The following is a 126,433-nucleotide window of genomic DNA, read 5'->3' on the forward strand; positions in this document are numbered from 1 at the left end:
TGAACTTGACCTAAAGATCATCGAGGTTTACATTGACCAAGTTTCATTAAGATATAGTCATAAATGTGGCCTCTAGAGTGTTAACAAGTTTTACCTTTGATTTGATCTGGTGACCTAGTTTCTGACTCCACTAGAAATAGAGTTCAAATTGTACTAAAGATCATCAAGATTTACATTCTGACCAAGTTTCATACAGATATTATCATAAATGCGGCCTCTAGAGTGTTTAAAAGCTTTAAATTTTATTTGACCTGGTGACCTAGTTTCTGACCCCACCTGACCCAGATTTAAACTTAACATAAAGAATATCAAGGTTAACATTCTGACCAAGTTTCATTAAGATATGGTCATGAATGTGGCATCTAGCATGTTAACTAGCTTTTCCTTTGATTTGACATAGTGACCTAGGTTTTGACCCAATCAGATCCAGTCTTTAACTTGACCTAAAGATCATCAATGTCAACATTCTGAAAAATTTTCTTTATGGTATGATCATAAGTGTGGTTCCATCTTAGAGTGTTAACTAGCTTTTCTTTTGATTTCACCTGGCCCCGGTTTCACAGCTTTTGACCCAATATCAAACTTGTCCAAGACTTCATTGAGAGTAATATTCTGACCAAGTTTCATTAAAACTGGGCCAAAATTGTGACCTCTAGTGTTAACAGTCAAGTTGTTGACAACGACGATGGACGGATGACAGACATAGGGTGATCACAAAAGCTCACCTATGAGCACTTCGTGTTCAGGCGAGCTAAAAATAAGAAAGTTTGTGTCCCATGTATATCACAATGTACTTGACCTAGACTCAAAGTATCAGAGGATTAAATTAATATATAGCAAACGAAATTATGCAGTGGTGTTCGCTTAAGGATTTTACTCAGCTAGGCTAGAGTTATTGTTCTTCATTTTTATGTAACATGTTTACAACAAAAGGTCACCAGGTCAAATCAAATGAAAAGTTCATATGAAGATCTATCAAGTGGTTCACAAAAAGATGTTTAAATATTTCTTTTTTAGCTAAAGCAACCCCCCAAAAAGTTTGGTTGCCTTTTTAGATGACCTATTTATGAGTACATAGATAGTTTGAAATATCCATGCAAAAGTATTTTGCTGAGGTGACAGATTCTTGCGAATTATGCAGGCAGTATTGTGAGGGAATACGATGTCCTTCTTGGTATGTGGATAACTTGACATTTTGAGGGATTAAATTCCAGATCCAACTCCCACTTTTTTAATATCAAGAAATGCATTCTCTGATGGTCTCTTTCTTTGATTCAAGAAACCTCAAAATTCAGAGGGGTACAAGGTGAGACTTAAAAATCAATAGGGGTCATTGCTACCAGTGAGCAATGTGCCTGCTAAGAAGACACATCGATACAATTTTATTTAGGTAATATGTTGATGGTGTAGAAAGACCACAGGTGTCCTCTGAGCATTATTTGAGACACAGGTTGGTACCTGGGTAGAGCCACTGACCTACGTAAGCCAACTGGATGACTGCCTCATGTGGAAGAATAATATACTAAGCAATGTCTCAAATTCATAACTGTCAGAAAAAAGTGATTCAAACTCGGCAACCTTAACTACCTGCAAAATCTGTTGATCACATGTTAAGGCATCAAGATAATGAGTGTAAATGATTTTTGTAATAAATAGTCTGTGACTTTCGGTGCACAGATTTTAAAGCCAGAGGTGAAAACTGCTTCTAACTAAAGGCCACTGGGACCTTGACATTTAGTCTCAAAACCAATATGAGTGAGTACCATCAGTGATGTGCCTATCAAGTTTGAGGATCAAGTCTAGGCACTAGTAAACACTAAATTGCTTACCCATGCCATCATATATGTCCCTTCAGGAAACATAAAAATGGAAGAAATCAACAATTAAACCTGTATTTTTTAACTTAAATATTTATTTCTCACAAAATAAAAGATTGTTATATTTGTCCAAAGCTTTGTAATAACTTCTCTAGGTCTTGAAAATCTATCTGCAAAACGTCAGCATCTACCCATTCAAAAGAAGCATACTGTTGTGTGCAAAGAGAGCAGCCTCAGAGTAGGTGGTTCACTGCTTTAGATGATTATTTTACAGGCATGATCTTTGTGAAAAGCTATCATTAACACACCCAGACTCCGCTTTGATACTGGGAAGGTAAAATGATGTGATTATGACCTTTGACCTACAAGTGCCTGTGTGATCTTGAACTTGGAATAGATACAGCAGTTTCAAACTTCACATTGATTTTATAAAGACATAAATTATAGTCTAAAATTTATGAAGAAAATATGGCCTCTGGAGTAATAACAGTTTTTTTTTTCCAAAGATTTATGATTCGACTGAGTGGAACACTTCCTCTCTATGCAATGTCATTATGTCAAGTATTTTGTTTTTTAATTCATTATAGAAAAGGGGAATTGATCTTCTTCCTTATATAATCAAAGTATGGTTTCTCAAGGCATATAATATTCAATGGCAGCGGTTATGTGTGAAGCTTTTAAATGTTTCACTTTCATACTGGAAATCTACAACAAACAAATGAATGAAGGCAACAAATTCATCTTTTATGAACAGAACACACACTATAAATTACATATTAAATCTAGTTCTAAATTATTAATAAATACTATTATAAATAACTTCAGCAATAATTTAATGGCATTTTACAAATTAGAACAGTGCAACAAAACTTTGTACAGAAAAAAATAATAGTCATATATTAGCCACATGGCAAAATGTACATGTTATATTCAATTTCAATACTTTTTTTTCTTCACAATTTAGCATTTAACAGAACTAAAAATATTGGAATGCAAATATCAACACATTCTGTTCTTTTTTCCCCCCCAAACTTTCTATACTTTCTAACTTTCAAATGTCCTGATATAAAGCGTATGCTAACAAGCTGCATATACTTTGTTCTTTAATTAACATATGCTTCCATTCTGCCCTACAAATTATGCTTACAACAGTGCACATACCTATACAATGAAAAACATACATTTTGAAGGTGTTAGCTTATTTTTATGCCTAACAAAAATAATCTCATACATTAAAGGTGAATGATCATTAATAAATTTAAAACAAGAATATTTTCATACTACAAAGGCAAATGCACAAAGTGTAACCCTACATATTAATACAAATGTGATAGTAGTGGTCTTTCTTTGACAAAGAAATGCTTTGAACAAACATTTTATATTAGTACACCTAGTTCAGAAATCTTGCCTTTTGTTGTAAACATCAGATATTTGTTTTCAGAATATCTTTCATAAAGTGAACACTAAATGCAATATTTTACAAGCTGAAATGTCCTGCAACATAGGCTGATTTTACAAAAATGCTAGAAAGATTGACTAATGTTTCATTTACTGCTGGACTAAAAGACAGTTATTTTGACAGACAAAGGTATTCCAAATGTAAAAGAAGTGTACAAAACTCAGACTGGATGCTAAACAGTAAAGATCATATTACATTAAAAATTTTCATGTAAAGGGAAACCACTCCTCACTAAGTTTGGAATGCATGGAACTAGTTAGTATAACTGCCTCATAGCTTGCAAATGTTACCAGATCTGCACAAAATAGGTTTGAAATGTCCAAGAATCTGGCAATTTTTGTGAACCCCATGTCCACGAGTGAAAGATATTTTGATCTGAAATGCAAAAAATCTAAATTTTCTTTTTACTTCATTTCTTAAGAAAATTTTACCCATAATATTCTTACCTGTAAAAACTACATTTGATAGTCTTTACTTTGAAAATACCACATAATACAAAATGTATATATCATTATTATTTTCCATAATTCATTGAAAAACATGTAGTAATCAGATGTAGATGAATTAATCCAACTTTTCTTTTCCACTTTTATCAGCTGTTCAAGACACTGTGAAATCATTTCTTAAGAACAAATTTCTTTTTTTCCAAAGCAGCTATTTCGTTGAGATATAGATTTGTGACCTTGAAATGAATTGGAATTTAACTCGTTTGTTGGCATTTTATTTCAAGGAATGACTTAAGGTTTCGATGGAGGCCTTGAGAAACAAAAATCAAACAACACCAAATCATAGAAAAAAAGAGTTGTTTGACATGAAAATTGAACAGCATGTAAAACATGTATATTACTTTACGAAACAAGTGTCAGTATACTGATATAAACATTGAATACCGGAAAAGGGCTGTCTAAAGGGGCTCCACTTCCGGACAGTTAAACGCCTTTAAAAACTCACCATTTTCAAAGAACTGTTACACATGTTTGTTTTGATGTATTTGCAATAGCGTGCGAGTGGTGAAATTTCACGTAACAAGGTGGAACATAGTTTTCAGCAATTGTTTATCTTTTTTTCTTTACAAATGGCATTCATTTTCAAAGGGAGACAACTTTTTCTCAAAGATTACTTAAAATAATCGGAAAAAGTTGTTTCCCTTTGAAAATGAATGCCATCTGTACTTAAAATAATCGGGAACAGTTGTCTCCCTTTGAAAATGAATGCCATATGTAAAGAAATAATGATAAACAATTGCTGAAAACTGTGTTCCAACTTGTTATGCGAAATTTCACCACTCGCACGCTATTGCAAATGCATCAAAACGAACATGTGTAACAGTTCTTTGAAAATGGTGAGTTGTTAAAGGTGTTTAACTGTCCGGAAGTGGAGCCCCTTTAGGCAGCCCTTTTCCGGAATTCAATGTTTATATCAGTATACTGACACTTGTTTCGTAAAGTAATACAAATGTTTTACATGCTGTTCAATTTTCATGTCAAACAACTCTTTCTTTCTATGATTTGTTGTTGTTTGATTTTTGTTTCTCAAGGCCTCCATCGAAACCTTAATCACAAATTAGACCCAAATGAATATTTATGATTTTACAGTATGCAAAATCAATATATAACATACATGGCCATGTATGACATCTCTACTCTCAATGTTTCTTCTTAACACCTGTAAGACACAGTGCTCTACAGAAAACATACTTTTTGTCAATCTGATTACTGTTCAAGCTCGAGGTATAATCCACTATGAATGTATGTAAAGTTAGCAAATAGGTGGCATTTCAAATGGTGTAACTGGCCAAACAACTGTAGGTCTGCCAGATCACTGGACAACAAGAACTTCTGAATGCATAAATCACATCATCAGACTATCTGTAATAGAAATCAGAATTGGAAATTGTCATATATAATAGAAGTTTGAAAAGAATCAGGTATTTCAAGCAGGCAATAAAACTATATTTTGACAACTCATGCTATGTGTAACCTTTATGTTGCCTGTTTTTTTTCTATACCTGAAAAAGGTTAGCCAGAGGCAAACAAAAGTACAAAACAATTTTTGTTGGAAAATTTATTAAAATGCTGTATATAATGTTCTGCAGTTGATATTTCTTTATTACAAATATGACAGACCTTCACCTGGGGTAAACAAGCTAAAACACACCCCAGAAACTGTAATAATTCTCATATTTTACAATTAGTAAATAACAAAATGCAAGTAAACATTCATCAAAACACAATGATAATCAAGAAATGTTTGACAAAACCGACTAATTACAAGAGAATAACAAATAATCAAGGCCTTTGAATTGTTTGTCGCCACATTTATTATGGTTCAGATGCGTAGGTTTTGAACCACGAGGATGTTAGCATTTTATCAACTTAGCTTGAATCCTTTTGTGTAATTGCAGGATCCAGGTTTATGGATGGACAGATGCACGGACCGTAGGGCTTTCCCATACATGTGATACGTCCCGGATTGTCCGGGATTGTCCCGGAAATTACATACTTGTCCCGGACAGTCTTGAAATGTCCCGGAAAAATAAAAATACAGGAACAAATAAAAATAATCCCCCAAAAATCTTGTTTTTTTTTGTCTATACATTGTAGAATTTTACACAATAAACAGTAAACAGTCCCCGGTGTCACATTGTTTATTCCTAATCAGTTTCATGCCCTCGAGCAGGGTGTTGAATAAGTCCGCTTTGATCATGCGACGATCTTTTGATGACACTGATTAAGTTACAGTCAGTTATTATGATGACCCTGATTAAGAACTGACAGGATTATGCAATCAATAACTGTTTTATGGTACTGTTTTATGGTACTTACAATAGTCGTAAATCTTCTTGTTTTTAGCACGTTGGCAGTAAAGCTACATGTAGCCTTTATGGAAGAGATTATTGAAAACGGTCAATTAAACGATAATTATTTTAAAAGGCTGTAATAATTTAAGATCAAGATCGATTGTCACACATATTCTAAATTAAAATATTGAATGCCTTTGCTGACCGACCGATGGAAACTGACCCGACTCCAAATATTTTATATTGGCGATTTTATCTACAAGAAATATTTTATTCCTTTAAGGATTCAATTTAATTATTAGATAAACGTTTAAGCTTTAAAATGATACCAAATTAGCTAGAATCTAAATCACGGTGACCAGGTTGATTCTTTGTATATAGTAAGTGTCCTAATTCTGTTCACCTCGGGAACGCAATAAATTCACGTGCCGAACTATAATGTGTATTACCCGTACATGTATTTACCTCCCTTGGAAAGCTAGACGACATTTGCATCAAATTAAAACATTGTAAGCAAGTGAACAATGTTTATCTCACAAAACTACATGTAATATTACGATATTTTTGCATGAAACAGACGAATACCAATGTCACGATGTATGTCCCGGACAAAAGGTAAAAATCCCGGAAATTTTTTCTCAGAATCCCGGAAACGTTCTGAAAAATTATGGCATGTATGGCTTTCCTATAGTCCCCTTCAGTGTTCCACCAGTAGGGGACTAACAAGAGCTGTCCGTAAGACAGCCAAGCTCGACTATTCGAAATATTGTCACAGAAGCAGGAAATTATTACCCAAAATGTTAAATATCAAAAGAGTTTAAGTTCGAAAGGGGACATAATTTGACCAAAATACATATCAAAGTTATGGGACTTGGTGCTATCAACTAGTTTTATAACCCCGAAGAAACATGTTAGGTTTAAATTCAATATCTGCATTAGTTTTGGAGATAGTAACTTGCATGTAAACTTTAACCAGAATTTTCTAAGTCCAAAAGGGGCATAATTTGTTCAAAATACATGTTAAGAGTTATGGAACTTGACCTAGTGAGGCTGGTTATTGACCTAGAAAAGGAATAAATAAGATTCAAAGCTATATGCCTTTTGGTAATAGCTGTATGTACTTGCACGCAAAACTTTAACCAGAATTTTCTAAGTCCAAAAGGGGCATAATTTGCCCAAAATACATGTCAGAGTTATGGGACTTGATTCTATCAACTAGTTTTATAACCCCGAAGACACATGTGAAGTTTCAATTTAATATCTATATTAGTTTTGGAGATAGTAACTTGCATGTAAAACTTTAACCAGGATTTTATAAGTCCAAAAGGGGGCATAATTTGCCCAAAATACATGTCAGAGTTATGGGACTTGTCCCAGTGAGGTAGGTAATTGATCTAGAAAAAGAAAAAATAAGTTTCAAATCTATATGCCTTTTAGTAATAGCTGTATGTACTTGCACGCAAAACTTTAACCAGAATTTTCTAAGTCCAAAAGGGGGCATAATTTGGCCAAAATGAAGGTCAGAGTTATGGGACTTGGTGCTATCAACTAGTTTTATAACCCCGAAGACACATGTAAAGTTTCAATTCAATATCTGCATTAGTTTTGGAGATAGTAACTTGCATGTAAAACTTTAACCAGGATTTTCTAAGTCAAAAGGGGGCATAATTTGCTCAAAATACATGCCAGAGTTATGGGACTTGACCCAGTGAGGTAGGTAATTGATCTAGAAAAAGAAAAAATAAGTTTCAAATCTATATGCCTTTTAGTAATAGCTGTATGTACTTGCACGCAAAACTTTAACCAGAATTTTCTAAGTCCAAAAGAGGGCATAATTTGGCCAAAATGAAGGTCAGAGTTATGGGACTTGGTGCTATCAAATAGTTTTATAACCCCAAAGACACATGTGAAGTTTCAATTCAATATCTGCATTAGTTTTGGAGATAGTAACTTGCATGTAAAACTTTAACCAAAATTTTCTAAGTCCAAAAGGGGGCATAATTTGCTCAAAATACATGTTAGAGTTATGGAACTTGACCCAGTGAGGTTGGTAATTGTCCTAGAAAAAGAATAAATAAGTTTCAAAGCTATATGCCTTTAAATGATAGCTGTATGTACTTGCATGCAAAAACTTAACCAAGGTGTGACGCCGACGCCGACGCCAGGGTGAGTAGAATAGCTAGACTATTCTTCGAATAGTCGAGCTAAAAACAAAAGTTTTCCCCTGAAATTGTTTGAGAGGCGCAGAAGAATAAGTTTTACCATCACTCAAGGTAAGCAGGTATTATGGTTATATATTGTTTTGTGGGTATTTCTCTTTCATTCAAAGGTATCTGAAATTGTCACATGATCACATGTATTTCAGTGTAATTTTGCAGATAAGTAATAATAATACAAAATATCTGCTTTCTTTACTTTTATGCAGACACTGGTAAGAAACCTTCCAGGAAAAAGAAAGCCCTTATGACTATAGATTATCTGACACATGAGCTTCACAGCTTGCTCCAACAATTTTAATAGTTCAGAGAAAATACCTGCCCTGCATCCCAGAGGCCACATTTTTTAAACAAATTTTAACACTGTCTGCAGTAATAGAGGGTCACCCAATGGACATTTCAGTGAAATTGTTTTGAAATATGGAAATTGTTCATACAGCCACGTAAAGAAACAAACTCCTTGTCCTGGATGCCATCTTTTTTAAAACTAATCCAATTATAGTTAAAGGAATTTCATAGATGGTTAAGTACTGGATATTTCAGACAGAATTATTTTGAAATCAGGTCATATATATACATTGTATATAAAGAAAACTAGTCAATATGACTTGAAGGTAACTGGTACAGGGTCATGAAAGGAAAAATATATGAAATTATTTGAATTAAGAGATTTTGGAAGTTTTTCTTTTTGTTTGCCATGGCAACCAGAATTCTGCATACCACTGGATGACTTCCACTTGAAGGAAGACCAGCTGAGAATCATTCCTGAGAATTTTGGTTGATTTTGGTTTGCTAGTAATGTTCTGTAAAGACAATGTGGATCACAAGACGGATACTAAACAATCCTAAACGCCTAAAAAATGTTTTCTAATCTTAGTATGGTCAACTGCTTTACCAAATAAGTCATTAAAACTATAAAAACAGTGCATTACCTATCTGAACTGAATCTAGAATCTCCTGGTTTGACCTTGTGTTTGCTGTTTTGAACATCACAAATGATTTCTTCATTCTGGGACAACTAAAATCCTCATCCATAAGTGTACATACTGGAACAGTGACCCTTTTTTGTGGTTCAGGACACAAGGTTTTACTATTGCTGTTATGTCTGTTTGAGTGTAATATACTTTCAAGATTTTCTGATGCTATGGATGGGTAACTGTAATTGTTCCTGTTAAACTCAAGTGGAGGATAAAGGGTTTTTCTGTGGCTATTTTGTTTGTATGTGTGAAACACACTTCCCAGACTTTCTGATGCCAGTGTGGAGTAGCTTATGCTGTTGAAATTAAGTGTACCCTTTGGATTAAAAGATATTTCACCAGATTTCCTTTTAGTTTGCTGTTTTTTAACTGTTAAAGCCTTTTTCCTCAAAGGTTTCTTAAACAAAAGGCTCGTTTTCTTTGCCAACTTCTTGTATTCTGGAACAGATATATTTTTAGCAGATTCATCAATATCAAAGACATCATTTTTAGGCAGACAAACATCCTTTGCTTTCTTTGACTTTCCTTTGCTATTATTGTCATTACTATTTGTTGACAATATTCCAGTTGAGCTTTTTCTACTGTACCCTGACTGCCATGATGTCCCTGAAACAGTACTACTGAGTCTGCTTCTACCATTCTGATTCCTTAAACTTATTTTCAGACCTCCAAATTTTTTCTGTTTTCTTCTTTTTGGGACTTTTCTATTCATATTTTTAGGTTTCTTTGATGCTGGCTCAGTCTTTTTCTTATCTTTCTTTACCGTTTTTGTCTCGGGACTTATTTCTGTAGCAAAGTCCTCATCTGCTGAAGCTTCTTTTTTCTTTGCAGACTTTCTCGACTTTTCCCCTGTGCTTGCTTTGGTGAAGTGGCCATCCCTTGATGCCTTTATATCTGCATTAATATCTTGTATTGTTCTATCCTGTAAAGTATATAATATTCACCATAAAACCAAATTTCTCTTCATCTTATAGCTCAGCAATGTTTTCTAGATGGCAAGCAATGGTGCTGGCAACAATACTGTATCTTGTATTTTGTAGTGAAATTTCTAGGTTAGAGAGTTTCTTGGATTTTTCAGTCTGATCCAGTTAAGAATTGTAAACTGTTAAAATAGACACATATTGTTATTTTACAATTACAAGAAGACCAACTTCAAGCATAGACCACAAAACAACATGACAGCTACTAATAAATAAATAAATCTGCATGATTTGTTGGAAGCAAAACAGTATAAGACTTGGTTTGACTGGTTCAGTTTGGAACAGGTGAATATGAAACACCCTTCAAGCACCCTAGCAACAGCTTAAGTCGATCTCTGTACTAGGAGAGATCGTGTTTGTATACAAATCTGTTGTATTTTCTATTTTTAGAACTGATAAGACAGTGATTGGGTAGGCAGACCCTGACCATCCATGCTTTATGTACACAGTGATGTTTTTCTAACGGCCTAAACTTTCTTAAAGGCGTACGCTAGAATTCCCAGTATATGAGATGGGCAAAAATTTTCCCAATAACAGAATTTCTTCAAACTTTGGATATTGAAGGACAATCATCTAAGAAACAAAAAAATGCAATAAAAATCATAGGTCATCGGTATCGAAAAAGAGTTATCTGCCCTTGAAAACGTCATTTTGCGGGGAAACACAAATTATATCAATATCTTTTTGATCAGAGGAAAACAAGCAATTTATCAATTACTTTTGATTATTACTAAGAAATAAAATGGATTATGAACATTTAACTTAAGAGTTTTTTTCTTAAAGTTTTGAACATCACTACGCCACTGTTAAAATTATATGTCATCTTAAATGGTTATTCATTTAAAAAAGATATTTGGATGCAAAAATATGAAAATTGTTAGTATTTCAAAACTTTTTAAATTTTGAAAATCCATAAATGAGTGAAAAAGTTATTAAAAAATAAAAATTCTGATACCATACAATAAATGGTGAAAAACATTGTTTTGCCCACCACCAGATAAACAGATGATAATGCATGACGTCACTGCGATCTCTCCTATTGTACATGGAAACGATGCAATGATCCCAGTTCATCACAGTGAGTAAGAATGTGAAATTTCAATCTATTCTTACAAGTGGTTATAGAGATACCAGCTAACATACAAAAACTTAATGAAATTGGGACACTGACGCCAACCAATGGGTGAGACAAATCGCTCTATCTATTCTAAAAAAAAAAAGAAGCTAAAAACTGCTTCAGTACTGAGAAATAACCTGTAACTTATATAAAGACTGTACCTTTGATTAATATACTACCTATCAAATATAATGAATAGATTACCTGCTGAGTATTAATTAATGTATCAGAGAGATGTATACACTCATCAGAGTTGACTTCTCTTGATTCATTGAAATGAAGAAGGTCATCATCCGAGTCCATGTTCACTGATGATATGTCAATCTGGTAAAATTAAACACATTTTACCATTTAATAATTCCATGAAACATAAATTTTACTTGATTCTCTCAAACTGGAAAACTAATTACAAACATATATATATATATATACATATATATATATATATATGAAAAATCTTTACCGTTCACCTGACCTTGACCTTTTAAACTTCCTTCTAACCAAGTTTGATGAACATCAGTCTGGTGACTCTTTAAAAGTTGTTTAATGTTTTTGTTTTTTTTTAATTTTAGCACTTGCAACCCAAAGGTGTACTCAAGGTGAACCATATGTACAAATTTAAGAAAGGTTAAGAATTTTTCTGACCAAGTATTTTTATCTTCTGTTTCTAGCTCTGGTTATCACTAAGTGCACCATCAGAATTATTTGAAACTTTAAGAATGGTCCATTTGCTACAGACAAAGTTTGGTGATGTGGTCCATGAAAAAGTTTGACTCAAGCTTTTCATAAGCACAACCAAGCTGAACCATTTGAACCAACATGGGAAAGGTCAATCCAAGGATGCTTCTGACCAAGTTTGGTGAATATTCATTAAGCAGTTTATAAGAATTTTCTATTTTCAGCTTTGGATGCCTCTTGTTAGTTTGTTTTGGGTTTTACACCATCTTTCAACAGTATTTCAGTTATGTAACAGCAGGCAGTTAACCTATGCAGTGTCCCTGGATTCCGAAAGTAACTACCAACTTCCCTGCATGAATCAGAGGTGGAGTACAAATATTTCAGACACAATGTCTTCTACCAAATCGTCACAGAGACCCTGAGACCCATAGATCTCCACTCTCCCTATTGAACTAAGCTGGTGGGTCTTTGGATGCCTCTTACTGCAGCCAAATGAACAATCCCAACTTGAAGGAATCTGCAAGGAGTCTTCCCAAAGCACATTCCTGTGAAATTTTGCTGAAATCTTTAAAGAGACGAACAAAGGCAAACATGTGATGGAATGCAATGATCCTGTGAGCTCAAATTCAGCAATTGCTGCAAAGGTAAGCTACAGAGCCATTTAACGATTCTCTTTTTCTTTCTGACAGCCCTTAAAGAAAGTCAAGCTTAATCATTTAAACAAAATTGGTAAACACCAAAACAAGGATGCTTCTGACAAAATTTGGTGAATATCCATCAAGTGGTTCTTTGGAAGTTGATTCAATTGTTTTTCTGCTATTTTTAGCATTGGCAGCCCCTTAACACGGGGGAGGAAGTGTTACACGAAGGATGGAGTTCTTCTGATAACCTGTCATGTTTTCTTCTGATAACTGTTACGGAGTTCCTGGAAAACGTTACAGAGTTCTTCTGATATTTGTATGATAAAACAAGGTATCGGTCGAAAAAATGGTAATTATCAATCTTTAAAAAGAGAGAATGGGGTGTAAAACTAAAGTTTGATGATCAAGGTTGCCTCATGTTTTGTGCTATTTGTCAGAAAAAACTGTTTAGTCTAATAATCAGCGCTACTTCTTTGAAATCAAGACATTTTGAGTAAAATTTCGAAATTGTTTGCTTATTCATACATATTAATCTACTCATTCAAATTCTTCATCCACACTACACGCAAAAGCCTACTTTTAGTGCAAAGCTGCAAACATAAACCACTGTCTAACAATTTTATGCCCGAGTTTTCAAATGTTACAGATTCAGGTGAACTCTGAAGATGTCACAGAGTTCTTATGATAACTTTTGTTACTGCCAGGGTGTTTCTTTAGCTACTGTAAAATCTGGTAAATAAGCGTTTACGCTTATAATAATTTTAGTGACACTTTTATGCGCCTATTTTTGATATGCGCTTATACTTAAGCCAAAACTATGCGCTTATATTTGATATGCGCTTATAGACGAGCCGTGTGCGCCTATTTTTGATATGCTAGGAATATTGACAGTTGGTTGAGAAATACGAAAGTAAAACATGGTCATAGACGTGCGCAGTGAACTACTTCCTTTTATTGCGTACATTACAGTATTTATAAAAGAATGAAACCAGAATGAATACATAATTTGCAAATAATGTTCAATCTCTCGAATCGGACCATTCAGTAATTGTTCAAAACTAAGATTGTAGCATTTTATCCTAATTCTTTTCACAGATTTACAAAAGAATTGCAAACTGTTATCATCAGACAACGCAAACCACTTTTCTGGTGTTCAAACTTTTACTTTCATTTACTGAAAATATTTTCTAAAAAGCATGACTATCGTAAACAATTATTTTTTATCAGACAATAGACGTTAAAATCTTTTAACACCCATCGGCTATTCAACAGGTAAGAACACTTGTTACCTGTATTTATGATAAACAATTATCACGGTGTAATACCGTTAATTACGTCTTTTGGCTGTATCTGTTGTTTGTTTACCAGTAATTGGATATGCGCCTACTTTCGAGACAAAATGATGGTAAGGGCATGACATGCGCTTATTATCCCATACGGAATAACAGTAAGGCCGTATGCGCTTATTTTTTATATGCGCTTATATTCGAATATGCGCTTATTTACCAGATTCTACAGTATGTTAAGATACTTTTAACTAATTTTATTATTTTGAAAGGGTGTTAATCATGTTCTAATGTAAGATATTTATCCAAGGCACAGTATTGTGGTTATATGATGTATGGTATGTGTGTTTTTGAGTTCCTATGATAACGTTTTAGTGTTATATTTTTATTTCTAACTAGATGTTACTTTTAAAGGGACTGTGTATGCTAATAATGTTGATCTAGCTAACTATTCCTCTTACTTTTCCAACTAAACTCAAAATGTACTCATATTCATCTTATAGCATTTTGGCAAATGCAAAGGTCGTTTCTGGCGAAGAATTGATATAGACAGCACTTTAAAATTCACATTAATATGCATTATGATATTCTTCAAGACAAATAGTATATGCATGAGGATGACAAGCCCTTTTTTGGTACGCAGTATTCAACGCGTTGAAAATTATATGCATTCTGTAAGGTGTTATGACAACACCAATTAAGTTTTATCGCAGAATTTACGCCAGTCACATTAAAATTCACCCTCTGTATAATGTCGCATTGTGACTGTTTTTTCAGCGTCGAATTTTAAAATTCTACTATATGAATGATTAGAAGAATTATGATGGTAAAGTTATAATTATATTACTGATAATATATAGCATTATTATTACCATTATTACATTCTTTATGAAAATCTATTGATATGAACTGTATACATAGCATGCGACAGCATTCGGATTAAGGTTAAATGTTTTGGGTCTATAACTTAATGAAAATGGTCATGCGATCAACATTAACAAAATCACATACACACAATTATCCTTGATAAATTACATGTATATTGTCATGTACATCTGAAGCTATAATTTTGGAGTGTTTTAGTATAATTTCTTGTCGCTGTTTACGTATATTAATTAGTTATTGTACGATTTTTGTTGATTATGGAGTATAATCTACTGTCGCATGGCAAATTATGGTCCCTAATCAACAAATATCATACAATAACAATCTTAATTTAGAATCATTTCCTTCTTCTCATAGCATGGTCAGGCATGGATTAATTTTGCCACATGGCCTCAATGTTGTAATCATGACTTTCCTTTCAGGATGAATATTTACAACGTGAGCAACTGCTTCAGACGGTGTCAGGAATCTTTTGTGACAGTATTTACATCTGATTGTCGCATCTGAAAAAAGGACAATTATTTAAAGCTTTACTTAGCATATTGGCCTTTTCAACCTACCACATATCAATTCAACGTAAAGGTCATGATACGAATATGTGTAACAAAACAAGCAATTGAATCACATGAGATGACAACAGCAGTCATACATAGTAATGCAAATAAACCACTTCAGAAAACAAGAGGGCCAAGATGGCCCTAGGTCGCTCACCTAAGAAACACACCATAACAGTGTAAAACATGTTTGACATTGTGACTTCATGGAAATAAATATTCTGACCAATTTTCATTAAGATTGAACCAAAAAATTGGTCTCTTGTGATAAAACAAGCATTTTCTTAGATATGACCTAGTTTTTGACCCTAGATAACCCATGTTCAAACTCGACCTAGATTTTATCAAGGCAATCATTCTGACCAAAATTCATGAAGATCAATTGAAAAATACAGCCTCTATCACATACACAAGTTTTTTCTTTGATTTGACCAAGTGACCTGTTTTTGACCTCAGATGACCCATATTCAAATTCGACCTAGATTTCATTAAGGCAATCATCCTGACCAAATTTCATAAAAATCAATTGGAAAAAAACAGACTCTATCGCATACACAAGATTTTTCTTTAATTTGACCTAGTGACCTAGTTTTTGACCTCAGATAACCCATATTCAAACTCGACCTAGATTTCATCAAGGCAATCACTCTGCCCAAATTTCATGAAGATCAATTGAAAAATACATTCTTTATTGCATACACAATGTTTTTCTTCGATTTGACCTAATGACCTAGTTTTTGACCCCAGATGACCCATTTTCGAACTCGGCCTAGATTTTATCAAGGTTATCATTCTGGCTAAATATCATGAAGATCAGTTGAAAAATACAGCCTCTATTGCATACACAAGGTTTTTCTTTGATTTGACCTAGTGACCTAGTTTTTGGCCCCATATGACCCATTTTCGAACTTGGTCTAAATTTCATAAAGGTAATCATTATGACTAAAATTCATGAAGATCAATTGAAAAATACAGCCTCTATCGCATACACAAGGTCTTTCCTTGATTTGACCTAGTGACCTAGTTTTTGACCCCAGATGACCCATTTTCGAACTCGGCCTAGATTTCATCAAGGTAATCATTCTGACCAATATTCATGAAGATCAATTGAAAAAAAACAGCCTCTATCGCATACACAAGGTTTTTCTTTGATTTGACCTAGTGACCTAGTTTTTGACCTGAGATGACCCATTTTCGAACTCGGTCTAGATTTTATCAAGGTTATCATTCTGACCAATATTCATGAAGAATAATTGAAAAATACAGCCTCTATCGCATACACAAGGTTTTTCTTTGATTTGACCTAGTGACCTAGTTTTTGACCAGAGATGACCCATTTTCGAACTCGGCCTAGATTTCATCAAGGTTATCATTCTGACCAATATTCATGAAGATTAATTGAAAAATACCGCCTCTATCGCATACACAAGGTTTTTCTTTGATTTGACCTAGTGACCTAGTTTTTGACCGGATATGACCCATTTTCGAACTTGGCCTAGATTTCATCAAGGCAATCATTCTGACCAATATTCATGAAGATCAATTGAACAAGAGCTGTCCGTAAGACAGCCAAGCTCGACTATTCGAAATATTGTCCCAGAAGCAGGAAAATATTACCCAAAAAGGTTAAATATTAAAAGAGTTTTAAGTTCAAAAGGGGCATAATTTGGCCAAAATGCATATCAGTTATGGGACTTGGTGCTATCAACTAGTTTTATAACCCTAAGGCACATGTGAAGTTTTAATTCAATATCTGCATTAGTTTTGGAGATAGAAACTCGCATGTAAAACTTTAACCAGAATTTTCAAAGTCCAAAAGGGGCATAATTTGCCCAAAATACATGCCAGAGTTATGGGACTTGACCCAGTGAGGTTGGTAATTGATCTAGAAAAAGAAAAAAAAAGTTTCAAATCTATATGCCTTTTAGTAATTGCTGTATGTACTTGCACGCAAAACTTTAACCAGGATTTTCTAAGTCCAAAAAGGGGAATTAATTTGCTCAAAATACATGTAAGAGTTATGGGACTTGATCCAGTGAGGTTAGTAATTGATCTAGAAAAAGAAAAAAATAAGTTTCAATCTATATGCCTTTTAGTAATAGCTGTATGTACTTGCACGCAAAACTTTAACCAGAATTTGCTAAGTCCAAAAGGGGGCATAATTTGGCCAAAATGAAGGTCAGAGTTATGGGACTTGCTGCTATCAACTAGTTTTATAACCACAAAGACACATGTGAAGTTTCAAATCAATATCTGCATTAGTTTTGGAGATAGTAACTTGCATGTAAAACTTTAACCAAAATTTTCTAAGTCTAAAAGGGGGCATAATTTTCCCAAAATACATGTAAGAGTTATGGGACTTGACCAGTGGGGTTGGTAATTGATCTAGAAAAAGAATAAAATAAGTTTAAAATCTATATGCCTTTTAGAAAGAGCTGTATGTACTTGCACGCAAAACTTTAACCAGAATTTTCTAAGTCCAAAAGGGGGCATAATTTGGCCAAAATGAAGGTCAGAGTTATGGGACTTGCTGCTATCAACTAGTTTTATAACCCCGAAGACACATGTGAAGTTTCAAATCAATATCTGCATTAGTTTTGGAGATAGTAATTGCATGAAACTTTAACCAAATTTTCTAAGTCAATAATGGGAATAATTAGCTCAAAATACAGTCAGGTTTTTGGATTTGACCCAGGAGGTTGTAATTGACCTAGATGAATATTCAAATAAGTTTCATCAAGGCTATATCCTTTCAATTATGGTTAATGTACTCTTGCATGCAAGTATTCTTTAACCAAGGTGTTTTTGACCGGATGCCGACCGCACGAACGCCTAGGAGTGGTTGAATAGCTAGGAATCATTCTTCGAATAGTCGAGCTAAAAATACAGCCTCTATCGCATACACAAGGTTTTTCCTTGATTTGACCTAGTGACCTAGTTTTTGACCCGAGATGACCCATTTTCGAACTCGGCCTAGATTTCATCAAGGTTATCATTCTGACCAATACTCATGAAGATTAATTGAAAAATACAGCCTCTATTGCATACACAAGGTTTTTCTTTGATTTGACCTAGTGACCTAGTTTTTGACCCGAGATGACCCATTTTCGAACTCGGCCTAGATTTCATCAAGGTTATCATTCTGACCAATATTCATGAAGATTAATTGAAAAATACAGCCTCTATCGCATACACAAGCTAAATGTTGACAGACGACAGACGACAGACGACAGACGCCGGACATCGAGCGATCAGAAAAACTCACCTGAGCATTGCTCAGGTGAGCTAAAAACAGCTTCTGCAAATTCAGCATTTAGATGTTCCCTTAATTAAAGATAAAGGATATGATTTTAATTCAGTGATCAATCCAAACGGAATCCACTAAACCATTGTTCACGAACATTAGCACATCCATTGATAGAATGAACAATACAATTTACTGCATTTGTTACCTTTTCGTATTTTACTATATATATGTCATTATACTGCACATAGTTTTCAACTTTACAAAGGACTCATATCATACATTATATAACCACAATACTATGCCGTGGATAAACATATTACATTAGAACATGATTAACATCCTTTCTAAATAATAAAATTAGCTAAAGAGTATCTTAACATAGCTCAAGAAACACCCTGGCGTAACGAAAGTTATCATAAGAACTCTGTGACATCTTCAGAGTTATCACCTAAACTCCGTAACATTTGAAAAGTCAGGCATAAAATTGTTAGTGGTTTATGTTTGCAGCTTTGCACTAAAATTAGGTTATTGCGTGTGGTGAGGATGAAGAACATGAATGAATATATTAATATGTATGAATAAACAAACAATTTCGATATTTTGCTCAAAATGTCTTGATTTCAAAGAAGTGGCGCTGATTATTTGACTAAACAGTTTTTTTCAGAGCATAGCACAAAACATGAGGCAACATTGACCACCAGACTTTAGTTTTACACCCAATTCTCTCTTTTTAAAGATTGACAATTACCACTTCTTCAAACGATTCCTTGTTTTGTCATACAGAAATCAGAAGAACTCTGTAACGTTTTCCAGGAACTCCGTAACAGTTATCAGAAGAAAACATGACAGGTTATCAGAAGAACTCCATCCTTCGTGTAACACTTCCTCCCCTGTGCTTAATACACTCAAGCAGAACCATTTAAGAAAAGTCCATCCAAGGATGCTGGGAAAAAGTTTGGTAGTGGATATCTCATGGGTTTCATTAAAAGAAGTCATGTTTTGTTCCTTCTTTTTTAGCTCTGGAATTCTCAAAATACTTTTAATAGGGAATCATTTGATGCCTCTAACAAAATTTGATGAAATTCTGACCAGTAGTTTCAGAGGTTAAAGAGGTTTAAGTAAAATGTTGGACTAATGATACCAGAAGATCAACATGGGAAAACTCACTATTCTACAATGTGTGTTCACAGAGACTGACTGAAATGTATAGACCTACGAACACAGATTTATTTGGTGTGACTTCTTTAATATTCTGCTGACATTAATTTATATTTGTTTATATAATTAAACATATAATCTGTATTTACTTTTTGCTGGCATTGGACAGGATGACACCACAGAAAATGTTGAAAAAAAAATACATACAGAATTTACACAAGTTCAGTCTTTCTAAAGCAGTATCTTACTAAAGATCTGTATCTCATTTTGTTGCCTTTTTATTAAGAAAATCAGGCTTACACATAGATGAATGCTTCTGTAGTGGAAGTGGAAGAACTACAAATCCATCTAAACATGTAGGAACCTGGGCAGAACCACCACCCTTCAGTCAGCAAGCTGGATATTTTGCTCACATCTGAGTTCTGAGTCCCTTGGGGTTTTTAAATCCAGATGCGACATTAACAATTTAACAGTACCTCAAATTGGAAGGCTTGTCCCTCTGAATTGACTTTATTTGGGGTGCTTGTTTTAATGTTTTGCTGCCTCTGCTTTGGTCGTAGTGTTCCTCTTTTATCATCCTCTATGCCAGTGGATTTTGAGTCTAAAATACAAATTCATTTTTCATTTACTGAGGTTCTATGATTTAAATTTCACTGTCCTGATCATGAATAATTTCTATTTTCAGTTAAACAAGAGCTGTCCGTAAGACAGCCAAGCTCGACTATTCGAAATATTGTCCCAGAGGCAGGAAAATATTACCTAAAAAGGTTAAATATCAAAAGAGTTTTAAGTTCAAAAGGGGGAATAATTTGACCAAAATGCATACCAGTTATGGGACTTGCTGCTATCAACTGGTTTTATAACCCCTAAGGCACATGTGAAGTTTCAATTCAATATCTGCATTAGTTTTGGAGATAGAAACTTGCATGTAAAACTTTAACCAGAATTTTCAAAGTCCAAAAGGGGGCATAATTTGCCCAAAATACATGCCAGAGTTATTGAACTTGATCCAGTGAGGTTAGTAATTGATCTAGAAAAAGAAAAAATAAGTTTCAAATCTATATGCCTTTTAGTAATAGCTGTATGTACTTGCACGCAAAACTTTAACCAGAATTTGCTAAGTCCAAAAGGGGGCATAATTTGGCCAAAATGAAGGTCAGAGTTATGGGACTTGCTGCTATCAACTAGTTTTATAACCCCGAAGACACATGTGGTTTCAAATCAATATCTGCATTAGTTTTGGAGATAATAACTTGCATGTAAAACTTTAACCAGAATTTTCTAAGTCCAAAAGGGGGCATAATTTGCTCAAAAAACATGTCAGAGTTATGGAACTTGACCCGGCAAGGTTGGGTATTGATCTAGAAAAAGAAAAAATAAGTTTCAAATCTATATGCCTTTTAGAAATAGCTGTATGTACTTGCACGCAAAACTTAACCAGAAATTTTTAAGTCCAAAAGGGGGCATAATTTGGCTAAAATGAAGGTCAGAGTTATGGGACTTGCTGCAATCAACTAGTTTTATAACCCCGAAGACACATGTGAAGTTTCAAATCAATATCTGCATTAGTTTTGGAGATAATAACTTGCATGTAAAACTTTAACCAAACTTCTCTAAGTCTAAAAGGGGGCATAATTTGCTCAAAATACATGTCAGAGTTATGGGTCTTGACCCAGTGAGGTTGGTAATTGATCTAGAAAAAGAAAAAATAAGTTTCAAATCTATATGCCTTTTAGAAATAGCTGTATGTACTTGCACGCAAAACTTAACCAGAATTTTCTAAGTCCAAAAGGGGGCATAATTTGGCTAAAATGAAGGTCAGAGTTATGGGACTTGCTGCAATCAACTAGTTTTATAACCCCGAAGACACATGTGAAGTTTCAAATCAATATCTGCATTAGTTTTGGAGATAGTAACTTGCATGTAAAACTTTAACCAAAATTTTCTAAGTCCAAAAGGGGGCATAATTTGCTCAAAATACATGTCAGAGTTATGGGACTTGACCCAGAGAGGTTGGTAATTGACCTAGAAAAAGAAAAATTAAGTTTCAAAGCTATATGCCTTTAATAGATGGCTGTATGTACTTGCATGCAAAAACTTAACCAAGTTGTGACGCCGACGCCGACGCCAGGGTGAGTAGAATAGCTAGACTATTCTTTGAATAGTCGAGCTAAAAATCCTTACTTTTGAAAACCGATATCAAATTCTTAATAAACATCACATACTTTGGTAATCTGTTTAAATAAGGAATCAAAACACTTTCTCAAATTATACAGACACTAACTTTATCAGTTCTTAGTTCATTGAAAAGCTATTTATTCTGATAATTGTTATGTATGTTTAAAATGAGTGGTTTACTCTGTTCACAAGTAATTGTGGACATCTGTGGTATGACATCTTCTATTTCCACAAACCCTGTGGTAAACAACTTCGTGGAATTCTTGGGTTGGAGGGTGCCTTTTCTCATTCCTTTAAAAGCAGTACACTTGGTAGGAGATCTGAATAATTATAATATATATAATATACACACACAACTGTTCTTTCAGATAGGTAGACCCTGTCATCCTACACATAAAAAGAAGTTTCATGTAAAGAACATGGAAATGATAGTTTAAGCAGTTAAAGTTTGCTTAACTCTTCTTGTTATGCTTGACAAATTAAACTATTAAAAAATGTGAACTTGTTATGTTCTCAGACATCAGAGTTAATCTGAAGACAAATATGACAAAAAGATTTTGTTTTTTAGTTTTAGGTTTAACGCTATTTTTCAACAGTACTTCAGTTAATATGTAACAGCGGGCAGTTCAACTAACCAATGTTCCTGGATTCTGTACCAGTACAAACCTGTTATATGCAAGTATCTGCCAACGTTCCCACATGAATCAGAGGTGAAGGACAAATGATTTCAGACACAATGTCTTTTATCAAATCGACACAGAGAACATACTCCTCCCCTGGTGATCAAAATTATGATCCTGCAATCCGTAGACCTGCGCTCTCCCTAATGAGCTAACCGGGAGGTGACAAAGAGGTAGTTAATCAGATTTTGGTCATGTAATGAATTTATTCAAAACTTTAACATCTTGATTATTTACTCTTAATTATGGGCTTACAATGAATAGGCTTAAGAAATGTTAAGATTTTCAATGGATGTATCTAAATTTGATTTTCCTGGTTACCAAACCAAAAAGAATTGTAGCACAAAAATGAATCTGATAAACATACTCAGGCTAGTGAATTGTAATGCATCTCTTTGTTTCTTAAAGAAATCTCCTATAGAATACACGAAAAGTGAAAATGTCATAAAACTTAGTTGAAGCTATTCACAAATAAAGATAACAAGACAGCCATGATGGCCCTATATCGCTCACCTGAGAACCATTGCTTTAACCAAAAACAAAAGAAAGAAAAGGTACAGATATGTCAAAATACACCTAAAAATTGGAGGTACCATCCATGTTGTACCATAGAAAAGTGGTCTCGGTTTTTCCCTACGGCCAATAATAAAAAAGTTACTAAATAAGCTATTTATAGTAACATAAAAGGGAAAATTATTGTAAGCGAACAAAAGAAGGATCTGTCAAATAAAAACAAAAGCACTGCAATGCAACGCAAATGCAAAGCAATAATCACACAAAACAAAGTCATATGACCTTTGACCCCTAAGTGTGACCTTGACATTGAAGTGAGCCATTTGAAACATGTGCTCTGCATATCATTTCAATGAGGTGAACATTTGTGTCAGGTTTCTCTGAAATCCATCAAGGGGTTCAAAAGTTGTGTGGAAGTTTGGTTAAAATCAAATCATAAATGAAGCTACTATTGTGCAGACAAGGTCAAAATAGCCGATTTTGGCCCTTTCAGGGGCCACAACTCTGGAACCCATTATTGGATCTGGCCGGTTCACGAAAGGAACCAAGATCTTATGGTGACACAAGTTTTGTGCAAGTTCAATTAAATTCAAATCATAAATGAAGCTGCTATTGTGCAGACAAGGTCAAAATAGCTAATTCCGGCCCTATCAGGGGCCATAACTCTGGAACTCATTACGGGATCTGGCCGATTCAAGAAAGGAACCAAGATCTTTTGGTGACATAAGTTTTGTGCAAGTTTGGTTAAAATCAAGTTATAAACGAAGCTGCTATTGTGCAGACAAGGTCAAAATAGCTAATTTTGACCCCTTCAGGGGCCATAACTCCGGAACCCATAAAGGAATCTGACCAGTTGCAGAAAGGAACCAAGATCTTATGGTGATACAAGTTGTGTGCAAGTTTGGTAAAAATCATATCATAAATAATGCTGCTATTGTGCAGACAAGGTCAAAATAGCTAATTCCAGCCCTATCAGGGGCCATAACTCTGGAACTCATTATGGGATCTGGCCGATTCAAGAAAGGAACCAAGATCTTTTGGTGACATAAATTTTATGCAAGTTTGGTTAAAGTCAAGTTATAAACGAAGCTGCTATTGTGCAGACAAGGTCAAAATAGATAATTTTGACCCCTTCAGGGGCCGTAACTCTGGAACCCATAAAGGAATCTGACCAGTTGCAAAAAGGAACCAAGATCTTATGGTGATACAAGTTGTGTGCAAGTTTGGTAAAAATCATATCATAAATAAAGCTGCTATTGTGCAGACAAGGTTAAAATAGCTAATTTTGGGCCTTTTAGGGGCCATAACTCTGGAACCCATAATCAAATCTGGCCAGTTCAAAAAAGGAACCAAGATCTTATGATGATACAAGTTGTGTGCAAGTTTGATAAAAATCAATTCATAAATAAAGCTGCTATTGTGCATACAAGGTCAAAATAGCTAATTTTCGCCCTTTCAGGGACCATAACTCTGGAACCTATACTGGGATCTGGCCAGTTCAAGAAAGGAACCGAGATCTTATGGTGATACAAGTTGTGTGCAAGTTTGGTTAAAATAAAATCATAAATGAAACCAATATCGTGCAGACAAGAAATTGTTGACGGACGGAAGACGGACGAAGGGTGATCACAAAAGCTCACCTTGTCACTATGTGACAGGTGAGCTAAAAAGCTAATTTTGGCCCTTTCAGGGGCCATAACTCTGGAATCCATTATGGGATCTGGTTGGTTCAACAAAGGGCCCAAGATCTTATGGTGACACAAGTTTTGTGCAAGTATGATTAAATTCAAATCTTAAATGAAGCTGCTACTGTGCAGACAAGGTCAAAATAGCTAATTTTCGCTCTTTCAGGGACCATAACTCTGGAACCCATAATGGGATCTGGCCAGTTCAAGAAAGGAACCGAGATCTTATGGTGATACAAGTTGTGTGCAAGTTTGGTTAAAATAAAATCATAAATGAAACCAATATCGTGCAGACAAGAAATTGTTGACGGACGGAAGACGGACGAAGGGTGATCACAAAAGCTCACCTTGTCACTATGTGACAGGTGAGCTAAAAAGCTAATTTTGGCCCTTTCAGGGGCCATAACTCTGGAATCCATTATGGGATCTGGTTGGTTCAACAAAGGAACCAAGATCTTATGGTGACACAAGTTTTGTGCAAGTATGATTATATTCAAATCTTAAATGAAGCTGCTACTGTGCAGACAAGGTCAAAATAGCTAATTCTGACCCTTTCAGGGACCACAACTCTGGAACCCATAATGGCATCTGGCCAGTTCAAGAAAGGAACTAAGATCTTATGGTGATACAAGTTGTGTGCAAGTTTGGTTAAATTCAATGAAGCTGCTATTGTGCAGACAAGGTCAAAATAGCTAATTTTGGCCCTTTCAGGGGCCATAACTCTGGAACCCATAATGGAATCTGGCTGGTTCAAGAAAGGAACCAAGACCTTATAGTGACACAAGTTTTGTGCAAGTTTTATTAAATTCAAATCATAAATGAAGCTGCTATTGTGCAGACAAGGTCAAAATAGCTAATTCTGGCCCTTTCAGGGGCCATAACTCTGGAACCTGTACTGGAATCTGGCCAGTTCAAGAAAGGAACTAAGATCTAATGGTGATACAAGTTGTGTGCAAGTTTGGTAAAAATCAAATCATAAATACAGCTACTATTGTGCATACAAGGTCAAAATAGCTAATTTTGGCTCTTCAGGGGCCATAACTCTGGAACCCATAATGGGATCTGGCCAGTTCAAGAAAGGAACCAAGATCTTATGGTGATACAAGTTGTGTGCAAGTTTGGTTAAAATAAAATCATAAATGAAACCACTATCGTGCAGACAAGAAATTGTTGATGCACAAAAATAGCAAATTCTGGCCCTTTAAGGGGCAATAACTCTAGAACCCATTACGGGATCTGGCCAGTTTTCGAAAGGAACTTAAATATCATGCCATTTGATCAAAATTGCTTGCAAAATGTGGTCTCTATCTTGTTCACAAGAAATTGTGGACGGACGGACGAAGGGCGATAACAAAAGCTCACCCTGTCACTATGTGACAGGTGAGCTAAAAAGGTTTAAGTATCATGGTTTCGCTGTCAGTATCTACAATGTCCATAATTACCCTGGAACTTTGAATTCTTCTGCTGTTCTTCTAGGTGTTTTTTCTTCCTGCTGTTGGTTTTTCAGACAGTCTATAATAAGTATACTGGTAGGTTGAGTATTCTTTGTGATGTACAATATGCACAGTGCATTGTGCAAACACAAATATGTAACTTTGCTACTATTTGCAATAATTTGAATAATCTTGGTAGAAGGTTACATAAGGACCATTTGTGTGAAATTATTTTAAAATCAGACCAGCGGCTTAGGAGCAGATGCCATTTGAAGATTTCTCTATTTTTAGCTCTGGCGGCCCCTTTGTGTAACGAAGCGGAACCCTTTAAACAATTTTGTTAGAAGACCATCAAAGGAACATCAAAGCCAAGTTTGATCCATTCAGTGGTCATTTAAAGAAACTGCTGATGACAGACGCAAGCGCAATGGACATGCTGTGATCACAATAGTTCACCAGCTCAGGTGAGTTAAAGACATATACACCACAAGTTTAACTCCATTTTAAATAGTGATACTATACCAAAAAGAAATCCTACACCTATTCTATATTCATAACAACACTATTTCTTCAAATTTATAACAAACTGAAATGAACACAATAATATATAGCTTTATACGAATGGTTGCACTTTACTGATACAGCACCTGTGACAGCTGATAATTCTGAAGGAAACTCGTGACTGTTCAGCGATGCACTTCTTCTCATTGTAGAACATAGGTACTTTGGAACATTAGAATCTGAAAGATTCAGAGACTAGCATTCTATCAAATCATCATAGAGATCCTGTTCCTTTGAAAAAGTAAAGCATGCAAAACAACCAGTCTATTAAATCATCATACAAAAACGAACATTTCCATACCTGAATTGTATTGTTTTTCTGTCCTTTTTGAACTACTGAGTCTATTCAAATGTATCTGAATAACAGGATTCCACTTGAGAGGAAACTAGGGCGCTTGAGAGGCTGAACATATCATTACTGCTCATGAACAGAATCAACTGAACTGAGGCTGCTAATCTTTACTTAGTTGTCCTCTATAATTCCATGGTCTATTTCGTTCTTTTTGATAATGATGGAAAATTAAAGATACATGGTCTATCAATACTGTAGGACACTGGAATATTTCTGAAGTTCTGACATAAACAGGATTTACTCCATATGAATTTCTATTTCAGTTAACCTTTACCATGCTAAATTTCTAAAATGGACTGGTCCATCATTCAGTTTGGGCAGTATCACTTATTATTTAAAAGAATGTTCACTCAAAATTTACTGATTGAATAGCGAACAGTGCAGACCATGATCTTGGTCTGCACTGATTGCAAAGGCAAAATCACTTGCTGCCAGCAGGCTAAAGGTTAAGCAAAAGCTATATTTATTTTACCTTTACATGTAAAGGTTCGTTCCTCTTCAGTGGTCTTTGGTTTATATTGATCTTTAATTTCCACTGAATTCTTTCTGTCAGCACTGGAAGCTCCTATTAGTAAATACAATGAAATCTTTTTGTTACTGCAAATCTACCGGATTCAACTGAAGACTTTTTAAGCATTGAATACAGTAGGCTACACCATGACCCAAATGACGGATATAATAGGGCTATTATAATAGTAGCTTGATCTAGGATGCTGTATTTGGCTCTAGTGGATTTTGCCAGGTCGGATTACATGAGAGACATGCGCAGTGTGTGATCTAACCTGACAAAATCTGCAGGAGCCAAATACAAAATGCCAGATCTAGCTACTGTTTTAATGACACTTTTAATATATACCTCCACATTTTTGTTTGCACAAAATCTTCAATATTTATCGATGTTAAAATAGAACTTAGTGTTGATTTATAGAACTGTGTCAAAGGACATGCATATTAATAAAAGTAGTTCGGTAACATACAATACAAAAGGTACGAAACAGAATTTTGTCTGCCAGTTCGTTATTTCCATGTGAAATAAAAGCCCCATTTTTGACAGAATTTATACAGGTATATAATAAAGTAGAATATACATAAAGCATGGATAAAGCAGAATATGAGTAATAGATAAAGTAGATTACAAGTGATGGATATAGTAGATTTAATTCAGACTCATCAACCATCTCTTGTCAGAGTATTCCAAATAAAATCTCTGTGTGTGTGTTCGGGTTTAACGTTTTTTTCCAACAATTTTTCAGTCATATAAACGATGGTGTCTACTTGTAGCAGTGAGCACAATGCCTAACTTTTAGTGCTGCCTCACTGGAATATCATGCCATAGACACATAGCATGATACCCCACCCAGTCACATTATACTGACACCTAATTGTAAGATTAATTAATGATTTTCTACAACTGGAAACAATTTAAACAGAATGTTTTATATTAATTTGACTTCATAGTTCGATTGTACTGTATCATTTATATGACTTAACTACCAAATTATGGCAAATTTGGATTTATGTAGTATATCACAGTAATAAATAAAATATAATTTTTTGTTCAGTCTCTCTGACTTCGACCTAAAGACCTCAAAAACAAAAAGGGTCATCAACTGACCAGGTGCAATCATCCTGAACAATAGTTTGATGGCCATGGCCTCAAAAGTTTTTCTGAAACTGTTCAGAAACCATTTTCCTCTCAAGGTCACTGTGACCATGACATATCAGGTACTTTGGACATCTACTGACCAAAAACAATCATCCTATAAAGTTTGACAAATTATGGCCAAAGTGTTCTTCTGTTATCAATCAGGAACCAATTTTCAGCTCACTGTCACTTTGACCTTGCCCTTTTGACCCTTAAACAATTGGGTCATGTACTGACCATAGGCAAATAATCTTATGATGTTTGAGGACTGTAGGCCACAGTATTCTTCATTTATTGATTGGAAACCAATCTTCAGCTTAAGGTCACTGCGAGCTTGACCATTCAGCAACCGATTAAAAATCAATAGGGGTTATCAGTTTATCAGAACCAACTTTGTAGTTCTTGTGCAGATACGTTCTCCATTTAAATAAAGGCAGATTTTCCTGGAATAAAATGTGTTCTGTAGATCTATGTTTTTCCTATATTTCAAGTTCTACACTGTACTCCTTCTTCTCAAGTAGAGAGGGAGGTAGAGGTTACAATGAATCTACAAATGAACTGTGGAAATATGGAAATGCTATGGCTGGTTATAGGAAATCTATTAAAGTTAGTATACTTTTTTTTTTTTACAAAGTGTAAACCTTTGATTATTATCCACTTTTCATAAGCATAATACAATCTTTTCATCCCATTTAATACTTAACCAGAAAATTGGCTTTATGACTAACAATAGCCTTTATTTCTTATTTTATTTGTTTTAGTTTTCTATATACCTTACCTTGACCCTGACTTGGAAACCAATGAGGAGATATCTGAATACTTACTGGCAGATATTTTCCTAGGAAAAGTGTCTGTGTTTGTGTCTGAGCTGACACAAGTATCAGTATGAACAACAATGGATTCTGTGTAGTTGTTTGTTCCTGTGGTACACATACCATTAGGATGGTTTTTGTTTATGTTTGCAACACCAGTCTCACCATGTGACTGTGTTTCTCGCCCTGTAAATCTACTGGTACTTGTACCAGTAGGGAAGTTTAATGTTTCGGTACAAGTCCCAGTCTGTGACTGTGTTTCAGTTTCTTTAAATCGGCTTGCACCTGTACTTGTACTGAAGCTGTATGTACCAGTCTTCATTTGAGTACCAGTCTGACAACTGGATTGTGTTTCTGTTACTCTACTGGTACCTGTGCCTACATAAGAAGAAAAGCTACCAGTGCCAGTAACCGTTTGCGTACCAGTCCCAGTTTGTGTGCCAGTTTGTAGCCCAGACGGTGTGCCACTATAAATGAATGTGATATCCTCGTTACTTTCATCACAGCTGTTTGTAAACTTTTCTGTGGCAGCACTCCCAGGTCCTCCTACCAACTGTTTGTCCACATTTTTCAGAGCCAACTGGGATAAGAATTCATCTTGTCTAGCTGAAATGTAACAATACTGTTTCATCTAAATATGCTACTGATCAATTAAGACACCATGTATATAACATATAAATGTCTTGATGTCTGAAGTTATTAACAGATGCTAAATATATATTCTCTGTGTTGGACAATTTCAGAGAAACTCTCATAAACTAAAAGATAACTTCCAATGCTTTTTTTTATGAAGAAATGGACAAAAGTTTAAGCAAGAGCTATGCATCTGAAGATTTTGATGGCGTAACAGAGGTAACATAGTATGTGAGATTCAGTTTTAAACAGGCTATAAGCATGATCTTTGATGTAACAACTCTGCAAACAATAACAGTCCTATGCAGTATCATGACTGTGGACTTTAAAAGTATTCTCATTGTTTTTAATCAAACATATTTTCCATTTGCTTCTTTTGTTTATCTTAGTTTTTCAACAATAATTCAGTCATGTAACAGCAGGCATTTAACCTAACCAATGCTTCTTGACTTTGTGACAGTACATTAGACATGGCAAACAAGAATGGTTCTACCATTTTTAAATATGTAGCAAAATCAAAGGTTCACTTTGTGAATGGTAATTGAGCATATGATGATATGAGCCTCTTTGTAGTTAAGTTCATTGAATTTCAGCCAGTGGTTGATGAGAAAATGTATCAACAAGACTGGATGGATGAACACACCAACAGACATATCAGATATTTTGTAGTACATAAACACTTAAAGAGTTCATCTACAGTCAACATGAAATCATTCTATGAAGTTTGATAGCTGGAGACTCAAGCAATCAGCACTCAGTGAAGGCAAACTGACTTCACTCTTGAGGTTTCTGTGACTGACCTATGGGTCCCCAAAATTAACATCATATATTTTACCTAGCTACCTGTAAAACCTTTTTAAAGGGGCTATTCAGGCTTGCATAAAGTTTTTCATTGATTATGTTCTATATGTACCTTTCACATGCTTGCTTACTCTAGTTGATTGTGGTTTCTGTAGAACACATTTCAGGTTCTGGAAAAACTCATCAGGAAATAGTTTGTTTCTCACCTCATCTCCTGCAAGTTCAGAATAATTTTATTTATTAGGGTCAGTGTACCCGGTTTCGCACACATTTCCTAAGAATACTTTCCTATTTAGTCAAAAATGATTAAATTTGAATTTACCTCTACATGCTTTAATAAATACACTTATTTTGGTTTAAAACACGCTTACTTTCCTTTCCCACTTCAATGACGTCATACCTCTTGGTGAACTTGATTCGGATAACATATTTTGACCAGTTTTTGCATTTAAGTGTACCCGGTTTCGCACACCATGCTATTTATAGAATTCAGTGATAGTAATGCATTTACCCAAAAGAAAAATTTCAATTAACTTTTTAAGTATTTATTCTATTCAATTTAAACATGTATTTTCCAATAAAACATCTGAAAGTGATATTAAAAAGCAGTTATGAAAGTGAAATATAGGGACCAAACCCTGTTTTTACTTCTAAAAGCAGAAAAGGCTAAAACAGCTGAATACATGAAACAAAAATAAACAATAGAAGCTGCTGAATCACAAAAGACCCCAACAAGTCTTGTCATTCGATTAAGTTCTCTGTTTTAATAAAAACGTAAAGCAAACAATCAAGTTGAAGTCATTTTGCAGGTTGGGAGAACTTCAATATCTGTTGAAATATTTTTCATTTCGGTAAAGTAATAGGTAAATACCTACATGTAGGAAGGAAAAGTGATTTTTCAATTTATTTTACACCTTGTTGTTGTTTGCTTAGTCATTATTTTCATAAAATTTAATATTTTTCAGCTAACCTACTGGCCTCCATTAGTATTGTTATTGTTTTCGTCTGCACCTACCAGAACGAGGCTCAAGCGGGGATGAACCCCTTGTGTCAATTAATGTAGGGAATAACTCAATTTTGTGAAATAATAACAAAGTATTGTTGAATTTTCTGCTTCGTTCTCACAAAGCACATGAATTTGCTGGGTGTGCGAAACCGCGTACAGTGCGAAACCGGGTACACTGACTCTACATTTTTTTTCATTTTATGTAATGTCAATCCCTGCCTTAAATTTGCAAAGAGTTAGGTAAGAGGAAATGAAACACTGAAAATGTAAGGACCACATGCATTGTTGAAGTGAGTGCAGATGCTCGAGTCTGGGAATCACGTGTTTAAATTCAAACTAGCATACTCACAAAATGCATGATTTTTGCTCAAGCTCGCAAAATTTTACGAGTGCAAAAACTAAAATGGAAACGAAAATGTTTTTTCAGCCTTCCGCATCAAGGTTAATACACGATACTAATATATGTAATATATTCAACATAGAAATCTTTACCTGTGAATTGTTGTTCGCCTCTCCACACCTCTTTGCTGGAGTCATCACGTGATCTGCAATTATCGGACTTAGCCAACCAATCACTCACTTTATCTTCTGGTCTCAGCTGAGACCCTGGGGGTGACCTGGACTCCACAACCAAAATCGAAGCATGTTCTCCATGCAGTGACCTTAATTCATGAGCAGAAAGTTCTATTTTTTCTGAGGTGTTTGTTTGTAGCGATACTTTAAACTGTTCTTGGGGCTTAGTTTTTGGAACTGAACTCCTTTTCAGCTGCCCTGCAAGTAAAAAAAATAAATGTAACTTGCATGATCTATGTATTTTCTACTGTAACTAAAAGTAAACTGCTATAATTACATTGTTCTGAAATGTACAAGATTTCTGCCTACACTGATGTGCCAAAAGACAATTATGTTTCAGACATAATATATGAAGTTTAATAAAACTCTATTCAGCAATTACAATGTTATGATGAAGCTTTAAAGAAAATTTAAAGGTTTTTTTATTTTCAGCCTCGGCAGCTCTGATTACAAGGGCAAAAGGGAACCCAATTTAACAAATTTTTAGATTCAAGATTTCCGAATTTTATCATTTCACTCAATACATAAATGTAAATATGCAGCATTTAGAAGACCTTAGAAGAATGCTACAGACCGAGTTTGGTTAAGATTAATCAGGTGGACCATGAAAAGAAGCTGTTTGAAATTTTGTTTTTGTTTTTAACTTCGGCATCCACTAAAAGGGTCCGGGCTAACCATCTGAAAAAAACTTAGGAGAGGAACACACAAGGAGGCTACAGACAAATTTTGGTGAAGATCCACCACACATTTAATGAAATCGAGTCATTTAAAGTGTATCCACTCTTAGCTCTTGTATCCCCTACAAGGGGATCATTAGTATAAAATTCTAAGAGATCTATATCAGAATGCTACTAATCTAGTTTTGTGTAAAGAGGAGGAGGTGTTCTAAGTAAAACATTTGACACAGAACAATGGACGCCAAACCATCAAACTACCCTAGTAGCTCACCCTGAACAAAGTTCAGTTGAGCTAGAAACAAGGGAATCAGCAGAACTGACTGATGACCCTTGCATCATCAGAACAACTATTTGCTACTATTTAAGTTTGAATTAAAATCTGTTTTATAATATTAAACAGAGATAAGAGTTAAAGTGTATCAAATCTTTAACATGAAATTTTAAGTAAAAAGGGAGGATAATTTATGAATCAAAACTTTAACGAAACTGTGGACATGGACACTGGTGCAAGTAGGACAGCTCTCAACATACTTTGTATAGTCCAGCTAAAGATTTTGTCTATAAATTGATCTAATTTGGTATGGCCTAAAAGATAGTAACGGAGTAATACCTTTAGCTCCAAATTTTTGCTTGGGTGTGCCAGCCTGTGGTTTTCTAGCTCTTGATTTCTGTCTTGCTTTGACAGGCTGTAAACCTTTACCAAATAATACATCATTCTCGTAAGAATCTTGCAAAGGAGAAAGATTTTTAACTGAAGTCTTTCTTCGAATCTTTACCTTGAAAAATAAGTGACAATTAGTATACTGAAAAAATTGTCTGGTAAATTGAGACTCAATTTTTCTATTCTTGTTTTGATTCTTATGGTTGAAAGTCTGATTCAAATCTGTGTACTCAAGTGGAAGTTTCAACAGAATTAAATTACAGGAAACAAGAGAAGTACAGGAAATGTTTTTGTTCTTCTTCTTGCAAAATTTCTAACCCATATGGGCAAGGGGTAAATGTTTTAACCACTTTGACCTTAACCACTATTACTAAGCCATGAAGGCACTCAGAAACTGCTTTCCTTAAAACACTTTACCTGCATTTGGTTTCTCTTTTTCAATAGCAATTTCTTATTGTCCTTAAATGTTAGTCTTCCCTAAACTATATCCTTGATATCTGAACTGATAAACTTTTTAAGAATAAAAACCGAACAGTATAGTTTGGAAAGTTAATGTGACTATAATATTCGACACGTCTGTATCTGAAATGTTCTCTCTGTCTATTCTGAGGGCTTTATTTCACTCTGCCCCTCTGGTCAGATCGCTGTGTCTGTACTAGTGGAGGATGATTTCGTGCCCAGTGTGGCTGCAGTATATGTAAAGCGCCTTTGAACGTGTTTATCATGAAAAGGGTGCTATATAAATCTGGTATAATAATAATAATAATATTGGGAGGAAATACAGAAAGAAAACTAACCTGCGAAATGGCTTTCTTATTTCTGCCCTGTTTCAATTTCTTTAAAGATCCAGCCTCTGACATGGTGCTTTTAAGTCTTTCTCTGTATACATATGAACCAAACAGAAGATATCATTTAAGTTTGGTTATACCAGAATGTGACTGTGGTGTATCTTACCACAGTCAAACATTAATACATGCTGAAAATAGATCACTATGTCTCACTATGGAAACATAGTCTGATGACATTAATATGATATCCAACAACAGTGGTGAACTGTTACAAAATATGCAAGTCAAAGCAAATTACTTTTGACTTTTAAAATACTTTACTTTATATTGAGCAGAAAAGTTGTTAATTTTCTCAAATTCAACTAACTCAAGAGCAACAAAGACTGGCTGGCTATCGAAGTTGGCAAAGACAATATGCAAATAAACACTCTGAATGTGACTTACTATGCATCAGAAAAAAACTTATAAAGCTGACACTGTCATTTTTTGTAATTTTAAGTAACTCGAGAGTGGCTGTGAGTATAAGGTATCTGGGATATTATGCCCATAAACATTATAACTAAGTTTGGTGAACACTTGATATAAACTGCTCAAGTCAGAGAGTGGACACTGTCATTTCTCACTGTTTTCAGCAATTTAAGGGCCTTCACTCCAGAAATAATTAGGAGGATCCAGTTGATTATCAAACCTGACCATCAACATTGAGACCAAGTTTTGGGTACATTGAACTAGCACTGCTCATGTAAAAGAGCTGACAACTTTAGTGGAAGTTGCAACCCATGACAGATGTTCCAAACTCGTCCTGTTTCATGGGTGAATAAAAAGGAAATATGAGCCGCACCATGAGAAAACTAACATAGTGGCTTTGCGACCAGCATGGATCCAGACCAGCCTGCGCATCTGCGCAGTCTGGTCAGGATCCATGCTGTTCGCTTTCAAAGCCTATTACAATTAGAGAAACCGTTAGTGAACAGCATGGATCCTGACCAGACTGCGCGGATGCGCAGGCTGGTCTGGATCCATGCTGGTCACAAAGCCACTATGTTGGTTTTCTCATGGTGCGGATCATATCAAGATTTTTACTGTAGCACCAAAGACAATTACCAGTAGCACATTTCTGAACAAACATGTAGATCTACAGCAACCATAAAATGCAAAGACAGCATTTTCATAAAAATTAAAAATAGGGTTATTATAATAGAAGCTCAATCTGGGATGCTGTATTCGGCTCGAGTGGATTCTTGCCAGATCAGATTTCACGAGGTGCGCAAGCACCTTGTGTGATCAGACCTCGCAAAGTCCATGAGAGCCGAATATAAAATACCAAATCTAGCTACTGTTATAATGACCCATTTATTATATACCTCCAACTTTTATTTACTTTTGTTATTGAACGAAATCTTCAATGTTTATTGATGTTAAAATGGAACTTAGTAAAATTTTTACGAGGCTATTTAGAGAACTGTGTCAGGTCATGCATATTTATGAAAGTAGTCTTGCAACATACAATACAATAGGTGCAATACGAAATTTTCTTCTGCCTGTTAATATTTACTTGTGAAATACAAGCGATTTTTTACAGAATTTTTATAGGTATATAAAAACAAGAGGGCCATGATGGCCCTATATCGCTCACCTGTTAAACTTGGCCTTGGAATCATCAAGATAAACATTCTGACCAAATTCATGACGATAGGGTCATAAATGTGGCCTCTACAGTGTTAACAAGCTTTTCCTTTGATTTGAGTAGTGATCTAGTTTTTGACCCACATGACCCAGTTTCGAACTTGGCCTAGGAATCATCAAGATAAACATTCTTCCCACGTTTCGAGAAAATATTTGGGTCATAAATATGGCCTCTAGAGTGTTAACCAGCTTTTCCTCTGATTTGAGTGGGTGACCTAGTTTTTGACCCACATGACCCAGTTTCGAACTTGCCCTAAGAGTTATCAAGATAAACATTCTGACCAAGTTTCATGAAGATAGGGTCATAAATGTGGCCTCAATAATGTTAACCTTTTCCTTTGATTTGATGTGATGACCTAGTTTTTGACCCCATATGACCCAGTTTTGATCAAGATAAACATTCTGACCAAGTGCCAGTTTTAAACAAGAGGACCATGATGGTCCTGAATCGCTCACCTCTACCCACATGACCCAGTTTTGTGTATGACGTCGTTTTTTCTATTATTTGACATAGTGACCTAGTTTCTGACCTCATGTGACCCAGTTTTGAACTTGACCTAGATATTATCAAGATAAAAAATCTGACCAATTTTCATGAAGATCCATTGAAAAATATGGTCTCTAGAGAGGTCACAAGGTTTTTCTATTATTTGACCTACTGACCTAGTTTTTGATGGCACGTGACCCACTTTCGAACTTGACCTAGATACCATCAAGATGAACATTCAGACCAATTTTCATACAGATCCCATGAAAATTATTGCCTCTAGAGAGGTCACAAGGTTTTCCTATTATTTGACCTACTGACCCTAGTTTTTGATAGCACGTGACCCACTTTCGAACTTGACCTAGATATCATCAAGGTGAACATTCTGATCAATTTTCATGAAGATCTCATGAAATATATGGCCTCTAGAGAGGTCACAAGGTTTTTCTATTTTCAGACCTACTGACCTAGTTTTTGACCGTGCGTGACCCAGTTTCGAACCTGACCTAGATATCATCAAGATGAACATTCAGAATAACTTTCATACAGATCCCATGAAAAATATGGCCTTTAGAGAGGTCACAAGGTTTTTCTATTATTTGACCTACTGACCTAGTTTTTTAAGGCACGTGACCCAGTTTCGAACCTGACCTAGATATCATCAAGATGAACATTCTGACCAATTTTCATGAAGATCTTGTGAAATATATGGCCTCTAGAGAGGTCACAAGGTTTTTCTATTTTTAGACCTACTGACCTAGTTTTTGACCGCACATGACCCAGTTTCGAACTTGACCTAGATATCATCAAGATGAACATTCAGAATAACTTTCATACAGATCCCATGAAAAATATGGCCTTTAGAGAGGTCACAAGGTTTTTCTATTATTTGACCTACTGACCTAGTTTTTGAAGGCACGTGACCCAGTTTCGAACTTGACCTAGATATCATCAAGGTGAACATTCTGACCAATTTTCATGAAGATCTTGTGAAATATATGGTCTCTAGAGAGGTCACAAGGTTTTTCTATTTTTAGACCTACTGACCTAGTTTTTGAAGGCACGTGACCCAGTTTCGAACTTGACCTAGATATCATCAAGATGAACATTCTGACCAACTTTCATGAAGATCTTGTGAAATATATGGCCTCTAGAGAGGTCACAAGGTTTTTCTATTTTTAGACCTACTGACCTAGTTTTTGAGGGCACGTGACCCAGTTTCGAACTTGACCTAGATATCATCAAGATGAACATTCTGACCAACTTTCATAAAGATCCCATGAAAAATGTGACCTCTAGAGTGGTCACAAGCAAAAGTTTACGGACGGACGGACGGACGCACGGACGGACGGACGACGGACACTGCGCGATCACAAAAGCTCACCTTGTCACTTTGTGACAGGTGAGCTAAAAAGAAATCAATGTGTTATGATCCACATACTGCTATTGCTACATACATATATGACAAGTAACAAACCTTTCCAGGGAAAGTTTGGTACCTAAAAGGCAACGCACAGAAATGGGTATTGAAAGCTTTTGATGATAAAGATCCTTTGTACAGTGCATATACAGTGGTGTTTCTTTAAAGAGTAATGTTGCATAATGTGGAAGTATGAAAGACTAATTTTAAGATTTTTTCCTTCGAAATTGCACCATTTCATTGAAAATGACCGATCAGTCTATGATTTAAAAGAGATGCTGTTCAATGCGTACCAAATGCTTGTTCTTGTCCATGACCACTGCCTCACACATACCTTTTTCCTTTTCCTTTCTTAAATTTTGACTCTTTATCTGAAATAAGAAACAAAAAGCATGCATAACACAACCATACAACATAAAGCTGAGATATCTTGATGCAACAGTTCCTTGGATGTTCATTTTTATTTTGGCTGGCTTTAGAGTCACACGGACATGTACTTTATGTCATATAAGGGACTTTGCCAGCTTTTATCCCCTCCAGGCACTTTTTCAGGCATAGTGTGGCACTTCAGTAGAACCAGTGGATCTTCTGTATGCCAAATGGTCGGCTTCCTCACAAGAAGAATTTTAAGCCTCAAGTTCTTCTCTCCTCTGACATTTAAAATATTCAAAGTAAACTAAAAATATTTTCATTTGAAGAAGATAAGCTTCTTAGAAAAAACGCTGCCCTAGAGCAGCAACCTTGTAACAACAAAAAGTGACCATCTTTCAGACACTCTATATGCTGCTTTCTCCTAGATTCGAGCCTCTTAAATCTTTTAGGGTTGTGCATATTTTTGTAAACCTGTTCAATTAAATAATTTTTGTTTTTTGTTACAAAAATATTTGCATTTAACAATGGGCAATAAGAATTACAATTTTATCATCTTTTATTACGTATTTTTTGCATGAGACTAAAGGAGGTCAAACTCCACATCATTTTAAAACTTTCTCATGGATTCGAGCCCTTTGTTTGGAAGGTCATCAAGTGTTAATGTTTGCATATTCTATTTCCGTAAAGCAAATTTCTATCAAGACTGATTTCTTGTTCACTCATTACAACAGCCGAAATATGCTGAAGATGCTTTTAGCTTGAAATTTGGGCTAACAGTATTACCCACTAGGTAATTTCCTTTTGATATAAGCAATTTTTGATGCAAAATATTAAAACAGGTATTTACTCATTTTTTCAGTGATTTCATGACTAATATTTTCCAAGGCATTTTAAAATGTAAATGACACAAGTATCTGATGGCAGAACATGCTACATGAGCATGAATTTTACTGAAACACAAGGGCTCGAATCAATGAGAAAGCTCGAATCGACAAGAAACAGGCATAAAGATTGCCCAATTTTAACAGACTATTTCTATGTAAATTTTCTTCATGTTTCCTAGTTAAGTTGTTTCAGGATTTTTAGATACGTTCACTCAGGACACCAATATAAATGACTGGTTATCAATTTGTTTGGGAGTATGATAAACATACAGATTTTTTTAATCCCTGCACTGAAAAATAATCACAACTGAAATATACTTACACATACTGCTTTTTTTTCTACTTCAGTATTTAAAGTCTTTCAGTCAGTATGGTGTATTTACTGAATTACCAGACCTGTTACTGTGGGAAGAGCAAACTTTCTTTAAACGACTGCATCACATGTACACTTACCTGAATGTTAGTATGTTAGTTTGGGGACTGAAGCGAACTCCTGACTTCTTCCATAGCCAGACACCTTACCACTTCTTCTGCACTCTTAATTAGTTTTGCTGCTGTTTCTTATCATTTAAATGGTGACTGACAGTTAATAATAGAAGTCTAGAATGTGCCTTACCATCTGGGCTTGACAGCTTCTCCTGGGACTGAAAGGCTTTCTGCCAGAGCACCATTCCATCATCACTGATCCCACGTCTATTCTTTGCTCTTGAATACGTTTTCAATGAAGGTTTTCCAACAACATTCTCTTCCATTTTGTTCCTGGAATGCATTTTTGAAATTATTCTACAAGTACTTTGTTCAAGAAAGTCAAGAAATATACAGAAACAAACTACACATTCCCAATAATTTTGTAACAAATGCAAACATTTCAAATTTTCCCAGACTTTCAGAACTTAAATTAAAACTGAAAGGTAGCATATTGCTCTTGAGGCAGCCGTCCAAAATTGAAATTTTCTATGTGCTATATGCTGAATTCTGCAATTTCTAGGCAGCCCTACTTGTTACCTCAGCAGACAGAGCACAAGAATATGACTTGATAATCACTTGCGAGATTGTGGGTTTGAGGAAGGAAACATAGATCTATGATAACCTGACTGAAGACAATATGTCCGAAATCAGTAGTAAGTCCTCCAAGTGAAGTTGTTACTCAACAAGATGCTGTTTTTATTTTATGCTCTTCAGTGAAATACTGAAATTTATCAGTGAAATAAAATTGATATTTTCACTGTTTCAAACAGTGAAAATATCAATTTTTTTTTTCACTGGTACAGAACTACATTTGAATGCGAAAGAATATGAATTATAAATAATAGAAAATTCCTTGCAAAATATACTTCAGTTAAGATGTAGATGTATAAAAATACTAACAGGATCATAAATATACACATTCTATCATAATAAAATGTAAAATAATACAGGAAACAGAATATAACTATTTACAGTTTGTTTTACAAAGATCTCCTGACGTCACGACATTATGACGTCATAATGTCATTCACGTGACGTTGCGCGGACAAACTGGATATAATTTGACTAAAACCATTTAAAGCACATAAAATAAATAGAAAATTTATTTGTTTCAGTGTAAGATCAAATTATATTTCAATCATGAACACCATAATTTACATTTTCACTCGTGGCTGTGCCACTCGTGAAAATATTGCATTACAGTGTTCACTCGATGAAATATATTTCGATCTTACACTGAAACAAACAAATATCCTCTATATCTCATTTGATAAAATATGGAAACACTGGCCACCTCATGTCAACAGTATCAGAAGCGAAAGTTAGTTGCCATTTTTCAGATTGGCTATAATCATGGATTTCAAAGCTATATAATTCCTAAAAGTAGGCCTAGTTCTTGAACTGATCTGTCGATCTGCAAAAAAATCAGACAGAAAACAAGATGACATATGCATCAAAACAGAATTAAATATAAATCAAAATTTTCCTTATAACCAAAGAGCTAGATCAAAATTTGAGAGCATACAAAAGTAATAAGAAAAATGTCTCATAATTGGGGTTACCATGGAAATAACAATGCCACCAAACTGTCATTGTCAGCACAACATTTCTTCAAGTGTGTCAAAAGCTGAAATGTTACTGTTAACAACCCGTACTATAATTAGTTGCCTAAAATATTGCACTTGGAAATGGCAGAAGATTTTCAGAAGGTCACTGAAACAGCTAGGTCAGTCACTGAAACAGGTCCTCCTTTAAGATAATTAAAACTTTCAAGAACTTCAACAGGTCTAGGAAAGTGGAATATTTACAGATCAAGTGTTTGAAAACTGCTAAAGTTGTATTTAGACACAAAATCGCAGCTTGAAATTAATTGATTTATATATGGTATGCATAAATAAAGGTCAGTGGCAACTTCCAGTCATTTTTTTTACTTTGATTTTTCTTAAAATGCCAAAAACTGGCCGAAACCCACAAATGACCTTAATTTATGCATGCTGTAAATAAACCAATTAGATCTAATTCCAAGCTGCGGTTTTGAGAATAAATGTAATTTCATCAGTTTTCATACAAACAATCTGTAAATTTACAGACTGAATAATCTGTAAATATTCCACTTTCCTACTCCTAGACCTGTTCAAGCTGATTAGGCAAGGACCAAAAGGCTGGTCTGGCCCATGAAATTCGTCAAGACTGGAGACAACAGAAAACAGATCTATTCCCCTAAATAATCTACATCTGCGCCTAGAAACTTTTATGAGCTATGTCAATTTCGTAGACCTTTTTTCTATTTTGACATTTTGGCGGGAATTGACAATCATTCCTCAAATCACTGAAGATTTCAGCAGACGACATTTGAAGTAAACCATTTCGGTTACAGGTAGGATTACTTACATCTTTAATCATATAAACAGATAGATTTTCATCATTACTTGATAAAATCAATTGCCACTAATTAATGATCGTTCTTTTCTCCGTCTCCATTAAAACGATTTTCTAAGAAAGATAACTCATTGTCGAGACTCTTTCGACCTCAATATGCAACGTACCCGAAATAATTCGCGCCTACTTACTGGTAACAGTGACCTGAAAATGATACCGTTGTAGAACTATAAAAGGGATAATGTAATACTAAATTACTGCGTATTTCATATCAAGTAGATTCTATGTCTTCTTATGCTAATAAGTCTGTATGACCCATTTTTTGTCCAGTTTGGCAGGAACCTACACATTGTAAGACTTAGGCCTACTTAATTACTGCACGAGTTGTAAGATCTTTTTAAATCAGCATGAACAGGCTACAACAGATCAATTAATTCAGTCTTTTACGGGACACCTGCGCGTGTGTATCATGTGCATGAGCTTATTTAGGCCTACATTCGCCACCGGTAGCACATGGATATGGGCGACTCCTACAGAAGACTGGTTATTTGTATTAGTTATAGGTTATTAGATTGATTAATTAATAGATTTGGGTCAAGAAAATATGCGTGAGTTCTGCAGCGGAAATATTGCACGACTTTAGGAGCGCAATATCATTCCGCAAAAGAACGAGTGCAAATTTCTCGATGCTGATCAAATAATCTTTTTTTTATTACATACACATCTACTAGATCTTCACTTATAATTGTTTTATAAATGATATTATTTGTTCTTTAGCGTGAGTAAAATTGAAAATTTTGTCGTTAACCTTTAAACGCGACGGAATGCATGAAACTGACGTCACAAATGACACCAAGCGCCCGATATGAAATTTGAACGTCAATATGGAATATGGGTTCTACTGTAATTTAACGGACTTCATAAATCAGTATGCAGTAATGCAAGATACAGTTCTGAGAAGTTTCAGTCAGTTTTCTCAAGCCAGTTCCGACGATCCTTGAAACAAACATGCATTCAAACGCTACTTATGATACTGAAATCGTCTGCAACACTTCGAGTATCCCCAGATATCTCAGTAAATCTAGTGTTACAAAGCTTCTAGGGAATCTTTAGACCAACAAAGCTACGCAGGACCGGATCAGATCAGACCTAGCGTGGCATGAAATTGCAGATATCGTAACCGTTCTCTTTCAGAAATCCCTATCATCTGGTGACTAGACCAATGCCGTATAGGCCTAGGCCTACTATAAGAAATGCGACACTAGTGTTCCTGCTTACTAACGGCCAGTCTCTCTCACTTGTATAATACTCTATAAAGCCCTAGAACATATCGTTGCTTCCAACATCTTCACACTTTTAAATTCTTACAGATTTCTGTACGACATTCAACATAGTTGTAGATAGAGGCGTCGTGCGAAACCAAGCTGATTGAACTTACAGGCCACGTGGTTAGCAGCATCGCTTTTGGCTACCAAACTGACCTCATTCTCCTTGAATTTAGTAAAATAATCTGTAAAAGATCCTTTGGAAGCGAAGAATGAATCCAAGTACAAATGAAGTACGGGGAGACTTTTTACAGCCGCCACACGGCACTTGGAGATTGCTGTTGTGATAGCTAATAAAGTCTGTAAAAAGATCCGATCCGGTAAAGGTATTCGACAAGGTAGTTCACTTCAAATTACTTCACTCTTTCCAAGAATACGGCTTCTCTAAATCCTAAACTGGAGTAGCTCCTTCCTGATGGCAGAAATCAGTTGTTTTATAGAAGTACTGTCACTTCCGGGACCCCAATGCTCTGTTCTTGGTCCAATCTGCTTTCTCATTTATTATATTATATTATATTGGTGGCTAGCAGAACACTGGAGATTATACTTCAGTCCAATTATGTTTTACCAAAAATTACCGTAATATTGTGGTTGTATACAAACACCTATCAGACTAACAAGACATGCACATGTACTACCTCTTAGACAGCTACAAGTTACCTCTGATTATCACAAAATCTCGCATCACCCTTTTGAACCAACTTCCTAGTAACATCGCAATCATACTGACTTTGACCTTCAAGGCTGTGTTTAAGATTCAATATTAGTCCGGTGTTCGAGGTGTGTAGGTAAGACATGCATGTTGAAACAAGACTGATGAAATTCATGGAGAACGAATGTTGCATAGGCTATTCGTAAAACTGTAGCAACTTTACCAATTAAAATACCGCCACCTACAGAAAAAGAAATTGGAACGAAAACATGTGAAAATTCTGACATTGATATATTTTTACTGAAAATAATTAAGGAATTCTAACAATATTATAATATTTTATAGACTGACCTGTACACATTGACATGAATTCACCTTTACAAGAAGTGCCGTCTACCCCGTCTTTGTCGTTGTACACTGCAGTTCTGAAACGCAATGCAAATACTCCAGAAGCTGTTGTACCGGATGGATTCTTTGATTATATTCAAGGTTTGTTAATTTTAGTTTGTATTTTCCACAAAACAGCATATATATATAATGAATCCTAGATACCATGTTCTTTCGCAATGCTTCTCCAGTCGAGTTGGACAGCCATGATGAAGTATGTCCAACGCTGGACATGATTGTGTTAAAGACATCTTGATGACTGCTTTCTACGTTTTATGCAGATGTCAAGACACCAGATCCATTCATCCAAGTGTTTTATTAACATGTTTTATTACCTGTAAGACTCCTCTGGCCTGTTATACGATTTGTTTTATTTCTTGCGAAAACTATATCTCTTATTGTCATCACTATCACAGTTTGAATTTTCAGTAATATTGCGAATTTGTATTACTATAATGATATGTTATTATTCTGATTTATTCATTTCATTTGTCCGAGGTACTAAGGCCATAATGAAATCATTTGTTTAACAATAGTTGCATTATTCAACTCCATATTGGCCCCTCAATTTAACCCCTCAATTTAACCGATTCTAAAATGCTTGAATCCTGTACTGGTCTTATTTGATTAATAACATATATTTATTAAATGGTAATGAAGAGTCTCAACTGGTTATTAACGTGACTAAATATATATAATTTGCAAGAGGGCGTAGCTCGAGTGCTAGTGTACGCTCAGGTATGCTAATAACCACGTAAATAATATGTTATGCCAATCATCCAGTCTTTATTATATACCTAAACACAATAACTATAACGAGAACTATATATATAGCAAAATGTATAATAAATATCAATAATATTTATTAATAAGGACTGACTTACTTCAGTTTAGTTTATACTACCTTCCAGACCAATCTGTCAGCGTGCCTGGAACACCAGTCCCGGCTGCATTACCATCTTCACCAAGGACACCAAACGCATGGTCTCTGACAAGGTCAATGTCTCGTCAAGGCAGGCGTTATATCTACAATCCATCTCTTGCTTCAAGATTTGTTCGAAATTCCCCAGCAGGTTTGTATTCAGTATTATGTCTTTGTCTCACTCGTATTTCCTCAACCACGCATAAGACAAAAACTGTCAAGTTGCTAAAAACCTTTCAGATAAATTCTTGGTGAGGTTTACTACCCGGGGTGTATGCAGTGTTCACGTGCTATAAGAGGAAGTTATTATGAACGCAAAAAAAAACACAGTGTTTACCTCGCCTGACTATCTGTTTTAGGCCCGTCTGGACAGAAATAAGGGCACTATTTAAACTCAAAGTCAGTCCCTCCCAGACTTCATTCTTAGAGACAATTCATCACCTTACACTGGTAATAGGATAAATGAAACACATAGGTTGTGTCTACTTTTGTTTGTGAACATTGCTAGGTTATTGAGATAAAGCCTGGTCATTAACAATTAACAGCTCTCCGGTATATATGTTTTCGCCAATGATATGATTATGTGAAAATTGCTAGGTTATTGAGATAAAGCCTGGTCATTAACAATTAACTCTCTTTAAGTGTCTTATGGTGACGGTGGGGAGGGAGGGTGGGAGGGAAGCCGCCCGTCCTTGGACTGAGTGTAGTTATTTTTGTCGGTCCTTTGGGCATATAATCCATTCTTATTTTTGATAGAGTTCCGCTTTCACTCACCGGGTGCTAGAGGGTGTTAAAGGTATCGCTTCTCTCATAAATAGACCCAATTAAACGGTCAGCTTTTGTCGAGCTTGGCTGCGTGCTACATTTCCACATTATTTCCTTACAGATTCATTTTCCTACGTTGATTTTCAGAAATATCACGTCAGATTGAAGTACTTTCATGTTTTCACATGAACGTTGGTATATTTGTGTGACAAAATTCTGTCCTGCATGTTGACCGCTGAGGAAATGAATATTCAAACCTTTGACAAGGATTTACTTTAACAAATGACCAAATACCTTTGCTTTGCAGGAAGCAAATATCTCGGAGAGCAAGTGGTCCCATCAACACCAGTGGGAGGGTTTGCCCTACCATGTACACCAACAAGCTCACAAAGACGGAGAACATCCCCTAGAATGCAAGTTAACACGCCTAATACTGTAGACAATGAAGTTACCATAGATGCTGCAGGAGACAGACCTCTTAAGAGAAAGAAGGTGGAAAACCAGAGACAGACCAACTCCTACATTAATAAAACCCCAACGTCAAGGCCAAGAAGTCAGCGGAGAGAAGCTGTAGTAAGATATAGGAGATCGCCAGAAGCTGTCCGAGAATCTGGTGATGCTGCGATATTTCAGGATTTTCTTGATCTTATCTAACTAACGTTACATAAACGTGACGTACTAAACGGCGTACTCGTCCTAAATAAAAAAGTGACCGCCAAGTAACATAAGGATACTGTTTTTATCCGCTGGCCACCTCCAGTATCGTTTGAAAATCAATATTAAGAATCATGAACCTACAATTGTTTAAAACGCGTTCCTGTTTTAAGTGTTCACAATACGGAAATATGTTTCTTACGTCGGTATTTTCCAGCATTCTGTACTTCATGTGTTAAGGTAAGCTTGTTGTCTTGTCTACATTTAAATCCGAACACAGGTTTACTAAAGTCAACATAGATAATTTTGTGTCTCACCATTTACGATTATATCAGAAAGGGTGGTGTTTGTTAGTACGCTTTGACCACAGTATATCTGTAAACATGCTTTGTACAAATTCTGTAGACTTTTGAGCAACTGCCCAAAAACCTTTGTGTAAAACTGAATTAATCTTTAGCTAGCGTTCCTCAGCAAAGACGCGAACAATTTTAAATGCATTTCCTAGAGTTGGGAAATTTGTTCTAGTAAATGGGCGGAGGGGTGGGGCGAAAGAAAGCAGCAACGCACAGTGGGCGGGTTTAACTTGGCTGTCAGCAGCACGTGCTTAAAATAATGCCCGGTCTTCTCCATCATTAAAGCGGGAAATTCGTCTTATGATCATGCAGACTTTAAACCAAACAAAAATTATGTAAAGGAAATTATGATTTTTTTTATTTGAACTGGCCAATATTTCTAAATTGAAGATATTTTTGATTTTACATTTAGACATTTATCGTTGACCAAAAAGTTCTGCATACGGTTAGTGTTCGGTTTGACATATAGCCCCAAAAGAGCAGACAAATGACAATAAGTAACAAACACACTATTTTAGATAGTGAACCTTTATTAACTTGAAAATGTTTACAAGTATATTAATACAGATATGATATGCAGATAGAAATACTGCACAATGTTGAATTATAATTTTTCATTAGAACATGCATATATGAAATGTGAATGTATACCAGTCAACAAAGAATCAATCCTACAGCCACTGTTGCTCGTACTATTTTGTTAGAAAAAAGCGCCCATATCCCTACATTTACAGCTTAGATAGAGGATTTTTAATACTGTTTTTTTATATGTCATTTTGCATGTAAAATGTGCACTGCAATTCAAACATACCAGTGGAACCGAACTCCACAATTATTGACAGTATTAAAGCATTATTCATATCAAGATTGTCAATGTCATCGAGTAACTCGAATTATTAATTGCTCTTTCATTACTGAATGCAAATACAAAACATCAGCATCTGACAGTACTGTGAAAGGGTACTGAATATTTCCCCTCTGTCTACCCTTCCCCGTTTAGCAATCAAACAAAATAAATGGGCTTCTTGCAAGTGAACTTAAGCTTCCAGGTGGCGTTACCTAACGCTTGAATCAGTGTTGGTTCATAAACAATCTTGAACAACAGGAAAGTGTCAAAACCTACTGCATTACATGTAAGTTCTTTTTATATCTTTGAGCCATTTCAACTGCAACGCCTACCAAATATTTTGTAAGAAATTCACTTACAATGTATTCCCAAAATGGTTTTCCAAGCTGTTTGCATAAATGCACCATATGATTGACTAGACATTTGCAAATCGGACTTCATTCCAACGCAAAAAATAAATATCTAACCTATTTCTCACAGCCCTTTCGTTTTATTAGGTCTGCATAACGTTCTCGAGAATTTGATGAAAAAGGGAAGGCACGTGATCTATCAGAATATGATGATTATGATGATACAAGAGAAAATACAGCGCACCCTCTTGTAATGTTCTGCAGCATCTGCTGTTACGTTTTTACCAAGTGTACAGACAAAAACACTTGCAAAAACTTTAGATATAAAATAATGTTTATAACAAATAGCAATGGAAAAACATAATACACAACGATTAGACAAAAACAAGACTGGCTTCGCTTAATATTTGTTTTTTTTCTTTTCATACAAAGTGATATTAATTAATAATATATTCTGCACGAATTTAGTAAGATACAAACAGGAAAAGTTAGCGCTTGAAATAAATTCTTACATACAATCTTCCTTAATTCAAATCCGTGTTTTAACTTGGAACCAACAAGCTGCCAACAACCAATACATGTGTTAAATAACTTGCATAGCAAAATAAAATCTTGGTCATTAAGCTAGAAATCTGTATGTATCTGGCATTACCTTTACAAGATGTATTTACTAACAGCAGCTTTAAAACACGTAAATTATCTACTTAAAACTGGAAACTATACAAAGTTAATTCTGTCACTGTTTCTTGTACTGTTAGTTTTGACCACTGCTAGAAAGGTTACGGTCTGAGATTGTTTTGGGGAAATATGCATAGGCGAATTACAGGATACACTGTTGTTTCAACTATGATCTATCCAAAAATTGTGCGTTTTTCTATTGGTTTGTTTCTGTTTATATTTTTGTCAAGTTAAAGAGTAATTTAAATAAATTTTTTCCAGAAAATGTAGGAAATTGAAAAAATCAAACCTAAATAGCGAAAACAAATGGTCAGTTCAATAAAACGGTTAGCCGTAAATAACAGACTTCTGCTACCGTAATACCCAGAAATTTTTTAATATTGCACTTCTATAGTTAACATGTAACATATACGAAAGGAGTTCATTTCTTCAGTAGATTGCAACATGTAATTGCATAATTTCAACACGCAATGAACATATATACTGTAATTAATTAATGCGTATTACATGTATTAAGATCACAGTTACTTCAAGAATTATATTTCAAAGTTTAATTTTGTTTATGTTCTATTTGATCCAAGCTGTTCACCCTTTTGTTACTGTTATGACATTATTTTCTACTCCAGTGTCGTCTGCTCGTGTCGGCTGAAACAAGAAGAACAGATTTGTTCTATTGATTCATTCTATGCAAATATCTATATACCTTGTGACATTTACTGATAAATACCACATGCATTTAAGTTGATTGGAAGCAGCATTTTATGGTGTTCTCTATATAAAATGTCGGAACAATAGACATAAAAGCCAATGAATTCTTGAAATAGTGTTTTTTTTTCAGTTGTTACATGCATGTTAAAACTTTCCAGTCTATGCAACATTAAGTAAGAAAATCGATCTAATATAAACAGAGTGGAAGAAAATGCTCTGCAGAGCCATGTTGCTCCTATCTTTTCAACTACCTGACCTGGCATACCATCGATGCTTTCTTGCATACCGGACTTGAGTTTCCGTTTCTAGCACCGACGCTTGCAAAACAATTCGTCCTATACCAGGGGTTCAGGATGAATCGGCAATGCTGTGCGTAAATTCATACGCTTATATAAAAGTTTTATCAAGAAAATCATTTAAAAAAAAAAATCTTGTGTTTGTCATAGGGTGAGAACATTGTGCATCTAGATAAGGCCTCTAACCCGGACCCTTGGAAAAATCATTTCGATGCTCTACTGTGCGAGGTATCGGATCGCCTCCGCACAGTTTGGTTATGTTATTGAAACCATGTTGAAGGTATTACTGCAGATTATCAACCAAATCTGGCATTAATGTCATTAATGTAACAAATGCGGATTAGGTACCAGATATGATTCTGCTGTTCTTGAAATATTTATAGGTTATTAGCTTTGTATCGGGAAATATGCACGAGTTCTCAGCGGAAATATTGCGCGACTTTAGGAGCGCAATATTCTTCCGCTGAAGAACGAGTGCATATTTCCCGATGCAAAGATAATAACCTTTTTATTACATACACATCTACACGTATAAATATCACGTAAATATTATAAATTTGTTCAATAGCCTGAACAGCATTGGCAATACTGGACCAAATAGAAAAAATAGTGCAAGAACAAACACTGAATTACGTCACGCACCCGATATGAAATTCAGGCGTCAGTGTATGGAAAAATATTCACGTTTCCGGTACCAGTGTAACCTAACGGGGAATAGAAACGTGTATGTAATAAAACAGTATATTGCGTGCGTTTTACCTGATTTGTATTAATTTGCCATTCCCCATCCACGAAGTACTTGTATGTGTATTCCCCAGGCTTTAAATCTATGGAAACTACGAACACGTCATCTCTGAAATACAAATCAGTAACACTAAATAAATGTCATAGCATTTATAATGTCATCTTGTTATGTAACAAATAGTGCTTTAATAACAATTCGTATTGCGATGTAATAATGAACTTATAGATAACACCTTTTTACTCCGCTGTCATTGTCAAAACAGAAAGACAAGTGTTTTTATAAGTGCTTTAGCCATACCTTTTCATTAAGTTTGTATAAACTTAAACAAGAAGGCCAAGATGGCCCTAGGTCGCTCACCTGTATAACACACCATAACATTGTAAACATGTTTTACCTAGGGATTTCATGGAGACAAATATTCTGACCAATTTTCATTAAGATTGGTCCAAAAAACGTGGCCTCTTGAGTATAAATACGCATTTTCATTGATTTGACCTAGTTACCTAGTTTTTTACCCCACAGATTCGAACTTGTCCAAAGTTTCATGAAAACAAACATTAAAAAAAATTGTGACAAAGTTTCGGGAAGACTGGAGCAAAAAAGTGGCCTCTACAGTGTATACAAGCTTTTCCTATGATTTGACCTAGTAACCTAGTTTTTGACCCCACGTGACCCAGATTTAAAACGTCCAAGACTTCATGATAACAAACATTCTGACCAAATTTTATGAAGATAGATTCAAAAATGTGCCCCTCACACCCGGTTGTAAACAAGCTAATTCTTTGATTTGACCTGGTGACTTAGTTTTTGACCCCACATGAATCAGATAAAAATTCATCCGATATTTCATGCAGACAAACATTTTGACCAAGTTTCATGCACATCAAATGAACAAGTTAACAAGCTTTTCCTTTGATTTGACTGGGTGACCAAGTTTTTGACCCCATATGACCCAGTTTCAATCCTTGCCTAGGAATCATCGAGATAAACATTCTGACCAAGTTCCATGCAGATAGGATCATAAATGTGGCCTCTAGATTGTTAACAAGCTTTTCCTTTGATTTGACCTGATAACCTAGTTTTTGACCCAACATGACCCAGTCTCGATCCAGGCCTAGAGATCATCAAGATAATCTTTCTGTGCAAGTTTGTATCAAATCGAAGCATAAGTGAAACCTCTATATGGCTGAAAGGGCCAAAAATAGAAAATTTTGCCGCTTTCAGGGGCAGAAACTTTAGAACCCATGATGGAATCTAGCCAGTTTTCGAAAGGAACCGAGATCTTATAGTGACTTCAGTTGTGTGTAAGTGTGGTTAAAATCAAATATAAAATGTCACTTCTATCGTGTTCACAAAGTAAAAACTACCAAATTTTGGATCTTTCAGGGGTCAATCAGGGGTCGTAACTCCAGAACCTATGATTGGATCTGACAGATTCATCATGGAATCCAAGATTTATTGTTGTTGAAGATATTTTGCAAGTTTGTATCAAATCAAACCTTAAATAAAGTCTTTATATCGCTGCAAAAGCCAAAATAGCAAATTTTGGCCCTTGAAAGGGCCTATAACTCTGGAACCCATCATAGGATCTGGCCAGTTTTCGAAAGGAACCGAGATATTATGCCAATACAAGTTGTGTGCAAGTTTGATTATAGTCGATTGCAAAATGGTGTCTCTATCGTGTTCACAAGCCAAAATAGCAAATTGGGTCCTTTAAGGGGCCATAACTCTGCAACCCATGACGGGATCTATCCAGTTTTCGTAAGGAAGCGAGATATTATGCACATACAAGTTGTGTGCAAGTTTGATTAAAGTTGATCGCAAAATATGGTCTCTATCGTGTTCACAAGCCAAAAATGGCAAATTTTGGCCCTTAAAGGGGCCATAACTCTGCTACCCATAATGCGATCTGGCCAGTTTTCAAAAGTAACCGATATATTATGCCCATACAAGTTGTGTGCAAGTTTGATAAAAATCAAATACAAAATGTGGTCTATATCGTGTTCCCAAGGACCACGGACGATCACAAAAGCTCACCCTGTCACCAGGGGAGCTAAAAAAAAAACCTTACAAGTTCAGAAAAAAGCTATTTCGAATTCAGGTTTTAAAATGATGTAAACATACCTATATGATTAGACGAAATAACAAGAGCTGTCCGATGACAGCGCGCTCGACTATTCGAAGAACTGATTGAAGAATGGGGTCAAAATATTTCCACAGATATTCAAACAAAAGAAATAAATAGATTAGACAAACAATGTTCCTGTATTTCTTTGATTTCGATAAGTCTTGCACTAAATGGCAATGTATGAACCAATTTCAAAGTCCAAAAAGGGCCATAATTCAGTCAAAATAGTTATGTACTCTTGCCTACAGATGGAAATCATAATGATAAACAAGTGTTCAAAGTTTAAAAGCCATATGTCAAATAGTTTTGACAAAACGTGGACTTGTATGAAAACAGAACCAATTTCAAAGTCCAAAAAGGGCCATAATTCAGCCAAAATAGTTGACAGAGTTATGTACTCTTTCCCACAGATAGAGACTATTAACGTAAACAAGTGATAAAGTTTCAAAGCCATATGTCAAACACTTTACAAAAAATATGAACTGGTAGGAAAACTTAACCAGATTTCTCAGTAAAAAAGGGCCATAATTCAGCCAAAATCTGATGGAGTTATGTACTCTTGCCTATAACTGGATATGGTGATGGTAAACAGGTGTTGAAAGTTTCAAAGCTTTATTCAAAAGACTTTGTCAAAATATGAACTGGTACGAAAATTAACCAAATTTCTAAGTCAAAAAGGGCCATAATTCAGCCAAAATCCTTGATGGAGTTATGTCTCTTGCCTATAACTGGACATGGTGATGGTAAACAAGTGTTGAAAGTTTCAAAGCTTTATCTCAAAAGACTTTGTCAAAATACGAACTGATACGAAAAACTTAACCAAGATTTCTAAGTCGAAAGGGGCCATAATTCAGCCAAAATCCTTGATGGAGTTATGTACTCTTGCCTATAACTGGTCATGGTGATGGTAAACAAGTGTTGAAAGTTTCAAAGCTTTATCTTAAAAGACTTTGTCAAAATATGAACTGGTACGAAAAACTTAACCACGATTTCTAAGTCAAAAGGGGCCATAATTCAGCCAAAATCCTTGATGGAGTTATGTGCTCTTGCCTATAACTGGCCATGGTGGTGGTAAACAAGTGTTGAAAGTTTCAAAGCTTTATCTCAAAAGACTTTATCAAAATGTGGACTGGTACGAAAAACTTAACCAAGGTGTGACCGTGGTGAATAGGATAGCTCTACTTATTCTTCGAATAGTCGAGCTAAAAATTATTAATTTAAATTTAAGGATTAAAGGAAAATAGGCACTAAAATGTACAAAGTTATCGGAGGTAGCACTACCAATGCACAAGTGTCGCGTGTATTGAAGTGATACTTTATGTATGTCTGTATTGGTCTACAAGTCAGACAATTATACATGAATGTACACATTATCTTACTCTTGTACTTTGCTCTTGAGATGCGGAAGACTTCTAATGTTTACAAAATATCAAGAAGAAACTTCCGCAATTGATGGTTTGTATCAAGTGACACACATGTATTCAATGTAGTTTAACAAACAATATTTGCATTATGAAAAGAATGTTGTCTGCACTGATTTAATCTATTCTTGTTTAGTAATTACTTCAGTCTTTGTTTTTAACAAAAGCTGCATTCTGCACTAATTTTCAATATAATATATTAGAACTTTATTTAACGAGGGTTACATATAGTCCTCAAACATTCTATCAAAATTATGTAACTTTGTCGCTAAGTACAGTTAAGTGAGTGAGAAACAACTGAAAGAAAATGTGTAGACAATAATCATTTCATTGTATTTCAATGAAGATAAGAATGGTAACTTTTATGACCAAGAATGTCACAGAAATCATGAATTGGAAGAACGAACATTAAACACATTGCTGGTGATATTGTGGATGGTGGACGTCAGAATAAATACCATGTACAGGTCAGGAAATATGGAAACGAGCAGTCATAATAGAATAGTTATCTTACACCTGCTTCCGGATACCAGTGATTACAGCCTTGTAGGGTACGCTCAGACGGGCTGCATACTGAGGTTTAAACCCCCTTGTTACCGTTGACATCACCTGTTACTACGAACATACCATACACTAACCCCTTAGGTTTAAATACTCGCGGAGTCTGTACAAGCAAATATAATAATCAATTAAAATGCAATTAGTGCGGAGTTGAATTACATGGTAGTTCTGCCTAGAAGGTCTAATCATCCAACTGACAACACAAAATAGCCTGTCCAGAAGGTCTAAACAGCTGACAACACAAAATAGCCTGTCCAGAAGGGTGAAACAGCTGACAACACAAAATAGCCTGTCCAGAAGGTTGAAACAGCTGACAACACAAAATAGCCTGCCCAGAAGGTTGAAACAGCTGACAACATACGTCTCCAATGTAGTGTGGTCCTTGAGACCAAGTGAGATAACATACAAATTAGGTTTGATTAATATGTGCATTAGCATTGACAAAGTCTTCTACTATCTTAGTTTATGCTGAAACAGCATTTCTTGGGTCAAGTGTTACCCAAACCAAAGCAAAATACTACTGCTGACGAGTGTTACAAGGAAGTTTAAAAGACCATGTTAGCGTGCCAAATATGTGCATCTTAAATAACTGCTTCAGATGCCTTAACCTCCAACATATATATGAGATATGGCAACTTACTTCTTCTCTAACTTGATTTTGTCTCCCCAGTCATTGAATGATCCTCCAACATCCACGCTTTCTCCTGCACCTTCCCATCTAAACTCAGTGGCTACCTTCAGCTGCAAATGTAACATTCATATGCATATACTGAACATATAATTACTATATTACACGGTTTTGTGAGTTTTATGAAAGATAACCTAGAATTGCGTATAATTATACAGTATCACACGCTCAATGCTTAACAAAATTATGTTATTCAACGCTTTCCTGTACACTATGGCGATATACATGTACTTGGATCAGTACCCATTCGAATATGACATTAACCGATATTCCTATATTGACAGGACAATGTTTACTATGCTTTTTTTCAGTAAAAAGGAGACACAAGTCCATCTTTTAAATGTATACAAAACATCGCGTCAAGCGTTTACTGATGTTAATACTAATGCGGATCGGATTTTTATTGTTTATTCTAACATAGTCCGATTTGCCTGTCAGTTAAAACGAAGGAAGTTCTGCGATGAACAAGGTTGTCGCGCTGACCGATGAGAGCATATTATGACGTCCCGTTCATTATTTAACAAATAATCAAGGCCTTCGAGTTGTTTATCGTCTAGTTTACCACGGTTCAGAGTTCAGATGCGTTGGGATTGAACCACGAGGGGCGTTAGCCCGACTGGTTAAATACTGAAGCATCTGAACGATGAACCGTGGTAAATTAGATGATTAATCGCAAGAAGGCATTGACTGTTTTCATTCTGACATGCTCATTGACATATTTTAACAAATATTATGCTGGACTTCATTTACCCGAGGAGTAATGTATCGGACGTCATACGGCAATTTGACGTCATAATTGACGTCATAATGCTCTCTTACCGGTCGGCGCGTCAACCGTTGTTTATCGTAGAATATACAGAGCTTGATTTTCTTCTTTGTTTAACTGGAAATCAAATCGAGCCATGTTAGAATGTAGGGATAACGCATGTTTTTTCGTGTTACAACATCTGCAGAACCCCAAGGGAATGGTTGGTTCCCAAGCCCGGTAGGGCGAGGGTACCAACGCATCCAGAGGGATTCTAAAGTTGTTATAACACGAAATGAACATGCGCTAACGTGTAAAAACTATATAATATATGAATTTATTACATGCCCGTTTCTAATTCCTGTTAAGTTACAATGGAACAGGAAACGTCAATATTTTTCTATACACGGACGCCTGAATTTCATATCGGGTGCGTGACGTAATTTAATGTGTGTCGTTGCATTAATTTTTTTATTTAGTTTAGAATTGTCAATATTATTCTGGCTATTGAACATATTCGTTGTATTTACATTACATTTACACGTGTAGATACGTATGTAATAAAAAGGTTATTATCTTTGCATCGGAAAATATGCACTCGTTCTGTTGCGGAAGAATATTGCTCTCCTAAAGTCGCGCAATATTTCCGCCGCAACAAAGCTAATAACCTATAGATAACCTATAGATATTGTTCCTCGACGACATTAATTTCCATGAAATGCGCTGTTTTATTACGTTGACGTCATTTCCTTTAAATTATCCGTTTTGGGGCCGTAATACGTTAACGCTTTGCCATGGAACGCGCACATATAAAAATATGTTTTAACAACTGATGAGCCACACATTTACTCTCCTGTTAAAACACCCCCTAAAAGTGACAAGAACAGCAAGTTTTATGCTAGAATACTCGAATGATTCAAGTTCTGCGTAATTTTATCATAATATTTCAATGAACAGTATTGAACGAAAACATAGAAGACCTCTTTCAGGGTTAAACCGCGTTAAAGCTTTGGTTACTTAATATGTTAAAATGGAGATTTCAATCAAAGATATTCCAATATGGAATATTTTGTATCCAATTAGGAAATGCACGGTAGCGTGGTACAAATACGAATCGCTTACTGGAAAAGAAAAACAGTTACAGAATAATAGCATGCACTGTAAATCACAGCAAACTTACAAACAAAATAAAACCAACTGACACATTCGTTACACATGCAACCCCATCATGCAATCATTCAGCAACTTTACTGACCTATAAAGGCATTCGTTTTATATATTTCATGAACAGTGATAATTCATAAGTAATCCAGCTCTTAATTAATGGCGAGAATGTTTTAATATGCTCGGACTATATAATAAGATTTCTGTACTTTTCCATCAAAACTAAACCCATACTGAAAAGGTGTAGAGGTATAAAATTTGCTTTTTTTGTGAACGATCTAAAAGGTAAAATTTTGACATAATTGGAATGAAGGACTGATATTCTGTTACTAACTCAGAATATAAGTTTCAATATGAAAAATTCTAGTATGCAATATACATCAGTCACAACAAAATACACGCATTTAAAAAAATGTTCACTTTCAAATCAACTGTCGCACAAACAAAAACGAAAAAGAATATTTCAAACCTCTGACTCTTCAGTTTGCTCCTGAGCAGTGCTTTCGGATTTCTCTGTTTCTTCTTTCACTGAATCATCTTGTGTAGACTCACCATTTACTTCAACATTCTCATTTTCAACTAGCTTTTCAGTAACTTTATCTGTTTCATTAATTTCCGATTCCTTTCCGGACTCTGCTTCTTTACTGTCATCATTGCTCTGAGCAACATTTTCTTCTTTCTCTTCTGTTTTGACACCGTTAACAAGTGTATCAGTAGTTTCAACACTACTAGTTGGTTCACTTGTTTCAGCTTCCTTTTCGGCACTTACAGTTTCTGGTTCTTTAGATTCTAGCGTGGAACTATCGGTTGTCTTAGCATCTGAACTTTCTTCTGTCGTAAGTGGTTTCACTACTGCAATGTTTGTATTTGGTACTTCTTGTTCTTGTTTTTCAGGCTCAGATTTTGTTTCTGTGACTTCTGTTTTTGTTTCTTCGACTGCCTCTTGTGTATCTTTGTCTTCTTTTGTTTCCGGTTCTTTACTTTCTTGCACCTGTGGTTCTTCTGATTTGTTTTCCGTTTCCAATGATTTTGTATCACTTACAGGTTCCGATTTTGACTCGGCTTTCTCTTTATCTTCAGTGTTATCTGGTGCTACATTTTCAGTTTTTTGTTCAGTTTCAACTTTTGTTTCAGTTGCTACTTTTTCTGCTTCATTTTCAGACTTATCTTCTTTTTTGTCAGTGTCCTTGTTATTGTCTTTATTTTCATCTGAGTCTTGTTTAACGGTTTCTGTTTCTTTTACTTCATTTTCCTTCTTGTCCCCTTCATTTGAGGTCGCCTGCGTTGTTAGAAAACAATTAGTACCAAATCATGCACTGAAGTTAATAATGTTTAAAAACCTGAACTCAGCAATCACGCATACACATGGGATATATTGTTATATATGCAGCATTCTATTACAGTTAACCCTGTGCTAATTAATTTCTTGTTCAAACAATTGCAGCGTATCATGTGTAAAACTCATCTGCAAATGGGACAATGTTTTAGTGTATCATGTGTAAAAGTCATCTGCAAAGAAAGACAATGTTTATTTTCTCTCTCCCCAACATGATATCTATATACAGGTTAACTGTATTTTTCGATTAACATGCAGTCGCCCTGTCCTACTGTCATTAAGTTACCGTGTACAGCACGTGCCAAAGCTGGAACATGATGTTTGGTGAAATATAATTAATAAATGATGGCACCAATTTCCATAGTTTTTACACCAGTATGATTGTAATGTTACTGGAACTTCATATAAAAGAATTCACATTAAACTGAATCATTGACAATACTGTTACATTCAGGATGAGTTAATGAACAATGTAAACATGCTCAAAAATAAAATATGATTACTAGATCTAGTCTTTATGCACAGGAATATTCAATTTATCTAGTCTTTATGCACAGGAATATTCAATTTATCGAGTGTTTCTGCATAGTTATTAGGTCATGTTGTTTCTACTGATAAAAACGTATGTTTTTACGATAAATGTAGTCATTTGTTTCCGCGTAGTTTGCGCAATGAACATGAAACTGCCAAAGCAGGCAGTTTTTTTTTATTCTTAATTGTTATTTTAGCCCATTTCTTTTGTGTTTGTGTAAACATGAATTAGTTCAGAGTATTAATGACATGATGTTAATTTTTCCATGCCTTCATAAAATTCATTTGTTACATTATTCGACTATTTGAGGACTGAATTGAAGAGTATAGTAAGTATGAAATGTTCACCTGGTGAAGTCCTGAAAATAGATGGCTTCGTAGGATTTTGAACTGATAGTCCTGACAGTCCTAAAGCCTTTAAACGTGTGAAATTTGTAAACAGGTCAAAGAAAACACACAAGGTAGCTATATAGCTAGAATCAGCTATTAAACCAATAGCAGTAATGCAAACATATATGAGCCGCGCCATGAGAAAACCAACATAGTGGGTATGCGACCAGCATGGATCTAGACCAGCCTGCGCATCCGCGCAGTCTGGTCAGGCTCCATGCTGTTCGCTTTTAAAGCCTATTGATATTGGAGAAACTATTAGCGAACAGCATGGATCCTGACCAGACTGCGCGGATGCGCAGGCTGGTCTGGATCCTTGCTGGTCGCATACCCACTATGTTGGTTTTCTCATGGCACGGCTCATATCAGAATTAAATGAACAAGAGATCACAGAGTGATCTTGGCGCCCACCAATGTGCCATTTTTGAGTGTTCCAAATTTCAAGACTTACTGACTAGCTCAAGGTCAAATTTCATTTCCGTACACAACACTTTGCATGTGGTCCAAATTCGAAAGCTGTAGCTTGAGAAATGTGAAAGTAGGTCACTAGATCAATTTCAAGGATGAAATGTGAAAGTAGGTCACTAGGTCAAAATCAAGGTCAAATTACACTTCTGAACACAAGTTTATGCATGTGGTCCAAATTTAAAGCCTGTACTTTCAAAAATGTGGAAGTAGGTCACTAGGTCAATGTCAAGGTCAAAGTTTGTTTCGGTACACAATACTATGCATGTGGTCTAAATTGGAAGCCTGTAGCTACAGAAATGTGAAAGTAGGTCACTAGGTCAATCTTAAGGTCAAAGTTCATTTCGGTACACTAAACTATGCATGTGGTCCAAATTTGAAGGCTGTAGCTCGAGAAATGTGAAAGTAGGTCACTAGGTCAAAATCAAGGTCAAATTTTATTTCGGAACACAGAACTATGCATGTGTTCCAAATTTGAAGCCTGTACCTTCAAAAATGTGAAAGTAGGTCACTAGGTCAATGTAAAGGTCAAAGTTTGTTTCGGTACACAAAACTATGCATGTGGTCCAAATTTGAAGGCTGTAGCTTGAGAAATGTGAAAGTAGGTCAGTAGGTCAAAATCAAGGTCAAATTCCAATTCGAACACAAAACTATGCATGTGGTCCAAATTTGAAGCCTGTACCTTCAAAAATGTGAAAGTAGGTCACTAGGTCAAAGTCAAGGTCAAAGTTTTTTTCAGTGCACAAAACTATGCAAGTGGCCCAAATTTGAAGGCTGTAGCTACAGAAATGTGAAAGTAGGTCACTAGGTCAAAATCAAGGTCAACTCATGTCAAGGTTCATCTTGCCAAAACCATACATGTGGTCCAAATTTGAATGTTGTAGGTTATTGACAAGAAGATTTTAAAATCTTTTCCCTATATAAGTCTATATGAACCATGTGACCCCCCAGGGCGGGGCCATATTTGACCCTAGGGGGATAATTTGAACAAACTTGGTAGAGAACCACTAGATGATGCTACATTACAAATGCCAAAGCCCTAGGCCATGTGGTTTGGACAAGAAGATTTTCAACGTTTTTCCCTATGTAAGTCTATGTAAACCATGTGACCCCCGGGGCGGAGCCATATTTGACCCTAGGGGGATAATTTGAACAATCTTAGTAGAAGACCACTAGATGATGTCATATTCAAAATATCAAAGCCCTAGGCCCTGTGGTTTTGAACAAGAGGTTTTTCAAAGTTTTTCCCTATATAAGTCTATATAAACCATGTGACCCCCGGGGCGGGACCATATTAGACCCAAAGGAAATATTTTGAATCATCTTGGTAGAGGACCACTAGATGATGCTTCATACCAAATATCAAAGCCCTAGGCTCTGTGGTTTTGGACAAGAAGATTTTCAAAGCTTTTCCCTATATAAATCTATGTAAATTATAGAAATAAACAAAGGGCCATAACTTACTAAAAAATTGTTGAACCAGTCTGATTTTCAGGGGACACAACTAGGGTATCAATACATCATTCTGATAAAGTTTGGTCAAAATCCCCCAGGTAGTTTCTGAGGAGATGCGATAACGAGAAATTGTTAACGGACGGACGGAAGGACGACGGACCACGGACGCAGAGTGATTTGAATAGCCCACCATCTGATGATGGTGGGCTAAAAATGGTCATAATCGCATTTCAGCTGTTTACAAGATTAAGACAGTTGCACAAAACAGATATCCAAAACCTGTCACACATACTTACATACTGTTAATTATGTATTGCATAAACTTACTGGGCTGATATATCTATGCAGTCACAGTATTAATAAATGCATCGATTTTTGCGATTATACATTTGAAAATCCCCGTTACGTATTTGAAACTAAAATGATTTATTTTCTTGACTTAACCCAGAATTTCGCATTTTACGGACAGGTAAATTATGTCTTTTAAACAAGAGCTGTCACAGGAGACATCGCACTCGACTATTTCGGTGCTAGATAGTGAAACTGGGCTCATTTGAGGAAGCTGGAGCTGTCTTTGGAGTGTTTAATTACTCAAATGTGGATGAAGATCTTGGACAATAGCTCAAATCTGTGTCAAATGTAGTTGGATGAAGATATTGGACAATAGCTCAAATCTGTGTCAAATGTATTTAGTTATAACAAAGATAGAAGTGTATCAAAACATCAAATAAGTATAAAAGGGATATAACTCATAAAAAGTAATGCACCATATGTCATTTACATAATTATCACATGTGGCTAATAATGTGGAACTATTAGTTTGAATCAAATAAGTGAGAAAGAGCAGAAAACAACTTGAACCTGAAATTCCAGTACAAAGGGGGCATAACTCATAGCATTTTGGTGCTAGCATCATGAACAGTGGGTAACCATATATAACAACCGTTTTAAGTTTGAATAAAATCCATTTAGTAACAATAGATATATTGAAAAAGCATAAAAATTAAAATGAAATTCTAAGTGAAAAGGGGACACAAGTCACTAAATATTTGTGCCAGGGGTATGGACCTTGTGTCATATGATGAGGACGACACTGTGGAAAAACTATTTTAAGTTTGAATCAAATTTGTTAAGTAATAACAAAGATAAAATGAAAGTGCAAAAACATTAACCTGAAATCATAAGTAAAAAGGGGGCATAATTCATGAAATATTGGTGCCAGAGTTATGGCCCTTGTGTCATATGATGTGGGTGATGATGTGGTACAACTATTTTAATTTGATAATAACAGATATACAGTAGAGTGAAAGTGCATCAAAACTTTAACCTGAAATTTTATGTAAAAAGGGGACATAATTCATGAAATATTGGTGCCAGAGTTATGCCCCTTGTGTCATATGATGTGGGTGATGATGTCAAACAACTCTTTTAAGTTTGTATCAAATCCCTTCTGTAATAATAGAGATAGTGAAAATGCATCAAAATTAACCTAAAATTCTAGTTACAAGGGGGCATAGTTCATGAAAAATTGGTGCCAGAGTTATGAGCCTTATGTCATATGATTTGACTGATGATGTGGAACAGCAGTATAGGTTTGAATCAAATCCATTTAGTAATAAGATAGAATTAAAGTGCACAAAAACTTTAACCTGAAATTTTATGTAAAAAAAGGGGACATAATTCATGAAATATTGGTGCCAGAGTTATGCCCCTTGTGTCATATGATGTGGGTGATGATGTCAAACAACTCTTTTAAGTTTGTATCAAATCCCTTCTGTAATAATAGAGATAGTGAAAATGCATCAAAATTAACCTAAAATTCTAGTTAAAAGGGGGCATAGTTCATGAAAAATTGGTGCCAGAGTTATGGGACTTATGTCATATGATTTGAGTGATGATGTGGAACAGTAGTTTAGGTTTGAATCAAATCCATTTAGTAATAAGATAGAATTAAAGTGCACAAAAACTTTAACCTGAAATTCTAAGTAAAAGGGGGGATAATTAATAAAATATTGGTGCACGAGTTATGGCCCTTGTGTCAGATTATGTGGGTGATGATGAATTATAACTGTTTAAAATTAAAGCAAATCCATCAAGCAATTAAAGAGACAAAGAGAAGAAAGACAAAGTGCATCAAAACTTAAACCAAGGTGTGGACGGACGCCGGCGCCAAAGCCGACGCCGGGGCGAGTAGGATAGCTCTCCAAATACTTCGTATAGTCGAGTTAAAAGAAGGAAACAAAGCAAACACATTCGAAAAGGTCGACGACTTTGCATTCCCTTGATCTCTGAATTGAGCGATATTCCCTTCGTCTAAACATCATAACTCCTAGGCTAAATCATAATGGAAATTCAGTTTCATATTCCTAATCTAGGTTCCTTGTACTGTTGTATAGAAAAAAGGAACAAAAATAAACTGATGAAATAACAAAATAACCGTTTCCCTCTTCTAAGCAATTTATCAGCCATTTGAAAAAAGGTTTAGGTATGATAAAGCAGCAATTAACGACACACTAACCTCTTCAGGTTCAGCCTTAGCCTCAGTTTTGTCAGCATCCAAATCTACAGAAGCTTCAGCGCAAGCAGTTACCTGTGCTGCTTCACCATCAGCTGGTTTAGTTTCTTCACTTCCGGTCTTGGTCTTTTCCGCTTCTGTCCCCTCTTTCGTCTCTTCCTTCCCCTTCGACACTTTCATTTTTCCGCCTTTGTTTCCCATCTTGATAATCTAAATTAGGTTCTCTTCCTTCTCGCGTTTCTGGAGATAAAAATATACATGTATCCTATCAAAGTTATAGTCGTGTTGTAACAAAAACAAATGTTTAAGTAGGAAAAAAGTACAGTTACAGTGGATAAAAACATCAATACACAAAAAGTGCATGCATGTGACTATTATATTGTCGGGTCCTTGCTCTTCACGTGATTTTGAAAGGCAAAATTTGTTAATATGCTTTCAACGGTAAGCGAGAATACCGTTATAAACTTCGCATTATAGTATCGTCGGTTAGTCAAATGCTCCGAAGATAATAGCTTTTTATTTGTTTACTACTGTTCTAATCCTTTAAACACTTAGAAAACAAAATTATCATAAGACGTTTAAGACTACAAAGAACCGGAAATGCATTTTAGGAATACAATGTGTATGATAGTGCACGGGTGTAAATGCATTGATCAGTATATCAGTGTTACATTTTGAATATACTTTTTATAATGGCGCACCAAAATGTATTTTCGTACGTTTATGCATTAACTGTTTAAGTAGTCTGATATTCATGTTTGTAAACATTTGGCTACCAACAGTTTGACCATGCTTTTTATTGATGACCTATCTATAGTATTGCCATGCAATAATCGTATGCAAAAATATTCTGTACGTATCACACATGCACAATGTAAAATGTTCTAAAGGTTTTCTTGCCTTTTAAGACAATTACGCTTTAAATGGAACAACATATTAACATCAAGCAAAATATAAAGTAGATTTTGCCAATCCCAGCGGATTATAGTAGTATTTGCCTATAACGCTTTAATAACAACATAGCCCAAATAAACAGCGTAGTAGTAATAACTATACTATATTTTACACCATTTATTTAATGGAATGTGGCGGCTAAATAGGGTTAAATTTCTCATTTAAGTACAATAATATATGTTAAATAGTGATACTATGCTGGTAATGATCCTTTATCATTACAATCTCACAAAACTATTTTTCACGAGAAACATTTAGCAATATGTAGGATAAAATCTGGTATGATACATGATTGATAAATACAGTACTAATAGTGTTATCACAATGTTCATATGTATATATGAGCATATTAACTGGCATTTCAGTTTCATTTAAGTACGTTGCCTAGAACGTTCACAGTATATTATTTAGTCTCGAACTACCCGAAGTTTATTACGAGAACTCCACTGACCGGACTACTACAATAGGCTGCTGACTACTGGCTACATTAATGATAGTTTCCACGACTCTAGGACCCCTTTTATAGCCTGCTAATTACTATCTACATTACTACAAGTTTCCTCTCTTGCAAACTATACTTGAAGCTGCTGACTACTGGCTGCATTACAGCTAGTTTCCACTATAGTAATTTACTTCAGGACCCCTACTATAAGCTGCTGACTACAACATTATTGTTAGTTTCCTCACTGGCAAAATACTTTTGGACTCCCTATTATAGGTTGCCGAGTACTGACTACCGTCCAGTTAACACTGTTATTTTGTTGCCGTTCACTTGATCCGTAAACAACATCTTACTGTAGCATTAAGACTAAATACTAGTGACATCTGTTCTAATTTACTACAACTACTTTATGTACAACAAAAACTACATTCATCTTCGGGCCACAACAGCCTTCTTTCAAAAAAAGGGTGAGCGACACATCTCTTGCTTAGCCGGGTATGATCAATACTACAAACCACGCCCATTTAATCAAACAGGAGTCTTACTTTTTCTGACTTCGAGGTAAATGACACAGAAAGTCAATTAAGAGGTTAGCTGGTTGCCTTGGCAATATCACTGAAATACACCGATACTGATTGTCTTTTTTAGAATGTTATCAAAGTCATTTTCAATTTCTGAGTTCTGTATATTAGATATGGAAATAGTAGAAATCTCCTACCGTTTCCACCGCTTTTAATGAACTGTTACATCAAAGAGATCCAACACAGATCTGTCATTAAAATAGTTTATTTTCAGATATTAACTGCAAATGTAGAAATTTCTAATCAAATGAATATTGATTAAATATATATTAATTTAAACGTGTTTGTAGACCTACATTCACAATTAAATATCACGACGTATACAAGCATTTGTTAAGGCACCTAACCTACAGTATCGCTTATACACACATATGTGTTTACTTCATGTTAACTAACATAGATTCCATGCAGAAATTGTTAATGTCTTCAATTATTAATTTGGGTCTACTTTATTTTAAGTCAAACTACTCCCGGCCACATGCAATCGTAGGACAACAATCTATTTCTGCCTAAAGAAAGATACGTTTTCATATATTAAAATCATAAATAAAAATATATGATTTCATGTTTATATATACTGTACATGAAAACGTTCAGATAACCTTATTTTTGATATATTTCATAGGTCTTTATAACGTAAAATTATTTGTTTGTACCAGCCAAAGAATCGTATATTTATACGCGCCTCTGACAAAAATAGTAATACATATTACAGTGAATTGTTCATAAAACCTTGCAAAATTGATTTTTTTACAGTAAACTATGCGAGTTTCTTACTATATCGTACAAAATAATCCCCAAGGTCACTGTTGTATGTTGTGAAAAGAATTAATAACATGTTACCCTAGTACTTCTGTAGAAATCCTCTTAATTGAAAACAACATATGTTACATTGCATGCTATTTTTGTTGTCGCTGTCTGATCTAGATAAACAACTATTATAGTATATGTAACAAATATGATAGGTTTGTGAAAAGTAAACATAACAGAAAGTGTGCATCCACTTTGTTTACGTCGGAAAAAAATCCTGATATCTGACAAGACTTCAAATCACACTTTTTTTGGAGGAACATGTCTGTAATGTCACGTTCAGGTTTCATTAAAAATTTCTCACAGTGTATGTTTGCTTCGTTTACGGGTTCCTGGCCCGAAATCTGAAGGGTAGGGGAGAGGGGAAGCGGGTGGGGGGGTGGGGGGGAGCGCATGATGATATATATATATATATATATATATATATATATATATATTATATATATATATATATATATATAAATTAATGACCGAGTTTAAATTTGTCTTTTTTCTTTAAACATGTACATATGACTAGTTGTAAGGAAAATATTTTTACACATTATTTAATTACAGTTTATCCGTCGTTCAAGTTTTCATGAAAATATATGGACAGAGTCTAACAGCAAATAAGGCAGAGCACGAGAACGTGTTGATAAGACAACGGTCATCTATTTAGAAAATTCTTTTAGGACATTAGCCAAAATGTTCACATTTTTCTGTCGTATTTGCGGACAAGCTAATCCTTTTTTTGTGTCAAATGTACACATTTGTTTACATTTTGTTGTCAGTCAAAAGTGCAAATAGATGTACGTCTATTTTATGGAGACAAATATCTACTGCGCACATTCATTCTAATTCTCAATCCCATAAAATGTCATAAAAAGATGAAGATAAGTTTCAGCAACTGCAACATTTTGTACTTAAACAATTGGTTAGCACTTGACTTTGAAGTACGTTAACCACACATTTATCTCGAAGGCAACTCGTTTTGTATACATGAAATCCGTTTTGAAACAGTTAATGTAGTGTCGTGTTTGATAAAATATTACATGTCTGAGTGGGTAATGGCCATATATATGTTCAGTCTGTTGGCGTTTTGTCGGTATGTTTGCATGAAAAAAACCACCACTTCATTCCCTATAGTATATATTAGATTTATTAATATTACCCCAAATCTTTACTCCGACTGCAATTGGAAGACTGAAGATGATTTTCGAAACTTTAAAAAAAAATTTCACCCCGCCCCCAACAACAACAGTAACAACACGCTACTTCGGACATTCTCATCCCTGTTATTAAAACTAAATGCACATGCCCTTTTTTCCGGACTGAAAACATGTCAAAAATGACGCTTCATGCTTTATAAAAGTGACAGAACGGAACAGAACAGAACTCTTTATACTTTATAAGAATGACAAATAGTTATTGTTCAATAGTTTGTTCCAGCTATTTATACTAGTACATATAGTTCATACAACATTCCATTTAAATATTCATGTTTTAGGTCACACCAGATAATCAACACATATAGGAGTTTGAATATATACTGTAAATAAAACACAAAATTGATGGATATGAAAATAAATCTAGCATCTTGTTCCAACTTTTAAACTTCTTTCAAGGATCAAATTTGTTGAAACAAAAAATAAGATCCCAATGAAATTCCGAGATATTTAAATATTATTCTAGAAATATGTAAATCTGAAGATCCAAACTGGCATGAAGGCAACTTCGTATTGTAAATTCCTTACCCCACCCACTTAAATATACTTGTAAATGCTATCTTACACCGAAACGTTTTTACATTAACTAAAATAATGTAGATCAATGACATCAAATCATTAAGATTTTTTTCATCCCAGTTTCAATAATAATTAAAATCCAATATTGCTTACAAGTCAGTTTGATTAAACACTCCAAGAATATGGTATAATTTCATCAGGGAACATATCTGAATGAAAACTAAATATAAGAATCATGATACATCATAGACGATGAGTGTACGTAATATGAGCCGTGCCATGGGAAAACCAACATAGTGGCTTTGCGACCAGCATGGATCCAGACCAGCCTGCGCATCCGCGCAGTCTGGTCAGGCTCCATGCTGTTCGCTAACAGTTTCTTCAATTCCAATAGGCTTTAAAAGCGAACAGCATGGAGCCTGACCAGACTGCGCGGATGCGCAGGCTGGTCTGGATCCATGCTGGTCGCAAACCCACTATGTTGATTTTCTCATGGCGCAGCTCATATGATTTTAATGTATTATACTTAATTGTATACTGTTACGCCCGCAGAAAGCAGCGCATCAACATTTTTTTTACCAGATTTTTTTTAATGATGGGAAAGCATCGCGGCAGGAAGTGTTTAATTCGTGATTATGTAAAAAAAAAGCTGCATATGAAAACTTTATAATTTTGTGTGGCCTCATGAAGTGAAGTATTTTATTTTATATTACGCATAATTTGGACACAAAATCACATGGCTGTTAACTACTCATCCCAAGGGAACTTGTCGGTTAAGATATTTTCAAATTCAAAACTTTTAAGTTTTGAATCATTATAAAGTCACGTCAATTAACTTCACACGGTTGCAGTGTCGTTTATCACAATGGCGTATCTTTAGGTTGTCAAACTTGTGATCTTTTGATAAAACTGCTTGATAAGTAAATCAATACTTTATCAAGTCTTGTCTTTTGATAACATTTCACTGATGTATCAATTCATAGGTAGTGGTCTTGAAACATGTCTTACAGTGATAAATACAATACTGTCCAGATGAGAAAGAAAGACACGCAATGAATACCACATTACTAAACATGGGTATATCATACATAACGAAAAGGGGCAAGTGGCAAGAACAGCTAGCAATATCCAGTGATGTCATATGACCTTTGCCGATGGACTTAATGTCTAATTAAAACAAGCTAAAGGAGTAAAAGTATAAACGTCTACGTGGGTACAAGGAGTACTCTTCCCAGCATAATAAATGATAGCCTTTGTTTTATCCGGTATTGACATAGCCCAATGAAACAATTTATCTGCATGCTCTTCTGTATAAAAACAGAGTAAGGTTTGACTGTCTAGGTGACGTCAGTCGCATATCGGATTCGTGATAATTATAATTATGTATACGCGACAATCATAACCGTATTGTTAAAACTAACTTCAATATTTATAAGCCATTGCAGACAAGGCTGAAAGCTGTTTGTTTTGGGTTTAACGCCATTTTTCAACTATTTCAGTTAGGTAACGGCGGGCAGTTAACCTAACCAGTGTTCCTGGATTCTGTACCAGTACAAACCTGTTCTCTGCAAGTATCTTCCAAATTCCCCACATGAATCAGAGGCGGAGGACGAATGATTTCAGACACAATGTCTTTTATCAAATCGTCATGGAGAACATATGCCTCGCCCAGGGCTTGAACTCGCGACCCCGTGATCCGTAGATCTACGTTCTCCCTTTTGAGATAAGCGGACGGGATCAAGGCTGAAAGAGCCTGTTTCTTGATACGTACAACATATGCAATACCAATACCAATACATATAGATTCAACAACGCTAAATGAACCGAATGAGTCAGAGTTGTAGATAACGCCTCCTGTTACCTGATGGCCATTGTAAAACATTTTTATTATAACAGAAGTATAGAAACATTTGTATAAATTGAATGAACAGAAGCGAAAAAAAGGTTTGGAGATAAAGTCTGTGACATAATTTTGAGCGGTACTGTACAGCATAATCCTTACATCATATGTAGCAGGGAAAAATACATGTTTATGACTCATATGCTGAATGCATCATTTCTCTTTTTACACTGAACTGTAATTTTGATGAGAAAAACAGAAAATACCGTCACACGAACAGCTCACAGGGTATACTTCAAGAAATATTTATACAGTCATTTCTTTGATGTATGTGTGGGTTATATGTGCTGCTATTCTTATTTTCACGCAAACTGCTGTGGTAGTAATTTAACACTGATACCGTCATGGTCTAATTTTTTACTATTAGGTTGTCAAAAACTTTATTCTTAATTGCTGGCCTACTTTAAACTACATAGATTCTATTTGATATTGTCTCAGTTCAGTTTTAACTATATCTTTTGGGGCTGCCAAGGTCGGTTTTTTATAATATATCTGGGACTGTCACGGTCTTGTACGTTAAAGGCTATCACAGTCTATACTAGTTTAAGCGGTCTGTGTACTGTTACACTGTCATAGTCTAGTTATTACCATACCGGTTATCATTTTGGTTGTCAAGAGGTCTGTCTAAAATTAATGCATTTTTGTATGTTACAATACCTTTTGGGTTGTCACGACCTGGTAAAAATCGCGATTTTACTATACCCTTGGATCTGTCATACATTGTTTTTCTAACTTCTGATGTTGTAATGGCCTGGATTTTATATTTTATGTATGGGATCGCCATAGTCTATTGCTACAAAACTGAAGCTTTCACGTTCTGGATTTTACAACTTGCTATATCTTCTGGATTGCCACGGTCTAAATATATGCTTTTGAGTTTGTTGCAGTCTGGATGTTAATGTACACATCTGAAATTGTCACGGTCTGGATTTCACGATTTCTTTACGACTGTCACAGTATGGATTTCAAGATTTCTTTACGACTGTCACAGTATGGATTTTACGATTTCTTTACGACTGTCACAGTATGGATTTTACGATTTCTTTACGATTGTCACAGTATGGATTTTACGATTTCTTTACGATTGTCACGGTCTGGATTTCACGATTTCTTTACGACTGTCACAGTATGGATTTTACGATTTCTTTACGATTGTCACGGTCTGGATTTTACGATTTCTTTACGACTGTCACAGTATGGATTTTACGATTTCTTTACGATTGTCACAGTATGGATTTTACGATTTCTTTACGATTGTCACGGTCTGGATTTCACGATTTCTTTACGACTGTCACAGTATGGATTTCAAGATATCTTTACGACTGTCACAGTCTGGATTTCAAGATATCTTTACGACTGTCACAGTCTGGATTTCAAGATATCTTTACGACTGTCACAGTCTGGATTTCTTGGTATATCTAGATTGTCACGGTCTGGATTTCACGATAGCTTTACGATTGTCACGGTCTGGATTTTACGATTTCTTTACGACTGTCACAGTATGAATTTTACGATTTCTTTACGATTGTCACAGTATGGATTTTACGATTTCTTTACGATTGTCACGGTCTGGATTTCACGATTTCTTTACGACTGTCACAGTATGGATTTCAAGATATCTTTACGACTGTCACAGTCTGGATTTCAAGATATCTTTACGACTGTCACAGTCTGGATTTCAAGATATCTTTACGACTGTCACAGTCTGGATTTCTTGGTATATCTAGATTGTCACGGTCTGGATTTCACGATTTTTTTTACGATTGTCACGGTATGGATTTCACGATATGTTTACGATTGTCACGGTCACGGTCTGGATTTCACTATATCTTTACGATTGTGACGGTCTGGATTTCACGGTATCTTTTCGATTGTCACGGTCTGGATTTCGCAATATCTTTGCGACTGTCACCGTGATGGTCTTAATTTTTCTATATATTTGAGATTGCCAAGGTCTGGATTTCGCGATGTTTTGGGATTGCCACGGGTTCATGAAACGGTCTGGGATTCATGATATCTTTGGGGTTGTCACGGTCTGAATTTCACAGTATCTTTGTGATTGTCACGTTTGTTTGTATGTTAGCTTATTTATAGTTGCCATCGGTAAACCGTATAGGCGACTCCTCCAGAAAGCTGTTAGTAATAATAGTTGGAGGAAAGTACAAGAGACAGAAGACGTTCCAATTTCAGAAGCTTCCCTGGTTCTTCAGCGTGCCAGGTGTAAAGCACCCCTACACGAGACTTTTATCCTAATGTTAGTAATTTTCATTTGAAGGAAGGGGGCTCAATCTCACGACCCCTGGGGGTTTTCAACGTGATATGGCCATAGACACGATTATCACGGTCTCGAGTTCACAGCATCTTTACGATTGTCACGGTCATAGTCTAAATTTCATGGTATTGAATTCGCGATATCTTGAGATGGTCACGGTCACGGTCACGGTCTGGGTTTTACTACATCTTTACAACTGGCATAGTCTGGAATTCACGTTATCTTGATAATATATTTATGATTGTCACGGTCTGGATATTACCATATCATTCGTAACGTTATATCGATCTAATTAACTAAATCTGTTGATTCTAATGGTCCGGTTTTGACTAGAATACACGTAATTTGCTTCAAACATCTATAAAATAAATTTACAATGCTGTAGTTTATTTCCTCACATTATTATCTTCCGCATACTGTTTTTTCCAGTCCTAAAATGAGACCGAATCAGTGCCTGGTCACGACACTTCCTGATAAATAAGATAATTAACTTTGACCCAGTAATTTGCCCCGTCTTTCACAAAAGGCGATTAAAATGTATCATATTTAAGTATAGAATACTGAATTATGAGATTATGACAGTTAGTTTCCCATGCGACTGCTAGCGTCACTTTCTGGCACATGCATGCGGTATTGGACCCCTACTTTCAAGGAATGAATACATTAAAAGATGTGCACAGTCTTTCCTATAAGCGTGCGATTTTCTCTAACTATTGTCATCTTATTGTAAACTTAACAGACGAATGCTCTCTCGGAAGAATACAATATCTCAGGCGTTTCTTAAGAGAAAAAAAAACTTAATTCTAAATAAACAAAGAAATTCAGATGCGATTAAGTCATCTGTTTGGACTGAAATTGGAGTGATTAAAACAAAGCACAGAAGTTACATTTCCAGAGCTTTGTAGTGGTTGCACCATGCATGAACCGCGCGATCGATCCGCTTTGTGGCTTTTGAACAGAGATGTTTTATAAAGATTTCCAATAAAGCGACTTAAAAGATCAATTTCTTCAACATTACGTAATCTTGTTTCTTTATTATTATCGGCACGTTTTTTTGGTTTTAATGCCTTCGAATCTAATAAAGAAAACTGCGTGATTGCACTAAAATGTGATAATACAATTCGTTGAATGTTACATCAATGCACCGGTATACAAACTAGACGCAGTAGATTTACCAGGCGATCTACGCATGCACAATGATTACATACAATTTATGTACACTATAACAACGGAGACATGCCAAAATCAATGCCACCAGACAGAGAAAAAGTCGCACTGCTTCACTAATTGTTTGCTGCTCTCACAAATTTCTGGACAAATTCTTCTTCGATTATGCAACGACGAATCGGTGTTGTCACATATTGCAACGCGAGACTTTCAGCTTTGGCGGGGTTTTTTCATGAAAAAGTATACACGCACATAGTATCTCGAATTACTTTGAGTTTACATATACAAGAGAACGCATTGTTGAGGTAAACAATGAACATGTTAGCACAAACAAGATAAAAAGGATTGGTCCTTTGAAATACTGAAATTTAAAAAAAAAACTTATCTACACAGATTGATTAAATGTCATCCCGTTTTATAACGCGAACATGATCAATTTCACCATCATTCTTTATACAAACTTTAGATTAATAAACAAGTATACAAATAATAGTTAATTGTATAATTATTAACATCCTCCTTAACACAGGATATAGGGACTTAAAAGAAAATTTTCATTTTTCCCTCTTCTTGTGTGAAATCCTGATGGTCCAGTCAGCCATAGATTCACGTACATAAATTATGGCACTTAACATTTACTTAAGAATATATCCTTGTTCAATGTCACTGTATAACGAGGAAGCTTCAAGTATATTCGAGTTCCTGGTACATTTAGTATATAAAAGTCCGAGTCCCGGAGCTTAATATTTTATCAAACAGATATGTTCCCTTGAACGTATGTACAGCATAAAGTATCCCTACACATACATGTTCGTTTATGATATACTAGCAAGAAGATCCGCAAGGCAGGTCTAGGTCAGCTTTGACAAAAACTTCGACCTGCTTCGTCAGCAGGTCTACCTCTAGAAGAGGATAAAAAAACTTGAAAATGCGGAAAGGTCCGCTGGAGCACATGAGATGAAAGTCAAACGAACTAAGGGCGCAGTGGTTAGTATAAATTCGTTCAGGAAAAAAGAAATTCAATGACTTCTGTTCCAGTTACTATTACCGGTACTCTCTTTTCCTAACTTATTGGCGTACTTGTTATCAAATCCGTAGTTAGTTTGATTTAGATAAGTGTATCTATTCACATACAACATATGATAATTTTATCATCAACATTCACCTAGTTCAAGGACACTGACACATATTCATTTCAAGGTCTATCATGTTAAATCTACACTTTCTTTTAATAGCACTTACTAAGTATTCACTATTTGTATTAATTTCTGCAATATGGCATATAATTATATAGTATGACCTCTTCGATCGTATATAGCCATTATTGCCATTTCACACTTATAGTCTCTATTCATTCCGAAATAGGCTTACATGAACTTATAAAATACACTAAGCAGAATATCCAAGGTCCGTGGAAATATTAATTTCTTTTTGACAGAATTTTACCAGGAACATGGACTGCGATACAAATCTTGTGTCGTTTATATTTTCAGTATTGATTCGTATTCATGACTCAAACACTGTTGAAAACGTTCTGATGTGTCACTGAGATTTCTTTTTCTTTACATAAATGCTTATACTTACAAGACACAGTAATTAGGTTACTCAATGAGAATTACTAATTGAATACAATGTATTACCAACTGGGGATTATTTGGCTATAATTCAGTTTGTTCATTATATTTTCGTCGCGTGACTGTATTAGTCCAACGCCCGTTAAATACGGCAAGAATGCACTAGACGTCTGTTATTTTAGTCAATTTATTTATTTTCGAGGCTTAATATATATTTCTTGGCTCTCTGACATGCCAGCTGAAAACTTTAAAACATTGGACACAATGCGATGAATGAAAGTATCGCACAAACATTACCAGCAGAAACTGTCTTGAAGTGAGCATCTTACATCATGCAAATTAAACACACATGTCGACAACAAAAACGCAAGCACTTTAAAATACACTTACATGTAAAATAATAAATAGCTAGGCTGAACATTCCAGTATATTTATAATTCTGTTCGTAGATAAAATTGAATTAGCTAAGCCAACTGAAACCTACATAATGTGATATTCGGCTAGCATCAACGATTTAATATGATAAACAAACATACTTACGATGAAGTGTAGACAGTTAATTATATTTCCTCTCGATTGTACTTCCACCAACCTTGTAACATTAATTTCCTTTATGAAAATATTAAATTCTACGATATCCTAGGCAGCCTCACATCAGCAACTGTGTCTCACCAAACTATCGGATAAACTGCGTGGGTTTTACGGTTTTTGCCGAGTTATGCCGGAACTAACGAACGGTAGTTACATCGCTATCGCATTATTGACAATTACTGACACACTGCTTGTCACTATTCATGAAAATGCACGCCCTTACTACAAAAAACAAAACAAAATAAAAACATATATCTTTTTTTCTGCGGAAGATTTTACCAACGTCTACACGAGTACATAAACTGGTAGGATCGAAATTCAAGTGCGTCAGATTTTAAAGTTGATAACAAGATTGTAAAGATTCATAAAGAAAAACCGGTGTCAGCGATAAACCGAATGTAGATGAAACATTGTACAATTTACCTCTTAAACTTGACCACAAAAAAGGTGCGCCTCAACTTTTCTTGCTAATTAATGGTTGTAAATCGACTGACACTCGGATAATGTTAGTACGGAATGCGGTATCAAGTTTTTGTAAAGATACATTAACAACCTCGGGCTCATATAATAATGTTTAATAAACGAAGTCCCTTTATGTTCTCATGTTACATGTAAATAGCATTGCTTTAATCAAAACTAACCTTAAAGTCACAAATATGTTTTTAATTTTCATTTTACTATTTTAAAGTCATAGTATTACATGTTGAAGTATTTAGGGGAAATGTGTTAGAATGGATTATAGCAAACTGTCCTCGTTGTATTAATTCATGATTATTAATATTGTTGTGGTGGGATTTTTGTGCATGTGGCATCGTCGTTTTCTATTTTATATGGATACATAAATTGACTAACACGATAAAATGCTGTTCTACACTTTCATATTGAGAGATTTCTCTGACAGTTTGGGAAGTTTTACAAAAAGAAATAGGTTTAATAGACAATTTAAATAAAATCTGACAGTTTTCTATATGTATATAGGCAAAAATTTTCCTACAGACAAAACTTTTTTAAACTTTGTGTACTGACTGAGAATTAAGTTTAAAACGGAAATATGTATTAAAATCATAGCTGCTGGTGCTTGATCTTGAATTATCTGCACTTGAAAATCAGAAAATACTAAAAAAAGTCCAATTTTCTAGCGCAAATAATTCAAGATTAAGGCAAGGGAACAGTGTATTTTAATTTATATTCTGTTTTAGTTATCATTTGCAATCAGTAAAAAGTTTAACGAAATTCGGATCATGGGAAAGACCAGGACTTAGAGGTATCATTTTGTCATGTTCATAGTTAAGGACATTTGCCACAGTGTCTATATATATTGACATAGGGCAAAATTTTCTTGCGGACAGAAGATTTTCTTTAAACTGTGTTTACTGACAGAGAATCAAATCAAAAAACAAAAATACAAAATAAAGCAAATCATAGGTACCCAGCCTTGGTCATGAATTGTCTGCCCTTGAAAGTCGGAAAATACTGAAAAAAAAAAAACTATATTCAAGGGCAGATTATTTAAGATCAAGCACCAGTACCTATGATTTTAAATAAATATTTCCGTTTTAAACTTGATTTTCAGTCAGTACACAAAGTTCAAAGAAATTCTGTCTGTAGGAAAGGTTTTGCCTATATACATATAGAAAATTGTTAGATGTGTCTTTTAGATAGTCAATCACTAATGCAACATCTTATGACCTTATGACAATTTTGTATTTTCTGTTTAAGTTTTTTTTTAAGAAACAAAACAAAACAACAACAACATTTCATAGAGTAAGATTCCTATCAGAAATGTACGGTGGCCGATAGCGTTCATTTTAAAGCCGTGTCGCGGGCAACTTTTAAATCAAATCCGCAAGATTCTATGTCGAAATTGTATAAAATATCACGGCCAAGAAAAACTCTTGTTACTGTCAAACTTCTATCGTAAAAAGTCGCGAATTTTAGACGAAACCGCGGCATTTTCTGTCTACAAAGTAGGATAAGCCACACAAACATGTTCTTATTTTAGGTAGCCGATTGCGGCCATTTTATTCGCCAATTTTTTTATGCGTATCTTTTAAAAAGTCGAGTTTAAACATTTAAGCTCGGATTTCTTACCCGCGACCGTTTATGAAAATGCGAATGCACAGCGTGATTCAACGGGTTTTGAATTGGAAAATTAGCAGTAGCAATGAGCAGTAGCAGTAGCAAACTTAAAAAATGTGAAAATGGCTGTAGCAGTAGCAACAGTAACAGTAGAAAAAAGTGAAATCGGTACTAGTAGTAACAGCAGTAGCAGTGACAAAACTTGGCAGTAGCACTAGTAGTAGTAGCAATAGCAGAAGTAGTAGCAAAATCGTGAAATTGGCAGTAGTAGGAATGGCATCTAAGAAGTAGCAAAAGCAAAAACGTGAAATTGGCAGTAGCAGCAGTATCAGTAGCAGAAACAGTAGTAAAAGTAGCAACAGTAGCAGTAGCAGCAGAAGCAGCAGCAGTAGTAGCAGTAACAGAAATAGCAGTAGCAGCGGCAGCGGTAGCAGCTGAAGCAGCAGTAGCAGTAGCAGTAGCAGCAGTAGCAGTAGCAGTAGTAGCAGTAATAGCACTAGCAGTAGTAGCCGAAGCAATGGCAAACATTTTTATCCTCTGTCGAAGGCGGAAGAATTTAGTTTTGGAGTTGTCCTTCCGTCTGTCCGTCCGTCCGGAGCCATATATAGGGAGTGGTTTGGAACATTCAAATAAAGCTGCATATACATATTCACTACTATAGGGAAATGTTGCACGTCAAGTTTTAGTTCGATTGCCAAAGTAACACCAGAATTATGGCCCTTAGTAGTTTCTAGTGTTAACTATAATTATAGGGTACTATGAATATGGTAATTTCTGTTTTATAACTTGTGATATGTTTGTTCTAGAATTATGAAACTTAAATTGAATTGAAATCACCAGGATTTTTTCAATATCTCTTTAGTAATTTCAGAGTTATTGCCCTTTAATGATTTAAGAATCCACATATTTGTACATACCAAACTAACTAGCTGGTAGAATTTCATTAAACCTCTTTCATTTTTTTCCATGAACATTTATTATTAACATGTGAAGTTGTGTACCCACACCCGTTTACCCCCACCGCACTGGTCACACCCCACCCCCAGACCACACTTGTTTCATGAATATTTATCAACATGCATAGTTGTACCCTCCCCCACCTCGCACCTCCACCCAGTCAACTTACCACCCCGATTATGCACCCCCTCCACCAACATTTTTTTCCATATTTTATTTTCCATTACTTTATTATCAACTTGTAAAGTTGGTAACCCTTATCCCGTCAACACACCTCTTCTCTCCCCCTACCCCGCCCCCCGCCAAAAAAATAATCATATCAACATGTGAAGTTGTAGCAGATGTAAGGACATCTTTTCTTTTTCTTTTAAGTTCAGATGTAATGAAAATTATTTACTTTTCAGTAACATCCTTAACTTGCCGGATATATTTCTTTGCCATTCCTCACCATAAACTCATTCGGTGGGGCATACCAATTCATCGAATTTGCTTGTTAGTGCTGCTACTGCTGCTATTGCTACTGCCAGTATCACGAATTTGCTACCGCTACGGCTGCTACTACTACTGGCAGTTTCACGTGTTTGCTACTACTGCAAGTGCTATTGCCGCTTTCACGTGTTTGCCACTGCTACTACTTACTACTGCCAATTTCACGTCTCTGCTATTGCTGCTACTGTTACTACTGCTTCTACTGCTACTACTACTGCTACTTTTTCTACCACTGCTACTGCTGCTTCTGTTACTACTGCTACTGCTACTATTTCTACCACTGCTACTGCTACTGTTGCTAGTGTTACTGCTAATGCTAATGCTGCTACCCCAAACAACTTCACAACTCTTGAAAATTTATTCAACGCATAAATTGAATTATCTCGTTACAATGTTTATTAATGCCATACTGATCGTAACCTTGTACATTTATAGTTGTAAATTTGTTTATTGGAAAGGAATTTACATAAGCTATCAGCTTGTTTTCCAATCCACGTATTTGACGTGTAAAAAATTGTTGTACATATTGTGTGTATGTTGCATTAAATAAATATTGTTTAAACTAATGCTGCTACTACTACTGCTGCTACTGCTTCTTTTGCTACTGCTACTACTGCTGCTACTGCTTCTTCTGCTACTGCTACTACTGCTGCTACTGCTTCTTCTGCTACTGCTACTACTGCTGCTACTGCTTCTTCTGCTACTGCTACTACTGCCAATGCTGCTACTGCTATTGCTGCTGCTACTGCTGTTACTGCTATTGCTGCTACTGCTATTCTACTGCTACTGCTACTACTGCTGCTACTGCTACTGCTGCTACTGCTACTACTGCCAATGCTGCTACTGCTATTGCTGCTGCTACTGCTGTTACTGCTATTGCTGCTTTTGCTGCTACTGCTATTATACTGCTACTGCTACTACTGCCAACTTCATATCAATTTTTAAAAGGACAGGTGTATTCAAATCACTCCGTCTGCATAAATATCGCGGCTAAAACTCGTTCCTTTTCGCCGCAACATTTTATGCGACCGTTATTGAGAAACAAAAAGTCGCAGTTTTGTAGAATTTCTACTAAAATTGCAAAAAAATGTCGCGGATCGCTTTCTGTTCCCCGACTATTTATGTGTTTACCAAATTACAGTCACGTTGTATATGACCATAACTGTTACACAAACAGAATTTCACATTGATATTGTCTGAAACGAACAGTTTCTCTACTTTCTCTGCAAGGTTTTTCACTTCATTTGACAAATGTTCCAATGTTGGTTTAATTGCTGCTGCAGTAGATGGAGATGACAGTATTCTGCCACTGTACCCATATCATGCATACGCATCGCCAAGTTTTGCTGATGCAAGAGCTTCTTCAAAGCTTCTTGGATTTTCCGCACGAACATAGAACCTCGGTCGTTCTGGTAGTCCTTCAACTAATTTGGAGATGACGTCAAAATCAGTTTTGTTTATTTCTTACCAAAGCCCATTATTGAATGGCTATACTATTGCCCTGTTGTTGAGTGTCCCAGCTGCAAAGAACTGAATGTCTCCGAATTGCAAATTAACACAGCTCAATTGGTTTTGATCAATGTATTTATGTGTGAACAAGGTTTCAACGTCACTAAATCGATGTCTTTGTTGATATGGTCTATCTGAATGAAGCTGGAACGTTGCAACTTTTCTCTGTTATTTTTAATCTTGTAAAAGGGGGACAATATGCGTTAAAGTCACGTCACTTAGGAATTTGCTCCCGTCTACACTTGAATGTCCATGTTAATCCGCTCTGCCATACTGTTGCTTACTAACAGGGTATAATTAATTTCAAAGGGCTGGTCAGTTCCTCGATAAGGAAATATAACAAGGTGCTAACTGTTATATGTCAGTCAAATTAGAAATCAAAAGAAGCCAATGGAAGTATATGGAGGTATCTGTTATATAATCAATCTTTAAAGCCTGGCAATAATCAATCTTTAAAGCCTGGCAACTGTCAACACACCCTGTATATTACTCAATAATCATATAAACAGAAAATATTAAAGAACATAATGAATATAGCATATATACAACATAATTATATTAATCAAAACTAAGGTTATTGAGTTATTTTTTATGCTTGGATACAATGACCTTGGCCATTACACCTATACGTTCAGTCACAGCTTTGCTGTTCATATAAGCTTCCTCCAGTTCGAATTGCATTTGATTCGCGTTCTTTAGGAGCGGATAATTTTGTCTATTTTCTTATTAACTGTGTCCTTGTGTTTGATCTGGCTAACAATGTTATAGTTCTAGAAATCAAACTATTTCACCTTTACTAATCCCTCCGTACAAATCCTCCATTGACGGCTATAACACCTGTTCATAAATGTGGCAATTCTGCCATATCTGCATGATTAAATGCCGAGTGATATGTCACTATAATTATTATCAAAATTTTATAAATTTAAATATACCTTGTCGCGGAAACATCTTAAGGTTAATTTAGTGTAGATATTAATTTTTAACATAAAATCTTATTTATGAAATATAGACTTGCTGAACCAGTTTGTTAAAATAACTGCAACATGTCTACAGGGACTGGCATGTTTTTCAACTGATAAAGTTTGCCAGACAAAAAAAGTCCCTAGTTAATTAAACGTAGCCGATGTTAAAGGTTTGTTTCTAGACATGGTCTGGGTTACACCATAACTAGATACAGAATATACTTGATCCTAGAACACTTCCTGACTTATCATCTCATATTGGATATTAGAACAGACTCTGTACATAACACTAACATATATTTTCAGCCTTTACATATGTGGCATACATATTATATTGCATTTTGGGTTGTACTTTTTCTACACATTTCATATCGCAAGCTTTTATACGTTATTACGCCATTTCCATTTTAACATGTGTCTCAACTTTTAATTATTCAGAAATTATAAATCATATCTGTCACCTGTCCCATTGTGCATTTTCAATGTATATTTTTATTCAAAATTTGAATGCAACGAAAATTGTTCTTTTCATAATAAGTTTTAAGTGATCTATAAGCATGTAGATTTTTAAATTTTATCAACTATTTTATCAACTATTTCCATAGTACCCGATAGAAGTTCATTTATCAGAAACATCCCTCATGCCAGATTCACGACAAATGCAGTTGCAGTTGTTCATAGCATAAATCGTCATATATTGCAATATTCCAAACCACACCATTGGCGAACTTTAATCAGTGTAAAATTCTATGAAAATTAACTTTCTTATTTAACAAAAGTGACATAGTATCTTTATTCAATAGTAAAAAAATAATCCACAATACCAGAGTAACTGGAATGTACTGATAAGACACAAGTATTTGATGTTCTATATTATTTGAATGTAACGTGTAAATATTATGCCTTAATGTACCGGAAACATGATTTATGCATTTTTTAAGGTTTACATCAATCTCCCACTGGTGTATGTTAAGTCATACCTGGGTGATAATACAACAAATAATAAACATGATAAAAAAACTATGATTAATATAAGATTATTTTTAATGAGTCTAATCAACAATTTTCCAGGCGCTCAAAGTTTTGACTTAGCACTCGGTGCGTGCTTTCGTTCTAAATTTCATTTTAATAGACAGCGTAAACTTCGTCTAAAATTCCAGAAAAAATAGCATATTTCGTATAAAGAAGATATGTTCTTAAACAAAAAATTATACATTCATTCTGTATACTTTATAAAGAAATTTGGTTTGCTCAAACATTGTTTTAAGCTGCGATGCGCCGGTATATGTGTTGAAATATGAGTATGGACTATATCATCGCCTTGGACTATATCTTATTTATTTATCATTTACACGTTTTAATTCTAATAAGAGAACTTTCTTTACTTATACTTAAAACCACAGTCTGATTTCAACCTTAATTAATAAAAATCAATGTTCTAGTCTGCTTAATATAGTCATACCCTACATGATTTCCGGGAGATCGAAAATCAGCTAAAATGGTTTCAGAGATTTCCGTCTTTTTTTGCGTGTTTTCCGCTCGGCCCCCTGCCTTGCTTAGTTTTCCTCATACTCGGGTGCAGTTCCCGGCTTTTAACAACAACGTATCGTTGTTTTTTCGTAGAATTTATGTTTCGCTACAGAACATCCACTTATTAACGTGTTTTGTGTTTTGTCTTTTTACTTTAGAAATACGTGTGAATTGAGGTAGTGTACGCCGAAATCAACTAGAATGTCCGGCAAAATATTTCTGCCGTCGCCATTTGATTCCTTTGTTTGTCGGGCCTAGCAGGAATTGTTCCCCCTGAAAACTGGTAGGCGTGGCTACAGGCTATCTGGCGTAAGGTCAATTATAGTGCTGGTGCCAATAATGCAGTGTCAATTTAGATATATAGCTGAAGTGAACATACGAAAGTACAGTATAGAATTTAACATGAGAATTTAACAAACATACGAAAATACAATATACATTGCAGAATTAGAGAAACATACGAGAGTGAAGAAAACTACAACCCTAAACACAACGCGGAGCCTTAGCGAAACATGACCTTCGGATCACCAACTTTTAATGTCGAATACCCGCAGCCTCTTTAACCTTAATAGTGTTATTCCCTTCCCAAATACATTCCATAGAATTGATATACGACTAATTAGAAAACGTATCAATAGTAGTCATAATGATGGTTTATAAGGAAAGAAATATTAGCCAACATCTTAAGGGAAATCATATCCGCCATTTTGAAGCTTGTTTGTCGGAGGTTTCGCATTTCCAAACCACGTGATCTAAGAGCCTTTGGCGACTGGTCAATTGTTTCCCAGTGTGTTATTTTATTTGTATTTCACATATCTTTGATAACTGACTGTTATTGCTGAGAAGTTTTGTATTTTCTCTACGAGTTCTTATTGTTAGTTCCTATGATTAACTTTGATTCAAGAATCACAAGTTCATTGGCAATATACGTTCTTCAAACGCTGATGTTAATTTAGCTATAATGACCATCAAACTGTAACGTAACCTTGCTATTTTGCCATACCGTGAATGTCAACCAGACGCTTTAGTCACTGAGCATGCAGCAGCAGCATCAACTGTAATCTCATATCTCTCATTAGAAGGCCTAATTAAAACCTTCTATGATTTTGATTGGTTGCGCGTGTACTATAGCTGTGATAAAATATCTTTCCGAACCTGGACTTTGTTGTTATTATTTCGTGTTCTTTGAGTCAATTCATATAAAAACGTTCTGCATAAGCTGGTGTTAGAGGGCACTAGGGGTGCTGTACACTTCTCATGAACAGACGCAGTTACACCCGAAGTCTGCTGTAAGCTGGTTTATACCAGAATAATCTGCTTAACCTTCAATTACGACAATGGCTGTAAAAAGTCTCTCCGTACTTGAGGTTATGTTGTATATTTTCTAGTCCTTTAGTATCCAGGTGTTAAGTCATTGTTTCAGTATAACACTAGAATTCCGCTTAAGTCGGTGCTGGGGATGGGGGTGGAGGCTTGAGGGATTTTGCAAAGTTCATTATCTTCCATAGTCAGGCTCAATTAAATAGTCTTATCACAATTTGCTTAGTTGTATTCTATACTTCCGTAGGATCTTCTGATAGATTTCATATTTACTTGATAATAAATCTGTTTAAGAGTGTTCCATTAGGGTTAGAGCATGCTCTCAAAGGTACGATAGTGAAGCGCAGTTTTTTTTCCATTGTATAATTATATAAGGAGTCATGTGATAAAAACAATACGGTAGATTTTTTCGGCATGAACTCATATCTGCTATGGTTTGGTACGTTCGGGTACGGCAAATTTTGTAATATTGTAATAAGCTGCTATATATCCTGAGGAAAATTTCTGACAGATCATCTGAGTTTTCAGGGGTTTTTTTTAGAGAGAGAGAGAGAGAGAGAGAGAGAGAGAGAGAGAATACTAAAAATACACAAAGTCTATATCTAAAACATCTTGAAAACAGCATGCTTGAAGTCAACAGATTATTTTTTAAAAAAAAGTTAAATAATTTCTCCCTCGTATGAAGAAGAACAACTAATAACACCTATGTTCGAAGGGTAGAACATATTTTACATTTTTGGTTTAGCAAGTCTACTCGCACATCTTTAACCAGCTAAAAGTTCTTGAGCAAGTAAGTAAACATACTTGGGCAAATACCAATTATCCACAAAAGAACTTTCGGAAAAGGCCCACAAAGGCTACAAGGAATCAAAAACTTTATCTGTGGTATTGTTATTTTGTGGACTTCTTTGTAATGTTATTTAATCAAATTTCACGGTAAGAAAGATTACTCGTATTTAACGAGCATCACACCTAATTACGGTTGTCCCACTTAGTTCATGCGGTTCGCTGTCACAGCTATATGATTTCAATACATTTTCCAACAACTTTTTTCATTTTGTAGTTTACTAGTATTTGCCTTCAAGTCAGATCGAATTACATTTAGTAGAGATAGTACCTAAAAAATCAAACTGCATCTGATATTACTTTCTTTTGAAAACTTAATATCGGGGTACCTCAATTATATAATGGTTTCCCTTTCATACTTCATTTTTCATGCTGAAAGGTAATATTTAATCCGAAAAATTTGGTCCTACTTGGAAAAGTGAAGCCAGTGACAGACAACTCTTCTAGGACTATTTAGTTATGTGAACAAAGTATGCGTTTCCCAAAAATATAGTTTACATTAAGATCTATGAACAATCATTCAAACAGAAAAATTGAGCGTTATCTTTCATTTTCAAACGAATTTATTCAAAGACAATTTATTTTATTTATTACTGCCGATAATTTACAGGTGTGGTATGATCATATGAAAGAAAGCATTATTCGTGAAAAAAAATATAAACAGACTATATGAATTTTACGACATCGAATCCCTCAACATTTTACAAAATTCGTTTGCCAAGAATAATCAAGGCCTTAAAATGTACGAGTTAAAACAGAGCGATATAAAAATGTATATTCTATCTGATGGTCACACCAAAACCATACCAAAAACTGTGCCGAAAGAAGTTATTTACAAATGTACCTAATTTGCATATTGACCGAGGCGTGCGGAACAGCATTTACCTTGCGGATTCTACTGTTACAGAAACTTCTGTTAATATAATGCAGACGTTCTTTAGTATAAATAAAATGGCTGTGTTAGTTAAAAAGAAATGACAATCACCTTTCTTTAGTTAATCCACAAAAACAACGAAGCCGATGTCGCCGTCAAAAGTTCCCGTATTTACTGCGCGGTGCTATGTTTAAATATTGCTAGTGTGCGAAAAGCGATATGCGCTTCAGTTTTGCACTTGATTTGTTGTTGTTGTCATTGAATACGTAGCCTTAGGTACCATCTCTACATTTAGATATTTTATCATCTGTTTTACTACTTGACTGCTTTATTATGAATAACTTAGTGTACTTACTATTGCAAAAGTCATTTAGCTATTTGTTTATTATGTACCCGTTTAACTTGGTGTTTAGTATTAGCTACACACAAAGATCCGGAAACCAAGGGAGCGACACAGTTTGGCTGATTAAAGCAGGTAGCCGCTCAGGACATGTTGGAATTAGATTTGGAAGTTAAATGCCTTTTCATATTGAATTTTTCAAACGACTAGAATAAAAAAAGAAATGCGAGGCTATGCCGAGCATTTTAGCGTTTTTATTCGATGAGTTTAAAAAAATCAGTGTGGAAAGACACAAATGTAATATTATTTTTATCACATGTTTGCTTTTATTGTTGAAACAACAAAATTTCTTCTTTCCTTACCTATTATAGACCAAGTAAATTCGACCAACGTCTCCTATAACTAATCGACGTCAACGTCATAGAGAATAATAGGTTAGTGCCGTAGATGAGAAAGTTTATCTGGCGAGGTGCAGGTTGTCGGGTTAGCCGAAGACGAGCCGAGCCAGATAAACTTTCTCCATCTTAGGCACTAACCTATTATTCTATTTATCTTGTCATTACTTCATTTTCCGATATTTGGCATTTATTTTACAAAAATTAGTGTGCGACAACCGCTTTAATGACGTCATATTCGTAATGACGTCACTTATATAATGACGTGATTACCGGCAAAATCGCAATAACTTCTTCGTTTTTGAATAAAAACTCATTATTTGACCACTCATTTTCTTAGCTCGGACATTTCCAACACAATGATGATGGTTTCGTTGCAAAATTTCTTATGACAAGAATATCGATCATAAGGTCACATGATCAACTGACCGTATATCACTGGTCACATGATCAACTGACGGTATATCAAGAAAGATATACGGCACCCTGATATCGGGTCGAAAATACTGCAAGTAACAGGATAAATAGAGAATAATAGGTTAGTGCCGTAGATGAGAAAGTTTATCTGGCGAGGTGCAGGAGGTTATCGGGTGAGCCGAAGGCGACCCTGATAACGTTCGGAACCGAGCGAGATAAACTTTCTCCATCTTAGGCACTAACCTATTATTCTATTTATCTTGTCATTACTTCATTTTCCGATGTCTGGCAATTTATTTTACAAAAATAAGTGTGCGACAACCGCTTTAATGACGTCATATTCGTAATGACGTCACTTATATAATGATGTGATTACCGGCAAAATCGCAATAACTTCTTCGTTTTTGAATAAAAACTCATTATTTGACCACTCATTTTCTTAGTTCGGACATTTCCAACACAATGATGATGGTTTCGTTGCAAAATTTCTTATGACAACAATATCGATCATAAGGTCACATGATCAACTGACCGTATATCACTGGTCACATGATCAACTGACGGTATATCAAGAAAGATATACGGCACCCTGATATCGGGTCGAAAATACTGCAAGTGACAGGATAAAAAACTTTATTACACTAGTAGTGTATTATCAAATTTATGAAATGGTTTTATTTCACTGCCGCGACGTCAAACATGTGATATTATAAGATTCTTTCACTGGTTGTAGGTGCAGATCGGAATATCCGGCCTCGAGGGTAACTGTTTAGGCGGTTCGCCTTCGGCTCCCTGCCGAGTTACCGCCTAAACAGTTACCCGAGAGCCGGATATAGAGAATAATAGGTTAATGCCGTAGATGAGAAAGTTTATCTGGCGAGGTGGAGGAGGTTATCGGGTGAGCCGAAGGCGAACCTGATAACGTCCGGAGCCGAGCCAGATAAATTTTCTCCATCTTAGGCACTAACCTATTATTCTATTAATCTTGTCATTACTTCATTTTCCGATATTTGGTAATTTATTTTACAAAAATAAGTGTGCGACAACCGTTTCAATGACGTTATATTCGTAATGACGTCACTTATATAATGACGTAATCACCGACAAAATCGCAATAACTTCTTCGTTTTTGAACAAAAACTCATTATTTGACAACTCATTTTCTTAGTTCGGACATTTCCAACACAATGGTGATGGTTTCAATGCAAAATTTCTTATGACAACAACATCGATCATAAGGTCAATGATCAACTGACCGTATATCACTGGTCACGTGTCAACTGACGGTATATCAAAAAAGATATACGGCACCCTGATATCGGGTCGAAAATACTGCAAGTGACAGGATAAATTTCCTTATCCTGTCACTTGCAATATTTTCGACCCGATATCAGGGTGCCGTATATCTTTCTTGATATACCGTCAGTTGATCATGTGACCAATGATATACGGTCAGTTGATCATGTGAAATTATGATCGATATTGTTGTCATAAGAAATTTTGCAACGAAACCATCATCATTGTGTTGGAAATTTCCGAACTAAGAAAATGAGTGGTCAAATAATGAGTTTTTATTCAAAAACGAAGAAGTTATTGCGATTTTACTTATTTTTGTAAAATAAATTGCCAAATATCGGAAAATGAAGTAATGACAAGATAAATAGAATAATAGGTTAGTGCCTAAGATGGAGAAAGTTTCTCTGGCTCGGCTCCGGACGTTATCAGGTTCGCCTTCGGCTCACCCGATAACCTCCTCCACCTCGCCAGATAAACTTTCTCATCTACGGCACTAACCTATTATTCTCTATATCTGCACCTATAACCAGTGACAGAATCTTTTTCTTGGATACCGATTTCAAGAAATAATAACAAAAATAAAATCAATCGAACGGCTTTCTTTTTAGAACTATTTCTTATAGCAGTGTATTTAAACAAAACACGGGAAACCAACGTCCGTAAACAGGAAATACGTCATGACGTTTCAAAACAAATAACAACGTTTAGTTCCGTTTTGTTTTATCAGTTGCAGCGTAACGTTATGAAGTTTCGATAAAATAACGTGATTTGTATCGAGAAATATACTATCAGGAACCAATAGGAACTGTCAAGGTACTGAATTTTTATTCCGTTTTTTAAATAAAATATAAATTACTACATAAAACTTCTACATATATGTAGTTCGTAATACGTCATTTACAGCACGAGAGTCATCTTACACCCCGGGGTGTAAGATGGATTTTTCCAGCACCGGTAAACTTAAATACCGGAAATCCCTGTCTGGTATGCAAGAAATATTAAATACATCGACACATTTTCATTCAAATCAGTTTTAAGATATCAATAGCGGATGTCATTGTGCGTTCTGTTACATTTAATGTCCGAAACAAAGCCAAATTCACCCGTATTTGCTAATGTTCTGAAGTTAAGAACAGGTCTGTCCAGTTTTCCAAATCTTGCAAAACGACAAATTTGTAAAATTTTGTCGCAGTGCGACACATTAAAGCAGATTGAATATAATTTACATAATAATACGGGTAGTTACTTACGTTCGTCCTCTGATGTTCAAAGGAAAGCTTTATTTCAGAATATGTCTTGTTAACGGATGGTACTGAATCTACAAATGGTAAGTAGCAGTTCTCTGTTTTTACTAATTTGTTTACGCAAAAGAATAAACGTATATTTCGGCACAATCGTAATGTGTCCTTTTTTTCTTCAATTCACAAATACAACATTAAGTTCTCAAGTTCAAACGGTGACTTCACAGCATGAAAATTCCCATTTGGACATTAATGCTGGCACTAGCTTACGCCTTAAAACTATGACCTTCGTAAGCCATCTGGATGACTTCCTCGCGTAATTGTCCCTCACACTGAGTTGTGAAATCGGCGACATTAAAAACTCGACAATGACGACCGTGCGCAATTATTTTTTGTTTCGTTTATGTTATAGTTTTGGCTTAACTCTTCCACAATAAATACTGCTGATAAAATCTCAACATTTCCGTCATTTCAGAGTACACAAATGTTACCATTGGGGATATATTTGTGGAATAGATGACATTTAGAGCAGGCTATGGTATTATTAAAAATGCATTTATCTAAACCATTTCCGTAACCTATTTTTCCTCTTCCCGAGCTATAATTGGAGAGAGTCAGATTACTTTATAATGAATAAATTGACAAGTACGTTTCGACATAATGATACTACTAAGAGTCTGTTCTTTTTCAGGCTGACACTTTAACAGAAGAACAAATTGCAGGTAAAGACGTTTCTAACAGCTATATCACGAATCAGTTTAAGTATTATACAAATATTGTTTTAACTGAATGTCGCATATTTTACTTATAAATGTCATAATAGTTTACATTGTTTTGTGTTGTGATGGATTTACACACTGACAGGCTATGTAACGATGCGATATAGTGGTAGTGGAAGACTCAAAGTTCCCTTCCAAATATAGGTGGAGCACATTGGAAATATATATAAGACAGATCTGTCGTTAGTCTGTTGGATGCTTTGACCGTAGGGCGCAAAGGTACAAGCAACAGACTTTGAAGAGAATATGGTTAATGTTATAAATATTGGTAGTCAATCATATTTGCACTATGTATAAACATTCATGTCGTTTCAATCCATATAATTGCAAATAATGTACACAATCTAAACTCGGACTGGGAAGTCCGTTTGTTTTTATATTTTAGTAATCAATGCGAACGATAACATTAGAGTTTTAGTCATAAGAAGTAAATTGTTATATAATTGCAAGTTATTTGCTGGTAATCTTCAGTGTAACAAATCGTGAAATAAACCTTATTGTGCACAATAAGAAATCATTGGCTTCCCATCCTGCGAAATCAGGAAACAGTGTCAACACGGCATATTTGCTTGGCGTGTTTTGCCAATTTTCGTTTTTGACCGCGGAGATCCTGACCTCGTTTTTTCCTTTGAATTTTTCTTTCAGAGTTCATGGAGGCGTTCAGTTTATTTGACAAGGACGGGGATGGACTGATCACGACTAAAGAGTTGGGAACTGTGATGAGAAGCTTGGGTCAAAATCCCACGGAAGCTGAGCTACAAGACATGATTAACGAGGTGGATGCTGATGGTAGGAGTCATATTTTGAAAATTTACATGGTGGGGGTACTAAAGTGACTTACTTAAAGAATACATTTTATGCCAGTAAGTGGCAAAATCGCCTTCGTGTCTCTGCTAATAGCACTCCATCTGAAACATTATTGCTATGTATGAAAACTGTTGATCGGTATTAATACACAAAAGCAATATTAAGCAATTGATGATTAAGAAAAGGTATCATGTCTTACTTATTATATACGATGTTTTGTACTATTTCTGCTAAGTTCCAGTGAGTGTTTTTTAACTGCAAAAGAGACTCATTGACAAATTAACTCTTGCTATTTTATGTAATCCAAATCCGCTTCCCCTGACATTGCTTTTCTATGTTACATAAGTATGGAAATTTTCCTCGAGGGGCCTACGAGACAGAATGATTAAGGTCGTTGACTTGAAATTACTTGCCCTTCATCGATGTGGGTACGAGGGTTGCTCGATGCACTGAATTTTTCATGTGAGGGAGCCATCTAGCTGGCCTGAGGAAGGGCGGTGGTTCTACTCAGGTGCACGCCCGTGATGAAATAATGCACGGAGGGGCACATGGTGTATTCTTCCACCATTAAATTCTGGAAATTTGCCATATGCCTATAATTCTTTCGGTGTGAGATAAGCCCAACAAAAAACAAATATTTTCCTATTTAAATACTAGTAATGTCTTGTTACCTTGTTACTTTTTGTAGGTAATGCTTCGGTAGACTTTCCAGAATTTCTAAAGATGATGGCAAAGAAAATGCGTTCAAAAGATTCTGACGAAGAGGTTAAAGAGGCTTTTAGGGTATTTGACAGAGTAAGCGTTCCTACACATTTGAAAAAGTTAGACTTCCTACATTAAGAAGCAATCGCCGACATAAAATGAATTTGGCAAATTCTAAAACGTTCTCAACATGTTGAAAGTGTAAAATATGGATATAAACGTTACGTTGACCAGCGTGTAAATAGAGAATATTAGGTTACTGCCTGATAAATTTAGATTTATTAGGCGAGTTGAAGAAATTATACTTGGGCGAGGCTCTGCCGAGCTTTATATTTTTTCGTAGACGAGCCTAATAAATTTAAATTTTTTCAGACAGTAATCTAATATTCTATTTATCCTACCTGTTTAGAAAATTGGGAAAAAGTCGTTGGAAAGAGCAACAGCGCGCAGACTTGACGTCATATAATATGATGTTTGCTAGTGTAATTCAGTTTGTGGAAAATTGAAAAAAAAATGCAATAACTTTTTTGTTTCTGGATAAAAACTTTTTTCTTAGTTAGAACATTTCCAATACAATGATAACAGTTTCAATAAAAAATTCGAAAAAAAAGTTGTTTTCAAAATTTCCGGCTGAGGTGCTGTAAAAGTGAAAAATAGCAATAACTTTTTTGTTTCAGGATAAAAACCTTTGATTTGACCACTCATTTTCTAAGTTGAGACATTTCCAATACAATGGTGATGACTTAAATGCAAAATTTTGATAAAATAAGTGATTTCAAAAGTTTCTGCAAAAGTGATATCTTGACACTGACTAGATAAAGCAAAGTTTATTAGGCAGGCCGGTATTGTGCTATATCTTATATGAGGGTTGGATAAATTATGTTTCGTCAATTTGTGACGTAGAACTATTTAGAAAAAAATAGCTTTACCTACGTACAGAGAATGAAATTAGTGTCGTCATATGGGAGCACATAGGACGGTGTATTTACTAGCTTTCATGAGAACAGATCATTTATGTAGGAGTAATAATGAAAGATAGTTTAACGAGATTTCCGTTCAAGTCCCTTGGTATTACTAATAATTAACTACATCTTATTGTCAGTTCGCATCTAGAATGCGGATATTTGATCCAAACAGTTCATATGAAAAGTGAATGCCTAACGTTAGGAGGCAAGATAACTGTTGCAGATAATTTGCATTCGAAAAACGACAAATCCCATACTGCAGCATTTTGCAAAATAAATGCATCATCTTATTAGATTAGATAAAGATTTAAAATCAGTGTTAATGTTGAAGCCATATTAAACTGTAGAAGTCTTCCCCGCTTGAGTTTATGCTTTTTCTGTTTTATAATCCGAGAAAACGGATCGAAATTTTGTAAAAGTGTTATAGTTTTCGCAGTGTTTTTTTTCTGAACGCAAACCAAGACAGATATTAGTTGGGGTTGTTCTCCATCACTACAAACGGCATTTAAATAGGACGGAAGCAGAACTCGCATATTACTATTTGTAAAAACCTTATTTATATAATCATTTGAAAAAAAACTGGCTTTTCTTCGGCAATTCTAAGATTTGAATTTTTGGTTAACATAAGTTTGAAGTATTATTGAATCGATTGTTTTGATTACCTCTTTTTAGGTCACTTATCGTGTAAGATCATGTACAGCTTCGTAATGCAAACTCTTAAATGTATCTGTTTTGAGATTAATTAAGAAGCGTTATGGGACTTTAAATTCAAATTAATACCCCAGTAATATTCATTGTTGTTTTCTGAAATGTACTTCTTCGATATTTTAGGATGGTGATGGATTTATAAGTGCCACAGAATTGCGTCACGTAATGACAAATCTGGGGGAAAAACTCACAGATGAAGAAGTCGACGAGATGATACGAGAAGCAGACGTTGACAACGATGGTAAAGTAGATTATGACGGTAAATATTGTTTGTCGTTCTTCATCAATACCTTTGATTATACGTACGACCTGATTACATTTCTAAGTAAGATTTTCAATATTTTTTCTTCATTTAGATTTTATTTCTTATAATAATGCTACAGTATTGACCTAGTGTTTCTTTTATCTTTTTGCAGAATTTGTGAAGATGATGATGTCTGTGAAATGAACTACCTTTGCAGCTTTTTGTCTGTACATACAAGTTAAGATTTATGTATAAACGTACAATAGACACATTCGTTTGTTGATTTTTACTTTTACGTTGCTGCATTAATTAAATGACCGCAAGATGAGCTCGTGTTACCTTACAAACAAAGACGGTTTACTGAATGTATTATAATTTATATTCAAGATCTGCTTAATCTGTTTGACAGCGATATTAGTGTTAAACACAGGACTTAATAAAACCGAGAGAAGACGAGAATGTTCTTATTTGAAGTTGTGAAAAGGATACATTAAGTTTAGAAAAGTCACATTTAGTTTTAAAGCAAAATTTTGTTTTAGACATGCGGATTAATTTTTACCATGAACGTTTTCACACTGGTCACAACTTTATCAGATCAGGAGGTTTCAATGTTGTTTGGGAGGTGAATTTTCCGCAGGACGATTAGATGAAATGGCACATGACCAGTCTTACGAGCAATTCTTTCCTATTATATATATAAATTAAATGAAAATGATTGGTGCACCTTGAGAGTAAATGAGTCCATCCAAAAGTAAAATAAAATAGATAAATAGCTCAATAATATACATGATTGTATATTACTTGATAGTGTCAAATCTGCAAATTTTAAGTTCGGGTACTTGTTTGATTAATTTGGGCTCCATATTATCCATTTTTCTTATAAAGTATATTTTAAATTGTGATTCAATATTTTATACTTTGCGCATATTTAACTAACTTTTGTTGTTGTTGTTTTAATTGGGAGTTTAATCTGCTTACCTTTAATTAAAACACTATGCATCTTATTACAGTAATGTAATTTTAAATTCATTATATGATACACGTGTTGTAATTCAATTACCCTTTTTATTGAACATTATATAGATGCTTTTATGTAAAGCACTTTTGAACTTATTTTTATATAAAAAAACAGTGCTATATAAATGTGGTATATAATAATAATAATAATAATAATAATAATAATAATAAAAATGATGATAATAATGATGATGATAATAATAATAATAATAATATGAAGCGCCGATACCCCGCGGCCATTGATGTACATCAAGTTTTGAAAGCTATTCTAGCTCTGTTTTTATCAGTCTATACACAGAACTTCGTGTTTTATGTACTGATCTAAAATACGACGATATCTTTTTAAAGATAGTTCTTGTTAAAATTCTTTTTAATTCAGGTTAAGACAGGAAACTGTCCAATGGGCTTTGCTCTAGGAATATAAATCCCGTCTTGTTAGTTGACCGTTGCTTGGAGAATTCTTCATTCCTGTTGTGCCGTAAGGATAATGACATTTCAGTTTTAGATCATTTCAAAGTAAGCCGGTGAATTCGGATGCATTTTGGAATAGATAGAGCTTCACCTAAATTGTAAAGGACAAGATCTTAAACAAGAATGAGTCATTACTTGACTAATTATAACAATCCTAGAGTAAATTCGACATGAACAGTTTACCCTTGATGTCTATAAGCTGTGACATATAATCACACAGACTTTTAAATTCATTGTCAATATCTCAAGAAATCAAATGATTACAATCCTACAGATGCCGGAAATTTTCAGTCATAAGCACGTAGACATTTTATTTCTCAGTGAATATACATTGTTTGATATTGCAATTGTCTGTAAGCTTACATTTGCAAATTATGTTAGTTAGAGCCGAGACTTAACTATATATCTGACAATAAAATTATTTTCACGGAGTGTTATTATACAAACGAGATTCATATACTTTCATCAGCAATGATACTGACACGGAATTCATCTCGCAAATGCTCCAATTTCTAAATTCTATACATGTTTACGTTTCTAATTGCCCTTAATGGACTAATAATTCACACGACAATGTCCTCATAAATCTAATGTCCATAATCCTGTAGATTTTACGTATTTTGTTAGTTAGAAACATTATTGAGAATTTCTACGTATAGTATTATTTGTGTTTATTTGTTTGCTAGCATTTGTTTCAAGCATTTTTAGTTTATTTTATGGTTTATGTTTATTGTAGAAAGGAGGACAGGATACTCTTAATGAAATTTATGCAATGTGAAATTGATTTATTGACAACTTTAACTTTGAAAACGCAACAAAACAATACGATTATAATTTGTCTGAAAAGTAGTTTACTCTGTTACATGTAGCATAACTGTGTCTAAAGTGATAGAGCCGGATATTGTAAGTTTGAATGATAAGGCATAATATAAATGAAATGCGGTTTTATCTGGGGACCATACGCCGCTTTTCATGGAATTACACTCTGTGCATCATTGAAGGTTCCATGTGCACCGCTGTATGAATACATCTGCGGATGTCTCTAAATTATATCCTAGTACTTACAAGGAAATTCATTGATGCAAGCATCAAAGACGCCGCCAAGTGTTGTGTCTGAAGTACATTTTAATACTGAAATATGAGAAATCACCTAATCATTACTCTATTAGTCTGACTGGCTACAAGTTATCAACATTAGCACATAAAACAATATATGTTATAAACTGTTTAAAACATGAAGAATAAACATGATAGAAAAGTTTTACCATGCAATACAAATCCTCTATCTGCAATGACATTAACATTGCGAATAGGTGGTCCCTTTACACTGTGAAAAGTTCTTATATACAGGAGCGTGTGTATGAAGTTTCACAGAAATGCAGTTTGTTGGGAAATGAGGAAATGTTGAAATTATTTCAAAGTTGTGGTTCACAGAAACCATTATTTTTATTATCATGTAATGTAATGAGTGTTTTCTATTTACTGATGAAGTTTTATGGACCTTAGTCACCTACATTATAGATTTCAGAATGCAGATTATACACAGCAATTTACTGTTTCCGTTGCCAAAAACAACCAAAAATTTTTTCCAAGAAAAGAATGATATAACATAAATAATCTCTATATTGCCCCTATTCACAAAGCATGAATCTTTCTTATATACTTTTGAATATCATAGAATTCTTTTTTTTTTCGGACGAACGATAAACTTGAAGTCCTCGTTGAACTGTAAGGTTACTAGGAGTATGTCAGTGTCTAGATTCAAATCTAATATTACAAGAAATTTAGCAAGCATAATAACCTACTGCCAAAGTGTAGAAAATATTTAAATGAAAATGTTTTTTTTTTTGTCAGGAATGGACAAATACAAAAACTATCTATTAAATTAAAAACAAAAAAGAAAAAAAGAAGCAAGTAACAATATATAATAAAACCAGAGCAACTGACTAGTCATATAAGATCAATGAACATATAAATTCAACAAGGAATTCTATTTTAAAGTCACTGATGCTTTGATAAGTTATGGTCCCATGGCTTTTGATATTTCGATCTTACCACATTTAAAGAAGTATTAACTTGTCACTGACAAATTCAGCCAAATGCTCTTTAGCCAATTGCACACCTTATAGTTGACAGTGTATATCTGTAAACAATGAGTAGATCTATATGACACATAAGCAAAAAAAAAAACAAGAAAGAAAAAATCAAAAAAAAAATCAATCAAACAAAAAAAAAAAACAAATAGAAATAGGAATTTGCAAAAGTGTGCGTATTCTGAAATTACATCACTGTATCTATCAACAAAGAAAATAAGACAAAAGGTTAAAAATAAGTTAACAGCGGCACTTCCTTCGTTCATTTCAACATATCCGATGCTTATTGATTCCTGTATTTACTTTGTAAATACGTATTTTTTCCAAGGAATTTTTATGCAGGCAAATTGTAATTTTCCATAAACTTCCTTCGAAGTTTACTGCAAGATTATTGTAAAATACATCTGCGGTGTGTTCTATTTATAGAAAATGAGATAGGTAAGTAGGTCATGCTAAGAATAGAAATGAAAACTTGACTTACAGAGTAACCTCCCTTATCAATAAATCGGATCAACATTTTTGACGAAATTGTAAATAAACAAATATGTTCTGCTCTACAAATAAGGAGAGGAAAGACAGATAGCACTGTTTTAAATCACATAATAAGTTGCATTACATACATTTTTATGTTTTCTTTCTGCCATTTTTTTGTTTATTCACTAAAATGTACTGTGCAATATCGTTGATCCTTTTACAAACTATTCACTGTGTTCAGTTTATCACACCGAAACTATTCATTACCATCTTTACAGGGTCCGAAATAAAAGTGTATCCCATATACTCGACACCGCCTTCAGGGCGGCGTCGAATAACATGTGTAAATGTTGAGTTCTGCATACCCCGGGGCTAGAGGGCGTGAACGGTAGTTTGCATCCCCACTATCGTCCATGAACAGGCTCAGTCAAACCGAACGTGCAACATTTACGTTTATGTCGTGTTGGACGACCAGTGGTTTTCCACTTTTTTATTTTAGTAACGTTCAGCAATAATTTGCAGTCTCTAAAACAGAGATGAAATATTGCATTCTTTAATATTGTAATGGATTCTACATTAGCACTTGAAATTAACTGAAATCTCTTACTGTAGAAGCCGTTCTAATGCAAATGGATAATTTTGCTCAGACAGAATATACGTATTGCCGTAAACAATGATTAATTCATATGGTACCGATGTCTTTTTTTCATTGAAACTTGGGTTTAAATATTTGGTCCAGGGATATTCTTATTAGTATCACATAGCTATCTTGACCTTTTTCTTGAATATGTAGAAATATTGGTGGCAAGAGTCCTCATTGGATAACAAGAGCACCGCTTACGGATGCCATCGCTCGGCTGCAAGTGCTGGACAGTATGCAAGAAACGAGTTATAGTTCAGAATTTCTAAGTACAAAAAGGGCCATAGTTCTTACAAAATGCATATCAGAGTTATGGTTCTTGGCCTTCACAGTCACCTGATCATGGTAAATAGGCCTAAGTGTGCAAAGTTTCAAAGCTGTAGCTTTTATAGTTTCTTAGAAAAGGTGGCCCTAAACAAAAAAAAAATCAAGAAACTCAAATTTGCTAAGTACTAAAAGGACTATAATTTCGACAAAATGCAAACCAAAGTTATGATTCTTGGCCTACACAGTCACCTAATGATGATAAACAAATGTGTAAAGTTCCAAAGCTGTAGTTTCTATAGTTTTTGAAAAAAGTTGGAACTAAACAAAAATTTTAACCAAGAAACTCAAATTTTCTAAGTACAAAAAGGACCATAGTTCTGACAAAATGTATATCAGAGGTTTGATTCTTGGCCTACACAGTCACCTAATGATGGTAAACAAATGTGTAAAGTTCCAAAGGTGTAGTTTTTATAGTTTTTGAAAAAAAGTTGGAACTAAGCAGAAATTTTAACCAAGAAACTCAAATTAAGTACAAAAAGGGCCATAATTTTGACAAAATGGATATCAGAGGTTTGATTCTTGGCCTACACAGTCACCTAATGATGATTGATTTAACAAGTGTGCAAAGTCTCAAAGCTGTAGCTCTTATAGAAAAGGTGGACCTAAACAAAAAATGTTTCCCAACGCCGGCCGACGATCAAGTGACGACAATACCTCGTAGATAAAAAAAAAAAAATGAGACGAGCTAAAAATGTGCAGGTTCAAGGTCATGGGATTTATACCTAGAGGAGAGTATTACAAGTACAGTGTTTTATTTCTTTCTGGTATTGTGCCAGCAGCAGGACTTGTATCATCAAATATCTCCCAAGGTACATGTTATCATGCTTGAAAACAAAAGTATTTACAGATCTACAGAATAATAGCACACAAAGAATGATGGTTAAAAACTATGGCACGGAAATTGCGCTTTATAAATTTATGATGACAATGTATTTGAAATATAATACATCTAATGAATTATTTCCCAATGTACATTCGATTTTGCACGTACAACATTTTTGCCATCTTTCAGTTTCACCGTGGACTATATTGAAACAGAAGACTTTAATTTAAAAAAAGAGAGTAATAACACTGTTTCCCATATGGTACAAAACAGATAACCATTTTAATTTTTCGTATTTTAACTACCTAAAAGGCTGACTTTCTCCAAAACTGTTAAAACATAGATAATTATCCGGTTTTTTTATACGTCTATAACCCGGTAGATCTATTCAAGAAGTGTCCTTCGTACCCGCGTTCAGCTAAATTTAAATATAGGTAAGAAAAACATTTTGTAAGGAGCTGGAAAATAGAACACATAAAATGTTTATACAGGTATAATATAAGGTATATAAATGAATTGAAGAATACAAAAAACTTTAATAACCGAATTGGAGCTTGTTTTAAAAGACACAAGCTACATTACTTTAAATCCATGTTCATATAAATGTCATGAGCTTCCGTTGAGATTTTTTTTTTCGTTTTAAAACTAAGCAAGATTAAGGATGTACGTTCATTCACTGTGCGATAAATGTGTAAATAAAATATGACAAATATGAACAAATGAACAATGCTCTGTTCCCCGAAAACAACTTTGTTTTCTTGGGTTTTTATGCATGATACAAAATTGGCAAAACATAATATAGTGTTTGATTCATGTCTTTTCATGTGATTTTGATCTTATATATTATATACACATAAAACAAAGTAAAACAGAACCAAATTTATATTGAGTTAAATCAGTGAGAAGCAACAACATATAGTAACATCTGAACGTCAAGAGTGTAAAATGTGTAAGTTTGTTCAAAAGGCTATCCGGACTCTAGCCGAACCTGTCTCAGAAACTGGCTATTTCTCTCAATTGTATATACGACGGTTACTTTCAATATAAAAATAATGCTAGCAATGCGTGGACCAAACTGTCAGACCTTAAGTATTACAATGTCAGTTCATGTTCATGAACACAGTATTTTACATTCATTTGCAATTAATATGCCTATGTTTCTTTGAAAACGTGTGCACTTTGCACGTGCCGGTATTTATCCATAAATTCCTTTGAGACTGATACTAGTGGCCATGTACGATAGTTTAAATGAACTATTTATGGCATTCTATTACGTGACATTCTAGATGGCTCAAACTTATAGTGTATAGAAACGACTGAATCTGTTTAAATATGAGCCGTGCCATGAGAAAACCAACATAGTGGCTTTGCGACCAGCATGGATCCAGACCAGCCTGCGCATCCGCGCAGTCTGGTCAGGATCCATGCTGTTCGCTTTTAAAGCCTATTGGAATTGGAGAAACTGTTAGCGAACAGCATGGATCCTGACCAGACTGCGCGGATGCGCAGGCTGGTCTGGATCCATGCTGGTCGCAAAGCCACTATGTTGATTTTCCCATGGCACGCCTCATATATAGTTCTTATTTCATTGAAATCGTTTACTTCATTTCCTGTAAGATTTTATTTTGACCTTAATCTAACTGGAATTACCTGTTCACTATTAATAAGGAACTGCGTTTTCAAAACGCAAAGTAATGCTTAAAGGTGAAGACCATATGAAGTTCAAGGACATCTATATATAGGTGAGTTTGTACTTCTTGTCACAAGGTTTGTTGAGTGTGAGTATGAACTAAATCAGGTCATTTATGTAGGCTGCACGACCAAAAATGTTGATTTTTAAGGTTTTAAATTTTGAAGATGAAGGTCATGTGAGGGTCAGGGTCATTTATATATAGGTCTGTTTGTAGGATTGTTGAATGCGAGTATGTGCTAAATCATGTCATTAATGTGGGCTGCAAGCGAAACGGTAAAATCTTTTACGAACGGACGGACTAACGGACGAACAACCTGACGAACAGTTCAATCGACCGAGGGCTTGAAAAAGTAATAAGTTAAAGTTCAATGAGAAGTCATCATTACCAATTCAGCCTGTAGCCAATGGTGTGTGCATCAAAGTTCATACAATCATACTGTGTGATAGTGAAAACTGTATTTGTAACATGAAGTTATGTACAATCAGCATGTGTAAACGCAAATATATATCATTTATAATGTAGATTTGGCATGTAAACATCGCATTTTGCAATTTCTAAAAGTGAGATAAAACATTTAGGTGGCAGTTACTTCATACATGTGAAATTTGAGCACACCCTTTGTTTACCTGTTACAATTTCCTTCATTTAAAAAGGCATAGGCTATTAGCTGTAATTTTATGTCATTTGAGGACAACTATACATGTTCCTGCAATCGTGGTTTCATGCAAATCAACAATCCTTTTAGGAATGAATGCATTTCTGCATGGAGTGGAAGGTTTTTTCAAGGTATATAATCAAGATACACCTAGCATAATTGGTTATGTCTTTATCGTCATTGAAGTTGAAGGACACTGTTAATTACACAATTCAGCAATTGTTTTATTTTTTTAATTTTTCCTTTGTTTATGGGATAAATCCTATGAAAATATTTTACCTAAGTAAAAGGGCACTGAAGGTGTAGAGGGAAACTCCATAATGACGACCATGAAACATATGTTATATTAAGTTGTAGAAGTGAACGTCATTAACAAGGGTGCGGTGTCATGGACTCTTGGAAGATTTTAAGGTTTATCACTTTAACCACAGGTAGTGATATGCGGTCATTCCCTTATATTTACAGCTTTATTTGCTCTTCATTTCACATTGTATTAAAACACCAAGCCTTCTATCCGTTTGCAGTTATAAATCTCTTAAACGACAAAATACACACTTTCAATGAACAATGTACGGTAAAATGTATGGACACTGTCCGGTAAAATGCATGTATCATAAATGACGCGGTGGCGTTATTAAACAGACATGACCTGTAGTGGAACATGGCTCCTATGCAGTTAGTTGGAAATGGTATGCACTGTTGTTTACAAAAGACTGTACATTCTAATGATGCATTGGGTTTTTCAGACCATTGATTTATTAGCGTATCTCTACTGTTAATAAAATCGATAATCTAAACATGTACAATGCAAAATTCTTTAAATAGATGAAAATAATAACAAACACGTTTACCAATTAGTTGGTCATAACTAAACATACACGGAACTGTTTACCAAACCTTCTCAGATTTTAATGTAACATTTTGTAAGGGATCAGTGCCAACTGGAAAATTATCTCTCATTAGATATTCAACACCTTAGCTTGGCATCTTTTCGTTTCTACATATCGAATTATAGTTAACATTTTCATCCCACTTTTTACTCGTTATTATATACGATCGTTTTCGTCGAAGTAAAATGCCTTTTACATTCTCTTGATCTTTTTTGGAGTAATTTATCATATTAGTTACCCATACTTTGCACTGAGGATCAGCCTTGATCTCGTTACTGTAGCGACAGCAGATTGAACATTTTTCACCATCATACAAATAGTCACCCCGCAGTTCCATGCAGTTTGCACGCTCATAAAGGCAGTATTTGAATCCAGCAGCGATTGTGTCTACTATCGACGACTGTGACGACTATCAGTTACAGATACAAGTCAATGTAATATCTTCAATGGTTTGCTCATTTGCTAATAATATATTATGTCCGGACATCGATTACACATTTCAAGTTAATGCATGACCAGCCGTGCCGCAACTAATGTTACCACACAAATACTGTTGACACAATTCATATTATTTTGGAAACCAACAAACACAAGCGAAAAGTTAACTTTCAGCAAAGCTGTCATCTTTTGTTACCCCTTTTAATTTAATTACGACAGAAGATCCCGATGATGCTCTTAAATAGATACAATAAGCGGCAACGGAACAAAGTTTTTCAGTTTTCTTTCTCCTTATTCACTTTAGTACTCAAATCATTGAGAAAGAAGGTAAATATCTTTGTAACAAGACCCGTGGCCTCGGAACTGCCGTTACATAGGTGAAATAGGTGACAAATAACTGCGGTAAAGTAATTACACCTTTCAACCAAGAATTAAAACAGATTAGTCTTTAATATTGTCTAAACTCTTAAATATGTACTTTTCATTACCTCTCATGAATTGACTCAATAAAACCTAGTAGCTATATAGTAGTGGAGTAAAAGTGTATTTTGTGGTTTGGAACTGAACATTTGGACTTTAAAATGTCATATAAAGGTAAATTTGCGCCTTTGAACGAAGATTTTGTGCACAATACAAAAAACGCCAACGCCGTTCGTCGAGTGCCACGTCAACAAACGGATCACCCCACCCATTTGATGTACCCGGCCATTGTTTCGTGCCTCCTTCAAAAGAGAAGTTTGTGAATCTCGATATGGGAGAGAAAATGAATAGCCTATTTGACATGATGGTCCAATTTGGTCCAATTAACTTTAAACTAGAATGTATTAATAGGCACATGTATTACACAGCGGCGGTACACGACGTAACCGAGTCAAGGTTACGCTTACTCGAGTATAAAAGTATCGACATGGAGGCCCGTCAGCTGCGTGGTAATCTCATATTTAGCGGCCATCCTGAACTTGATTCTGACGATTACGTCTTAATAATCATGGATTTCATTAGAAAGAGGCTTCAAACTAACATAGATACATTGAAATCACAAAGGCTTTTCGAATCGGGAGACGACAAGTTACTCGTGCGCGCCCTAATGTGAAACCTCGACACCGTCCAATTCTGGTGACGTTTAGTGACCCTGCTGACACTGACCGAATACTTGATAATGCCACACTGCTAAAGGGCTCCGATTTCGGTGTCTCTCGTGACTATCCGAGGGAGATTCGTGAGGCACGCCAGGAACTATGGCCTGAATATAAGGCGGCCAGAAATAAGTATGGTGCTAGGAATGTCAAGTTGAAGTTCCCTGCAGCTCTGGAAATTAATGGTGACACCGTGCGCAACTTATTTCCTGGATGGTTTGATGTTCTCCGTGGATCGAGAAACTCGGACGTTAAAAGTCGAATCCAGGAGAAATTTCAGCGTGCTGCTGAGGCCTCTATTAAAGCCTCTGCTAACATGTCCACCACCGTTGAGGACATCACCGACGATGACCCGGTGCACGGCGGAGACGACACTCAACAGGTAGAGGAGCATCTCAGTGCCAAGGACATAAACGAGAGGAACGACAATGCTCCCTCACGTGATATTCCTCGCACTTCCACGGGCTATCTGCTAGAGGTTCATCGACCACTGCAACAGCCTGAGCTTGAGCCACCTATGCCAGATAGTGCTGATAGCAACGGTTGCGTGAACACTGGTCAGTAGGAACTCACGGGGTCTGTGGCGTTCTGTGAACAGTGTCTGAATTTGCCTTGTTCCTCTAAGCAGAGGGTTTGTGTACATTTACAAAGTTCATATGTTGTATATGGGGATATATTGTTTGAAAAAGATAAACTTTATAAGTCTGAACCAGGCGATCATAGTTGTCCTGAACCTAACATTGTATCAAATGAAAATGTGTGTAACTCAACTGAACCAAACTTTTGTGAACAAAATTTGAAAATAGGTAGCCTAAATGTCTGTGGTTTAAAGACAAGGCTTAATTACCCAGAATTTATAAAAATGATCGAACAGTTTTCCATATTTTGTGTAACTGAAACGAAACTCGACAAATTTGATACTATTGATATTCCGAACTATACATTTTTCTCAAAGCCGCGTTCAGAAAGATTTAAACGCAAATCAGGAGGAATTGGTTATTTTATTCACAATTCTATTCTTGATAAAGTCCATATTTTGGAATCTAATTGCGAGTACGTTTACTGGCTCAAAATTGATACTTTTTTTAAAGGTAAAAAGCAAGAATTTGTCATTGGTGCTATGTATGTTCCACCTGAGCAGTCACGATTTTTTAATGAGGATGAGTTTTTTGAATTTCAAACTGATATTGCATCGAAATGTAGTAACTATGATTTTCTTATGTTGACGGGAGATGCAAATGGTCATACATCTAATCTCCCAGATAATATTGAATTAGATGATTTTTTATCGAATTTCCTTGATTTTGATGAGGAAACGATATACTCTTTTAACCAAATTCATAAGCTAATGGATTTAAATATTTCTCGCGACAGGATATCACAGTGTATTAAAGTTAACAATACTGGACGCAAGTTACTTGAAATATGTAAAAATAATAACCTTTTTATTTTGAATGGAAGGGTAGGTAAAAATATATCTCGTGGCATGTTAACATTTCGAGATCATTCTGTAATAGATTATTCTATCTCTTCAGCAAATTGTTTACAGTACATCAGTGATTTTGATGTAGTTGAGCTTGATACTTTATTCTCTGACGGCCACCGAATTTTAACCATGGACCTGACCATTACCACCTCGCCCAGAAAACCGCAAGTGTTTCAGGACCCCCGTCACAGTCCCATACCCCTAAGAGACACCCAAAATGGATTGACAGTAAGCAAAGCGACTTTGTTCAAAACCTAAACCCCGCGTGTCTACAAGAGTTAAGTTGTTTACTTAACTCACCCGTAGAAAATTCCAATATTAAACAGCATGTTAACAAGGTTACCGAAAAAATGTCACAAATCTTTGCCCAATCCGCCGAATTGACATTTACACGTGGTAAATACTTTACCCCAACACAAAACAATGAGATAAACAACCTTTCCTCTAAACCCTGGTTTGGGCCTCAATGTCGGCGGGCAAGAAATAATTACAATAAAGCACGCAAAACTTACCAAGTTCATAAAAACGACCTCAATAAATCCAGGTTAAAATCCGCCAGTAAGCACTATAAACAGACCATGAATGTTTTTATAAATAAACACAGGTATAATAATGAACGAAAATTGCGTGCAATGAGTTCGCATAAACCTAAGGATTATTTGAGATGTTTAAATAGCCTGTCTCATAGGGAAGCGGAAAAAATGCCGAGCGTTTCTGAATTTTATGATTATTTTAAAGATGTTAATTCCTTCCAACCTGATGACGGTTGTAATTTGAATGAGCCACCATCGTTTATTGAAAACGATAATGCCTTAAATAGGAAAATTTCAGAGACGGAAATTTTAAAAGTTATTTCTAAGCTAAATAATGGTAAAGCTGCATCCCAAATTGATAATATAAATAATGAGTACTTGAAAAGTACACGAACGGTCATGGTCCCTTTTTATGTTTCTCTTTTTAATACTATTCTGGATTCGGGTGTCCTACCAGACTCTTGGTTAATTGGATGTATTAAGCCCATTTTTAAAAATAAAGGGTTCCCGCTAAACCCCACGAATTATAGGCCTATCACAATACTTAGTTGTCTCGGAAAAGTTTTTACAGCGGTCCTTAACAACCGTATAAATGAATTTCTTAATGATAACCATCTTTTAAATGAAAATCAGGCCGGATTTAGATCCGGGTACTCTACTAGTGACCATATATTCACCCTTTATTTCCTTATTGAAAAATTAAGGTCAGAGAAGAAAAAGTTGATGTGCTCCTTTATAGACTTTTCAGTTGCCTTCGATTCATTGTGGCGTGTTGGACTTTGGAATAAATTGTATGAAACTGGCATATCAGGCAAAATCCTTAACGTTATCCGTAATATGTATTCTGACATTAAATCATGCGTCAATGTTAATGGTCAAACATCTGCCTTCTTCTCTAGCTTCACCGGGGTGAGACAGGGTGAGAATCTCTCGCCTGTTCTCTTTTCTCTATACCTTAATGACCTAGAATCTGTCCTCATTCGAGATGACAACGGCATCATAATTGATTTTCACGGGAATAACGCCCTTCACTTTTTGAAAATATTAGTACTACTCTATGCAGACGATACAATTATTATAGGTGAAAATGAGACTAATTTCCAGTCATGCCTAGATAACTTCTACAATTATTGTCATATGTGGAGGTTAAAAATTAATTTCTCTAAAACAAAAGTTGTCGTCTTTGGTACTAATAAACCCAGCAAGTACATTTTCAATATTAATGGTCAATCTATTGAAACTGTTAAAGAATATAAATATTTAGGTGTAATTTTCTCAAGCTCTGGATCTTTTCTATCTTGTAGAAAACACGTAGTTTCACAGGCAAATAAAGCCATGAACTTGTTATATATGAGGATCAATAACCTTGACCTTCCTATCGATTTACAATTGAAGTTATTCGACCACACAGTCCTCCCTATTCTAACGTACGGGAGTGATATATGGGGTTTTGAAAATTTGGATATGGTAGAGCAAGTCCACACCAATTTTTTACGCAAAATTACTGAGACCAGAAAAAGTACCCCCAAATATATGTTGTATGCTGAACTTGGACGCTACCCTATCGAAATAATCATTAAATCCCGAATGGTCAACTTCTGGAACAAGTTAATTCTGTCCCAAAACACTAAATACTCCTATAATTGTTATCTACATATGATACAGTCAACTCAAACCTTTAAATGGGCTGCTTTCATTAAACAAATCCTTGACTCAACTGGAAATTCTCACTTATGGTTGAACCAGCACTCACTAAGTTGTAAAACTATACATAAACAGGTTAAACGTACTTTGATTGATCAATATATACAGGCCTGGTCTTCGAAACTTGAAACTTCAAATAAGGGAAAAATGTATAGTTGTTTTAAAGATAGCATATCCTTTGAGGAATATTTTACTTTACTTCCGAATTCCCTTAGACGCCCAATTATGCATTTCCGTACAGGCAACCATAGATTTCCAATAGAAACAGGCCGGTGGAGCCAGTCATTTATTCCACACGAGAAGCGTAAATGTGTTCTGTGCCCTTTAAATGACTTGGGAGACGAATTTCATTACTTACTTGTATGCCCATTCTTTAAAGAATATCGAACTAAACTTATCCCTAGAAAATTCTATACAAGACCTAATATCCCGAAATTCAAGGAACTACTTGCCACTGGAAATCCGAAACAGCTGACGAATCTTGCTAAATACGTTCGGTTTATCATGAATGCCTTTAGCCGTCCACAAGTTTGAATTTATCATGACAGTATTCATTTAATATGCCCGTTCACTAATTTACTTTATATATATATATTATTTTTTTTTCAAGCTGAAGTATTAATCTATGCCCGTTTTATAGTTACAGTAATTATCTATGTCTGTTCATACGTTTGAATTTATAATTACAGTATTCAACTATGTCCGTTCACAGCTTTTTTCTTTGTTTCAGTATTTATCTATGTCCTTCTTATTACAGTATTCATCTAGGTCTGTTCATAAGTTTAAATATATAGTTACAGTATTGATCTATGTCCGTTCACAACTTTCTTTTCTTTTCTTTGTTTCAGTATTCATCTATGTTCGTTTTATACTTACAGTATTCATCTAGGTCCGTTCACAAGTATAAATTTACAGTTATAGTATTAATCTATGCCCGTTCACAATTTTAAATTTAGAGTTACAGTACAACTTTAATGTTTTTAATTTCAGAATTCATCTTTGTTCGGTTTATAGATACAGTACTCATCTATGTCCGTTCACGTGTTTTAATTTATAGCTCCAGTATTCAAGTATGCCCGTTTACAAGTTTAATTCTATATTTACAGACTATTCATCTACGCCTTTTCACAACTTTAATATTTTAGTTTTAGTATTCATCTATGGCCGTTTTATAGTTACAGTATTCATCAATGTCCGTTCACAATTTTAAAATTTAAAGTTACAGTATTCACCTAAGTCCATTTTAAAGGTACTGTAACAGTATATACTCGTCTATGTCCGTTCATAAGTTTAAATTTATAGTTACAGTATCTATCTATGTATAATCCATTGTTATATGTTTTTGTAGTTGTTAATGTTGTTTTTATTAAGAAAAACAAACAAACATAAATGGCTGTGACAATCGACGATTACTGCACCTGCCCGTATATACAAACTACAAGCACTCTTGTCGTCCGTTTTATGTATTTCTGCAATATATTAAATTTAGACAAAACAAAAGAAAAAGATTAACCACTTTCCCCACAAACATAAAATGTATATATCACCAATACCAATACCCGCTTGTGAATTTCTTGTATATATGTTTTGCGCACATGTTATTGCAAAATGTTAATTTGTAATCTGTGCTTCTTCAATAAAGTTCTGTTCTGTTCTGTTCTATAGGCTATTATTTTGCTTGGTTGCATTCTATGCTTCCAAAGAATGTTCATATAGAATGTAATAATAGTAAATGTCATTCTGTTTTATTTGTACATGTTATCATTCAAAACTGCAGAAAGACGTTGAGCTTTATAATACTTTCACTGATATACTGGCTTCTTATTTCATTACAAGGTAATTTCACAATCTTCAGTACTAAGACACTGGCACTGATATTCTATATTAATTATGAATACTCTTCTGCTGCACAGTTTTTGTACGTTTGGTCTTATTTACTCCATTAATTTTGTTGGGACAATTTCTGGTAATCCTTGTGCTTTGACTTTCCTACTGTTTTTTTTTCTAGTTGCGTTTTTGTTCTATATTTACACTGACAAAAAAATTTACTTAGTAAACAATGTCACTTTTCTGCTGATTCACCAACAGTAAAATTACTAACGTTGAGCTTTATAATACTTTCACTGATATACTGGCTTCTTATTTCATTACAAGGTAATTTCACAATCTTCAGTACTAAGACACTGGCACTGATATTCTATATTAATTATGAATACTCTTCTGCTGCACAGTTTTTGTACGTTTGGTCTTATTTACTCCATTAATTTTGTTGGGACAATTTCTGGTAATCCTTGTGCTTTGACTTTCCTACTGTTTTTTTTTCTAGTTGCGTTTTTGTTCTATATTTACACTGACAAAAAAATTTACTTAGTAAACAATGTCACTTTTCTGCTGATTCACCAACAGTAAAATTACTAATGTTGAAATGATTTACCGGGACTTTTGAGGGTTTCGAAATAAAGCAATTTACTGAAAATGTAAGATATATTCTCTTTATTATATACCTATAATATAAGTTCTGTAAAAAATTCAGCTTGTATTTCACAAGAAAATTTGAACAGGCAGTAAAAAATCCGTACTGTACCTTTCGTTTTGTTTGTGGCCGGACTACTTTCATAAATATGCATGACCTGACACAGTTTTATATATAGCACACATAAAAACTTCACTAAGTTCCTTTTTGACATCGATAAACATTGTAGATGTCGTTCAATAAAAAAACAACAAACAAAAATGTGGAGGTATATAATAAAAGGGTCATTATAACAGCAGCTAGCTAGATTCGGCTAAGGTGGATTTTTGCCAGATCGGATCTCACGAGCTACTATTATAATAACCCTTATATATTGATACTTGGTGAAGACAGTACTCTGTCCTGCACTTACGCTGCTCAGGGACCACCACGAATGGGTTAAAAATCGCAAACAGATAAACAACAATTCATAGATGAGTATAACAACTCTTATCATAACATTGTGATTACGCAGGTATTGTGTCAGGAAATGAGACAAAGAACACAATATTCGTCATAATATCTGACTTACTTAATAAATTATTATGGACAAGTACAAATCAAGTCTGCTTCAATTAGGAAGCTTTTATATTGAAGTATTCCCGCAGTCAGATATAAAACTCGTTGTTGATGAATGTTGAAATATTTAAAAACAGTAGATAACAGCTTTTTACCAAATAATGCCTCTAAAACAGTGTCAAGTGTCAACGATAAACGGAAGCAATAACGTCTTAAAAATAGGTTGTCCTACAAACTAGACATAATAGCTTCAACCAAAATTTCCTGTTAAACATACTTGTAAAAAGTGCTCTTTAAAATCCAGTTAAAGATTGGAATAGTTCAGATATCATATGACAGCATTTAAAACTATTGATCTAAGAATTATGGAAGGCCATGCTAATTGCCAGATCGTTATCTATCTGCCACATGCTTGATGATAAATATTGACTGTCAAACGGTAAGTGTCTAATGATAAACGCTGTTAATTGCGAAATACGAAACAATAAATTTCAAATGCTAATTGTAACATCCGTTGAAACATATTCATATTATTTAGTGTGATATTAATATTTGTAGATACGTATGTTATAAATTGATTATTAGCTCTGTATCGAGTAATATGTTCTCGTTCTTTACCGCAATTCACAATTTCTAATTTCAAATATTGCTTGATAAAATTCTAAAAACTATAAATGTAATATAAGATTCAAAACTGATTGATAACTGTATTAATGGTTTAATATCTTCTTAAAATATTTTTAGCACACTGTGTAAAGTTTTGTGTAAAGTTCATATAACTATTAAGGAACCTTATACAAGAATAAGGCCAGTCTCGTCACAAATTTGACATTGATTTTGACATGGTTAACAGCTTGAAAATTCATTTATATGGTTTGCTTATACGAACATATATACAGCTACCACAACATAATTCTGAATGAAAAAAAATTGATATGTTTAATCTGGTACACAAGTATGTAAGGACTATAATAGGTAGCTGGACTAGGCGCGATCATCAGACTGTGTTGATGTTATATAATACGTATCATACGCAACAACGCGCAACGTTATTCATTTTTAGAAACGAAATAAAATTTAAAGTATATGAAAGATTTCATTTGAGTATATGTACTAGATATGATTGCCTCTACGTATTTAAAACATATTCTTTTTATGCTAAAATGGTAACCTTAGAGGGGAGCGGTGGTCAAGTGGATAAGGTGTCGGCTGCTCAATCCAGGGGCCGTGGCGACGAATCGGATCTGTTACTGTCCGAATCCGGACTTGTCTGAACTTGTGCATCTTGAAATGTCATTACTTTGAGTTCATCAATTTATTTCGGCTTACAATATTAACACGCTATTTCTTCATGATTTACCTGTTGGGCGTACAGACAGACGGAAATATTCTCATTTTAAGGCTAGTTGACTCGTTTTGCACGTGTTTATAAGATTTATTTTAGATGCAGCACAAGTTATTTGGTTGTCGAATTGGCCCGAAATATAGAGCATGAGCGACTGATTACCGACAGCAATGGCGGAAGAGCGGAGACCTTCTGATGGACTATTCCTGCAAATCCAGCATCACATGATATATATATAACGAAAACGCACCTTGGATCTACCCTTTTCACGATTTGGAACCATTGTTTAAGCCTAATACATTCAGAAATTTTGATTTTTCTAAAGATATTCTCCTTGTGAAGTAAACAGCAGAATTGAACGTGAAAGTAAGGATGGCGTTCGATGTTTTGGTAAAAGTTGGTGTTCCTGCAGTTCAGTTAAGCTATTTCTCGTTTTTAAAGTTCTGTTTTTTTTTCTCAATTTTATGTTCGTGTGCATGGAACATGGCGGACGGAGTTTGTTTACCCTAGAGATTGACGACAGTTCTTGGACTACTTGATACACACCAAGCGGTGCGTGATGCGGTCAATCAGTCAGAATGCTCAAACCCAATGACGTTTTTTTTTGTATAATTTACACATGTTATTCATTCGTTTTGACAGATAGACAGAAGAAAATACTGACATGATACTTAAGGGTACTGTCAGCTGTTGATCGTGATGGAAATGTTGTTACTTCAATGGTTTTACAGTTCTGTTGATGTTCGAAGTTGCTGATATTAACCTGATTCATGAATTCATTTGATGCAAAGAAATGATTTTACTCTGCATTGAAGATTAACACTTTCCTTAATTTATTTGTTTGTGAATATGGTGATATGCGGGTTATGCTCGTGTCCTACTCTTTTCATATTTTATATTTGAAGAACTTCTATTCATTTAGAAAATGGTGAATTTCAAGATACAGATTTAATATTTATTTTATTACGTGAACCTTATTACAAGAACTTTATTATACATAGGCAGTGGTATATGACTGCCTTACTCATCTCGCTCTCATATTTGCAGTTTGCACAGCGTAGATGAGTACTGCTCATCTTTGTCTCTCTATATGTACATGATTGAAGACCTAGATCTTGACTAGCCAGTCGTTGTATTGAATAGGTGAATCGGGGATTTAGGGTCAGGCTCCCTAAGTAAAATTGCTTAGGTAGACTCACATGAACTAGGATTTGAACGGCATATTTTTTATGTTGTTATTAAGTTCATCGTCCCTGGACCCCGACAATAACACCTCGGGACCATACGCTGCTTTTCATGGAATCGCACTCACTCTGTATATCGTCGTTCCAGGAGAGACCTGCCTGTTAGTGCCCACAACTGCCGACACATATTCAAATGAATAAATGGATATTGTGAAAGTTCTCCTGATAGCCAGTTAGCCAAAAATAGGTTATTTCAAACATCAGTTTGTTTATTATCTATTGTCATAATCACACTAAGGTGACAGAGGCAGTCATACGGACGGATGAATTGTCTATTACTTTAGGACTAAATTTCCAGGCGATTGAATATACACCGGGTTAGATTATTTTATTCGGAAAAAAACTGTTTTTGTCTCATAAATATACTCGTCAAATAATTCAATATGGACTTAAAATGTACGTACAGTTAAGTCACATCTTTATTGGTGCTGATTTTGATTCTTGTTATCATAACACAACTTGCTGACAAAACTAAAGATGTCTAGCTAACGTAAGTGAATATGTTGACTGCAGTAGTCTGCAATAACAGGCGTTTATGTCCTGTTAAGATAACACGGAACCTTTCTACTTGCCAGATAATAACTGAATAAATGACATTTTACGAATTGAGATATATACGTGGATATGTATTTGGCAGAAATATGCCACAATACATTGCAAATGAAAAAAAATACTCGTTTCAGTAATTTACAGATACATATGTCGGTCTTCATCTATTGAAATTGCCTTATTTCTAAATATAATATATGCTCTGTGGAAAAATGTGCCTCGGGGTTGAAAGACAAGTTCAAAATGTGTCAAAAAAAGTAATCCAAAATTTCAAAACTGTCCGATTCCATTTCATTTCAATATCGCTCTTATTCACACGAGATTCATCTTGCTTCGCAGCAGCATCGGTATAAAATACATCATACTTAGAGTGATTTTTATCATCATCAAAAAATCTGTCATTTTTAAGCGCTTTATAAAGCGCTTAATATGCTTTTGATTCCCCTGTCACTAACAAAGCGATTTAAATGTCCACAAGCCATAGCATTTGATACATAGTCTATATTTTTGAAGTATTATACACTCATTCACTTGTGGGCGACTTTTCAAACGTTTACAGTTTGTCGTAACATAAGACAATTTGTGAACTTATTTCACACTTTAAGTTGAAAGTGCTTTTTGGATATGGTAGCCGTACGGTATTACAGAAACAGTCTCTGTTTTAAGCTGCTCCTGCTAACAATATCAGGGAAATTACTGCATATGAGAGTATTGCTTTGTCTAATTTAAGAAAAAGAATGTATGCCGCAAGGCTTGGTCGTGGCACACGGCATGATAAATATATGCACGCATGCTTTACGGGTTTTTACATATTAATAACGGATGTCGACCGGATTGTGAAACAATGGGTGGGGAAAGTACATTTTCTGTTTATCATTTAAACGATTGCCTTAACTGTCAGTTTCTTAAGGGGAGCTCATTAGAAGTGTAATGAAAAGATAGTTTATATGTAACGTTTGAGAATCGGAATCATCCTGACATAGCTATCTTATCAGGAACTGGAATACAAGTGATGTATTTGCTGAAATACTATTAGAATTAAAAATTATCCTTTGAATTAAAGAAGTCCTTCCCATGTTAAAGTCTATTCATTATGCTAAAATGCAATTAATTATGCAGTTGATACTAGATAATTGCAATGACTACATGCAGATTAATGTCAATATCCATTTATATTTGTCTGTTTTGTTGCTTTACTTAAAACAGTTTGTGTAATCATTATATGCCTAATACAAAGGTTATCTCAAGCAAGTTAATGCACTGTAATACAGCATCGTAGATATTATTGTTCAACTTCATAAGAAAACATCTCTTAACATTTCAAGTATCAAACTGAAACGTGATTTTTCTCATCTAAATATAAGTATTTATCAGTGGATTTTTTTCTTGGGGAAATCACTTTTACAACTTCCTTCTGTACGTAATTTACTATTAGCTTAAATTGATTCAGGATGGAAACTACTATACGTCAAATTAACGATATTGGCTCTTTTTCCCCATCTTGTCATATTATAAGCTTGAAGTAAAATAATTAAGAATAATCAAACTGAAACGGTTACTTTGTCTTCCAAAGAAACAAAAGATCGGAACATTTGTTGCTTCTTGCTTACATTGTTAATTTTAAAAGTAATTTTGAGTCCTTTATGGGCTGAAACATATCAAGTAACGATTCTTTTTGTCATTTCACAGTTTTTAATCGATTTGTATCAGTTTATGACTAGAATCTCAACTTTGGTATAGATCCGGAGAAAACAAAACGACCTGCACTTAGATTATTAAGAATAAAATGACGGAAATAACGAGAATTTATAAATTTACTGCCTTAATGACGATTCTCGTATATCATGAAATATATATTGTCTATCATCCTTTCAATACGCCAAACATAAAGCAGTCGTAGAAGTTTGTAAAGTAAGAAATGTCTTACATCGAGGTCCGTAACACCTACACCTCATCTGTCTTATTTGGAGTCAATTTCTGTACCTAAATATTGACTCTCTTGTCTTATATGAAAATGTACAATTTGAGAAATTTACGTGTTCGAGATACCAAGTGCCCTTCAGTTCTTAAGCAGCGATACTTCTCTTGCAACTAACTTTTCAAACAAACTCGTTATTTCTCAGATATTAATTTACTTTGATATAATGGAGGACGAATTGTGTGTTGTGTCTCTTTGCAGCGTTTACGTGATGAAAATATAAATGAATCTGTAAGACACATTTAGCATATGATGTGATTTATTTATCAATTTGAAACAAGCTGCGTTTTTCATTTTGAAACGGAAAGTGTCTCACGCACATTGTCACTTAAAAGAAGTCTTATTTTTTCTGTACTGCGTTGTTTTAATAAAAATGTTTTATATGTTCCTTTTTCTGGGCAGCGAAGCGTGACCACAGATTTACCATACCACAAATTTACGGTCAAAATTCTTATCCGAAACCGAAGAACAAGTAGTTCCATGTCCTCTATAAATTTTACATAATTCAAGTCTGTTTAACTTTAACTTTCAACTTTATCAAAAAATGCACTGCTAAAGTACAAATTTGTCGTAATCTATATTTATAACAAAAGCAACGCGTATGAAAATGAGCATGCTTGCTTTGATCACATGACCAAAACAATTCTTTATCACGTGACCAAAATAAACTATAAATAACCTACAAAAATAGTATAGTACTTCAGCACCATTCGCGTAGATCTATAATCGGTTTTAAAAACAAGTTGCGTCTTTTGTAAACGTTTTAAATTAAAACTCAGTTCCTGCCAGAAAAGTTAATCAAATTTTTATTATTATAACAACACCAAAGAACTTGTTTTGGTCACATGATCAGAAAACATCTAACAAGCATGGCGTGCGTTCTATTTTCAGATAAAATTGCACCCGTGTACCCGATGAACTTTGTAGCATGGAAACAGGTTTATGGAAAGATATATTACATGAAATCGACAGAAGAAGTTTTTCATAGAGAAAGATACGACGGAGGGTGCGAAAAAATTCGTACCTGTTTCCCGAAAAATACGAACGTATGCACTTACATTTGATTTAATATTACATTCCAGCTGGTGTTTGTGATTGACATATCATTAAAGGGTATAAGTAATTCGAAAGAAACATTATTTTTAACAAATTCGCCTTTTAATCGCCGGTATATTTTCGTTGTTTTCGTCCCCAAATATTCACGTTCTGGCGTACGATTTCTTCTCGGATAATTATACAATAGCGGGATTCGGAAGACTGCAATGAAATCATTTGAGATCATTCAAACTAAGTTAGAAAAATTTCAGTTTTCAATATTTGAATTTGAACAATAATATTCGTAAAAAGATCCTTTGGAAGCATAGAATGCAGCCAAGAAGAATAATAGCAGACTCGGTTTGATTGAGTCTGTTCATGAGAGGTAATGAAATGTGCCCCCTAGCGCCGGCTTAAGCAGAACTCTATTGCAAATATGTTGAATGGACTCCATTGTCCCAAAGAACCAGAAATTTAACAACACTAAAAGATGCATATTGTTATGATTATGAGGCATATTAATCTACAGCTGACAAAAATGACTGAATGCAACCAGAAGATCATGATGTGTGCTGATATTGGAGATAATAGTAGTTGTTTTGGTTGTTTTAAAATTGAATGAAACATTTAATTTCATTGTAATTATTCTTTTATGGTTGCATTTAGTTTAAGAACTATTCCGAAGTGTCTTTTATCTATGTAATTTATGTATAATATATTCATAGCCTGCTATTACGAAGATGAGATATCATTTGAAAGAAAAAATGAATAAAAAATCACCTGTCAATGTCATAGGGGCCTGAACATGGAAACTCGTTTCTGATCAACAACATGAGGACCACTTGACCCAGAATGTTGAAACTTTAAAGGATGATTGGACATGTTGAGTATATGACCCTTATTCATTTTTGAATCACTTGATCAAAAGTTAAGGACACATAACCAGAACTTTGAAAACAGTTTTCAACCAATAACTTTAGAATCATTTGACCAAGAACCTTCAATTACGATGATAGGAATTACAAAGTCGATGACCCTTAATGTTCTGGGGTTACTTAACTTAAGGGAAAGGTCACAGGGGCATGAAGATGGAAAACTCTTTCTGGATCAATAACTTGAGAATCACTTGACTAAGAATATTGAAACTTCATAGGATGATTGGACATGAAGAATAGATGACCTTTGTTGATTTTTGACCCACTCGATCAAAGATCAAGGTCACAGGGGCCTGAACATGGAACACGGTTTACTTGAGAACCATTTGACCCAGAATTTTGTAACTTTATAGGGTGACTGGACATGCCAAGTAGATAATCTCTATTGCAGCCAAATATTAGTGTCTCTTTGTCTTTCGCTCCTATCCTCTGTAGACTTCTCGCCTATTACGACTATGCATTGGGGGACTAGGGAGACATGGGCATCTTCTTATTTGAAATTTAATTGCCCTCATTCGAAGGAGGATGTGTATATTTTAAATATTAATGTTTGATGATGGATGTTGGTCGGTCTGTACACAAATCAGTTCCCGGATGATAACTGAAGAACGCTTAGGCCTAGGATCATGAGATCGGGAGATTTGTCATGACCAGCAAATGACCCCTATTGGTTTTGAGTTCAGTAGGTCAAAGGTCAATATCACATTGACAACAGAACTTTTTTGCCAGAAATCTAGATTATGCTTTGGTGTAAGATCACTTTTGATACTGAGGTCGTTTTAGACTGTTAAATGACCCACCCATGATTATTGATGTAAGATCAATACGTTAAATTTCCAGTAGGCAGTGACCAAATAATTTCTGTTCCATTCATGCAAGTGTTCTACAAGCTCTTGCTTTAACTAGAATCTCCAAACAACACATAATTATCAATCAGTCCGTGACCTTTGCTCACATTTACTGTTATTCCCCTTGTTCCGGTAAAAGCAGTGTTTCCCATTGATTTGTTGAAAAAAGGCTTATAATTCAAAAACGATTTTGAGCAAAATTAACCAAACCTCACAAAATTTTCAATAAACACACGAGCTTTTCTCATATAGTATTTCATCCCCTTTGACAGAGTAAAAGCAGAGTTTTACCCCTTGATTTGGTAAAAGAAAGGTTGAAAATGCTTATTAATCAAAAGTAGTTTAACTAGAATCACCAAACTTAAACTAACTGTTCATGCCCATTACCAGAAGCTGTCAACCGCTGCCCACATCAGTCCTATCAGTGCTTTGATTATAGTAAGCTTCGTTGTATACTTGACCAAATGCACCGTACAAAACACAGGTCGGTATTTCTTTCATCAATACTTTTGCAATTGAAACAAGTATCTATATACTACATTTTCAACCGATATTCTAGGTAAAGCAATCTGATACCATAACTCGAAATTATCGCCATGAAACGAAAGAATTTGTGTTGCGTTGAAAATGAATTGTCGTGCTTATTTTCATTAAAATCATTGTAACTATTTGATCATTACATTGACATGTCAGTATAATTTTACAGTGTGTGTGCGTGCGTGCGTGTGAGTGTTTGGGTTTAACGTCTTTTTCAACAATTTCAGTCATATAAACGACGGGTAATTTCACAGTGAACTCATACTAATGTGAATTACCAATTAAACTGATACGTTCCTTTAAGGCATTACCTTGAAAGCCATTAACTGATTGTCTGTGTGTCTATCAGTAAAGCTTATAAAATCATATTGTATGAAAATGAAAACAAGAAATGTGACATACATGTACATAACACTTTCTCTCCATACAGATACTCATTATATCTTATTTATTCTAGAAAAATGTGGGTACCAAAAAAGAAACTTTTATGTAACATATGTGATATGAGATGATAAGTGTTTTCAACCATATATTTAATTATAACAGCTTTTGCTTTGATTTTCAAGATTATGTCTTATACTCCGTGTTTTAACTAGAATTTAACAAACAGTGTTTATTGTTTTTTTTTGTCAGAATATGTAACATTTACTTTCTTCAGAATATGTAACAATTACTCTCTGTAAGATTAACATTGTTGTTATGTCTCTTAATTAAGTGTTAATATATAAATACTTAACATAGGTTACACAAGCAAGAATAATGTTTTCAGGTCAAATGTGATATGGGTTAAATAGGTAATATTAGAAGTGGACATGGTTTTACCATGCTGAATATGAACATTTTAGGTTACAACAGGATATATTCCGTGCTTCTCCTAATATCACTTATTCATTAAAATAAGAATTGTGTGATGATAGAATGTTTAATTTAGAAAAAGCCTCATGTAATTCAAATTTGAATGTCTTTGTGCACTTTACCCTGTTTTATTATGTATATGTAATTGGTGTACATTGATGAGACGTAAAGAAATAGATAAATCTAACATATATCACATGTGTTGTACATATGACATATTGAAATCGGTTTATACAATTTCTAAAAAGAAGATTACATGATTTAAAAGGCAATCACTACATATCTGTGAAATTTAAGCTCATTGTTTTGTCTGTGAACCTTCCGTATATTTGAATAGATATTGTCTGTAGTTATAACTGGCCCTCAGAGAACACTATTTCTCATTTGCCAGCAATCGTGAGATAATTATAGTTAAAATTTTGCACATCAGCTGTTTCTTTTAAAATTTATTCTATGGACTCTGTATTAAGTACAACGTGCATATACTGGAAAGTTATGCTTCGAGTATCATAAATATCCACCATAATAGATAGGATTTAATATATAATAATAAATATGTTTAAATATTTGTATATCAATTGCAACAATGAAATAGTTACCAAAATTGGTATTGCAGTTTTACTTCACTTAGGTGAATTTTCACAGTCAATATAACCATGTACATGCATAATTCTTTACATGTTAAAATAGTTACTATGTGGTTTATAACCAGTGAGTTAATCATGACAAAATACAGCATAGATAATACATTTTCACGTGGAACAGTTCACCATACTAGCTGGTATTGAATCAAACTTTGTGCACTTCTACAACGTTTCTTGGATGGAATTTTCTTTTTTTTTTTCTTGTTTTCATTAAAATCGAAAAATTCAATAGTGGCCGCCGCAAACTGGAAAAATCCTTCTCATTTGTATTTACAAACTCACTCAAAACAATAGCTTGGCATCTGTTGGCTCCCATATATGAAATTATAGTTTATATTTTCATCCCATCGTTTACTCATTAACCCATTGTCTAAACGTTTTCGTTGAATTAGAATGCTTTTTACATACTCTCGATCTTTTTTGGAGTAATTTAGCATTTTTGTTACCCATACTTTGCATTGCGGATCAACCTTGATTCCGTTGCTATAGCGACAGCAGGTAGCACATTTTTGACCATCATAAAGATAGTGACCCCACAGTACAATGCAGTTTGCACACTCATAAAGGCAATATTTGAATCCAGCGGCGATTGCGGCATCATTTGATGTTATAGTACAGTTAATGAAAAACCAAACTGCAATTACGCAATACGTCTTTGACATTCTGAAAAGAACAATATCAAGATATAAGTACATGCAAACAATATGAATACATTTTGAAATATTTTGATAAAGAAGCCACAAGTTAGCGACAGTTGTTCAGAAAGTAATACCCCCGTAGCTCCTATGTTTTAATATTCGCTTTTTATCCCACTAGACATTAATAAAACAATACAAGTCATGTCGTTTTTTGATATTGCTAAGTAACATACACTGCCAGTACAAAGACAGAAAGGTGAATCGCCGTCACAGGTTTTTTCTAGCTGTTCAATTGGACCTGGAATGGCCCTTTCCCAATGCCAGACGATTTCCATTTTTCCAAGTCTCAAGCAAAAAACATTTAAACAAAGGAAACAATATCAGCTGAAATGAAATTTTGATTATTCAAAGATCATTCTGGCATAAAAAGGTAAAAAATCCTTTTGTCGCTAATAAAATCAAACAAATTTTCGGAAAAACCAAACCGCTACGATTTTTTTTTTTACCGAAGCTTTAGTTGCACTTCGTCGAAAATCATGATAATTTTGCTGGTATACTGTATGTTTGCGTTAGTAAAAACGTTTCAAAATACAAATACACATTTATTGAATAAGATACGAAAATCTTATTGACGAAAGTTCCAATATCACTAATATCTCATAATTTCGCTACCTGATAATTTTCACCTTTTCAGGGGATTTTAGTTATAATAAATAACAGCTTATTATCTGTAAACGAACGTTTAAAAACTTGACAAAGGAAGAGATTTATTATTTCTGCGAGGCCTTTCAAGAATTATTTGTATGTAGGCCTATACCGTATCTCAGTGAAAATCCTGAAAGAAAAATTCTCTAAAATTTTACTAAAGCGTAATTCATTTGAATGTCTACAGCCAGAGTCTGCAGATACTTAAAGGAGTTTTAATTCAGATCGTTTGTTTCTAGTTAAAAATTTCAAAAGCTTTGCAGCTTTGCAAGTAAAAAATAATCTCTAAAACTTTGTAACTAAATGTTTACTCGATTCGTTAAAAATCGTAGACAATTTATTGCGAAAACTTCCCAAGTGTACCAGGGACATTTTCTCCCAAAGCCCAAAGAAAATGATTGGAATTGAAGATATTAAAATGACAAATGTTTAATAAGATATTGATGAAGCGTTTTTGATATTTGCAACATAGTTATTTGATACAGCTGCAACATAGGAGGATCCTGCAAACTGGCTTGAAAAGAGTGTCAGTGCTGAAGAGTTGTGGCCAAGAGGTTTATGTTGTTTGCGTCTGAGATTTTATGCCTATTAGAGCCTCCAAGTGCTGTGACATTTCTGCAGGTAAAATGGGCACTGGCAACTTGCTGGGGGAAAAAGAATAGATCCTTTCTTTTTATAAATATGAAGGACATTGAATATTCGCCGCGCAACTATTAACGTGGTGTCTTTAATTTCAGATCTGATTCATACGACAGGACCCCACTGTATTGCTTTGATGAATTGACTCTTGAACCATATAGTCTGACGGTCTAAATGATCATGGATGTAGAACCACTTACATAACAGCTTAATGTCATACTTTTATATGTTCATTACTACGTGGTCAGTTACAGGAAATGCTGAATTATAGTTAAATTCATAGTTAGCTCTCTCCAAGGAAAGACAGATGCATGGTGACAGAAAACCGCAATTGAATTTCTTTCTTTCCACGAATAGGGCTATATGAATTATTACTACTTGGTACGATATTGTTTCTTGATATTTTATTGTAACATCATATACAATATAAAACTAGGAGTGATATGTAGTACTAAATCACTTAAATGATGTCAAAAACTGCAAGGAAGAATACATGTATTTAGATTACATAATGCTGTTGTTTTAATTGTTTTAATGTAACGAATAGAAAAAGTGGAAAAACTCAACAAAAACGAAACTGTTGCAGGCTCGGTTTGATTTAGCCTGTTCATGAACGGTAGTGGAAATGCATGCTTCCGTCCACGTCCTCTAGCCCCGGACTGAGCAGAACTCAATATTTACACTGTGTTTCTTTGAATGCATGTACAATTCACTAATTAACGAAAACTTAGAAATAATGCATAGATTATCCAAACAAGATCTGGCCCATTTGCCAGAAATATTTTAGCGAAGAGACCAGAAACACTCATTTGATGGGCCTTAAGGACAGAATTCAAGTCAGTTTGAATTCGGATGAAATATGTCTCGGGGCTATCGCATAAAACCAATTATCTTTATGCATAGAAATATTGAATTTCAGCAAAAATAATAGTCTTTTATTATTCATTATTTCAATTTAATTTTGACAGAAAGTCTCGATAGTGCCCTTAAATTTGCAAAGTCGATACCTACAATAAGCTATAGTTTCGCTTTTACACTGAATAGTAATCTAATATCAGTGAGAAGACATATATTTCAGTGTCAAAACGTGTGTGTCATGAATTCAAACAAGCATCTTTGGAACAATTTGGTGCTGTATCATACTTTAATTTTGTCTCACTACAATATAAAACACACTGAGGTAAGTATTCGACGCGTCCTTTCGTAAGGATATACATATAATTAGAAGTGTGCATTTTTTAACTCTTCACGAGAAGTATTCAATTTCAGCATAGATCATTAAAGAAATTGAAAACAGCAACATCCATTTATGGAAAATATTTTGTTATAAAAGCACTGTTATCAGTACGGTGAAGACACCGAAAGTATACCGGATAGACAATGGTACGGAAAACCTCATGCACGTTTTTAATCACGTTAAAGGTACACAATAAAGCATGATGCAAGGAATAATTTACTTCCTAGTCAATTGGATAGTCATTATTCCTTACCGACGATCAAACTTCTGTATGTCCGGATACAAACCATTAATGGGGTAGTCACGCTTCAAGTAGCACGGAATTATTACCTTCAGGTTGTTCTTTAAACACATTAGGACGAATTATTTCAATGATTAAATGTAACTTGTGTAAATTTCATGAGTGTACAAGCTGTAATCAGTAATTGTTTGTAATATACTTAAAAGAAAACCACATTGAGAAATATTCAAACTTGTTTTGTTATTTGGCAGCAGGGTCTATTTAGTATTACATAATTGGCAGGTTTAGTTCCGCCTCTTCTTTTGATAAAAAAAAATATTCACTCTACTATTGTTACGTAGGAAAATGATATTGGTAGGCTAAACAAAATAAAATATTCCATCCTTCTTAGATATCTCAACAAGTCAAGTGCAGTTTTAGCATTTATCTTAAATTGATATCTTTCCTGGGTACACTTCCTTGTTTTTTTTTTTTCATATCAGTACTAATCAATGCCCTGTCCATTACCAATGTTTGATATTCT

General features: G+C 34.9%; 4 protein-coding genes across 12 annotated transcripts; 2 read left to right on the forward strand and 2 right to left on the reverse strand.

The window, feature by feature from the left end:
• Nucleotides 1-1,902: 1,902 nt before the first annotated feature.
• On the reverse strand, nt 1,903-42,646 carry LOC123544883 (uncharacterized). Of its 6 annotated transcripts, XR_008370545.1 has the most exons (17): nt 42,522-42,646; nt 40,279-40,421; nt 38,741-38,777; nt 34,823-34,904; nt 33,975-34,140; nt 32,607-32,885; nt 31,221-31,322; nt 29,687-30,280; nt 27,690-27,782; nt 26,952-27,044; nt 26,314-26,383; nt 22,174-22,313; nt 20,292-20,416; nt 11,571-11,690; nt 9,225-10,191; nt 4,828-5,144; nt 1,903-4,012 (listed from the first exon to the last, which is right to left on the reverse strand). XR_008370545.1 is itself a non-coding variant. In XM_053540909.1 (16 exons), coding segments are annotated over exons 1-16 (2,619 nt in total). In that variant the 5' UTR covers nt 42,524-42,646; the 3' UTR covers nt 4,788-5,127. The 6 variants fall into 6 exon arrangements, 5 of the variants coding, with proteins under 5 accessions (XP_053396884.1, XP_053396887.1, XP_053396871.1 ...); XM_053540909.1 differs by lacking the exon at nt 1,903-4,012 and having other exon boundaries at nt 4,788-5,144; nt 30,098-30,280; XM_053540912.1 differs by lacking the exon at nt 1,903-4,012 and having other exon boundaries at nt 4,788-5,144; nt 10,033-10,191.
• LOC123544886 (uncharacterized) lies at nt 42,432-48,837 on the forward strand. Of its 2 annotated transcripts, none has more exons than XM_045330984.2 (4): nt 42,432-42,507; nt 44,832-44,975; nt 45,785-45,946; nt 46,868-48,837. In XM_045330984.2, the coding sequence occupies exons 2-4, from the start codon at nt 44,852-44,854 to the stop codon at nt 47,212-47,214; spliced, it is 633 nt and encodes a 210-aa protein (XP_045186919.2). In that variant the 5' UTR covers nt 42,432-42,507; nt 44,832-44,851; the 3' UTR covers nt 47,215-48,837. The 2 variants fall into 2 exon arrangements, with proteins under 2 accessions (XP_045186919.2, XP_045186920.2); XM_045330985.2 differs by lacking the exon at nt 42,432-42,507 and adding an exon at nt 43,949-44,172.
• Nucleotides 48,080-76,875, reverse strand: LOC123544884 (myb-like protein X). Of its 2 annotated transcripts, none has more exons than XM_045330981.2 (6): nt 76,551-76,875; nt 64,594-64,830; nt 58,368-59,177; nt 55,942-56,042; nt 51,206-51,299; nt 48,080-50,087 (listed from the first exon to the last, which is right to left on the reverse strand). In XM_045330981.2, the coding sequence occupies exons 2-6, from the start codon at nt 64,789-64,791 to the stop codon at nt 50,028-50,030; spliced, it is 1,263 nt and encodes a 420-aa protein (XP_045186916.2). In that variant the 5' UTR covers nt 64,792-64,830; nt 76,551-76,875; the 3' UTR covers nt 48,080-50,027. The 2 variants fall into 2 exon arrangements, with proteins under 2 accessions (XP_045186916.2, XP_045186915.2); XM_045330980.2 differs by having other exon boundaries at nt 76,555-76,871.
• A 13,362-nt stretch (nt 76,876-90,237) lies between these two features.
• On the forward strand, nt 90,238-96,190 carry LOC123544882 (calmodulin-A-like). 2 transcript variants are annotated; one of them, XM_045330975.2, is made up of 6 exons: nt 90,238-90,949; nt 91,555-91,585; nt 92,288-92,431; nt 93,138-93,244; nt 94,948-95,083; nt 95,241-96,190. In XM_045330975.2, exons 1-6 carry the CDS (start codon nt 90,929-90,931, stop codon nt 95,270-95,272), a joined length of 471 nt encoding a protein of 156 aa, XP_045186910.1. In that variant the 5' UTR covers nt 90,238-90,928; the 3' UTR covers nt 95,273-96,190. The 2 variants fall into 2 exon arrangements, with proteins under 2 accessions (XP_045186910.1, XP_045186911.1); XM_045330976.2 differs by lacking the exon at nt 90,238-90,949 and adding an exon at nt 90,969-91,401.
• Nucleotides 96,191-126,433: the final 30,243 nt, after the last annotated feature.

The sequence above is a fragment of the Mercenaria mercenaria genome, chromosome 1, assembly GCF_021730395.1.
Source record: "Mercenaria mercenaria strain notata chromosome 1, MADL_Memer_1, whole genome shotgun sequence".
Classification (NCBI taxonomy): Eukaryota; Metazoa; Mollusca; class Bivalvia; order Venerida; family Veneridae; genus Mercenaria; species Mercenaria mercenaria.

Excerpts from the sequence above, each read along its gene's own strand:
- LOC123544882 (XM_045330975.2), top strand. The coding sequence starts at position 90,929 with ATGGTACTGAATCTACAAATG. Across the intron at positions 90,950-91,554 it reads TGGTACTGAATCTACAAATG|GCTGACACTTTAACAGAAGA; the intron begins GTAAGTAGCAGT and ends GTTCTTTTTCAG. Across the intron at positions 95,084-95,240 it reads TGGTAAAGTAGATTATGACG|AATTTGTGAAGATGATGATG; the intron begins GTAAATATTGTT and ends ATCTTTTTGCAG.
- LOC123544884 (XM_045330981.2), bottom strand. The coding sequence starts at position 64,791 with ATGGGAAACAAAGGCGGAAAAATGAAAGTGTCGAAGGGGAAGGAAGAG. Across the intron at positions 56,043-58,367 it reads AGCAAACTGAAGAGTCAGAG|CTGAAGGTAGCCACTGAGTT; the intron begins GTTTGAAATATT and ends TTACATTTGCAG. Across the intron at positions 50,088-51,205 it reads GGCAAATTAATACAAATCAG|CCGACACGAGCAGACGACAC; the intron begins GTAAAACGCACG and ends TTCTTGTTTCAG.
- LOC123544886 (XM_045330984.2), top strand. The coding sequence starts at position 44,852 with ATGAATTCACCTTTACAAGAAGTGCCGTCTACCCCGTCTTTGTCGTTG. Across the intron at positions 44,976-45,784 it reads ATTCTTTGATTATATTCAAG|ACCAATCTGTCAGCGTGCCT; the intron begins GTTTGTTAATTT and ends ACTACCTTCCAG. Across the intron at positions 45,947-46,867 it reads TGTTCGAAATTCCCCAGCAG|GAAGCAAATATCTCGGAGAG; the intron begins GTTTGTATTCAG and ends TTTGCTTTGCAG.
- LOC123544883 (XM_053540896.1), bottom strand. Across the intron at positions 31,323-32,606 it reads AGGCGAACAACAATTCACAG|GAGATGAGGTGAGAAACAAA; the intron begins GTAAAGATTTCT and ends CTGAACTTGCAG. Across the intron at positions 11,691-20,291 it reads GACAAGCCTTCCAATTTGAG|ATTGACATATCATCAGTGAA; the intron begins GTACTGTTAAAT and ends TAATTTTACCAG.